Source organism: Camarhynchus parvulus, chromosome 1 (assembly GCF_901933205.1).
Source record: "Camarhynchus parvulus chromosome 1, STF_HiC, whole genome shotgun sequence".
In the NCBI taxonomy this organism is placed as follows: Eukaryota; Metazoa; Chordata; class Aves; order Passeriformes; family Thraupidae; genus Camarhynchus; species Camarhynchus parvulus.
The window spans coordinates 86,646,175-86,789,883 of NC_044571.1; the positions used below are offsets into that span (position 1 = coordinate 86,646,175).

Consider the following 143,709-nt stretch of genomic DNA (forward strand, 5'->3'; position numbering starts at 1 on the left):
GGTTCTCGACCACAGCTCCAGAATTTGAGCTTTTAAGTGGATTGCAGGACCAATGGATTGCAGGACTAATCCTTCTCAACAAAGATAGATAAATGAGTGCAAAAGCCAGGAACTTTCTCCTCAGTATTGCAATTTGCTAACTTTCACTCACTACTAAGACATTACACAGTGATAAACTTCTTTTAATTTCTGTTTTACTTCTAACACATTTAGGGTTGTGAAATGCCAAAAGGAAATCTGTAGTAACAGAGCATTTCTCACTCTGAAAAAAGGAAAACACACTCTTAGAGTAATACAAAGAATGGTTATCACTGATAGACACTGAGTAAGAAATATTCTTAGGCTACCATATGCATGTGTGTGCTTGGGACAAGGATAAAAACATGTGGGGCCTGTTAAGAGCAGAAAAAAGACCAGGGGGGAAAAAAAAAAAAAATATAAAAGACTATGAAGGCAGGAGGAGCAAACTTGAGGCAGCAGAACAGAAAACACTGCTGAACACCCACAAAAAAAATAAGAGAACTGAAATACATACAGGGCCTGGACGTAGCTTAGCAAGATGGGATATATGAAACTAAGAAGGAATTTAGAAAGTTCTCAGCTGTTCCACTTTTTAGGCATGAAATATTAAGGCAGAAAAGCACTTAAGGAAGCATCAGCATATGCATCAGCACACAAACAGGCACTGAACCACAAGAGATGAAATGGCCATTACTGTGCTGGGGCAGCCATTCCGCCTGCTCACAGAAGTGCCAGAGGAATGGTGTGACACACAGATTTGCAAAAAATCCAACCATAAACTGCAGCTACTGGAGCAAAGACATAGCTGCAGACAGGCTACCAGCCACATTTCTAGGTACATTCATGTGTAAATTACTAGAACAAGCACACAGAAAACAGGAATTAAAATTTACATGAAATTAATATTTTGAATACATGAAATGAAAGGAACAGGAAGAACGTCAATGATAAGAGGTGTTTACTGATAATATACCAACTCAGCATCTTGAGAAAAAAAAAAATTTTTTTGCTTCACTTCTGTAAATTTTGTACAAATTTCAAGTAGGCACATCATGAAAATGCCATCACTATGTGTCTAATTCTTTGCAGTGCTTCACTAACAACAAACCAAGAGAGCCATGTGCAAGATCTATAACCCATGGTAAGATCTGTCTTCAGAAACAAGAGATAGTAAGAATATGCCCATGTCTATAACAAGCACTGCCACTGTGGCTTCAAAACCCAAAGGCACATTACCTCTGCTAGGTTAACCAAGTTGCTTCTCTTTTTCTCTAGCAGTCACCAAAGTGACCATGAAGTACAGCATGATCAGTATGGTGACTTCACTTTTGAAACTCAGGAGACTTGTACCCTCAAGTGACTTAGGTGAACTCGTAACATGACTGATAAAACCAAACGCCTGATGCTAAAGTTTCTAAGGCATTTGGGAAGATTATTCATGTCAATATAAAGCATTTAGAACTCTTAAGAATGAAATTCCTGGAGGGAAGAAATGGTTAATAAAGTGAAGAATACCCAATAGGTTTTACTCTTCTGGCCTAGCTGCAGCTTTGATACCGTATCAACAGATTTCTCACGTTAACCAGCCCTTCAAAAAAGGATAGCTGGCGGAAAAGGTACAAAAAATAATCTCACACTCTCACGAATTACAATTCAACTTTTTTATTCAATTCTCCAAGTTAGTGGGACAGGGATCATCAGGACTGTTAACACCACATGTGGACATCACTCCATTGCACATCCTGCTGATCCATCCTTTCTTCCCTTCATTGTGAAGGAGGCATTATCAAAAGGCTAAGTGTCCCCATGAGAGGCAAGAGAAGACCTGCTGCTGCTGTAGAAAAACCTAAAGAAATAAATAATTGAAGAAGTTAGTCTTTGCTCCAAAATATGAACATCAGAAATGTAAGCAGACGTCATAAAAAAATCTCTGCATCCAGCACCCATCTGGCTTCCCTGATAGCTGGAACACAGACACACCAAGAACTGCGCCATGGGTACCAAACTCCTCTTCTAACCTTGGAAAAGGCCTTTTCAGGTCAAGGAGTGAGATGCAGTGTGGACTGTGTTCTGAAGATAAAATCTAGTTCCTGTTACCTTTCCAGTGGGTAGAGTTCAATCTCTGCACCTGGTGATCCAGCATCTTCCACACGCCTTAGATTCCTGTGGAAATATTTCATGTGGAGGAAAAATTGTGTAAAAGTTTAGCAAAGTCAAACTGCAGACTTCTCCTGCCTAGTTCTCCCACTGATAAAACTTCAGTACTTGCCATCCAGTAAACAACCATTTCCATTTGGGCATGGACAAGCATTCCTACATCACACTACAACTGCACTACCCCTCCCATACAATGTTGTAAAGGTCAGTGGGCAGGGTAATCATAACATTTGTGTTGTTTCTGTAACCTTGTGTTGGTTAGATGCATGGGAAAATATATACACACTGAAAAGCACACTGAGTTTCCTCCTAAAACTCACAAAATGCAAGTTTCAGGCTTAATGCACAATACCACTGAACAGAGAGAATCCAGAGAATAAAGACTACCAGGCAGTGCTCTGCACAGTAGCAGTGAGGAAGGGAAACTGCACACACCCTCTTGGACAAACCACACTTCTTGTAAATGAAATATTTACAGATTAAATATATACAGCTGCACAGTCAGTGTGACATTCCCATTCCTCATCAAGTTGTAACTGAAACATTCATCTGGACTCCTGGCCTCCCACTACATGGATATGACAGAACCAAAAGGATAACTGTGCATACAGCTACTGCTTAGGCTTCTTTCTCTGCTTCAGAGCACTTTCCCGTTCAGTACAAGTAACACCATGGACAGTTTTCACGTCTTCAGTTTCTCTCTCCCCAAAATGTAACTGTTTTACAACACAGATAAACTAAGCATCAAGGAAGCTCAGCAGTGTCACTGTTTCCAGGAAACCTGCATAGAAGAAATGCATGACTGGCCAAAGAGGTAGCAACAACTGGTTACTAGCTTATGTAACATGGATCTTCCCTCCCTCTCTAAAAACAAATGGTAATTTGTACAAGAGGGATTGTCCTAATAAATTCTGGAAATTAGCATGTATGCCTGGAAATATACAAATGTGATAAATTAATTAATTAATTATTTAATTTTATATATTACAACAGTGAATAAGGCTCACATTGGGCATGAGGAGGAATTTGTTCACAGAAGGGTTGTCAAGCATTGGAATGGGCTGCCCAGGGAGGCGATGGAGTCACCATCCCTGGAGGTGTTTAAAAAAGACTGGATGTGGCACTCAATGCCATGGTCTACCTGACAAGTTGGTGTTCGTTCAAAGGTTAGGACTTGATGGTCTCAGAGGTCTGTTCCAACCTAACTGATACTGTGATTCTGTGAAATTAGTTTCTTGCTATTAGAATGCTTTATTGAAAAAAATTCCAATGACCTTTTAATAAAATATTTCTTTTTCGTTCCTGTATTGAAAACCTCAATTATATTGTAATTTGTCTAACACAAAAATACTTTTTCTTAGCTGTTCTGCTTCCTATAGAAATTGATAACAGTATTATATAGTTAACTGTCCAAACACAGTTCCCTCCTTCCAAATAAGCAAAAAATATCTATTACCCTAAGACAGAATACTGAACATAGATGCATACAGCAACCTGCCTCCAAACAAAAAAGCAGACACAGAAATTCACATAAATCTTTTATAAGCCCTTCATGCACAGACTTGGCAGAGCTTAATACAGACATATTACTATGCAGACTGTATATTCTAGTAACACTTGTACTGTTTCTAAAGGGAACAAAGGAGGGATGCAGAAATACCTTGAAAATGCCTTGCATGGGTGCAATGTGAATTTTAACTTTTTTATTAGCCTAATCCATCACCTACTATTCAGTCAGCATGAGGAACCTATTTTCTCTTTTCACAAATATCACCCCTTGCCTGCCTGTGATAGTCTATGACAAGAATGGAAAATAATCTGTCTTCTTCAAATCTCTACCACATCAAAGCTGCAGAAAACAGGATGCTTTGGGGTATGTCACATCTAAAAGACAAAAAAACAAAACCAGAACTCTTTTGTACTGACAGACACATGGAGAACCACGGAGGATCTGAAAGTGTTCTAAATGCCTTCCTGTTTATAACAAAAAAAATAAAATTCTTTCCTGACCAGTGACTAAGTCACCTTGGTCTCTGCTCATCAAAAAAGCTGACATACATTTATGTGCCTCTCTCCCCTACTATACTGAGAAGCAGCAGTTACAGGCCCATGTCCAGGGCCAGAGGAACACCCTTCTTCCCAAATGTTACTGTCATGTAAACTCAGTGCAGTAACACCTTTAATCCACATGACCACCCATTCAAGTAGGCAGGTGCTACATTTAGTTTGTGCATCAATGGAACTTTCAGCTCTTCTCCCCAAGATCCAGTTCCCAAGGGCCAGTATGCCTAGCATATATTAGATATAGAAAGTCTGGTGAGATTCCTCCTTACAGCAACAGCTGGGAATGCTCAAGATCAGCAAAATCTATTTTCCTGCCTCATTTCTATCTCTGATGACAGACTGACATAGGCTTCAGATTCCTTTCCCTCTACTATCAGAAATTATTTCTCTTCATCACATCTCCAGCTCGACTGGATTTAAAACTCTTCCTCTATGAGCTTCATCTCATATACAGACTTTGCTCATTATTATATTTAACAAGAGTCCAATCAATTCTCTATCCAAAATATTTTCCATTTTGCACATGCAATCTCACTCTGTAAAAATTCAGTTCTGGGATTTCCAGCCTGTGGTCCACAGAATACCTTCAAAGGCTGTATGATAACTAAGAAGTTAATGAGAAAAGCACACTAGTTGTCCACGGTCCTAAATGTACCTGATGTGCACTGGAGACTATTTAGCTGCCTGGATATCACAATTCAGATCCAGCTTAGCTCCTGATTGTAAGTGTTGTTCCTGATTTTAGTGTGACTACTCCAGGTAACAAGAGAAAACAGAATTTGGAATTTATCGACCAATACTTAACTGTAAATGAAGAGAAACATGTACGAAAATACAAAAGCTACTGCTGTATTCTGCATATTAGTATATATTCTGACATAATTCCTTTTTCCCAATCCACTTGGACATGTTTCTCCATATTATCAGCTGATCCAGATACAAACTTCTCCTATGTCAGGCAGTTCATCAGTGCTTCCTGTGCTGCTCTCTCCTCTTATTTTCTTTTCAGAAGGAACAGTCATCCTACTAGAGTCAACATTTTAATCTCTAGTAGGAGAATTACTTAGCGTGAAGGTTTTGTAACAGTGGAATATCCTGATGACATCTGCAACAGTAAGTATTTATGATGTCTACATCAGTGGTCTCCAAAGAGAAGCCCACACTCCCCAGGAAGCTTTGCAAGACAATCTGTAAGGCTGCAGGGTGAAAATGTTTTTTTCACCATTAATGAATACAGTTAAGTAAATGTTTCAAAAATAGTCTTCATTTAATCTTTACCTCATCCTTTTTTAACTTCTTGGGTTTATGGAAGTTTTACAATGTATGCAATATACACATATGTACCTTGGGAAAACATCTGATTGGGGCACATGCTCAAAATGTTCTTCCTGATAGGAATGTGCAATCAAAGAAGTTTCAGAGCCATTTAGAACTGAAGAGATGGCTGAAACTACCAACTCTTAACCACAAACTCAGAAACATTATATAACTTGCATTTCACACTTTCAAAAAGAATGTTAACTGTTGGCAATCCGAACCTTTTTTTGCTACCTTGAGATTTAGGAAATCTCCAAAAATAACACTGTTCTTTATTATCATGGCATTTCTAAGGCATACATATATCTTAAGTAGCAAAAAAAAAGCAGTTGGACTCTCAGCCTATGAGGCTGATAATTGGCTGATGGTAAGAATGTTTTTTACCTTCATAAAATAAAATTCCATATTTTGCAGAATCTTCCTCATTTATTCCTTGGTTTTTAAGCTAGGTTACAATGAACATTTCACCAATGGCATAAATACGAAGTCTTCTGTGGAGCAGAGAATGACTGAGCTAGATGCATTCTTCTCAGCCTTACTTTCCAGTACTCTATATATGTGGCGATTTTGGTGAAATTTAATTTTTTAAGACAAGTACTATGCCTTATAAAGGCAGAGGGGAAACTGGAATGTTCAACCAAAGATGAGAATTAGGGCATCAGGTAACCAAACACCAACGTGGATAGATCAATGTGCCTCTTGTATTACAAGCAGTCTTTTGATGGTCAAAATTCTGTAAATCAGACTCACCATTCAAAGGGACAGTTCAGGGACTCTGCCTCTCTTCTCCATTCCCCTTACTCCAGTTAGTACTTTGCAATCCATTTCTCCCAGTACTGAAGGTTTCTCAGGTCACAGTCATGAGTGTCTTCTGCTGCTGCTGCTGCTGCTGCCACCTACCAGTTTTATTATTCTGTTGCAGCAGAAGGGCATATAGAAGAAGTTCTGGTTCAGCATGCACGTAATCATCATCTCTTGTCTAAGAAGTCATGGCCTATTCAAGTTCTACATTTCCCCATACACTAGGCAAAGCACTGGGCACAACCAAGATCAACACAGGGCTTGAAAGCCATTCCATAAAGAGGAAGGAGCATGATCTGTAAAATCACCTTTCAAGCGACATTAAATATTAAAACTTGAAATATTAGAAAATGCAGTAAATTTTGGTAAACTCTCCCCACCAAAGATGAATTGCAGACTCTGCAAAGAACTAGTACTGTATTTCTTTCAAGAAAATCTTCACATAATATGTATCTAAAATCAGGTTAGAGATGCAATACTGTGATCCAACATGAATTAATGAATAAATCTGAGGAAAAGAAATTTTTATTTTTAGACATTATTACAAACCCCAAAAAGACACCCAACCACATGCCTGAAAGTGTTACACCCGTGTCCTATAGCAGCTGATGCACAAAAATATACACAAATAAAGGAATAGGCCTGCCCCATGCTGAGACGCAAGAAGTGGGTGTGTCTGAAAGGAAAAAGCATTGGAAACATAAGTATAACAGGTTTGTAAAATTATCTTGCAAGTAAAATTAAAAGACACAAATTATACACTCAATTATACCAGTGAAATCGGATATCACTCCACTGACTTTCACAGAGTGATTCCAGGTTTATCTCAGTGTAATTGAGAGCAAAATTTGGCTCTAAAATTATTCCCTCCCACATTAACTTGAAGCTACAATTTATTACATTGCTGGCAAGTTTGCTTTCTTTCAGGAAAATACAAACTGAGACTACGAAAAATTGACTATTTCATGAAGGTATAGAGGAGTAATTAATGTACACAGAAAAATAATCTGAAACAAGTGCTAATTCTTTACAGATGTCCTGGGAAATATAATACTGCATCAGGAAACTTGGAAACCTGTTTGTAGGCTAATATTCTTCAACTTGGAAGGGTATTCCAATTGTCTGATATTTTACCTCTGAGTAAAATACAACATTCTGCCCCTTAAATTAAGTAAAAAAATATTAAGTACCCAGTACTTTTACATTGTTTGAGATTAAGGGAGAGAGTTACCAGAGAAGGATAAAATGTACAAGTGCTTTGATACAGCAGTAAGGGCAAGATAAAATGTGTCACCCCATCCTCCACAAACAGAAATCATCAGCTCAACAGTCTTTTTCTGCAGCACACATATTCGTCCATCTGTCCTCTTTACAGGATCCTGCTCTATTGAATTTTAATAGAATTAACATTCTTAGTACTAGTTCATTCATTCCTATCAACTACTTAACTTCTGCAGTTATATTTTATGTTCACTTAGCAAACGGAAAGCAACATATCTTTCAAAAATCTAAGCTAAAACGGCACACTTGAAGACAATCTAAAACTGATAAAGAAGAAGTGGAATTAATGTAATACAAAACTATCCCTCATACAGTTGCATAGGGAACTCACTTTTGTCTCACCTCAGTAAAGCACAATAAGTTTTCTTACAAGTCAACAAGTATAAGGAGGGGAAATAAGAAAGTAAAGCAGGGTTTTCTCTAAATCCAGTTAAAGAAATCATTCAACAAGTATCACCAAAATGAACTGATGGAAAGAAAGGAAGGCAGACAAGTTAGCAAGCTTATCAAGGTTAGAGTAAGAGCAGAAAAGTGTCAATTTACCTGACAACAGGTCGGTTTTGGATGTCACCAAACTGCTGCATTTACCATTTTACCCGCTTGCATTACTGGGGGGAAAAGTTTAGGAAGGAACATTCGCAAGGATTTTTCATAAGTTCTCACTCTTGCCATCGGAAAGGGGAGAAGGGGTTTTCTCTGGATTGTTTGACTTTTTTGGTTCCTGAAAAGTTTTGCAAAGAACAGTAACAAAGTGTGAACTGTTAGAACACATTTCTGTAAAAAAAGGGAGAATAAGTCACCCAAAATAGCACAACAGCAAATCCCACCCAAATCCACACAGTTAATTTGTGTCATTGTTTTAAACAAATAAACAAAACAAAAGCTTTCCAACTCAAATTAGAAACATGGGAGGCTTGGAGACTTCCAACAGCAGATCCACCATCAGAATGCTCCAAAAGTCACCCTCAAAGGTTAAGAAAGATTTAAAGAAATAAAACAAAGGGAAAGGCAGCAAACACCTAGTTATAAATACTGCAGTGTTCAGTTTAAAACAATTCCTAAAACAGTGAAAAAATTAAAAATTAAAAAAGACAGTAGCAACAGAAGTTACCTGTCCGAGCACCTACTATTCCATAGAGAGAACAGGAGTGGGTCGTGTGTCTCACACCAGCCATAAAGCCCATAAACCTTCTCAAAAAGAGTGAGCCATGAGAAAGATACTGTACGATCTGTTTTCAAAGTCTCTCTAAGCCCTTATGGTCCCTTGTGTATTTAACTGACAGATTTTTGCAATGAGGGAATTTAGCCAGCGTCACTGGTTTCATTTGTTGGATTTTGTAGTCCGATATAACATCTGAAGAAGTATCTCCTTTGCGTCTGACATACCCAGATGTTCCAGAGGTTATTTCCCGAGTAAATATCACACAGCAAAGATAGCACACGAAGTGGGAGAAAAGGCTTCAAGACTGACTGTCAGCTCAGAACAAAAAATGTAACAGTCAATGTAAACATCAAGCATTGACACTGTTTTACAGGTAAGGTGTTGTAACATTACAAGAAAAGATTTTATAAAACACATTAAAGCATTAAATACAAGGATTAAGATACAATCTATACATTGACAACAAGACATCAATTACAAACACAGTAAGCTGAACAGAACAAAATCTCCAGTGTTACAGAGAACAAAATTTCATCAGATGTAGTTTAAGAAACTTTTTCTTGCAAACAAATTTCTAAGTGGCTCTTTCAAACATTAAAATATACAAAAATAGTTGTATCACCATCAACTGTATTGGCACCACTGTAATTCACCACTATGTTGACCATTTTTTCAGCACACGCTTCCAAACCCACATATGGAGGTAGTGTTAGTGCAACTGTATGGAAGTTTAGCATGTGATTTTCAGCACACGGAACTGAAGAAAATAAAGTGTATAAAGCTGACATCTGTGGAGTTCGCCTTCAATGGGAAACACTGCCTGGTTTTACCATGGACTAGCTTTGCTCCTGTTTTTCCCTTTGAGTAAAAACAAGACACTGCCCCTTGCATCCCCAGGCCATTCTTTGCATTTCACTGTTTCAGGAGCAATGGGTTAAGCAGGGAGTAATACATGAGACAAGTGTGCCCATTTGTACAAATGAATCCTCAAGCAAGGTTTTCACTCAGCATCAATACCCGATATCCAAACACATGCACAGGATGTTTCAAATCCTGTCTCCCTCTGTGACCACTATGCATAGGAAGCACCAACAGAGGAGCAACTTAACAGAAGGGAGTCAAACTGCAAATCTCTCAACCCACTTGGTCTTTTTTTAAAAAATCTTATATTTACTTCACTAATTTTGTAACTGTGAGGTGTAAGCCAGACATTCTGAAAGGGTGCTAGAAATGTAAGGTTCCTGTGAGCTACAAGACACTATGGGGACTCAAAAAAACAATCCAGAATATTCAGTTAACTTTCATCTAAAAGATGTTTCCTGTGATAGAAACACGAAGGCCCTTGTATACCAACTAGCACCTGTTTACTCCCTGCTGTTATTCCACATGTGCTCAATGTATGTCACAGCTAGAAAGGGAAGGATTGCTCCTATCAGCCTGGCACCTACCAGTAAAATGGAAGAGACAAAAAAAGAAAAAATAACAACAACAAAAAAGAGCCACCCTCCACCCCAAATTCCCCTTGGAGAAACAAGCAAGGGAAGTAGAGCTCATGGAAGAGACAGTTTACTGCTCAGTGACTAGAGAATTAGGTTACTTTCATGTTCTGTCATTCTGTAACTCTTCACAGAAGTTGAAGACCTTTATATTCTTCAGGTATAACCTATGCACTTGAAGGCTCAGTAAGAAGGATTTGAAAATACCTTTACTGCTGAAGATCTTTCTTTTTTTGCTGGACCAGCTGGTCCACCCTCCTGCTTAACACCAACAGTCAACCTTTCACTTGATTTTAATAATAATATTTAATTCTACAAAAAAAAAAAGCCATTTTATTACATTCCTTTTAAAATAAAAAAACCAAACTGTACAAAGAAGCATGATCAAACCTCCATAAAGTAGGTTAATACTGTTCTGTTTATTGCCTCTTGAAGACTCTCTGCATAGTGTCCGTGAGTTGTGTTTAAGGTCCAAGTGAAGGTAAAACAGCAGAGCAGCAGAGAGGTGAGGAAGGGCCACAGAGGTGGGCAGTGCAGAACCTCAGAGGGTACATGGGACATGCTCCATTAAAGTATCCAGAAAACAGCAGCATTGCACACACACAACCCCCCTCCAAACAAACCTATTTTCACAAGATGATTTTTCAATTGTAAACGCTTTACTTTTTGTTTTTAAAAAAGAGGCTTATCTTTATATATATATTTATATATATATAGTTCCAGGGCTTTATGAACCCCGAGAATAAGAGGGGAATGAAAAGGGAGAAGGAGGAGGAAAAGGAGGAGGAAGACAGGGACTGAAAAATGGACTCAGTATCTGTTTTGGTTATCTGTTTTCCAAACCAGCTCAAGGCTAATGACAAAATGCACAGCCAGAAGGATTAAGGAAAATCAGGAAGTCTGGAAAAAAATTAGGAGCTAAACAGCCAACACCCTCAAAAAAATAAAGCAAAACAATTGTGCACACACAAACACACACGAGTGTGTGCACTCACACCACACACATGTAAGGGTCTAGGATCAATCCCTTAATTGTTTGTGGACCTAGGTTGTTTTTTTTTTTTTTTTTCTTTTTTAAACTCTGGCTGAGCTCTCTTTTTTTTTTTTTTTTCTTTTTTTTTTTTTTGCCTTTTTCAAATCTGCCACGTTTTCCAAAGCTAAGAACTGAATATTTCTCCCCAGTTATACTCTTTGGATTTATGCCAACATCAAGTTTTTATGTTCAGTGGGGAAAAAGTAAGCCTGGTAAGTATTGTATGAACTGCAGCTTTATTCTAAAGTTCCTCTGGATGACTAATCACTTTTAACCAGCTCTTCCCTCCTCCACACCTTACCACATTCCTCCCTCCAAAAAAAAGCAAACAAAAACAAACAAACAACCCCCCACCAATGTACAGGCTATAACTCAGTGTTTTCTTAACAAACAGTCTGTGGTGTTTTCACTTTGGCCACTGTTAAAGATGCAGGCATAGAGAAGGGAGTGTTGGACTAGCATGTATTAAAGAAAAAGGAACATTAACATTGCAGATCTCTCTCAGAAAGACTAAAACACTAACAAATACAAGTCGATGCACGTTTGCTTTAAACTAGTGTAATTCTTTTTCACATTTTTAGATTAAACATCATTTTGTATACCAAACATTACAGTGCTGTTTATCTCCTCCAACCATGCAAAAAATAGTTAAAAACGTGCCACTTCTGCCCACAAATAGAATATGACCAATTCCCCTATATACCTTCCAAAATCAGGATTTGAAATGAGAAAAACAGAAGTATCCTCCTTTAAAAGCTTTATAAAGGAATTTAGACACAAAGCTGCCACTTAATACCAAGATGGTACAATTTACAGATTTTTTCAGAAAGTTCACATTAAGTCAACTGACACTTCTCTCAGCCTCATCATTTGAAAGGCCGTATCCTGCAAGGTCAGAAAGTGATGACTTTAAAAGGATCCTGAACTTACAGCTCCCATCTGCAAGAGTAGGAACAGTAGGTGTCAAGCAATTTTTAAATACTTGGTATTTAACACCTTCAACTCACATAAAGAATTTGAGGCACTAAACAATTTACAGGATCAAGCCTTACAGAGGTAGAAGAGACTTAACTGGTGCAGCAATTCACAGAAGTTTCTAGAGAGCTGCCAGACAACTTTCTGAAAATCTTCAAGTGTGAATCACGCTTCAATGCTTGCCTGTGAAGACACATGAACTGCAATATATCTGGGGACCAAAGCAGCATCCAAATAAAATTGCTGCTTGGTTACAAACTGAGCATCTCCACTGTAAAACTGACTAAGAATGAAGACAATTTAATGTTCTGCAAATGAGTAGGGACAGCAATCACAGCACGTGTGCCTTTTACTTTTGCTCTCTCGACTGACACACCCACCCCCCTTTCCTCATTCCTCTGAGCATCTCTGATAAACAGCATTGCAAGTTGGTTTAAAAAAAAAAATTTACAAGAGAGAGTTCTGTTGGTCACCTATTTACACGTGGCATCACTCCACAAGGAGCTTGATCTCATTGGCTAGTAGCTGGTTCATGTTGAAGAGAGCCCCCGGGAGCTTGGTGAGCAACTCTCTCTCCGTGGTCTCAGGGTCGCTGTCGACAGAGCTGGAGCTAGCACTCATGTTGTCGACAGCGGCCCCAGCTGGAGGGCCCAGCTCTGGCTCGCTAGTCTCGCTGGCCGTGGACACCACGGAGAGCAAGGACATGCGCCGCGTCAAGCGGCCGGGGGCCAGCAGGGAAGCGGCATAGTCCGCTATGATACCAGCTACGTCTAAATTACAAGCCTTGTCAAAGGCAATGAAACCTACATTTGCATTGGCCTCGCAGACGTAGAATGAGCCGTCGTCCTTCATCAGCAGGTCAATGCCGCACACATCCATCCCCAGGATGTTTGACACTTGGACTGCCAACTGCTTGCCTTGTTCGCTCAGCGAGCACATCATTCCTACACCACCTGGAAAAAGCGAAAAGAACTTGCTGTCTGCACTCAGGTCACAAGGGACTGACACTCTTCTCAACTGAGCCGTGCTTTTCGATTGGGAAGCTTCAAAGTCAGCCTGCAAGCACGGTGCTGATGACTCAGAAAGTGACCTCCTTTCCACAGTGACTACTAATGAACTTGATGCCACACCAGGATTTCAAAAGATTCTGACCTGCCTTTGGCAGGTCAAGATTATGACTTGTTTAAAAACAGTTAAGCAATGACTTTTTAGTCAAGAAAAAATACACATTTTTATGATCCCAGGATATTAAAAAAATGAACTAACAAACCACCCTTGTTCCTTCTAAGGTAGAGGCTTTCCTTACATGTTTGTACATGATCAGAAGAAATATTTCAGCAAAATTAAACCTAGAGCTCTTGGTAAGACTACAAATCTAACTGTAGATATAATTTATAGAAATGGGGATTAAGACATTATCATCTGCTCACATACCTCTCTACCTGCTACCACAGGTTACTATCTCTAAAGCAAGAATTAGGAAACATTTATGTCTGAACCTCAGCTGTCAGGTTCACGGTCCATCACCTAAGTATTATCTGGCTCAAGCTTCATCTATCACAATAGTTAAATTGAAAAATAACCCAAATAATAAGAAACAAACAAACAAAAAAATTAGCTGAAAAATCTTTCAGGCTATACTTCCTCTGCATGAAGTAGTAACTAAAATCTCTTAGGCATTTTGACTAACCAAAACTGCACTATACATGAACACATTCTATCCCATCCCTGCTCAGGTTCGGTACAGTTTCAGCCAGGCACCCTCAAGAGTCCTTCCTCCTTTTACCCTCAGAAACTCTCAAGTCCAACACCCAAACCTATGCAGAATCTCAATTCTGAGCATGCTACAATCAATTCAGTAACCTCCTCTTTCTCCCAGATATGGTTTTTGTGGGAAGAAGTAGCAGGTAGGAATCTGACAGACTTAAGGCAGCATAGAAAATGAACAGTGCAATCCAATTGTTTATTGCCTTCAACAGCTTCCTCACTTAACATTTTCTTCTACTCTCTTGCCAAATGACTGACTCCTCCACCTCCCTTAAGTGTTGCTTTCTGTCTTCCTTCATTTTCTGTTCCTCTCAACAGGATGAAACAAATGATAACAGCATTAGCATCAAACTGCCATTACCACATCAGTTGCTCCATTTGTGTTCTAGAACTTTCCCCTGCTTATCATCCCACCTATCAAACACTCTGAGCAAAGATCATCTCTCCTTCTCTGTTTGCTCAACATGTCTCTTACTTAATCCTTACTCTCATGTTTCCCCTTTAAACCCCCAGCAGCAAGCACAATTAACACAAAATAACACCTGCAGCTTACTTCAGTCAGCTTTGTGATTTTTCAACTGGGTTGAAATATTCTGATCAAAACTATGAGCAATGCTTTTCCTACCAAGTGAGCAGTTACTCTGCATCCTCCCATCTGTCGAGCAGCGGAGCATGGTGCCCACCACACGGCCTCCCACTACGATGACGCGCACATCCTTGCCATGGGACTCCTTAACGTATTTTTGAAACAAGTACGGGGCATCATGACGGATCAAATGGCTTAGGTCTGCCAAATGGTGCTTGTCTCGTGCCAGGAACACAGCTTTACCTGTATGGAGGAAAGAACATCGGGGTGTTGAAAGCAGCTGCCCATCTGAGCTGCATCAATGATTCAGCACGTGGAAAGTAAAACCTCTGACCGGCACACTGCCCATTCTCAGAGGCCCCATCTGTAGCTTATATCCATTTACAAACTCTTCCGTGGACAACAGTGTTCACTGATTCAGTGCTTTTAAGAGTTCAAGTACTGACAGCTGAGGAGACATGAGTTTAAAAAAAAGAGAAAGAAAGAAGCAAGGAAAAAGATAAAAGCTTTAGATAAAGGAGATGGTCTTGCAGTTTCAACTTCTTTTGGTACAAGTCCTTAGTGAGATGAAATAAAAGAAGAAATACTTAAAGAGCAGCCAACATGTAATTAATAACAATTTTCTTCATCCAAGAGGACAGGACCCACAGCCTGCAGCTTTGACACACAAGAACCAACAACATGAAACTGTTGAACACTGGGCATCTAAGAACTCTGAAGTCTCTAGTGTGCCACTGCAGAACCACCCACTTCTCTGTTAGGAAGTTCCTGAGAGCTGCTCTTCCCAATACTTAAAAGGGCTCACAACTCCAGAGTGAGGTCTGCAGTGGAACAACTACATTCAGATGAAAATGTTCCACTCCACAGTATCCAAGATAATTTAGCAGAAGATTCCACAAGACATAAAATGAATGGATTATCCTACAACTGAAAAAAAACCCTCTTGACAAATCACTAGATTTTCTGCAAGCAAACATCTCTAGGACTTGGATTTTTTAACCTAAAATAAGTAATTTCATTCCCTTTTATTTTTAGACCACACCGAAGACTTCTTTGTTCTTTTCCAGTTGTATTCATACTGGTTAAAGTCATCCCTGAACCACTTTCTATCCAATTTCCAGTCTCACAACAATGCATCCCTTTCCATCTTTACCTACATTTCCCAACTTCTTTTCCCCTTTCTTAAGGGTTCTATGTCATATTAGATTTATGTTTTGCAATAAGGTGCCCACTTTACCTTGAAGCAGAACTGTCACTCAATTCTGTTATGGTGCTAACAGAGTACAAACATAAATTGATAAACTGCCCTCCTTAAGTAAGAGAACAGAAATGCAGCAGTAGCAGAACTAGGATAAATAATGTGTAAAGAATTCCACCAAGTGTTCCTATGCCCTACTACAGCAGCCTTTGTTTAGACAGGATTTAAGGTCTCCATAACACAGAATACTGCTTGAGGAATATGGAATTTCTCACTACAAAGACATGAGAATGTAAGCTTAAAATTCATAAAAAGTAAAAATCTCCATGTCCTTTCTCCCACTCCAAACTTTAACACTTCTACAGGCAATTAATAATCCTACTGTATTCCTGAAATGGAAAAGGAAGAATGATGCCTTGGACAGGAACCACTTAGTTCTTGCAAATTATCCAGCATCATGACATCTTGGTAAAACCAGGATTGGCCCATCTGCTGCAGCAGCAAGCTGCACAGAAAATTGGCCTAGAAGAGTGTGACTTTTATTCATCAACCAGTACCTATGACCACGTTTGCCTATTTATTTTACATATAATTTGCAAATGGCTGCTCTTCAATTAATTTGAAAAAGTTTCCCCAGATCTCTTAAGGGGAAAAGATATGTACTTTCCATAAATTTGCATTAAAATGCCTGGAATTTAAAGTGCTCTAAAGCAAAACTTGTAAACAGATTTACAGGAATCCTGGCTAAAAAAGGGAGAAGAAAATCAATAGCTGAAACTCTAAAATTATTTAGTAGATGTTCACTAAAGGCAGTGTTAAGTCAAATCCACTGTCTCAGATACTCCACAGCTGTCAAAATCACCTTGCTGCAACATCAAACTCTCCACCTTGGCTTTGGAGCTCCACCCACACTTTAAAACCACACTAACAGGTATTGCTGCTATCAGCAGCAGGTCTGATCTTCCTCAGCCCCAGCGTTTTGCTCTCTTCCATTATTTCAACACGAGCATTTGTGCAAGTAAGTGCTAAGTCATGTAAAAAATTAATTGGAGTAAAAATAACCTATCTAGATCCATTTGACATCAGTTCCTGAATCTATTTACTACATAGCTACAGAAGCACTCATGCCAGCAGAAGAGGAGCAGCAGAGTAAGAGCAAACTGACGGATAGAAAGAAAGAAATGGTGTCCTCTAGTTATGATTTTGTTTGAAGTAACTCCTGGCTTTTGCCTTAACTTCATTTTTAGTCTCTTTATAGACCTGGTATTTATTAAATTTGTTTTAAAATATATTAAAAACAGAGCAACTTCCTGTGCAAATAATATCTGAAATTGATTTAAACATGGTTTCCTTTAGTAACCACTATTTAACACTAAATTAAGTTGATGTTTGTTTTATATTCAACACTTAAAACAAAACAGTAAAAACAGAGCAATTTAATCTAAACCTGCAGTAATATCACTGACACTGTCAGAGATATTTTTCTGAAAAACAGAGATTCGGTTTTACAAACAATACATAAGATTTTAATTAAATCGGAATCCTAATTATAGACGAAGTTGAGTAGGAAAGAAGTCACTGAATGAACTGAGATTTCATTTTTAGGCCTATTTAAAAACATCCCTAAAATCCATGTAGGCTTCTTTCAACTTCACAAAGTCCAGACCTCCCATTATTCCAGTTCAAAGCTTTCCCCATAGAAGTCACCAATGCACCATAATTTTGAACGCTTTGCCCCCTGCCTTTGCAAGACTGGGTTCTACTAAAACTGTTTCCCAGTGCTGCAGCCTATTCAACATTCAGCATTCATGGGTGGTAGAATTTAGATGTATTGGAAAGAAGTCCAACACCTAACAGATCTTCTTAACTGTCATTCCTTGATGAGACAAAATCTTGGGAGTGCTGCTTAAAATACTCCTTGCCCTCACCCCTGACCTCACACCCACCTCGATGACCCCGCGTGTTCTTCACCACCATAGGGAACTCCAGCACTTCCGCCTCATCAATCATTTTGGAAAAATTCTCATGACCACCTGGCAAAAAGAAAACCAACAACATTATGTGCCACCAGTCTCCTGTGGCCAAATTTGGGATGTAATTGCCATACATTCCTCCCACCCTTACAGCTTAGATAATGCAGAGAAATCATCCGTTAGGAGGACCTTGGTCATGGAGCATGATCAGACTTTGAAGGCGTTTGTGACGTGTGGGATATTAAGACCTACTTCCTCTTAAACTGAAGACACAAATTGACAAAGGCCTCTTGATCACAATCCCAAAAGGCTCAATCTAATCTTCCAAATCCAAATGCCCCAATTCTACCATCTTGTTCCATTTTATCCCTTTTACTTTATCAACTTCCATCTTTTCAAATGTCTAACAGGAAAACAGAAGACACATAACACTAGTAACAGTTCCATCCAAACCACTAACCAGGAAAGCAACATGGAACAATGACAAGGCATAATCCACAGAGCACCAACAACCCAGACCTGGTCAGTCCACCTCCTCCCTTCCAAAGGCTTAAGTCTCCTCTATCTCATTCTCTCTATATCCTGAAGTAGTACTTCAACCTTTTAATCTCATTGCATCTCTAAGGACCTTAGAGTGTAACTCTTAATGGCCATTCACACAATTATGGTTGATACTTCAAGGTTACTTGAGTTCAATTCAAAGGAGGCTGACCACAGCACAAGAAATACAGAAGAGAAAAGTCAGCAGACAAAGGGGCGAGCCCCCTCTAACACATCGTGTAGTAAGTGCAGAAGTCAAGTCAAGACACAAAGCCACAAAGCCAGCAGCAGCCATCACGACCATGCCATGGAGTTTAATGCATGGCATGGAGTAACACATGTCATCCAGCACACCCTGCTTTACTTGGCCAAGTCAGCTCTCACTGATAACTTGATACTTGTGGTTTAAAAAAACAAAAAGAAAAGAAAGTCATGCTTCTGTCAAATTCCAGAGGCAGACACCAACAGAAGTGGGAGGGAGTAATGATCAAACTGGCATATTCTACAATTATTAAGCATCATTCATGCTCTCCCCTTCCCCCAAAAAATTAAAATCTCATTCCTTTCTCAACAAGTTAGAGCAGCCACATGTATAAAGAAAGGGTATGTTTCTTCTCAAACTGTTTTCATGGTGATTGATGGAAATAGTAATTCATAGTAATTGACAGAAAGCCATGGTTTTGTCAATTTTTTTTCTCATTTTGTCACGTTCCTGTTATAAAAACTTATTGATGCAATCACACAAACGGGAGGAAAGCACTGGTATTCCCAGAAGGAACAGAAGGTTGAGAGGTATCTACAGTTCTTTAACAGATTGTAATCAAAAGCAGAAATAGCATCAAGGTAGCTCAGACAAACGTGTTCCTCTAACCTAGCATTCTGTCAGGAACCAGAGATACCAGAGATTCCAGAGGCAGGCACAATAAACTATAATTAACTGTTTTGGTGGGAAACAAAGCCTAAACTATTGTTAAAAGGTAAACACAAGGGCTCATACTCCTTGCTACTCTTGTCCTTTCATAAAAACTAATGTATTTGCAGACACTTTTATTCCTATAGGAGTTTAATCTACTTTCAGGTTGTAAGTCTAGTTTTCTGTAGTACTTACAGCATTTAGTACCCCAAGCTCTTGTCTGCTGTATTAGGCAATTGGAAAAGAACAGAAAGTATTATAGCACTAACAGCCCACGTCAGTTGCTTGGAAGGCTGAGGTACAGTTCAAGTACTCTTTTCAAAGCATTAAAAGCTAATCAGCAAAGACAAAACCAGAATCTGGGTGTCATGACTTCAACTTCCTTTTTGGTTACTCAACACTTAGTTGTGGAACTCGCCTCATTGCTACTTAAACTTCTATGGATTTCCAAAACTTACATCTTTTGCACTGCAAGAGCACAAGTTGCCTAGGCAACTATGCTACCTCTTTGATCCAACAACCTTACCATATGAAAAAGTGTCTGGAAGAGGCACACCATGGCCAGCAAGTTCTTGAAATGTCCAGAACTTGTTGACACAGTTGAGGATGGCTTGAGGACGATTCATCAATCGACAGCCCATCTTCTCTAGGTGGCGAAGGACTGTGATGTCGCTGTCACTCTGGACCCAAGGTGTTGGCACACGCACAACCACCACTTGTGGGTAAGCAGTAATGAGCTCCCCTTTCACCCGGAGACCTAAAGAAGAAAGAGAGAAAACATCCCAGTCTTAAGTCATAAGGTCTCCAGGAGAAGGTAAACAGGCATAGAAATATTGCACTATCTGTGATCAGAGATACCAGACTTCAACAGTGAGTGTTAAAACAGCACAAGTCTCCCTAGCACGCATCTTGTCAGCTGTGCTGTTTCACCCATGTCACTCTTAACTCACTTAAAACTAGGACCAAGCAAAAACCAGACTTAATAGGGCACACAGTCTTGGGCTCCTTCCCAGGGCGATGGACATTTGGTTAAAGGTTGACGCTCCACCCCTTTCTATGGGTGTAAGCTGCACACTACTGTATCAACAGCTCAGGAGGTTCCTGCCTCCCACTGCTGGTTCTCGCCTACAGGATACAGTTCATACCTTTCCCAGTCCCAGCTGTATTGATCCCTCTGTTTGTGGCATCACGTTACACAACATATTGCCAAAGTAACAGAGACTAGATATGATCCTTAAAAAAACACAAAAAACCAGCAGTATTTTTCACAGGTCATTTCAACAATCTGAATAGTATTAAATTTAGTAGTCACAAATAATTTTGTCAGCTAACAGGGAAGCACCCTGTGACAAAGGCAGGAACTAGAAGGAAAGCCAGCTTTGCCACTAAGATCAATATATTACTTAATCATGACCTATAGTTTTACAGGCTAATTGTCTGAAAAAGAAACACTGAAAGACGAGCTGCGGGAATAGGCATATGACAGGATTGGACAGGAAGGCATCAAGTTCAATGGAGACAATCTGGCATCTGAGGACAGGAAAAGACAAAAAAGTTTGATATCTACTTTATTTGCCTTATGTTCAAAGCAAAAATTTATGACTTCAGCAAAAAAACTCAGCTCACACTGCTATCAGCACCTTAAGGGTTAAAAAAAAAAAAAAAGTGAGCTGAGAAATCACAGTGTATCTGCATTTTATGCCTACCAAAGGCCACCTGTAACTTGTGAGATCTAACCAAATTTTATTACCTGATTACTGCAGTCCAAAGATGCTACATTACAAATACAGACTTGTATCTACTCTGCATGAAGGCACTGATTGCCAAGCGACATATTTCATTTCAAGGTGCATTAGAATTAATTAGGGGAGAATTGGGAGGGAGGGGCGAGAGAAGAAGGGGGGGGTTTCCCCCTCTGTACTTCCCTTTTTTCTTTTCTTCTCCCAACTGGGATGAATTTTAGACTTTGCATTAAACATAATGAAGCAACCACCTAACTCCCAAAATGGAAGTTGAAATGCACTGCCTAGTCCTCAGGAGAACACAGAACCACACTCTGGAAAGGCCAAAACAGAGCCACATCCAATACAAATCCTTTTTTCCAATCCCCACAGCCATAATTGCACAGAGATGAGCAAACATAAGCAGACGGGTGCTCTGGCTGCTCACCTCATTAGCACCAAGCACTGCCGCATTGCAGCTGACATGACTCGCGTGTTTAAGCAAGCAGGCTCCAGACACACACACACCCCATTTTAGAGAGGCATCTCAAGCAAGATTAAAAACAAGACACTGCTTCAAACCTAAGCAGACTGTGAACAGCACAAAATGGACTACCATTTCCTTTAGCCAGAAAAGGAGTACAGATTCAGCAAGCAGAGGATTTTTTTACTTTTTAGTCAGATTCCACTTTACACATGTATCTTTCCATTTAGGTGCATGCCCAATTACACCCACTTTTTGCCAATGTAATTGCATGCACATCCTGATCCACATGCAAGCTGTGCAACAATCATTCTAAAAAGGGCTGCATTTTCTACATAGCCCCAAATTGCCACCGTTATCTGTGTTGTGAACCAAAACGACAGTTTTCCAATTCATAATCTCTCAGTCTATTTTGTTCTTTTGCTTTAAAGTCACGCCACATGCTGAAGTTTTGCACCATGGATTCTGAAAAAGAAAAACAGCAGTTTGAGGAGATGTGTTTGTCTCATCTGGAATTCTTCTGAGTACCTGTGTTAGACCTGACTATCAGACTGGTGTAAATTTAGCCAGGTCACCATCCCCCCTGAAGTGACTTTGGAAGTACAACGATGCTATCAACAGAACAGTCTGAGCTTTTGTTTCAGATTCAGTCATATTCTCTGGTCTGGATACTGTTCTCCCCAGAACAAAATTTCTCTCCCCCTACAGAAGGCAGTTTACAAACAGAAAGAAGAGCTACTAAATGAAATGTATAATTTGAATCACTACTACTGATATGCACCATAAAAATTAGCTGCAGTCTCCCAGCAACACAGTGCTGCAAACAGAAGCAGTTTTATTACAGTAAAAAGGAGGGGCAGATTCTGCCATTTTGGAACAAGCGTGCATTCAGCATTCCATCTGAGACCCATCAGTTAAGAATCAGGTTAATGGTCATTATTGCCAAGTGGGCTGATAAAGTAATATTTATTCACTGTAATGTGCTGAAAGCAGTAACACAGAAGATACTAATGTGTACGGGTAATTTTTTTCCAAAGAACTGATTCATGAATGTAAAGAAGAATAAGGAAAAAAAGACTACAGAGATGTTACATAGTGGTTAAGAGGTAATTTTTTTTTTTTAAATCATAGATTGTGCTAAGTTGAAAGGGACCCACAAGGCTCATCATGTCCAACCCCTATCAGTGTACAGAACAGCCCAAATAACCACACCACGTACCCAGCAGCATCATCCAAATACTTCTTGAACTCTGTCAGGCTTCCCTGGGGAGCCTGTTCCAATGCCCAAACACCCTCTGTGTGAAAAATTTTCTAATATTCAACCTAAACCTCCCCTGACTCAGCTTCAGGCCATTCCCTTGAGTCCTGTCACTGGTCAGCACAGAGAAGAGCTCAATGCCTGCCACTCTGCTTCCCCTCATGAGGAAGCTACAGACCACTCAAGGTCTTCCCTCAGCCTCCTGTTCCCCAGGCTGAACAAACCAAGTGACCTTTTCCACAGTGTGGCACACAAAACTGCACACAGCTGAGATGAACCCTCTTTTCTTTGCAGTTATAGGGTCATCCTGATCCCAGAACAGCAAAGCAGGTTACAATCACTGTTGCCTGTGGACAATGAACTGACCTCACAAACACACAGAAGGCAGACACTCAGATCATACAGAAATACCTTGACAAATAACAAGTTAATCCATTCGTTGACATTTTCAGTGGATACCCATGACATTGCAGACACAGCAAAGCGACAGCTATACAGTCCTTTGAAACACCAATAATGTAAGCCAGGAAAGGAAAATTCAAGCTTATCCAATACTGTGAACTTTCATATAACTCATCATATAACAACCACTTTACTAGAGCCTGAGGAACAATTTTTTAGTTTATCACAGAATATTTGGGTATTCTTTGGTTCTAAGACATAAAGACTCATGGGTTGGAATATCACACAGTAAAAACACATGTAAACCCTGCTCTTCAACGAGACCTATTCTTTCACTCAGTTCCAGCTATCTTTGTTCTTCCTCTGCAAGACAAAATTCTCCAAAATGGAACATGGTACACCTATAACATTAGACACCAAACATCACAGTATTCAGACAAAGTACAAAAGGAATTTTTGCAATGTGAACTGTAATCACCTGGGAATAAACCTTACCAATTACACCTCAAAGTCAGTGCCTCAAGTTTCTCTCAAAAAGAGCTCAAAGCAGCACATGATAGAACTGAGTGGGTAAATGCATGATTATTCATCAGTTGGCCTAGCCCCTCCTCCTGCTTTTCACTCCCGAAGAACAGCAGGCAAGCTTAAAATGCAAAGCAGCTGGTCTCTGCTAAAAAGGATTATTTTGACCCAAAAGGTAGAAGCCATCACATGAACCTGTGAAAACCACAGAAAACAGACAGAGCATTAAACTGTACTAAAGACAGAAGAAAGAGGCAGAGATGACTACTGATGTTACCTGTGAGATCAGAAAATGTGCATCTACATCCTTAGAAAGTTCCTGAGACACTAACCTCCAGCACAGCAGAGCTTATTCATATCGTAAGATACTCAGGATGACAGATGTCTCTCAGAAACCTGATTTAGTACAATTTTAGGGTGGACAAACATACTCTGGGGAAAAAAACCCCACAATGACGGCATTATGGATGGCTAAAAAGGATCGAGATTTCAAGCAACTGTGTGTGGCTTCTGAGCATTTTAATTCACATCCAAGCAGTATTTTAAATTGCTTACATTTTTGAAACTCATTATATTCTATTTGCAACCTACACAAATCCTTTCCAATCTCTACAAGACTCATTCATCAGCAGATTAGTAACTACTGCAAAGCAATAGCTCATGTCCAGTTTGCATGTTACAAACAAGTGTACTTTTCGTTGAAACAATGCAAATGCTTTCACAGAAAGAATGTAGTTTCAGAATGTAAGTCTAAAAACTCAAAGATTGCAAGGACATCAAAAATATTTTCAGATGCTTTATATATCTTGCTTTAGCAAACATCAGGCACTTTTAACAAAAGATTAAACCTTAGTAATATTAAATAAATTTATAAAAGATCAAGCTTTTCACTGTGCCTGGAAACAGCTGATACACTGCCTTGCTACCCATGGAAGCTCATGACCTAGTAAATCCATTTCTGGCCAAACAGATCAAAAGAGCAGGAATGAGGCGCAAAAGGTGCATCTTTCAAATTGACTTCCTGTGTCTATTTCACAGAATTTGTCTGAGAATTGTGTGGCTATGAGAATTTCCCAAACACGACAACACAGTTAATGTACACGTAATTCCATGTACAACATGGGTAACTATGCAAAAAAATCCTCACTCTGTGGCCTCAGCTGTGACTACCTCTGTCTTTAGCAAAACCCCCAACGAACACCAGCTCTCTGAAATACATAAGTAAAACAAAGCAGGAAAAGTGCTTCAGTATTCAGACAGATCCAGTATGTGGAATACTTTTTCTAACAGACATACCAGCATATAAGTGGTTGGTCATCATGTATGCAGCACCACAAAAAATAAAATCTGAATCAAATTTCACTAGCATAAAACATACACCAGCTCCCACCACATTTCCAACAGAAGCTAGCAGGGTCTGGGAACTTCCAGATATATTACCCAGATTTTTCCTCAGAGATCTGTAGACTACCCTGAAAGTCTCCAGCTCTCAGAACTTTGTTATACAAATTTATTCATCCACCCATCCATGGAGCTGCTAACGTTTCCCAAATGAACAGTCACTCAGCAAGCAGGCTATAATGAATTCAACTCAGTCAGCTGGGAGAAACAGGCAAGCCCTCTACCACACAAACCTTTCCTCGTATTTTGATGATATTACATCCTGCTACTTGCTCTTCACAATTCATCAGTTGTTCTCACAGACATCACTGAATTTTTCCACAAGCCTGGACTCACTCCTGCTCTCAAATCAGTGCATTCCTATTTCATTTGTCCTCCCAATATCTGTCACCCACAAGACACTGCATAATATTTGCATTAAATCATTATAAATTGTTTAATAATTACTTACAGTTTACTTGCAGGGAATTAAATGTGTTTCACCCTAATTGCCATGTTAAAGCAAGCTTAAAGCTCAGCAGGGAGATATCCCAAACCTAAATAGCAGATTACTGCAATAACAAGTTATACATTCCCTCACAACTAAATCTCTACAATTTTCAAAACTCAGCATACTTCAAATATACATTCTGCCAAGACTGTGTCAGAATTAAGGAATAATTAACAGAAGTAGAATTAATATTCATGAAATACTACTCTATATCTCAAAAGCTTGCTGCTATATTAATTTAACTTTATGTATCTATCTTATAACCCAACTATAAACAACATAAAATTTCCAGAAATTGGGTGATAAACTTTTTTTTTCCAACTTTTTTTTTCAAACCTTCTTTGAAAAACACAACTCCATTGAAATATGTAAGTATTTTGGAGCAATTGGCAATTCCTGGGGGTTTTGCCAAAGACAGAGGCAGTCACTGAAGTTAAATCCTCTTCTGAGAAGTGGCTGCTTGTGGCAGCTGTATGCTAGATAAAGTATCATACTTCAAATGCAATTTTATTTGAACCAGAACTTAACCTGTGAAAGGCAGCTAAGCACTGAAATTTTAGAGAACCACAAATTTATACACCAAACTGAACTTCCCCCTTTGAAGTTGCACAGGAATTTTTCCTATATCACTTATCACCTAACAGCCACAGTTTATTAGTCTGATCATTAAGTTGTCACAATTCCTCCAAAATGTCACTGGCATGTAAAAGCCTCTTTGGTATCTAGTATTACCAAGTTATTTTTTACTCTAGTGTCCACAGAAACAGATTTTTCCAACAGTTCTGTGCTGGGTGTTTTAAGTTCAAATTCTCTCCCTTCTTATCCTGCCCACTAGCTTTTTCAAACCAAATTAACAAGTGCTAACATTCAACCCTATGTATTTAATATGACCTCACCCTACTTCTCCACAAAAACTTAACTAGAAAGGCTCTCCCACCAAAATACACTTCCACAGCTCAGCAGTACCAAGGAAATCACACAGAGCAGAGACAAAACTGATCTCTCTAGAACAGTACTATGCCACTGTATTCTGAAAAAAATGTATTTTGGAAACCAGGAGCTGTAGATTTTGCAAGCCCTTATGATGAAACCTTTACCTAAACCCACTGCTCAGCACAGATCGCACTTCAAAAGCAGACATCTGTTTATAAGCCAGACATGATATTTTAGTTTCTACATGGTTTAGGTGAGCCTCTTGTATTTCATTAGGACTTTTGTACAATAGTTCCACAAGGTGATCTCAGAACACTCCTGGGTCAAATAAGCATGACTGACAGTGTTTTAGAAGTCTAAGGCATCTTCAACTGAAAGAACACCCACCTGTGGCAGGTATCTGTCCTGTATCATCTATCCAGAGCCTACCAACACCAAGAGCCTTAGAAACAGCAAGTTCTGGAATCCCTTCCCCAACTCAAATGCAGAAAGTCATAAACACTAAACAATTTCATCCTAATTCAATTTTACAGAACAAGAACAGAATCATAAAATCATTACGGCTGTAAAAAACCTGTAAGGTCAAGTCCCACTATTAACGCAGAATTACTAAATATATGTAAACTAACCTTACCATAAACTAACTCCACTCTTAACTCAGACTCAATCAGTCTTTCCCATGTTTTACATGTGCTGTTTCTGTTCATTCTGAATAGCAGGTGAAGAATAAAAAGTTAAAGATACACCTGAAAACAAAAAAGGCTGATTGAAAATGTCTTTCCAAAAGCAGAAAGAAATCCCAAGGGTTTCAAGCAACCCATAACAGGTTCTCCTCCCATCTGAGATTAATCAGATTTTTTTCTTGTAATATCAAAACCTACCAAATACCTTTAAAATGCCTACCATAATGCACCTCATCTCTCTATGCTACCAAACAACACCTTCTGACACCAGGAGATGCCGTTTATTTTCTTAAGCAAAGTGCTGAAGCAAAGTGGAGAAGCATCCAATGCAAGTTTCAATTTGTAATGAAGACACAGATCCTTCATATCTGTCTCCAATAACAGAAAAGACACCTAAAAGAATGTCTACACTGTCAGAAATTTTTAATAAATTCTATCCAACTCCCTCTCCTTCCCAATTTTTCCTAAATATATTTAGCTGAGCCTGAATTCTGGGGACTGGAAAGATCCCCTGAGATTATTGTTTTGACCTGTCACTGCAGTCTCAGGCCTTCCTCGTCAAAACTGCATTTGATTCATGAATTGGAAGCACTTATTTTGGAATACTTCTTAAAAGAAGGAATTTCACAGTGGTATTTTGGGTAAAATTGCATTAAAAGTGACTCTAAAGCTTGCAGAAATAATATCAATTCCTATCAATTAGGAGAGTCTGTTGTTTTAATGTGTAAGAGAAAAACTTGTACTTGAACATACAGTATACAACAGTTCAAGTGTCATTGTGAGTACAGTATTTTCCCCCACGAACACCTTCAGTCCCCTAAAAAAGTTGTTCTAAAAAAAGCTGTAACCCAAAATTTCTTAGTTTTGACAGACATTAACATACAACCATACACAAATCAAAGGTAGAGAATGAAAAACTCCATTTTTCCTACACCTCTGCAAGCAAACTCACTGAGCTTGTCTCCACTTTCTGACTTTAGAGGGTTAAAACTACACTGCAATAGCTGTACACAAGCTCCCTGCCCATACTGTAATGACAGCACAGATATAACACTGCAGTATTATTTTGCACCTGATCTGGATGCAAAAGCTTCCACCTAGTCACAAAAACATGTTAACTAATTAAGATACTTACTTAGTATGCTCCCTAATTAACACACTTTCTTCTTGAAAGAAAATGTTCCTCATTATTACACAGTCCTTCCAACCAGTCCAATCAAATACAAAAATCATGTAGTGGTAGTACCGTACTCACAGACACCACGCTAAAGCAAGTAGAAGGGACATCCTTCCCACTGGTCAGCTTGTTTTGACCTTTGAAGGCAACACAGTTAAGAGATCAGCCAATTTACCACTAATCTCTAGACTGTAAGGGTAATTCTGTGCTTACCAATCCCGACAAGCTGGTAAGGATCTTTATAAACATTTCGTCTACACTACAAGTTCTGAAGCTCTCTTGTCTGAAATAATCACCTGCCCAATTAACAAAGAAATAAAAACCACTAAGGGTCTACAGCTCTCGTCATAAACAAGTCAATGGCAGAGAAGAGAAACAAAAGCTTTACCACTTCAGGTATGATAAATCTCCTTAGTTCATTTAGCTTTTCCACAGATTACTCAAAGAATCACCTTTAAATATCTGCAGATTACACTTTTCTTCAAGTTCTTCCATTTTACAGCAACAATGGAATTTCATTACAGAATGCCACTCTTGATCTGTTCTTAGTTACTGAATTGCAATTTACATTCATTCCTAGACTCTGCCTCTAACAACTTAAAAAGATTAAAATCTCTGAAAGGAAAGGGTCTGACAGCATGCTATGAACCTCGGAAGACCTAAGCAAGAAAGGGGAAGAAATGAGCACCTCTTTAGAAATTCCCGTGCTGAAGAAAGCACTCACATAAGGTTGTGGTTCTAAGACAATTTTGACTTAAATCCTGTTGCTGCCAACAGTTTTACTCTCCAGCTCCATGCAATCCTACAGTGGCATGTAGTATCACCCACTCCCTATCACTCATACACAGACCCACTGGTGAGCTGGTAAGCTTCCCACACCAGCAGGAAACTCTTCTGTTCTTCTGTGGAATTCAATTTCTTGAAGGTGTTGCAAGCTGAACAAGCTCACCACAGGATCTGATGAATCCAGGTGTCAACTGCAACAGAGAAACCTGGATCACAGCAAGGACAGCAAGGATCTCAACAGTTTAAATTGTCAAGATAGTGCTGTTTTGAGACTAGAATTATCTATAGTGAGGTGGGTATTCTTTATGCATTTACAAATCAGTGGTCACTATGCCAGCCCAGCCTCCAGCTTTGTAAAACCAAACCAATCAGACTGTAAAACCAAACCAAACCATTTCTGTTTCTCCAACTCCTGTCCTATGCAGGTAATACATTCTCCAGTGGCTTCCACTCTCTTAGGTTAAGAAAAATTTGCAGCAAAACTGCTACAAAGGCCCAGTTGCCAGAGTTGTTCGAGCAGGACTAACAATTACAAGCAATAAGACATGCAGTTTACATGTACAGAATCCTTTCTGCCTTCAACCACTGAACTTATTCAACTCAAAGCATCCACAAAGGGCATGCACTTTCAGAATCCTGCCTCACCTTTAGTCCCAAGCATGTAAGGAGGAGTGCACAAAGAACCATTTCAGTCTTAGGCCAGAATGATCCTGGGAAGATTGACAGAAAAACAAAAGGAAGCAGGATATGAACATGCACATTTCAAAAATTTCCAGTCAATAGCAAGTTATTTCTACCTGCACTTACCATGACTTCAACCCATAATCTCTCCTCAATTGGCAGCTGGATAGTTCGCATGCCTGAGGTACTGTGGTGAACGGATAAAGGCTCCTTTAGAAGGACAGGCTCCGAATATGAGAAGGGTTTGTGCCTCACACAAAGGAGAGGATCACACACATGCAGCTCTGCTTTAGAGCGCACTGAGCTAGACAAGAGCCCAGCAACTGATACACCACACTAACACATTGTGACCATATATTTGGACCACCCACTTCATGAGGGTGGTCTAACTTTGTGACACACTGAGAGGCTGTGGCAGCTTCATCCTTGGATATATTCAAAACCTGACTTCAAACACCCCAAGCAACCTGATCTAACTTCAGAGCTGGCTCCAGCTTTCATGTCGGCCTGTCTACCTAGAAGGCTGGTCCAGATGCCTTTTAAAGGTCCCTTTCAAACTCAATTATCCCTGAGACTCTCTGGGGCCTTCTCCTGCAGTATGCCTGGGCTCTTAAGTTACTTATTGTTATGCCCAGCTGTAACAGTAGGATGCTTGCTCCACAATACCCTGTTTCATATCTCAAACTAGATATGTAGGTTCACTGGGCAAGATCCTGTCTTTCTTTTGCATTATCAAGATCGTCTGACAAGTTCTTTTAGTCATTAAAAATTAAAGATCAAGTTCTTCATGCTAGAAGTGGAAAGTGCTTTTATAGGTTTGACAGTTGTAGAGGAGAGACAGGACCCAAGGCCTGGTTCTCTGACCACAAGGAAATTTGGAAAGAGATCAAAGAAGAAATTTAATATATGGTAAAGGCAAATCCTGTCTGGAAAGCAAAGTAACAAAGTGGGGAAAGAAGTTGTAAGCTTTCATTGTTAAGCTCTAAAGAAACAACTGAAAATGGGCCTCACACATCATCTTTTTGTTTTCCTGGTGGATGTAGTCATCCAACAAGACAGGCCTTCACAGAAAGATGCAGGTGCAGAAAGCTGTCAGGGATACAAAGGGTAATCCCCTGTAGGTCCTGAGTCGAGTATGAGTCTAGCTTTGTGGAAAAAAAGCTACTTCGAACCTTAAAAGGATTTTTAAGATATACTTACCGAAACTTTGTCTCACTGGGAATAAGAAGCAACAGACTGCACGCCAGACAAAGGAGAGTTAAAGTTTAACTCTGAGTCTACAGGATATTCCTGAATGCTGTCTGAGTCAGTGGAACAAGAACACATAGTAACACTAGCAGGAGAACTCGGGATGGCCTCTTCTGTTATTAACAACAACCTTCATTGAAGAAAAAGGCATGACATAGGAAAGAAAGCTGCCCCACAACACAGAAAGACAAGATTTACATGGCTCTGCTTTCTAGAACAGTGTGGTTGGTGCAAGGAATCTGAAGCTCACAAAAAATAATTTCATGATCATAACAACCAGCTGCCTCTGCCACTGCAGGCTCAGCCAGGCTCACTAGTGCTCCCCTCCTACTTTATACTAAGAAAAATCTCAACTCAAAGCAGGGCATCCTGTCTGACCACAGAACTAAGAATGCACTTCACCCTGTGAGTCTGCTCCTCATCCAGGAACAGAAGGCCCAACACTTAATGTCCAAAAGTAATATATTACTTTTTTTATATATATGAAGATATCCTTAACCATATAAAAAAGCCTGCAAGGCACCTCATAAAATATGAACTATAAACATTGAAAGCTGCGCTGTCAAAAGAATGCAAACTGAATTCCAAGAATGGAATAAGCCAATTTCCAGAGTAGCTGAGTACAATAACAACGGGGACATGCCAATTTACATATTCATGAAACAAGTAAAAGGGAGAATAAGGTATAAGAGCAACTCCCCCAGGTATTTAGGTAAAATTCCTTGGTCTCACTGACAGAATACACATTATCTTCATGGTAAATTTATCCATGGACTACTATTCAAAGACAAGAGTATTAGGTCACCCAAGTAATTAGTTATCATTCCAGCACTCCTGGTTTCCCCTACATCTACATTTTTCAAAACCTAGATAGTAAATAGTGTTGATGCATCCAGCACAGTCCCTATGTGCACATACTTTATTTAGTAAGAATGTAGGTATTCAATATTACATTCAAAAGCTACATTAAGAGAAAACTATTGCAGCCACAAAGCCAAGCACACAAAGGTTAGAAAAAGCCACAACTAAGGATGTCTGTAGCACTGATCTACTACCCCACACACATACTGTCTTCAATTACACAAACAAACATTATTTTTCCCCACAACAGATACCTAATGTGCATAGAAGGTACAGCACTCATTTAACAAGCAGTGACTGAGGACTGTATTTTCTTTTACATTGTTTAGTGTGTAATCCATGGGTTGGTATACTGAAATCCTTGCATAAAACACACCACTGTTAATTTCTTCTTGAGTTTTATGTATTGTGCTTATCACAGTAATATCTAAGTCCTTCACAGTCATAATTAATTTTGATAACACCACAGGAAATCAGTGAATATTCTACTGATCTCCCATATAGGGGAGGGAAACCCAGAGATAAGTGTTGACAAAGGAATTCTAGATGCCACTTTTGAGACACCATGATTTCTCAGTTGCTCATGCTGCTCTGATTGACTTCATTTGTGGATCTAAGTATTCAGCTCTTTCACAAAACTGATCCTATCAACCAAAGTCTGGGCACTCAGAAAATGCAAAAACATGCAATTAAAGGCAATTTCTGAGCAGTTCAATTTAAATCACCAGACTAACATTTTTTCTTCCAGCAATGTTCTGCTTCAATTGTCACAAATTTTTGTAATCACAAAAAAGGCATCCTACAAATTGTCCTCTCCACCATACTGCAAGTTACATTTCCAGAGCAGAACATCATGTACTTTAAGGAGGCTGACAAAAAGGTAGCAAGCAATTAAGTAATTTAAAATGTAGTAGCTGAAAACAAATACACAACAAAGAAGACAAAATTCCAAACATGATTTTGTCAATTTCTAAGTTTAGGTCATTTGCTGCTGCTACTCATAACAGAATTTTATATTAATACTTGCAGATAATCAAAAGCAAACTTCATCCCTTGGCACCTAAGTAACACCTGACATGGTGGAATAGCATATGAGGGTGAGACCAGCTTGCTTTGCCCCAAATTCTCACTTCCCATCCATCCCCCCATAGAACTGATCCCCCCAGATATTCCAGTTAGTTTCCAAACCACGGATTTCTCCTACTGTCATGTAGTTTCTCTGACTGCAATTTTGAATACCACTGTAACCACTCACTTGCCTGCTTTGCCTTCAAACTTGTTTCCCATTTGAGTCTCCTTGTTCAGTTTGCAAGTTTCATCACAAAACCTGTGCTCCCATCAGTTCTAATCTCCAATTTCCTTCATGAGGGAAGCAACTCCTTATCTAGCAAGAGTTTCTCTGCAAACACTTCCTGTTACTGTTTCTTGTTCCGGCATGTTTGCCAAGTACACTGCCTTCACACCACATCTTTCTTCACAGGCACCTCAGTCCCCAGACCCAAAGCAATTTCAATCATCTTGTCCCAATTATATTTGGATGGACCATTCAGGTCTTTGTGTCAGAGAGAAGAGGTATAACCAATATAAAAGAACCCTACTTTAAATTGTGTGCTCACACCAAACTGTATCCATCTCACAGCAAGACCACAACACCAGAGGATCTTTCTTTTCCATAATACACAGATTTGTTTCAAATGTTTTAGCTGTGAAGTTTAAACAAGTCTCTAAGATGCTTAACAGATTGTTTTTTGAAATGGTAATAATTTGGGACAAATTTATGTCTACTTTCACTAGCAAAAGTCACTTCAGCCAAACTGAGTTCCTGTTCCAAGCTTGTACTTCCAAAAAGATCCTTACAGATTTGGAGTAAAACATTCTTTTTTCCTTGAAGTGCCCTCCTTCCACTGCATGACTTGACAAAAAATTCACAAGACAGTCTCAAAGAAACATTTAAGACTTAAGGGTCAGATGTATTATTAATAAGGAAGGACAAATTCTAAGCAATAAAAATCTGATGCAAAGGTTTAGCCCACTGTTGTGTTAAGGTGCGTGATGTGAGACCCATCTGCAATGTCAAAAAAATCCTCATTAAATGTTTTATCCAACATAAATATATCACTTAAAACAATCAGTACTAAAACTGAAAATTGCCTTGCCCAAACTAGCTGAAGTAGCAGTTTTGTACCTGTGTCACCTGTCTGGCCAACAGATGAAACCATGTTTTTATTTTGTTTCATACATAAGACAGAAAGCAAAGCAATATGCTCTTTTTACTGAAAAGCAAGGAAGAAGGCATTATAAATTAGGACTTGTCATCCATTTACCATCTTGAGTGTCTCAAATTATACTTTTAAACAAATCCTGATTTTACCAGGAAGTAAGCATAATGTCAGGACATCAGCAATTTCAGCAGTTAGGTCAACCATTCAGATGTCAAAGCAAGTAACTTTTATTGGGGGTGGGGAAACCAAAATAATCTATTCATTAATTCAAGACCTTCACAGTACTATCTGGAGCATAACAAGAACCTTGGAAGAAGCAGCTTGACTTTTCACACTAGAAGCACAAAGGGATTCTGGCACTTCTCATAGTAAGACAAATTAATGGTGAAGATACCCTTTTACCTCACCATTCAAGGATAGTTACTTGGATACGGAACCCAAATACTGACACAGTCATCAGACCACAGATCCCTCCTAGGCTGATCTCTCTCTGTATCATATCACTCTGTGTTATATAAAGTATACAGCTAGCAAAGATGAAAATATTCCATCTCTAAGGTCAGGGCACAAACCTGGGAAGAAATATACTTGTAGTTACTACTTCAACCAAAGACAGATGTTAAACAATTCTAACATTGATGCAAATGCCCCAAACTCCAGATTCTATGTACTCACAGCTCTTTTCTCCATGCGATGGATCAGCAGAAATGAGCAAACATGACGTGCCTGTGAAGCTCTAGGAAAATACGGGAAGTGACTGACCACAACTGTGGCTAAGCAAGTTGACCTTATCATGTGATGACTAGAGGGGTGGAGCACCCCTTCCATAAGGAAAGGCTGAGAGAATTGGGACTATTCAGCGTGGAAAAGACTTTCAGGTGACCTAACTGCAGCCTTTTAGTACCTGAAAGGAGACTACAAGAAAGATGGTGAGTATTTACAAGGGCACGTAGTGACAGGATAAGGGGGAATGGCTTTAAACTGAAAGAGGGTAGGTTTGCTTTAGATATTAGGAGGCAATTCTTGATTATTAGGTGATGAAGCACCGGCACAGGCTGCCTAAAGAATCTGTGGCTGCCTCATCCCTGGAAGTGTTTAAGGGCAAATTGGACGGGGCTTTGAGGAGCCTGGTCTAGCAGAAAGTGTCCCTGCCCATAGCAGGGAGGGTAAAATGAGATGATCTTTAAGGTCCCTTCCAACTCAAACCATTCTATGACAAAAGAGACCAAAAGGTGGCTTTTAAGATAAAGGTTTGTAACACTTAGGAGACTGTTTGATTCTCAGCTGAGTGAATCACTTGCATGTGTAAATGTTTGTCCAGGAGAGCAGCAAGAGCCTGAATGTCTCCCCGAGGTAACTAAACCAGCATGGGGGAGTGTAACCAGGGCTCAGCCCAACCTAGAGGATAAAAACAGAATGATTAGCCAAAAGAGTTTTGAAGAGAGCAATGGGCTTGAGTTGACTTAAACCCCTTTATGCCTTCCCGGGGACTGGGAATGCCCAGCGTTGTGACAGTGAGCATATCAAAAGGACCTGTAACGAGAATCACCTTTGCATTGTGCTCCAACAGCTCTGTCTATGCTCTATTTCTAAATTGCTTGTCAAACAATTCATAGCTGTATATTTTGAACAACTAAAGAGAACACTTACACAGCTTTTTACAAAAGACTTCTTCTTCTGTCCTTGAAAAAACTTCAATTAAAAGGAAATCATCCCCCTCAAAGTTCCCCAGCACTGTATCAACACAACAAGACAACTGACATGACACCTAGAGGATACTTTCAAATCAAGTTCTTAGAACTCAAGGGAAATATTTATTGATCTTCTGACTGCTGTTTTTCCCTACCAGATCTAATTATTCTTTAGACAGAAATTGCCAAGAAACAGGATTTGATAGCATGGATTTTGAGCATATTATTTCATGGGTGTTACAACTATTAGGGTGAACAAAATCTTTGACCATAATAACTTTGTCAGTGGAGTCCAACTCCCTTCTCACCTAAAAAATCAAGAGCACTGGCATACCTAGTCTTTTTTACTTCACATCTTAACAAAAAGGATCAAATCACTAGTGTGTCTCTTCCAATATCTGTTCTTCCATGCTTTACTCACAGATGTGTCAAGATGGGTAACAAACACAGTAAGAGTCCCCAGCTCAATACCTGCCCTATATTGAAGTACAGAGCAAGAAAACCTTTCTGTATAATAAGAAAGGTTTCCTACAAGTTAACACAATTAATTAGTGCAATTCAAGCAGGGTTCCTCTAACAACATAAGCAGAATATCTTTGCTGTCAGGTATTCTGCTCAAGTTGTCAGAGCTCTAACACATTCTGCTTCAACTTGCTTAATTTTTAACAAATAAAAAGGCATTTTATCACACTTTTAATCCTAAAATGCACTAGATTTTTAGAGAGATGGAAATCATATAAGCTCTACCATTCAAAGAATAATCATTATAAGGACACCACTACAGATTTTTATGAAATTGTACATGTTAATTATTTACAATACAAGGAAATAAAAAATAATTTATCATTTCAGTAGTGACATTCTTTTTGTTGCTGTTCTGCTCTTCATTCCACTCTTTCTATGCAGTAAAGGGCAGATACAAAAGGAAACTGTAATTCCTAAAACTGGTATTTCACCAAAATTCACATGTAAGAGTTTATAAAAATAAGAAAATAAAGTGACTTGTCCATGGACACTGGTACTTCTAGAAATCCCTATCAATCCAAACACAGGTCTGCACACTGGAAGACCATCTCAATACTGGTCAAGGTTCAGCGTTACCAGTCTGTCTCACATTCACAATCACTGAGAATCAACTACCCATCATTCACAAATGGACAACTACCAGACTTGAGAAAAGGTGGACAAAGTCAATTGCTTAAAGAACAAGTGATAATGGTACTTCTCTGATCACAAATCTGGGAAAGCAAGCATAGCCGTCAGTTCCATAAAATAAAGTTTTTCACATCAACACTTGGGCTATCTTCTAATCTCTCCCACTTCAACACACAGTTTGCCCTTCTGATTTAAGTGCCAAAGAACTGTTTGTGCAGCCACACTGTTTCCTGACTCGGAGGGCTGATGAAGTCTAAAAAAAACACCTGCCACCAAGAACACACTGGTTTAAAACTACATCAGTATGCAGACCCAATTCACAACACAACTGCTCAGACAAATGTGCCAGCAAAACTTTCTTAGGTGACACAGCACTGGAAGAGGGATTGTTGGAAAAGTGACACAGAAACCCCCAGCCAGCTAGATTGTCTTGTGAAATGTTAGGCTAATTTTCATTTCTCAACTAGGATGTATGGAAACACTTCTTTCATCTTGCTTTTGTCCCTTTTTACATTGTTTATCATCCAGATGGTCACTCCTGAGAATTCTTACAACAATTAAAAATCTGGCAATGCTTTCTGGCATTTTCAGATATGATGACATGCACGTATGTTCAAGATGATGTGCCCCACAAGTCTCATTTTCCTGGCTGGCTGTTCTAGAACACATGCAAATGAAAAACTTCAGACCTTAACACATCCCTTTGAAATTAACACAATAAAATACCTCCCTGCAGAAACATTCGTACCCCTCTACCTTGCCAAGGTGGCTTTGGACTGAGCCCATATCTACAACTGGTGACATACTGAAGAAACAGAACAATTTTGAGAAGATCAAATTCACTGTTAGCCTTTGTTATTTTAGCATCAGTTTAAGATGACAATCATTCACATAAGAATAGAAATCCCTGACAGGAAGGAAGAAAACTGCAAGAACACCCAGGATGGTTAGAGAGTATAAATCCTTTCTTTCTATATGCATTGTAATAAAGTTGTCTTTGGTGTCATAGTTCTGAAAAAAAACCAAACCAATTCTTCTTAACACACATGGCAACTGTTGAAAGGCACTGTTATTAAAATATGATAATAAAGCAAATGTTACTTTTTTTCTAGTAGAGATGTGTTTGTCTTGGGTATGTAATACTGGGGTGTCACATACTAGGTTACACCCACCTCTAAACACAGCTACCATTCCAAAATCTCCTCTATATAGTCCATAGCTGCCTAACAGTAATGCTTACAGTTTTAGCATCAATCAGACTGGAAGTGATCAGTTTCCACAGTGAAAGAACATCAAAAATGAAGTTTCAAGCGATTCTAAGCCCAGCACTTTCCACAGCACAAAATCCACTTCATGTCTAACCAACTTCCAGTCCTTTGCACACAATGCAATTCCTTCTCCTGCTCTCACTTGAGTCACAAACCAATTTCCCAACTCTGCAGAGGAAGTAATGGCTGCTCTGGCTGTAGTTAATAGCAGGAAACAGGCCAACTCTGCAGTGCTCAAAAAGGCACCTTGCCAAGGCTGCCTGCTTCTGTTCCATCACTCCCAAAGCCACTGCTGCATGCTGCAGGAAAAGCTCTTACATTAAGGTGCACTGCTGGACTAACAAGTGCCAGGGGACTACTGAAACAGCCAGAAGGAAGAGGACATGACTATGTTCCCTCTTGTATGATAGAAGACAGTGTTTAGGTGACTTACAAAAATATTAAGAGTTTTGATATTCTGATATGGAAACCATTTCATATACGTAAAAGCCCTCTCTTGCCATGGATCTAGCTGATTCAAAGTGTTTTTTGGTTTTTTCTTACCACTACATGAAAACACAAGAATTTGTTATCCACCCTTACCTTTTTTCCCCCAGCTTTCTACACTTTACAGAAATCATTCAACTATGCCAATTCCTCCATGTTTATTTCAAATTACGTCTAATCCAGTGTGTGGAAAAAAAAAAAATCAGAGATCACAACTACTCATTACTAGTTCAAACTAAGTAAGAAATGAAGGATAGATCATACGGAACAAAAGCACATCTTGCAAGATGAAAGACTTAAACAAGACACTGCCTTCTATTGCGAAGTTCAGGCTCACACTGGAAGCCCTGAATCAGCACACCAACCTTTATCAAATTAAAATAATCTATCTTCTAAGTATTTCCTCTGCAGAAAAAATGAAGGTAAGAGATCTGTTTCCAGATGCTACTCATCTGACTTAAGAAAAGTCAGCTGACTGTGCACAATGTATTACTGTTTTAGAATACACAACTACTAGGGCCTTTTTATGCCTCACCTAAGCTGACCATTTGGTTTCACATTCCCAAAGGAAAAGCCAAGTAAGTCTTAGGAAAAGTTAATACTTTGTTTTATACTTAAGTCACTCCAGCATCTTCAACAGTTCAAAGTTCATCAAAGCTACTTTCCTTAAAACTATTTTCCTTCACAGGACAGTATGAGAAAATATGGAGATTCCAAAAATTTACAATAAAGGTATTGGTAAATTGCTGACACAGTGAATTCCAATTTCTGCTGTTTGGTAGCTAAAAAATTTAATGAAAATATTACTCTATATTATTTTAATGAGGGAAATATCCAAATTTCCCTAACATTTTCTTCACAGAAGAATAGTTCTTTAGCCATGCTGTCCTACAGGTAAGGTGTGGAGTCTGTGGGGAAAGGTACTACTCAATCCTAGACACAGGGAAGAAGAAAGAATATTCAGAACGGGGAGACAACCCATGGGTATGTTTTGTCTCTTGTCCACAAAGTCCCCCTATAGGGTGGGATTTTCCTACCAGCTTCCCTCACCTCCACCTCATCTCACACTACACACCCCTGCTCACAAGCTGTAATTTGTTTAGCTGCAAACTCCTCAGGCCTGTTACATCACTGCATTAGCAAGCTTAGATATATAGTTTAAAAGTACACATTTTGACAGGACTCACTGCTAAGGCTTCAAATCAGTGTCTAAAAATGTCCTGCAGAGTTTTGTTGCATTACTTGTTATTTGTATTTGTATTTCAAATAAATATAGGAATTGCCAAACTAGATTAGAAAACTAGACATTTCAGTTTGTAATCCTTACATCTAGTAAATACCAAATGCCATGCACAAACAAAATAATCCTAAAGCTGACACAATCAGACATCCCAACCACAAGAAAATTCCTGTTTTGAAGTATTTCTGGAGCTATAGCTAAATCAACATAAATACAAGCCATTCCCTGAAAGAACAACCCCATTCTTCCCTGCCTGTGTACCAGAACTAGGAACTGTGTCACCACAAAAAGGGTTAGTGCAACAATCTAATCCAACAGAAAACTGTTAATTATTTGGTGTAGGTAATCTTCCATTGGATTGCCCAACTCAACTCACACAAATGCAAGATCCTGCAAAGTAGCAGACAGAGAAGAAGCCATTTTTTTTTAATTAGCTGAGGTACAACATGTAAGCAAGCCAAGAGAAACATGAAGTCCTCTACAAGGCAAGCAGCAACAGCAAGGCTGAAAAGGGACAAGAGGAACACAGCTGCTCCACTCGGCAGTGGATTGTCCTAGACTTGTTTAGTTTCAAGATTTTAGCTCTTAGGAAACTTAGGCTACAGCTACACAGCGCAAGTTTAGATCAAACCAGCCCAGCACCACCCTCCACTTTCTTCCACACATGCATTCTTGTCCATTCCTGTGCAACAATGTTGTGCATGTCTGATTCAGTAACCATCTCAGCACACTCAACTCACCAGAGAAGCAGAAAGAATTTATACAGCACTACTCTTCCACTTATTTTTTCTCAGCTTTTTCCTTGGAAATCTACAGAGTACTACTGCCACTGTGGAAAATATAAAGGAGTGTATGGCTTGGGTAAGGAGACACCTATTCAAGTAAGGCATAAACCACAGTTAATTTCAAAAAATACTTGTTGAACTTATTTCCAAAAGCGTTTAAGCATAAATCAGTTTAAGAATTTCCTTTTAGACTAAAAAGGAAAAACTTGAATTCTACATCTTTTAACTTGGATTTACAATCACTTCTGGACTCATGCTGTGTTGAGGTATCTAATGTGGATCTTGAGCTCCATACAGGTTCACCATGTGGCTGCTGATACAGGGATTGTATGGGGTGCTTGGGATTTTGGATCATCCTGAGTTTCAGCTGTAAAAGAAAAGGAACTAGCAGGGATTGCTGTGCCTACACTATTGGTTTGCTTTGGGAATCCAGCCACACTTCCCATCCAGCCCTGCAGTACAGCAGAGACCTGCCCCAAGGAGTGGCTGCTGCTGAATCCACTGAGTGAAACAAGCCCCCCTCCTCCCCCTTTCTCTTTGGCCATGGCAAATCTTTTCATTTCTGACAGACAGAAATTTTGTAAATCTCAGCATCACAAAAGCTTCTGACTTTGGCCTGGGCATCAGTGATAGCTGCATCAGTGTGCTCTACTGTTAAGGTATAAGCCATGTGGTTTGTGGAAGGGACAATTTTCACATGTATGTATCCCACGGTTCTGCTCAATTTTCCTCCATTTAGAAGTGCCTTTTCCACTCTACCCCTGTGAAGTAAATAATTTAATAATTTAGTAATTTAAGCTTTTTAATATCTTATGCTAAATTTTTGGTCTCTGAAGTCTCCAGCCATGTTCCTGACAGTCAGCAAGCCCACAAGAAGGATTACTGACTCTATCATCTAAAGAAATACCAAATTTTTGAGGTTTTAAATAGCACCCTGTAGTATCCAACTTGACTGTGTAAATTTAACACTCTTCTAACAATTTACTTAAGAAATTGTCTTGGTTTTAAAGGACAAAAAAGCTCCAATCAAAGTGTGAATATGTGGAAAAAAAACAACTATTACTTCCTCCAATATCATGTATTACTTTCAGAGTTTGAGCCTTGAATTGTCAATCTTTCAAGACAAATAATAAGAGAAAAGGAAGCAAAAGCACATGATTATCCACTGAAGATACATTCTCTTCATCAACTCCTCTATGTCATAGAAAATTTTATTCAACCTGGATCCCTCACACTACAGCAGATAACAAAAAGGGTACAGAATGCACTACCTCCCGGATTTTGTTACAGGACACCTTTTCCTATGCCAACTAAGGTTTTTAAAAAGGAAAATGAAACACAAAGCTTTTGCTTGTGTCCTCTAGCAGAAATCTTTATCAAAGCATGTGCAAAAGCTCTAGAAAAAACACAACTGGAAAATTAAGAGAGAAGATTTTTCATTGCTCTCCAAGAGAAAGAATTGTTTGATACAAGACAATTCCCACCCCTCAGAAAAAAAAGAAAAAAAAAAAACCAAAAAACCCCAAAAACACAATTAGACAGACCAGACTTCTTATTAAAAAAAATTCTATCTGCAATCTTTCAGCATTTTTATCTCACTCTTTTTCAAACGGTCAGTTACTTACATCATATTGAATGAACACTTTGTATGAGAATAATTTCCCTTTTCTTGTATTTTGTTCTAGTAATTTTCTTAATTTTTCTTGTTCTGGGACTACACATTCTTCAATATTAGTTTTCCAACTTGCATTACTTTTATCTTTTTCCTTGCAATAGACACAGTGCTAGGAGACATTAGACAGAAGAGAGTAGAAAAGTCCACAATTCACACTTGCCCTATTTAATTCCCCGAAAATAGACAGAAGACAGAAAAGAAGAAATCACTAAGAAATAAAACACAGTACTGAAATGCTGAAGGACTAATTATGCATCTCAGAGACTGCAGCTACAGTCCGGGATGGCTGTGTTCCCACCACACACTTTCCAAAGGAAAGCACACTCAGAGCTCAGACTTTCTGACAAGAAGTTTCCTTGATTTGAAGACATCCTACAGAATTTCTATCTGTGATAAAAATCATAAGACTCCTCAGATTAAAAGACAAAATAGGTAAACAGAAGTTAAGAAATACCAGAATAAAAAATACTGGATTTACCATGCATGTGTTTTATACTTGATTGATTTATGCCAAAATAGGGTATAAATTCTGACCAAAGTTCTTCCCCAGAGTCAGTTCTATGATTCCCTTCCCACATATGATTTCCCAAAGAGGAACAAGGTATACATGGCAGCCTCTTCTTCATGGCTGAGGGTGCTTCCATATTTTCTTCCCACACAGAATTACTCTAAAACAACTTTCAGAAATGTAATTCTTCCCTGGGTCTCCAGCAATACATTTTTTTGACTGATAAATGGGGAAGAGGAATGAAAGAGTTAAAGGTAAAAAAAAAAAATTGCAAACTCCTTGCTTTAGGAAATCCAAATTAAAAAATGTTGAAACAGAAATAAATTACAAATGTTACACAGCTTGACGTTGGTGGTATTAGTATCTTCCCATCACATAAGCTTACTATCTACAGTAAGAGATAGTAAGTAATAAGATAGTAATAATCCTTTTACTTAACATTTCTAATGCAACTTAACATTTTACTCTTCCTTTTTAATCACCATAGGAAAAAAAAAGCTAGAAAGGAAACAGAACAGAAATCTTACCATTTAGTTTTAAACACTATAAATTGTAGTAATAGATCAAATTATTTGATGCACATACTTTATCAGCACTGTTCTTTTTTGGAATTCACATAACTCCACATCTGTACAGCAGCATGCTTTAGTTATGTCACATTATAAACTCTAGTTCCATGACACTTTGTACTGTTCATTGAAAATTCCTTTTAGATTATTTCCAGTGTTTTCTATTTTGGAGCCAGAACACAAACAGAAGAAAAAAGTCCCTCTTCAACTCTTAAATGTGACCCACAAAGTTCAAGTACTGAAGCAAAAATTAAGTTCCATGATTTCGTATTAATTCGGGGGTCCTGTAACCCTTACCCTGGACTCAACAAAATGAAACAATCCTCCTCTCTTTTCTGCAGAGGAAAGGTAAAAATGGTTCTAATGCAAATTAGCAAACTGAACAATTATATCTGATTAACATAACACTTTCTAAAAAAAACTGTATTATGTACATCTACATGATTCAGATGATGAATGGCAGGTAGTCTGGCATACATGGAATTTGTTATTAAATAGTACCGATGCTCCATTTTACAATCTTTTTCCAAGTACTCTTTCGTCACACTCCCAGCCTTAGCTCATTCTCACCAAGATTTCCATCCTCAATGGTCAGCACCACTTCATCCATCACCAAGGCCCGGAAATCCAGCTCCTCTTCACAGCACTTGGCCTTCAGGGCTCTCAGGATCTCCTGCTGAGGGTAATCTTCTCTGATGCGGCGGTCTGTTAAGAACCACAGCCTGGGAGCAACTGAACTGCACATCTTGGACTTGTCTTGCAACCTTCAAGGCCTCCTCCCAATGGAACTGCTAGACAGAGGAGAAGATGAGACTCTGTTAGAGTACACAGGCTCTTATCTTCACGATCCCTGCTGTACTAAGTCCCACTTCCTCTGCACCAGTCAGTCCATTTCAACAGACTTCCAACCTCCAAAAAGCAAAATAATGTCTACACCTACTCTGCAAACAAAAGTAGCAACAACAGAAACAAATCCATTTACATTCCATGAATGCTAAATGCTAGAAATTAGGTCTTGGTCCTCATCCCAGCTTTCTCCTCAAGAAGTACACAAAATGTAACTGAAAACAATTTGAATGGCCACGTCTGAAGGCCAGAATTTCAGCTTCATTATTAGGAGAACTCCCTCTACTGAAATAACTCCGCCCTTCTCCTAGGCACTGCTAAAAACCCAGTGATAGACTTGATTTGTCTCTTTCCCCCACATATAGAACAGTAGAGTGTGACAAACTCTTTATGTTAAAAAAGCAGACCAGAAGAACAGAAATTCATTCCCACAGAATGTTCCAGGTAACTATTTAGGACTGTTTTGCTCTCACAAATATTTCACATCTGCTGTGAGATATACTTAGAAATATATGAAGTAGTATCCAGAACACATAATAATGGAAAAACCAACTGAACAAGGAGCACCAACAAAACATCAGAACATTAACAGATGTAAAATAAAGCAAAATCTAGGCCAGAGTTTCAGTGTTAGCCCTTTCTTGGTTCAAATCACTTTTTTTAAATCACCTTTATACATAAACAGCACTAATGAATTCAGGCCCAAGAACTGAAAACACAGTTCAAATTGAAGAATTTCAATAGGGTTAGAACAGATAATAGCAAGGTACTGCTCCTTTTGCTTTGGAGTGCTTGGACTATTTTTGACTGAATATATTTTTACTGAATTATTTTTAAAGCTGTAAACCAGTTACAGGTGCATAAATGGACCACTCCTTTATGTTCAAGAAAAACAAGCATGGTGTAGGGAACAGGAATTCTGGAGAAAACCAGAACGGTTTTCTGTACCACCTTTAAACTTTCCTATTAAAGTAAAGATGAAAAAATCGTAACTTTCACCAATGTAACTGCCATGAGCTCCTAGCAGAACTGAACTCTGAGACAGAAACAGGAATTTTGCCTGGTAGTCATAATGATTGCTGCTAGCAGACAAAGTAAATATAAAACCACCGTTAGTATATAATTGTTATCACTTGATATTACAAAGAATTTTAGTTTCTTCAGCAGGCCTTAGGACAAAGGATTGTTTACTTACAATCTTAAGAAACAGCTAGGTTTTTCTAGCATTAGAAAACTTTTTTTTTCCACCACAACAACCTTTTCTTAATAAGAAAATAAAATTTTAAGTGGACATTTTTATTCGTGGTACTGAGAACCATAGTAACAACCCACAAAGACTGTGACTTTTTTTTCATTGATTTGGTAAATGAGGTGCAACAATAAAGCCGAGAACTACAGTTCTTCATACTAATAGACTGGAAAAAGGCAGAAGCTATGGAAACACAATCACAGATCCAGACCAGCCCTTCAATGCAGTCAAGATGTTCAAGGTAAAGCAGGAAAAAGAGTGTTTGCTCCCTGCAGAAAAATGGGTGTGGGAGGTTACAAGGAGTATCTTTTGATCTCTTCAAGAACCTCTTTGTTCTTCAAAGCAGCTCGAAGTGAAAAGGACAAGATGAGGCTTGGGCTGGCAATGGCTGACATCTCCCAGACCCTGCCCCACTTGTGTCTCCCTCAACAATGCATGTCTGGACGCGGTAGTTTACAGGGAACTTCCTGGAACAACATCCTGTGCTGGGCGGCGGGACAGCCTGTGTTTCTGGGGCAGGAATGCCCCCGCCGCAGGCCCGGCCCGGGGCCCGGGCACTGCCCCACAGCGCTGCCATTTGCACAGGGCTGGCCGGGCGCAGCAGCGCCACCTGCCGCCCCTGCCGAGCAGCGCCGCTCTGCCCGCGGCCCGGACGGGCACATCCCACACAACCGCGGGAGAACGCCGAGGGCATGGAAAAACACCGCACACGCTTCCTCAGCGTTAAAGAGGAAAAACATAAATCAGATACCATCACATATTTCTGCCTGCTTGGGGTTTTAGTTTGGGCTTTTGTGGTTTGAGGCTTTTTCCCCCTCAGTACTGGTTCTAATGCTAATACAAGAATCAAATATTTTCTCCCCATTTTTGCTTCCTTTGCCAATCTGCTTCAAATTTTCGCAAATCTCTACTCTATGTGGCCCCACCTCCACCCCCTTAAATACGCCATCACATTTCCCTGACTGTCATTTCAGCACTTAATTCCTTAAAAATCAGCTAAGGGTCAAAAAAGAAAGAAAAAAGGTATATCCTTCTCTTTCCTCCATCTTCTACTTTTGAAAGAAATTACAACATTGTCAAGAAGGGCCGTCCATATATCAATGAGGATATTAAACCAGCAGGTGTATAAAAATGCCTTGGGTATGGCTATTCATCTCTCTCCTCATTTGCTCAAAATCTTAATGGTTTTATAAACGTATACACAAAAGCTCCCATCTTATCATAAGAAAGGCAGGTAACAATCTCAAGTCTGCAAGTAATGACTGAGAAGCTCACTTTAGAACAAGCTACAAGCCAGCAGCAGAGACAGAAACTAGCAGTCCTAAATCTTGGATCCTTCACCTCCAACTCAATACCGTATTTTTTTTCTACCCAAAAGAATTTCTTTTTCTAACATTCTGCTCCTAAAACCAGAATACATTCATCAGTTTCAGCCTCACCTTATAATCTCTTTTGATTGCGTAAGAAATCTCACACAACAAGACTTACATTTACTCTATTAACCCAAACATCTTAAAAATTCCTTCCACATTCTCAAGAAAATGGTTTGTAGGAGGAAAGCTGGCCTTGCAGTCAGATGCACAAAAGCATTATACTCTGAATTTGGATATTACTGCCAGAATTCTTCCCTGAAAACCAGCTCCACCCATTTCAATCTAAAAGACACAGCCTCAGACAATGCTGGGTGTGCAGAGAATACTTCCTAATCCATGAGAGCATCTATTGCAAAGTAACTATGGTATATATAAGGGGAAGAGCAGATGTTTAAATAACTTCAAGATGGCCACTTCAAGCGCACTTTTCACTCAAAGCTACAACAGTCAAAGTAAGTACAATCTTTCAATAACTACTTCACAGATTTATGAAATTCGAAGGCAAAAACAATCATAAACTTAACTGCATGTAACAGACTGGGAGAGGGAAAAAGGGTGGTATCAAAGTAAAAGGTCTGTGATAAAAATCAAACTGTGTGTCACTCCAGCCAAGCAGACGCTGCCACAACTGCTTCAGGAATACACTGCATGGAACAGATTCCTTGCAATTTATGGAGGGAATGAAAGCTCACCTCAACTTTCAGCTGTGGCACCCTTATCCTGCTTAAGCCAGGCCTTACTCCAGCAATCACACAGCAGCTTCCTTCCCTCCCCAGCACATGCAAACCTATTTCCTCCCACATTCCTTCAATCTGCAGTACACCTCTAGCAGCTGCTCTAACAAAAGCACTCACTGTGCTGCCTTTCTACTTTACATCATGTATGAATATGTTTTATTGAAATAACAGGGAATTCAGCCAATCAGATCAGCTGTCTAGAGAGATCTGGAAATCATCTCTGAAGACCACTCTTTTTGCCTTGAAGGAGGTGTTCTCTTCAGAGAAGATCAGAGACCTCCCTCTCCCTCCAGGAATGGGAGATTGGTCTCCGTGGCTCATTTACTCATTCTCCTGTCTTCAAAACCCAAAAGTAGGAGAAAAATAGACTAGTTTCTATTTCTTTTTCATCACTATGTATTTCCCTTAAGATGAAGCAAGAAACGTATTACCGATAAATGTGTAAGATAAAAGGTATCTAGTACGCAAAAAAAATTCAATATTCTTTTTGTTCACGATGCAACTACTCAATGCTTTTGTAAATTAAAAAGTCTAGGTTGTGTCTTCCCTATGGGAATAAGGAATGGAATCCCAGATGTTTATAGCATCAAGGATCAATGTGATCTAGCTATTCCACCTGCTCAAGCTGTGATCTGATGTTGCAGCACACTCCCACTGCCTACAGTGGGATCTCGGAAACACCTCAGTGGAACAGTTATTACCAGCAGCCCCTCCCAGAATCGCCCCTTTTTTAGAGCTTGGCTCAGACTCTCAGTTGCAGAACTGCGCAGATTATGCAAACTCCACAGATTTCAGTGTTCAAAAGAGAGGTAAAACCTAACCTTAGTTTTAACATACCTCTAGGCATGTTTAATCCTTACATCTGAGATACTGACAATAAAAATCTCAGGGAATTGAGAAGGAATGAGCAGAAGACTGACCATCACAACCACCATGGGAAAAGGAGAACTAGGAAAAACATTGCTCCAAGCACCCACCTCACTATGAGTAACATTAACAACACCATTAATGTTTATCCCTTAATACTCATTTTCAGAACAGTGCTATTCAAGCTGGAAAAGGTATTTTGACTTCCTTTTCATCATTAATTAGCTAAGGCTTGCAACTGAGTACACATTTCCAATAAACCAATCATCTCTACCATTACAGCAGTTTCTAGAATAGCTGGAAGGATGCATTTCAAGACAGTGAAGACCCAAGAATGGCTGGCAGATTGCTTGCAAGTTATGTCCTTCAGGAGACACCTCAAGGCAGATCTGAATTATAAAGTCAATCTCAGACAGCAGACGAGTTAAACAGCTAATGAACAGTTGTCCAGCACATGACCCAGCATGTAATCCATCATACACTGTCATGGAAATCTCTGTCTCATCTTAATGAGAAGAGAGCAGTATTTGAAACATCCCAGAAATAGGACTTTCTATGTCATAGGGAGAGTAGGTCTGCAAACAGTTCACAGCTGTTTTGAGCATAAAGCACAAGTGATTTTTTTCCACACAAAGATACCAGAATGATGATCATCATAAGAAAATGTTACAAAATATGTATGGATGATGAATATATCACATGGTGATAGAGAAAAGAACTGACATCTTTAGAAAAATAAATCCAAGATAAGTCAACTCGTTCCTGACAATGCTGCTTCATGGTGATGCTTAAGGCCAACATCAAGAAAAATTCCTCTTTTACGTACCAGAAACTAGTTTTCCTAAGACTGTCACATAACTGTTTGAGAATCTTTGGAAAGAACACATTTTTAAAAGCTGAAGAATCTGAAAAATTAAAATATTTATTTAAATGCATTTTATATAATATATTGAAAAGCTGCAGCACAATCTGTCCACTGCTGCTGCATTATCATCCACCCTCTACACATGCATCGGAGAATTGAAAGTCTCTGCAGGCAGGTGAACCCCAAGCACACTTCTATGAAAGCACATCACAGTATTCACCTCCTTTTCCCTTTGAGATTTGTAGACTGCAACAGCCAACAGACATGGGAATATATTAATTGTTCCCATTCATTCCCACCCCTGCAGACGGGCAACTGCACTCCCCATGATGGCTTTCATCTCCTTGTCTCCACCTTTGCACTGAGTGATGTTCAAGACGCTAGCAGCAATCCTCCCAGGCACAGCTGCCTCTGAAAGGCGGACATCCACACCCCCCATCTTTCCTCCTCTGTGCTCACGCTAGCAAGTAGAAGGCAAGATTCCTCATTCACACACCCCACTTCTCGATCATCACCGAATAATCCATTCTCTTTCCTCCCTGCAACATGAGCCCAATACTGGTCAGTATCAGCCATCCTTCTACTTTGGTCTTGGTATTTTTTCCAACAACAGGCTCTCAGCTTTTTCACGCCCCTCCACTGTCCCCGTGTGCGCACGCACGCCCGGGTGAAATAAAACACACCATTTCCTCCCACATCAGCTGCTTTTCCACCTGTGCCAGGTTCCCCCGCAGTGTGGTACAATAATACCCCCTCTCCTCCCCGATCCGTGTGTACACAGCCGGTTTTCCCTCCTCCCTTCCCCCACCCCACAGTCTCTGTGCATGCCTCTCCCAGCGCCTGGAGTGGGGGAAGGGAAACATGCACTGCGTGAATGAATGGGCTGAAGAGACTTACCAGAAATTTGGTGAGGAAGGAGTGGAAGACGAAAAAGACACTAAAGATGGGTGTTTCCTTCAGCGTGCCAAGTGCTGCTTCAGTTCTGGCTCCCTTAAGGAGGTCACGTGTCTTGCTAGGTACCCCTTTTCCTGGATCCTCTACTAACCAAAAAGGGTTGGCACGGAAGTGTTCTGGGTGCCTCCCTGCACTACACCCCAAAGGAGGGAAGGGTACTACTGAAGCTCCCAAAGCAAACAAGCAATGATAACGTTCTCCTGGTCCTGTCAAGCACTGTCTAGCGGATGCCTCTGGGACCAGGGTAGATTTCTGAGGGAGGGAAGGGGGAGTAAATGAATGTTTAAAATAATTCCCAAATTGTTCTCCCCTACGGAGCAGGGAAGGATGGGAAGGAGTAAAAAGAGTACTGGTGAAGAGCTGTAGCTTTCTATGTAAAAGAAACTCAATCCTTGTGTCTCTGATTCCTCAGAACTAAACCCCTAAATGACTGAAGTCACCAACACCTAAGGAGGAAAAAAAAAAAAGAAGAAACATCCCTATTAGACATAAACATACAAAGGCATGAAATAAACTAAATCCCAAAGGAAGAAAAGGTGCTATTCAAAACAGTAAGCAAAGTCAAAAGAAAATGATGACATGAACATTATTAGGGGAAATGTGCAACTTTAAGTACTCCACACAAATATACTATCACAGAAATCAATTTTAAGGGGGAAAAAGCCCACAATGCTAAGCAGTTTGTTCTTCTACTTAAAAATGTGCGTTTAATGGATAGATAAATCCGTACCTACAGGGGAACATACCTACAGGGAATTAAGTTTCTAAACCTACAAAAACTATTCCTATTTATTTGTGAGCCTTTAAACCTCTCCCCCAGAACATCCCTTAGGATTCAGATGAGACTGGAGAAAAGTACATTTCAGTTCAGAAGCGTGTATTCTTATGCATTAGAAGCATGTACTCCCATGCATTAAAACCCACGCTGCCACAGAAAATAAACAGCGGTTTATAAACGGTGACAAAAAAAAATGAAAAAACAAAAAAAAACCCAAACCAAAATAACATGTCTAGAGGATGCTTGCTTAAATGATGGAATCAATCCAAGATTAACAGAGTGGCACGCTTGGAACACGGAGCCCCTGGTAAGATCTCAGGCAGTAAAGACACTGAGGTGCCACCAGCTCTTTTTTAAACACCGGAAAACAAAAGGGGAGAGGAAACCTAGTTGGGAAGGTCTTGCTGCCAGACCCAACGCCAGCCACACACCCCCCTGGCTCCATCACGTGAAGATCAGCCCCCACAGCCACCGCCGATCCCCACGGACCCGTGCGGGGACGCGGCCGCCGAGCGAGCCCGCGGGGCGGCGGCCCCCACCCCGCGCTCGCAGCGCGACCGACCCGCCCGCGGAACGCAGGTCCCGGGCCGGGGGCGCGGCCCCCCGCCCCTCCCGCCCCTCTCCCCTCGCACCACCAGCGGCCGCCGCCGCCGTCCCCCTCCGCCACCCACCTGGGCGCCCCGGCGGGCGCGGCGGGGAGGCGCGGGCAGCTCGCCCCGCTCCGCGCGCGGGGGATGCAGCACAATCACCATGGGCGCAGCGCGGCGGGGCGGGACGGCTGTGAGGGGACGGTCTCAACCACCCCCCGCCCGCCCCCTCCCCGGGCACGGCGGACCCCACCCCCGCGGGCTCGCGCCCGCTCAGCCCGACATCTCACCCGCCCCGGGCACCGCCGAGCCTGAGGGGACCCGCGGGGCGCCCACCCCCACCCCCTCCGGCACCGGGCCTAGGAAGGAGGGCGCGGGGCGACGAAGGCTCCGGGGAGACGCGCCCCTTCCTCCCCGCCGGCGGCGCGGTCCTAGAGGGAAGCGAGCGACGCGACGCGACGCTCTGCTCGTCCCCCCCACCACCACCCCGCCTTCCCCCCTCCTCGGTGTCCCTCCTCCCCGCGGCTGAGGCGAGAAGGCCGCGGCTGTTCCCTGCACCGAGCCCCCCGCCCGCCGCCGCCTCCCGCGCTCGCTCCCGCCGCCTCACAGCGAAGCGGCGGCGGTGCCGTAACGGCCGGGCCGGGCTTGGCACGCGCGGGGCGGGCGCGGGGGAGCGCGAGGGCGGCGGCGCCGCGATGCCTCGGACCGGACCGGACCGAGCCGAATCGGCTCGGCACGAACCGGATCAGACCGAACCGGATCGGCCCGAACCGAACTGAACTCGTGAGCGGCGGCACCAGGCACCACGGCTCAGGTGGCTGAGGCCACTCCTGTCTAACGGCTGAGGCCTCCCACAGAATGGGTCGGGATGGAAGGGACCGCAGTGATCGTCTGGTCCAATCTGCCCGCTCCAGCCGACCATCCCAGAGCACATGGCACAGGATTGTGTTCAGACAGTTCTCAAATATCTCCAATGAGGGAGACTCCACAGCCTTTCTGAGCACTCTGTTCCAGTGCTTGGTACCTGCTCAGCAAAGAAGTTCTTCCTCATATTCAGGTGGAACTTCCAGAGCATGAGTTTCTGCTCATTGCCTCATGACCTAGTGGCTGGCACCATCAAACAGAGCTCCATCCGCTTGGAATCCCCCCTTTAGTTGCTTATAGACATTGTTAAGGTCCCCCCTCTTCTCGAGGCTGAACCGGCCCCATTCTCTCAGCCTTTCCTTGCAAGAGAGCTGCTCTAGTCCCCCCACCATCCTCCTTCCCTGCCAGGACCTGCTCCAGGAGCTTCATGTTTCTCCTTACTGAGAAACCCAGACTGGACGCTGCACTCCAGATGCAGCCTCACTAAGGCCAAGTAGAGGGGCAGGATCACATCCCACAGCCTGCTGACAAAGCTCTTCCTCGTACTCTTCCTCACACCCACTCCTGCCCTTCTCCCCCACCCCAGACTGGGCTTCAGTCCAGCTCCTACTGCCCTGGCAGACCCCAGCCCAGATCCTGCCATGCCCATCCAGTTGCTCCATCTGTCAGTGCAGCAAAACATACAACACCTGTTGTGCTTATCGCTGCTGCTGCTGGCATGTGGTGTGCAAAGCCAGAACCTTTGTACTTCCTGTGACAGGTAAAGGTGTGACAGAACCACAGAATCAATTTGGTTGGAAAAGACCTCTGAGATCACCGAGTCCAACCTATGACCAAACACCACCATGGCAGTAGATCATGGCATGGAGTGCCACATCCAGTCTTTCCTTAAACACCTCCAGGAGCAATGACTCCACCACCTCCCTGGGCAGATCTTTCCAATATCTAATCACACTTTCAGTGAAGAAATTCTTCCTAATATCCAGCATAAACTTCCCCTGGCACAGCTTAAGTCTATGTCCTCTCACCTTACGTCCTGTGACATGTCCCCCATGCCACCATCATACAGCATCATGTGCCTGACATACCCAGCGTGTAACCAGGGCTGCACCATCCCTTGCTGCTGTCACTTCTCTAAAATAACAACTGCTGGCAGCAAACAAATATGACACATCCCCTTTATCAACCGACACAGCTTGTTGATCAGTTTCTGTGGCACACCTACTCAGTTTCCTCGGTACCACACCCTTTTCATTCACTATATTGTATCAGCTGTATGTTTCACGTTTTCCTGTGTGAACTTCTCCTTCACCCAACTTTCAGAACCTCTAGACACGGTACCCACATTGCACACCAGGGGAACAACATGTGTGTTCCTCAATAACCCGTGTTGCATTCCCAGCTTTGCAAATATGGGATACAGCCACTGGTCATTCCCAAACACCCATCCTACCACAAATGTTCCCATTCAACCTGCTTTCATCTACCTCTTTAGCATGTGGCAGTGCTGTCCTACCCATCTTAATTCTCTCACCTGAAAGACAGTCTGTTCATTTTGTTCTACAAACATCTGGGTCCTACTCCCCAAACCTCACATGTGATTCAGGCGGCTCTTCTGAAAACTATTTGCTTAATGAGTATGAGGCAAGGCTACCTCACAGATGGTGTCAGGGGCCAAAATCCCAGACATCATCCAATGCTCTCCTGTCTGCTTGTGTTGCTTGCCAAGACTTCTGGCTTCTCACAGCTGCAAGCCAGAGACCCCTTCCAAATTCAGGCTCCCCTCCTTCTGACTCTGTACAACAGTATAAGGAAAAAGATACTATCACCCACTTCAAAGCCAATTTGAAAGCACAACTTGAGAGCAGGAGGCAATCATAGGCAAGTAGCAGCAGGGTAAACTAGCAATAGATAATAGATACAGATAAAGAACACCAAAATGCTATACAGCATTTTTGTTGTTTTGACAGTAGCAAAATACTACTTTCTTTGACAGAATTACTACACTCTGAAGCCTTCTAGAACAGAGTTCCCATGTGCGTGAAGTTCGCACTTTCAAAAGTTGTAATTTCAGGCTGTGAGGTGCACGGGGTTTGTTTACACAGAGAATTTGCTAACAAAGAGCTACTGTGGTATCACTGCTCTGCTGAAGATTGTGCAACAACTGCACATTGCCAGCATGCACACGTATTTCAGAGTAAGAATTACATGCTGGTTTTAAGACAGCATAAAGCAAAGAGGAAAGAAAAATGTCTGCATTAGGATTTATATAACTACTGTGACACAGTAATAGCAGAGTTTTTTTTCTTTTATATTTCAGTAAGCAGCCAAGTGGTAAGGCAGGTGCCTCTGCTGCTCAAACACGGTTAACAGTTTGTGGAAAGAGGAGAATTGCACAGCTGGGGAATTCAGGAATGTAGATTTTTGGCCATACAAATGCATGTTTAGTTATAAGACATCTGAGAGGAAGTCATTCTACAAGTACAGGAAAAACACTCCTCATGGTAACAGTAAGATATTTGATCTCAAACCATTTGGGATACTTCAGCTGGATCTTACAATTATCAGTAACAATTTATTCTGCCGACTACCACTTACCTTCCTAGTGCTCTCTTATGCACAAATGTAGCCCTGTATCCTTTTTATTACTGTTCCTTGAGATGCTGGAATTGTAGTAGTTGAGCTTTGTCACAGGCTGTATACCCTATATCTCTAGAACAATTTCCCATCATCTAGAAAACTAAGTGAGTTTGAAATGAGTCATGAGAGTCTTTTGCCCTTTCTTGGAGAGGTAGAGCAGAAGAAAGGGTCGATTTATTGCTTAGGATGTGCCAATCTAGGATGTGCCTACTGCTGCAGAATCTTTTGAGTTCTTTTTTTAATAAAGAGTTGTCACTGCAACTGAGTTACATGTAGATGTTATAGTTTCCAAGAATTAGGCAAGACCTTTTTTATTTTTTCTATTATTTTTAATTTTTTTCTTTTTTCTTTTTTTTTTTTTTTTTTTTTTTTTTTTCTTTCTTCTTTCTTTTTTTTTTTTTTTTTGCCAGTGAAGGCAAGGTATCTCCTGTTATCCATAAATCTAATCTCAGGACAAAATTCTTACTATTTTATTGTGCAAGAATGATATTGGACAGTGCCCCCAGTGTCAGTGGTCCAGAAAGAATACCAAGCCTCACCCTTTAGGGAAGAATTATAATTGTAGTATCAACAAGGAATGGATGCCTCTGAACACTAACAAATCCTGACACCTTTCTTTTGAGATTTTTCCCATGCACTCTGTAGTGCATAGTGTAAGGACTGGTCCAAAGCCTTAATGTATGCAAAATCTGATTTCACGGTTGATTCCATGAAACATCTTTTGTCACTGAGTTCACTACAACTGCAAACCAGCTGTTCAGTCCTGAAGCCAAAGCCTGCAGGATATTATCCCATTATTCACATTGTAAAGTTTCACATACTATCTCTGGTGGAGTGTGTGACCTTGTGATGCAACAATGATGGAAAGTCCAGCCTGCAAATGTTGCTAAGCCTAATTATTTATACTCATTTTCCCATGTGCTGACTGTGTGCTCCCCTGTGTCTTCAGTAGCTACTCATTTGGTCAGCTGAGTCTCAGAGCGATGTTTCTGCTTCCCGCTTGGATGGCTGAATGGTAAAAAAAAAATATTTATAAGGCAAGGTATAGGCCTATGTTCACACATGAATGCTTGGGCTCACATATGAACACAGATGGTCCAGTGAAGGGAAACAACTTCTGGCCTGTGTTTCAACAGGAAAATGGCCATATCATTCTTGTTTCATACCATGTAAAATGAGGACTATGCCAAGTGGTGCAAATTCATCTTTAATTTCATACAACCCCAGTTTCTCATTGGTTCTTCTGTTACACTAATTCCTGTTCTGAATTAACTACTGTAAGATAGCAGAAAATTGAGAAACTACTGCTAACACAAAGGACTCCCAGCTAAGGGTGTCTGCAGAAAGTTCCAGGTTTCACTGACTCAGTCCCACACCATGCCCTGCAGAATGTGACCCCCCAGGCTGCAGGTGGGTCTGTCGCCCGTGTGCCTGACTCCACGTGGTTCATCAAACCGAACCCACCCATGTCTCTGCATAAACACAGTCCATTGCCCTACACACAAGGGTTTCCCATGCCAGAGGCGGCCCTGCTCCCCACGTACCGCTCCATGCCCTGCTGCCCGTGGCACCGAGTGCCAGGCTGCTCCTCTGCCCCCGCGTTGGGGTGGGGACCAGCCCGGTGGGGACTGCCCGCCGCTGCTGCCGGCACGGACACACCGAGCGACAGCAGAGGGGTCGGCGTGAGGAGGCTGCGGCTCCAGCGCGGGAGGGTCCAGCCCCAGGCTCGCCTCCGCTGCCCACCCGCACCCGAGAGCCCATCCGCATCCTCCTCGCCCGGGCGCGGGCGCGGGCGCGGGCGGGCGGGGCGCTGCGGGCAGCGGTGGCGGCGCTGGTGGCGGCGGTGCCGAGGAGCCCAGCCCTGCCCGTGGCAGCCGGCTGCGGCCGGCGGCGGCGGCGAGGTCTCTGCCGCCGGGCTGGCTGCCAGCGCCGCCGTGCCGCCAGCGGCAGCGCGGGCCGGGCTCGGAGCGCCCCGGGACGGGGGAGCGGCGTGGGGGCAGAGGGGCCGGGGCAGCGCGGGTGATGCTGCCCGGGTAGCGCCGTTCGGGGACCTCTGAACCTCTGCCGGGATGGAGAGCGGTCATGGGCTGGGAGGGCGACCGGTGCCGAACGCACTGGCAGGGGGGGGGCGCGCGACTGCCCGTTTCCTGTGCCAGGCAATGGGAAGGGAACCAGCAGGCTACTGCGGGGAGAAATAATTATTTTGCTGTAAATACTGGGACAAAATAACAGTGGTGTTTGCATGTGGTGGAATTGAAGCAATGGGAACCCCCTTCTTCCCAGCATTTGAGACGAGCCTCAGGCTCAGGGTACAATCCTGAGAGAAGAAAAGGGCTTGCAGGGGCATTGAAAGACCTTTTCTGACAGACAGCAACCGTTTGGGGACATAAGGGAGGAGTGCATGCATCTCATTGAATAGGTAACTTTGGAGAAGGTCAGAGGCTCCTGTTTTCCTTATTCTGGGCACAGTTTGAGGACTGAGAGACACAAAGAAGCCCAGGCGGGCATAGTTGCACACAGAAACAAAGGGAAGGATGAATAGCAGCTGGTAAGTTTCAAAGACTGGTATATAACCAGCAGCTCCCAGTTCCACAAGACAGGAATGCATTTCTCCCAACTGATTTGCAGTTCTGCTGCAGGGAAACAGAACGGTACTGAGGAGCTGGACAGAAGGATGAATGGACACACTCATTTGAAAGGAAAACGTTTTGTCTGTATCTCTCTTCTTCCAGTCCCTGTCGTCTGCCTGGCCCCTTCTCCAGCTGTTTTTCCCAGTCTGCATTTTTCCTTTACCATCTTGAGAAAGTTCCTGCCTGCCTGCCTTTGTTTCCTGCTCCTTTACCTCTTTTTGACTCCTGTTTTGCCCTTTTCTGTCTCCTTCCCCATTGTCTTTTGATGAATGCTGTTGCAGTGATGACTTTGGATTTCAGTGCCTGTTGGGAAGGATCTGATGCAACCACAGGATGGCTATATCTCGCAGGCACTTTGCTGCATTAAGTCTGATAAACATCTGCCCTCCGAGCTAAAGAGCTTCAGGCAGCAGGTTAAATGTCCTCGAGTTTATCCCAGTCGTGTTAGTGTTTTCCTCTTGTGTCCGGCAGTTCTGTCACCGGAGCTGATGAGAGCTGGCAAACTGGGGGTTGTCTTCTCTCATTCGTGGGGAGCAGTTTCTTCATTTTTCTTCACCTAACTGATGCCCCCTCTCGCCGCTAGCAAGGGTGCTTACACACCCCGCTCCGCTCGCCTGCCTTGAGCCGGTGGAGCTGATTAGGGGGCGGACGCCTGCATCTCCAGTTCTGGTCTCCCCTCGCAGGGTCCGGCGCCATGATGGGAGCAGCGCTCAGGAGGCTCCCTGCGGTGCCAGGGGACCCTTCCCCTTCCCTTCTCCTGCGCCAGGTGCTGAGGCAGGAGGGGCACAGAGGTGCCTCGCAGGGAGGCCAAAACTAGGTCAGTGTAGCTGGAAACCGCAGCTGGTGCACTGCGATGGGGGCGGAGAGCCAGCTGTAGCCAGAGGGGGATGAGTGGATGGCGAGAGGAGGATGAGTGGATGGCGGGAGGGGGAAGGGTCTCTCCGCGAAGTTGTAGGGCGGGACAGCGTTCTCCGGGCTGCTCGCATGGCTGCCAGCACCCCCGCCCCGCTCCCCATCCTCGCCAGCCCCGCGCCCCCCGGGTCCCGCCGCCGGGCGCCCACCGAGCCCCTTCCCTTCCCAGCGCTGCGCCTGCGAGTGGGCACGGGAGAGGGAGAGCAAGGGAGGGATGAAGGTAATGCTGGAAACGGAGAGATGGAGGAAAAATCTGGGCAATGAATGAGGAACAGATGGAGAAATGTATATTAAAAAAAGAGAGAGAGAGAAAGAGAAGCGTGAAAGGCAACAAACAATGACAACTCATGTTTCAGCAGCACTTGCAATTGGTTCAGTGGGGAGGAGGTCATCTGCATTCCTCATAGTGCCCAGGCAAAAGGACGCATCCCCCTTGCCAAAATCCACAGGGCAATGAAGCCGCTGCAGCCAGACGCTGCAAGCACCATCACCAGTAGCTTCGGCCGCACAGATGTACCTCGCTACTGCCCAGAGGTCATCCTGTTACCTCCCTTCGGAGTGCAATGGAAGCCCATTTCAGTACAGTTTGCAGCATGCTTTGTTTGACCTTTTGAGTGTTTCTACATCAACACTGCCTCCTCTGTTATAGCACCAAAAAAATCCAGATTGCCAGAGTTGTGTCCTTTGTCGTTGCTGTACAACCAAAGCCTTATTTTCTCTAGCTCCGACTTTCTCTCCTCCTCCCTTTCCCTATGTCGTTTCCATTTTCCCCGCCCGTCTCCCCTGCTGCCCAGTGCCAGCCTTGCCCCCACTGCCTGGTGCCTCCATCATTCCTGGGTTCACCAATCTCATCGGAGCCGTGCTGCCTGCAGAAACGCACGGTCTCCCAGCCATGCCCTCCCCATTCTCGTTTTCCAATCCCCCCTTCGTCTCTCCTCATCAGCCCCGTTACATCCTTCCTAGCCTGACGCTGGCAGCGAGTCTCCTCCCTTCTTCCCTCCCTCTCCCCTTCCTTCCTCATTCCTCCCCCTCCTCTCCCTGCAGTGTTTCCCAGCCCTCGCTGCAGTGCAATCCATCACTCCCAGCAAGGTCCTCACACCAGGGGAGGGGGAAGCCTGGCTCCCTGTGAGGCAAGGGTGGGTGGGCAGGGAGTGCAACTATCTCCTCCTTTGCTAGGAAGTGAGAAAAGCTCGCAGAATACAGATCCTCCTGGAATGGAGACCTCCCATCTGCTTCCAGCTATTTTATTTATTCCTTTACTTATTTAGTCTCTTTGTTTTCAAAGAAAAATATGTTTCTGCCAACATTCCAGTGAGGGCGACTGAAAGGAAACCAAGGAGACAGAGAGAACACCAGAGTCAGAGAAGCTTGTTCAGATAGAAAAACCAGGAGACAGCACTCGTAGGGAGGGAAAAAGAAGAGAGAGAGAAAGAGAGAGAGAGAGAGAGAGACAGAAAGAAAGCAAGAAAGCAAGAAAGCAAGCAAGCAAGAAAGAAAGAGAGAGAGAGAGAGAAAGAAAGAAAGAAAGAAAGAAAGAAAGAAAGAAAGAAAGAAAGAAAGAAAGAAAGAAAGAAAGAAAGAAAGAAAGAAAGAAAGAAGGCATATACAGAGTCAGAAGAATAAATGCAGAAATAGGGGAGGAAGATTAGATGCAGGAGAAGGAAAACATAGCTAAAAACCCCAAGAATGAAATTGGAGAGAAACCTGAGATGGCAGACATGGCAAGAAAACTCAAGGGTAAATAGCCAAAGGTTTTCTCATAAGAAGATACGTATCAGGGCAGCTGCATCGATGGACAGAGGCAAGAAATTATTAGAATAGTATCAAAGTAGATTTTTCAGCTACCAGTGTTGCCCTTTTACAGGCGTGTTGTGAAGGTGCTGTTGATGTTGATATATAGAATGGTCTATATTTGTTGCTGTTTTCATCTCTTTAAAGCTGAGGTGAGCTAAAGCAGTGCAGGCCTTTTACATGTACACATTTCACATCAGGACAGATTTTCATTAACGTTGTTTGCCTTGACATCAGTCTGCCGTTGAATAGAATAGTGACTACGCCCGGGGAAGGTCACAGGAAAATTCAGGTGACCTGTTTGAAGCCAGCAGTACCTACAGGAAACACAGTGATTTATACCAATGTGGTTTCAGTAATGCCCGAAATCTTTGTTCAGATTCCTGTAATGTCAACTGTAGAATGAAACACAAATGAATATTTAAGTCAGACTTTACAGTCCCTGTGAAGGTATAGGAAATGGAGGGATGCAAACCTGAAAGTGGTGCTTCCTAATTTCCCCACAATGAAGCCCTCATCAATCTGTCTGCTAACATATAACATCATTTGCATTTCTTCTACTCAGTACAACTTGTTCTTCTTTCTTAAATCCTTTCAGAAGCAGGGTGAGTGCTGTCAATGCTGACACAGAGAACTTCAACATATTCAGTTTGAATATTTTGGATGTGGCCAGTTTTAAAAAAGACTTTGACAACAGATCTTTCATAAACATTACAGAATTTAAAGCAAATGGCTTTTAAAGTTGACAGCTTTGCCCCCTTCACCAATGATGTTTAAAAGCTTAGAGGGTATGCTGATTTTAAATATAATTAATATAGTTTTGCTGGCTTTGGACTGTTAGGGTAAACAAAACCACTAAAATCTCCTCCACCATGCAGGAATACTAAACAACAATAAAATGGTACAAGACAGATACTGTATTGTTTGGAAAGCTCAGCTGTGACTTGATCTGTGCCAGAGCAGCTCTGTGAACCTGACTGTGTCGGTGTAAGGCACAGCTCTACTTCCCAGCAGTGACTTCTTCAGCCAGCTCTGGTTACTGCTCCAGGGCATGATTGCTGTGCTGCAACAGGAGGATTAATCCTGCTGGCTTTGCTCCAGGGTTTGTGATGTCCAGAAGAGATGGGTGAAGGGAAGGGAGAATCCATCCTGTCCTTGCTGGTGTTCTACTTGTGTCTGCAGCCTCATCTGTGTATAAAATTGCACCAGTTGAATTAAATATGATGTTTCTATGTGCTCCAGAGTCTGTATGGACACACATAACTGAGCCTGCAGGAGGGATTTATATGTTTGTTAAGCTTAAAGTGTTATGCATCCCCTGAGAGAACAGTTTTGGAAAAAGTTCCCTGAGAAAAGCCATATTTGAGCTTAGCTCCTTGGAGAAAGGAGAGGGTGGAGGAACAGGTGAAACAGCCAGGAAGAATCGACCCTGAGACAGTGCAAAGGATCAGAAAGGAAGGATGTTTGTGATAGTAAGAACTACAGAAAGAGCAGAGAAGGAAACCCCAAAGCACCACCAGTGAAGAAAGAAGGCTCTGACAACTCATTATAACCACACTGGCCATGAGAAGCCTGAAGCACAGGGCCAAATCACCAACCAAAGAGCCAAGAGCTCACTGATTTCCTCTTCTTGTGCTCAGTTCTTCACAATGCTGAACGGATTTGAAGGACCTGAGCCAGTATTAATTATAATTTCATGGACTACCTTAGTGTATTTTGTGAGTGCAAGACTACCTGCCCTCTAAGCACTGCCTTGTTGATTTGGAAATAAAGGGGTGAAGAATTCCTTATTTTTCTTGATGGGACAACAGAAAACATGACTATGAGTAAAACAGAGACAAATTGTGTGTCTAGGCTCCTGTACTTGGCAGTGTTCACTCTTCTACAATGTGATGAAGATGTGAAGCTCCCAAAATTGGGAATAGATGGATCTGGCCTTTAACTCATGTCCCTTCCCACTGATGACCTCAGCAACACTATGGAGCAACTGCAGGATGGTGTCAGACCCCAGGTATTAAAGGAGCCCATCAGCAGTGGGGTCCCAGGAAAATTCCTTTCAGCCCCAATTCACATGACTACTAGAGCTGCATTATTGACATGATTGCATTCACAGATCTCACAGCAGTTCATTAATTTCTTATCACTCAGATGTAACTTAATGCCCTGTTACCATGAGGATACGGGAAGGCCATGGAAACCAAGAGGAGAGGTAAAAGTCTCCAAGACCTTTGCAAATAGCATGCCCCAGGATCACTTAAACTGTCTGTTCAGATGCAGTAGTCTACAGGGTGAAATGCACCAGGAGATTTTAATTTCCAGGAAGGCTGATTTTGTATCTCATCCAAAATATGCTACCATTACTACAGCATCCGAGATAGACATAATGGGATCAGTACAACTGGAAAGAAAGATAAGTTTTTGCTGAATCACTGTTGCTGCATCTGATCTTAGGTAAACACCTACAGGCACTGGGGTCAGCACTTGAGGGAATATATGTATGGAAGTGCTTCCTCTGTGAGTCACCCATGCCATTTACAGAGGCAAACAGTTCTTTTTTAGACAGTTCTCCCCACCATACTGTGGCACTGATACCTTTTAAACTTTTAGAAGAAAGAGTGCTTTACCTTGAGTCATCAGCTGTAGATGTCCCCCAAGATACCCTGTGATGGAGGACAGTAGCATGCAAAGCAGAAAACAGCAACATTAGTGAGAAGGGAACATGCAGAAGTATGTGAAGTATTCATTTCTCCCAGCTATGAAGGTCGTCCAGCAATCTTTGTCAATGTCATGAGTCAAGGTATGGAGGGGAGGAAATCAAGATTATTTTCTATCACACAAAACCAAGCTGAACAGTTGCTAATCCAGTAGGCAGAAAAAGAGGAGAGCTAAGAGGAGATGCTTCATACTGGATGAAGGCCTGCAGATGCAGCGCCACATCTCTTAGAGAATGGGCTTGGACTGCAAGAGAAAAAAGGGGCGTTCGCCTGCCGGTGTGCTGCGGCTCCCTCCGGTGTCCACCGCGAGCAAGAGCAGCAGGGCACCTCCAGCTGTTTCTCTGCGGCTCGTCTGGTATGTCAAATACTGAACAGCTTCCAGCCAGCAATTCCATCACCAGGAGCATCGCCCCCACCCACACCAAGCTCTCCAAATGGAGGGGTTCTGCTAGCACAAGGGATCTACCCCCACCAAGCAGCTGAGGGAGAATGTCTTCCAGTCTGAGAGAAAAATTTAAAGCTCAAAAGCAATCAGCAGAAACCTCATCCAGTACTGGCCGTGAATCCTGTGCTCTGTGGGAGATGGTGGCACATCAACACATTGGTAGATGAAAACATTTGGCATCAATGAAAATTTCCAAATAAATGTGTTGAAAACTCACCAGGCCTTCAGGATGTTTTAGTTAGCCTCTTAAGCAGTAACAGCTCAAATGACAACACAGAGGCACAGAGAAAAACAAAAGCTAAACCAAGGTGTGTGGAAAATTGTCCAAACATACTGCTATGTGGACTTCCAGAAAAAGCCAAGGGTCTGAGAGGATTCCTCAAACTGGTGTGTGGTTATAACTTCCATCATATCCTTCTGTTTAATGACCTCTTAAGCATTTCCAATGGACTCATTAGCTGGTCCCTGAAAGTTGGAATGGTGGTGTCTTGCTCCAATGAAAAAGAGGAATGGCGTTTGGGTTCAGAGGGCTGCCCTGGTGAGCAGGGAAATTCTTAGCTTTCCCCAGCCCCTCTGCACCTCTTCTGGTATGATCCACCACTTGTGCATCCTCCGGGAGTCTTGGGAGGACCACAAATAAGCAGGAACAGTCGTTTTCCTCTTGAGCACTGCCAAAAACAGTGTTCAGCCACTCTCAGGTAAGAAGTGGTGGCTTCAGTTATGTCGTGTGTGGGCAACATGGGTCTGGCATGGCAAGGAGGACTTAGTGCTCACTTCCATAGTAACTGTGTATAAGGCATTGTAGGATTTTATTTTCAGCTTGCAATTAGTTGAGAAAAATGGGGTTACCAAGCTACCAGGATGAGCCTTAGAGGACACAGCTTTCCCTTACAAGGTTTCTGTCTTTCATTGCTGTATGAGGTAGGGAACTGGGGACATTTACTAGTCTTCTCCTTGGCTCCAGGACTGAGATTGTGTCTTGAAGCTCACCCAGTGCCTCCTCAAACCCAGCAGAGTTGTTACAGAAGCAGTAAAGGGAAAAGAAGGCAGTGAAAGCAACAGAAGGAGGTTGGATCCAGGGGCTGTTGGAGGAAGAGTTAGGGGCGACTGGCTATTCCAGTAGGACTTGTGGGGCTTGCACCTCCATCAATCGTAAATGCACCGTGCTTGGAGTTACAGGGGAGCCAGGAGGATGGCAGTGAAGGTCAGGTCTCATTCATCGTCTTCCTTCTCTGTTTGTGTCTCTCTCATTTTCCTAATTTTTTTTTTAATTGCCTGCCTTTCTCGGGCCAGAACGGCAGCGGCGCTGCAGGACGGGCCCCGTGGCCGGTACCTGTTCCCGTTCCTTGTGCTCCTTGCCCGCCACGAGCCTGGTCCAGTGGGAAGCCCAGTCCCTCCATCCCGCCGGGAAGCGCCAGCGAGGCAGCGGGGTGATGTTACCGCTGTCGCTGCCCGCCGGTGCCCCCCTGCCAGCCCGCCTGCCCCCGGCCCGGCCCCGCCACCGGCCCCGCTCGGTGCCGCGGGGCGGAGAGGCGCGGGGAGGCGCGGGCAGCATCCGGGCGCGTCTGCGGGAGAACGGGATGCGGGCTCCGCAGTGTCCCTGTGCCACAGGCAGCCAGGGAAATGGGGAAGGGGACCGAAACTGGGGTGGGGACTGGCGGCAGCTGAGACGGGAAACGTAGCGGCCTGAGGAGAAGCCGGGCTGCGCAGAAGGGCAGGACGAAACGGGACACCAGTGTGCAACGCAGACCCAGGAATCCATCCCTGGTGCTGGGCCATCCTGGGGGAATGGGAGGAGCCCCTTCGGAGGACAATAAACTCTGGAATGAGGGTGTGGGCTGCTGCTCTTCGCTCCCCCCCTCATTCCACATGCATGATGATAACATATCCCTCCATCTCGCTGGCTTCTTGGGGTTTTTTTCCTTTTTTTTCTCTTTTCCCAGAAATTGTATTTTGAAGACAACCAAAAGGAGAACGTGTTCTGGGTGTGGCTGCATGTGATTTACCCAATAGCCAAAGTGGGGGGACGCCGAAGGGGAAAAACAGAGCGTCTGCTGCTGAAGGGAGTGGAAGCTGAGGGCTGCAGTAAGTGATGGGGACCCTGTCTTTTCTTTCAGTGCTCCTCGAAGTAACTGAAAAGTAGAAGACCAAGGAGGGAGAGAACGTGGGGGAAACTTTTCGTTGCATGCTGAGGGTGTGCGTGGAGCAGGGCTTAGCCATCCAAATGGGAAAAGAGATGGGGACTGGAGAAGGGAGGTGGAAAAGAGGAACAAAGCAGGTGGTGTTATAAGTTCAGTCCAGAATGTTTCAGAAATACCTGGGAAACTGGCCGCATGAGAAGGGAGACAGGAGGGAGGCTGGGAAGACCTAATGGTCTTGAGAAGAAAATGGGTACAAGCAGCAAAGTTTCTGAGGCGTAGGGAAGGGTATACCGGTTCCTCTCTTAGCTTTCCTCTGTTCTCTCCTCCACTCCGCAGGGATGAAGACCTCTGGAACCTGTATACTGTTTTGTGTCTTAACACTCTTCTTGTCCCCAGCTGGTGAGTCCTTATGCCCCAGGGAAGGATTTCTTCCCCATCTGGGCCCCGCTGAATTTCCTACAAAGAATAATGTGCAATGATCTAAGAACAAAGGCAAAGATATATAGAGGAGTGGAGAAGGGGGAAGGACTGAACAGAAAAGGCAAGGTGGATATAGAATTGTAAGGAGAAAATTAGGAACTGGAAACAGTTTCCCATCTGTGACACTCTCCAGAAAGTACTGGGAGTCACAAGAGACAAAGGTCCACAGCTTCTACTCTAGGTATGTTATAGTAAGCAAAACATCCAGATCAAACTGAGAGAGTTAGGTGTGCTTTGTGCTTACTGCTTTACCACCTGTGTATGCATGATCTGCAGGGCATTTCCCAGCACTCTGCAAAATTTGTTCTGTCACAGTTGTGACATGTTTGCTGTCATTAGCAGTTCCTGCTGGAATGACCTCATTCCAAGCCACTCAGCTGCTGGGAGGTTTTGTAGTATTTGTACAGCTGTTTTGAGAAACCTCACCTCTGTAGTTCAGACCATTTTCTGCTTTTGGTGGTGGTGGTTGTTGTTATTCTGTTTTGTGTCTCCATTACTGTGTTTGCTTGGAGATACTTTGGCAAAAATTCAGATCAGTTTTTTTTTTTTAAAAAAAGCACAACAACAACAAAGAATAAAACAAGAGGGTAGCATCAGACATTATGGTCAGGAGACTCAGGACAGATAGTGAAAGATTAATTTCAGTGAATGGGCAAAGCTTTGTCCAGGAAAGACTGTATGTATCACTTTCAAACTAGGTTATTCTCATACCCTCCTTGATCCTCTCCTCATGCTGAAACCTGATTCTGCTCCAAATAGCACTTTTTCCTTTAAAGGTGTACAATAAACAATGTCATGTTTATGACTGTGAAGCAGGGAGGTGAGGCATCCAAGAGATGAGCTTATAGGTGGGCTACAATTTGAAACAGGAAAAAAAAAAGGCTGTGGTTTTTATTGTACATGAAGGAAGCCTGAAAGGAACATTTCTTACTTTTGAGTATTTTGTTTTAGCACTTCTCTCTGAGTTTGTTTGTTTTAACTTGGAAAATAACAGGAATCACCAGCTGGTTTCTCATTGTTTCTTTTTATTTTGAGTAAGCTACAGATTTGGTGGGTTAAGGTTGTAGTTCTAGATCTCAAGGATGGATTTACTGCAGCTTGGATAAGAAAGTCCAGTTGTTTATAAGGCTTGTTAATTGGGTACCATAGTAATTATAAATTGAAGTGATTAAAGGTGGGATAAGAAAATCACCCTTTTTTTGTCCTCACCTCAAGATTTCACTTCACTTATGTCCTTTTATTTTAGAATTGGACTGGTTTTCTATTTACCCCTAGGGAAAAACAAGATTCGTAATAGCTGACTTTTCAAAGTTAGCAAAGGGGGAGGAGCCACCCTGTCTTTTCTACACATCTCTTCAAATCCAGCACTGCTGGCTTCTGCAATGGTTTCAGGATTTTCATCCTTCTTTTTGCATCAGTAACAAATGAGAAAGTGCTCAACACCATTTTCTTCCCCACTTGTTACAATTAAGAGATTAGCCAGAACAGGGGAAGTTTTGGGCTGTATTAGATCGTGTACTTAAGTTATTATGCATGTCTGGCCCTCCCTGGGTTAATCGCCAGCAGCTGGCAGCTGGGTGGGGAACAGAATATCAGGGTCCAGCAACTCCTGTAATGCTGTAGAGCAGGATTATGTAGGGGTCCCAAGAGACCTTCTGTGGCCTGCAAGTAACTGCCCTTGGAATGTGGAAGAACTATGACAAAAACTCCAGACCTGATAGTTTTACCCACACAGTGCTCCCATTAAGAGCAGAAAGCTGCAGGCTGAGATCACAGGACGTAGTGGGATGTACTGATTTTTGGGCTGGTCATGCACACATTCCTGCAGTGCCCCAGATCATTGGCTTTTTCCTGCCAACTCCTTCCTTCATCCCACCCCAGTTATGCAGACATTTCCCTCGTCTGTGGCTAGCAGGAAATATTTTCCTATTCCTGGCTGCTCTAAGGAAGCTGCTCTGTCACCCTTTATATTTAAACAAACAAACAGTCTAGCCCAGCTTCAGTTCCTTCCACGCAGCATGCACAGCCAAGCCTTCATCATTCCTCTTCTCCAGTTCACCCAGAGGCTGAGAGGGGAAAGATTATCTGCTCTGTGCTCCATACCCAGGCTGGATGATTTGCCTAAGGAGCTACAAAACCTGCCGTCTGCTTTTTACTGTACCAATGACTCAATCCGTGCCCCCAAGTGAATAATTTCCATGACTCAGTTTCCTCTTTTATAAAATAGAGATAGGGATTTTGCTCAGCCTCCAGAGCAGGGAGGCCACATCGATCTTTTTTTTTCAAAATGCATTGAAAGAGGTTTCAGAAGGGCAAAGTCCAGTAGCAGATCTGGAGGTATTTACTAACTTGTCCCTGTGCCTAACCATTGCCCATGGTGGAAGCAGCAGGGATAGGATCAGGACCTACTGTATCCAAGAGCCTTTAAACAGCAAATGCAGTTGGCAGTGGAGGCTGAGGTTGAGTAGAGAGCATTGCTCCCTTCAGCAGAGGGCAGTGGTGTCTCCTGGATAAAATAACATTAAAATTTCACAAAGCCTGCAGGCTATAAAAATCTGTCTTTCATCACGCCCCTCTCTTCTTCTCTTGCAGACTGGTTTCCATGGATGGTCAATGGGCAAGAACCAGAAACTGCAACTGGTAAGTATTACAGGCATGTTAATGTGCTGAAGATTGCTCATGTGACCCAGCTGTCCTGTGGAGTTACAGCCTGTTTATTAGAAAATACTGTTGTTTCTTTGCCTCTGACATTGTGAGCTTACCTTTCAGTGAAGATTAAACAAGCTCCCCAAGACAACCTGCTAGATGTTACACGCTCTTTACAAATAATTCTCTAGTGCAGGGGTCCTGAACACTCAGCTGAAGGGTACGAAGTTATGTTCACAGTCAAGGGTTGTAGGAGGTCCACAAAAGCTGGTACATCTTCAACCATGAGATGCCTGGGGAGCTCTACTGCTGCTCAGAAAAATCCTAAGGAGAATGGTGCACAAATGGCATGGTGCTTTAGTAGTGAGGCCATTGGGAAAGGATATTGACTAACCTTCTTACTGGCTGTGTTGTTGGGGGTGAATTGATTTATCCCTCTGGACCTTAATCCATTTTTTCCACGTGGTAAGATAAAATGAATGTACATTTACATCATGCTTCAGCACCCAAAAGGACCACAAGGGCTCACCTTTTCTTCAAACCTGAAGCCCCTGGCTAAGCCTGCAGCCATCTCCCAGCTATGATCCTATGATATGTAATATCTGCAGTTTCCCAGAAAACTATTCAGAAGCCAAGTCAAAACATGTCCTCCAAGCATCCTTTCCTTCATGCTTTACCTCTTGACCACTACCTCAGCTTTGCCATCAATTGCTCTTCAAAGAAACTCATCCACTGATGAATTTCTGCAGTCAAGGCTAGGTATTGGGGTTGCCTCCCTCCTTCTCTGCCATGGGTGTCTCTCCTTAGTGCTGCAAGACCCCTCAGCACCTTCATTTCAGAAGTCTTTCTTTCCCATCAAGATGCCAACAGCAGCCATATCTGAGAAGTCAAGATATGCCTCCAAAATACACTGAGGGTTGATACAACATGTGCACTAAGAAATCCAGTCCCAGGCCACAAGAAAGGGGAGTAGATACAGGAAGGCTGGGGATACTGTGTTTGATTATGTATTTGCTGGGTTGGATCCCACTGTCTCATGAGCCTGGCAGGAGAGGTAATTCAAGCTGGCTCTGGCTGGCTGTGTAAGGGACCATAAAGTAAAGAAGAGCTTTTTCAAGGACATTCTCTTTTCCAGGTGGAGTTACCCCTGACAGCTCTGGTAAGCTCCAATCTCTTGGCATCTTCATGCTTCTTTTTTCCTTTTCACCACTGCTGCCTACAGTCACAGAAATTACCCATTATGCCCAGAAACTCCTCATCCCACTTCTGATTTGTGGCAGCATTCTTCCAGCACTTACGGCTGTCTGGGAGTCCTTCTCGTGCTCCACCCAGGGAGATGGATTTAGGGTGACTTAGTGGTCTGTTCTCCAAGGAAATGCCAATCTCACTTTATGTACCAGGGCTCCCTGAAGACATTTCCACTGCAGGAAGCCCTGAAATTTAAAGCTCACACATCCTTGGATTCCAGAGAAGGTGGCAGGAACAAACAGACTAAATGATGGGGGTGAGAAATTGGACAGGTTCAAACCAGGACACAGGCTGTGTGTGTATGTCTGCTGACTGGTAGCAGATGTTCTTCAGTTCTCAGGAGACAGAGGTGCCAAAAATCCCCTGAAAGTAGTAGAGCAAACCCTGAGCATTGTTGGAGTGGGGAAGTGGAAATTCTGTTCTTTCAATACTGTCTGCCCCACCGTGCCTGCAGCTGTGTCACAGGGGGGCAGCAAAATGTCTGTGAAGGGAAGGGTAGATGGAGGACTTGGAAGATAAGCACTTAGAGCACACAGTGCGTGTCCTTAGGGAGTGGAGATGGCCCCAGGAGATGGACACAGAGCTGATGGGAGTGTAGGCAATTCCAACAATGGGCAATGGAGGAAAAGAGAGGCTCAAGAAGGAGCCTCCCCACTTTTTCCAACCCCACTCTGAGTTCAAATCTGTCACCACTGGCCTTGGGGATGGTTTCTCTGTCTGCTGGAACAGTCTCTCAAACACATCCCTCTGAGGTGGGTGAAGACCAGGCAGGGCAGGGAGAGAGAGAACACATGTGGTCGATGCTATGGGTCAGAGAGAGGCAGCTATGCATGGCTGTTTCTGGGGAGTGTGCTCTGAGTGTATGGGAACTCATCCGAGAGTGGTGTCTTGTTCTCTAGAGCATCAGCTCCACAGTTGGTCCTCTGCCCTGACTCTGCTCATCAGCTGGCTGCAGTATTTGTTGTGGGTCAAACTGCCATGAGACTGAGTCAAGAGGCCAGCTAGAAATGTAATTAGGATAACTGAAAACTGCAGATGAGTCAAAGGGCCAGCTAGGAATATAATTAAGATAGTAAAAGACTGCATATTTTGGTTAAGATCTTAAATAAGTTAAAGAGTTAAGCTAGAAATGTGGCTAGCAAGAATCATGTACCCTAGTTAAAGTGTGACAAAGATATCCAGAAGTAAAGCTAGGAGTGACAGGGGATAGACAGAGTACTGTAGAAGGGTAGAAACCATAAAAATAACTGGCCTCTAAGAATAATTGAACAAGAGAGGCTTGGACCATGACCAGCAGGTGGAAAAGTCCTGCCAACTGGACATAGGTGAGGAGTTCACCATGAGGAAGGTGGCTTTCTTCCTCCTATACACCCACTCCCTTATTTAAAAATCCCACCGACCAAATTAAGAGGATACAATTGCCCAGCCGTAATAGATATTAGCTAATTACAATATGAAATGGGCAGGTAATGATTGTGTATTAGGCATCCATAGAAACCACGTGAATATATAAAACCTTTCTTAGATAAATAGAGAACAGGAGTCTGCGACTCCTCCTTGCACATGCCTTTAGAAATAATTCCACATGTAGTAAATACCCTTCTTCTCAACTTTAAGTAGTTGAAGAGTCATTTGTCCGTGCTTCAAGACAATACTGGAAGAGGAAAGTGGAAGCACAATTTTGTATCTACAAGATATATGATCTTTGTGGTTGGGATGGGAGGTGAAGCAGCTGTGTTCAGCATATGAGGCCTGACAGTCTGTAGGAAGGTAGATAGGACTTAGTGTCCAGACCAAACTAGTGGTGACTAACCTACATCTAAAGGTTAAAAGAGTAAAAATGAAGCCTTTACAGCAAATTTGGGCTTCAAAATGCTTACCATTGAGGGATCAAGCAAAACTCTTCACAAAGGATGTGCCATTAGGACCCACCTTTGTTCTGCAGCATCCTATCAGCTCTAGCACACCCAGCATATTTGTAGGGAAAGCCTGCAGGTACTCTGATAAATCAGATAATAACAACACCACGGTCAGCATTGCCTATGAACCATATGTGAGATGGCTACTAGTCAGGACTGGTAAGATATCAGCAGAACACTGGCAGGAGGAAAGAGACTGTAAGCTCAAATTAAGATCTTCCAGTACATCTCTTTTTCCAGGTGCAGCTGCCACACCACCTGTGCCTCTTCCTCCTGGTGAGTTTATTCTCATTTTGCAGCCACATGTTGCCGACCCTCCTCCCTCTCCTCACACAGTCCCTTACACACCTGGAATCCTGCCTTCTCTGACTGCCCCTAAGCCCCACACTCAAAAGATTCATTCTCTTTAACACACATGTTTTGTCTATGCTTCTGGCTAACACTATGGCACCTGAGCAGAAGCAGAAGTCCTCTGTAATTGCTCATAAGAACCTGCCCCTGGCAGTCAGTTCTCTGAATTCCTTTCCAGTTTGTTACTGGGTAAATTATAAAATGTACTGGTTTGCTGTGGTACAGAGGGGTTACTTTATCAGAGGGAGTATCAAACCTGCCTCTTTTTGACCCCTTGTCATGGACATTCAAGAGCCAGTGGTGTTGGGATGCTGTTTCTTAAAGGTGTGTGTCACTGTTCCTTATGAAGGGCAGTCGCAAAGTTCTTCACCTCTTTACTCCATAAAGGGTAATTACAGCAGCTAAAGAAATTTACCTGGCCTTTTAAGTCAGAATGTCCATACACTGTAATTTTCAACAGTAGTGGTAATGCTTTATGGCAAAGATTAAGTAAATTTTTAGCATTGTTGACTGCATAGCTGGCACTAGACTCACATTGGATTTGTACTTTATGGTTTCATGTCAGTAACAATGAAATCTTTTACCACATTAGAAGTTACAATGGAAGGCTCTTGAAAGAGTTTTCCAGGTATTTGTTTTGATTAAACTGCTTTCTAGGAAGGAATCATGGTAACTAACTAACTTGGCTACCCTCTGTCTTCCAGTTCAGTCTGACAGTGAAGCAACAACGGCTTCATCAGGTGTGTTTTAAGTTTGCTGCCTGCATCCTCTCCCAGACCCACTTTCACCCACCCTGTTAGCTCTCCAGAGAGGTTCTGGCTGGGCACACAGCTCCGTCTCGTGGAAAATTGCTTTAAATTTTTCCTTGAGTTAGAAGTACCGGAGAATGATGGTAGTGGAAGCTGAAGCCTTCTCCTGGATGGCGTGCCTGGGAAGGGAGGAGCTGGCAGATCAGCAGACCAGATACAATGTTGTGTCAGTGTCAGTGGCCAAGACCTGGCATTTCAGAATGACATGCAAGAAAATCCATTGTAGTGGATAGTAGTAGAAGAATAGTAGTAGAAAATCCATTGTAGTTAGCTACAGGGTTGATTGTCTGGAAAACTAGGAACTAGGTTTGTGTCCTGAAATGTGATAATTGCACATCTATTAGAAACCCATGTCTTAAATATGCAACTAAAATTTACATTTTGTTTATATGTGTCTGTCCCCTTTACAACATGTGCCTTCTGTATTCTGGGTGTCCAGTGGGCTTGGTTTGCATTTCACTCAACTTTCCCTTCCTTTTGTCTTGTGAAGCAAGGGGATCAGAAATGGCTGCACTATTTCCCTCTTTAATCCAACCCCATCTCTCACATGAGAGCGACAATAGAGGCTGGGGTCCTTCCCTAGAAGCCTGGAGGACTGTACCTAGTGATGAGGTTATATCTGTGCCTGAATGAGTGCACCTGGCCATGATGCTGGGTTGCACCTCCGTGTTTGTGTGTGTGTTCTCAGACTGCCGTGAGGAAAAGTTCCCCTGCACACGCCTGTACTCTGTTCACAAGCCAGTAAAGCAGTGTATCAGCTACCTCTGTGTTACAAGGTAAGAAACCAGCAGCCCCTAAGAAAAGCACCTGAAACTGCCCAGAAATGGTATGCCCAGGTCAGCAATTGTTTCTTTTGAAGACTAGAGGTTTTCTCTGGGAACCTATTGGTGAGATGAATCCTATCCCCAGAGCATCCTTTTAGGGTAATTATTTAAAACAGCACAATGGCTACAGTCTGTGCAGCAGGAAGGAGCTGTAATGTGCCCTGTATTGGAATCCATATTTAATCCATATTTATAGGGCCATGAAAATGATGAGAGGTATGGAACACCTCTCCTACAGACAGGCTGAGAGAGCTGGGATTATTCAGCTTGGAGAAGAGAAGGCTCCAGGGAGAACCCATTGCAGCCTGCAGTACCTAAAGGGAGCCTATTAAACAGAGGAAGAGCAACATTTTCCATGGGCAAATAGTGATAAGACAAGGGAGAATGGTTTTAAACTGAAAGAAGAGAGATTTAGATTTGTTGTCAGGAAGAAATTCTTTACTCAGAGGGTGGTGAGGCACCACTGGCACAGATTGCCCAGGGAAGTTGTCAATGCCCCCCCCCATCTTTGGGAGTGTTCAAGGCAAGGTTGAATGTGGGCCCTTGAGCAACCTGATCCAGTGGTGACATTCCTGCCCAAGGAAGTGAGTTTGGAACTAGGTGATTTTCAATGTCCCTTCTAACTCAAGCCTTTCTATGATTCTAAGACTTCATGAAGTCTTTACAAAGATTCCTTTGCTATTGAGCAGCCTTATTCTTGGCTAAGAAATTAAAAAAAAAATAGGATTTGCCTGCTCACTAGTGAATATACATGTTTATTCCCTGTTCCCCTTTTTTGTTTCTTTGTGTCCCTGTGCCTTCCTTTGCTGATCCCGGTGATGCCGCAGTGTGCGTCGCATGTATGTAATAAACAAGGAGGTGTGCACTCGCATTATCTGCAAGGAGAACGAGGTCATGCAAGGTGAGTGGTATCACAGGCTAGCCAGAAGGGTAGCTGCAGCCATCTGATAGAGTCTCCAAGCTAACTAGTTGGCTTAGACCCTGATCCACTTGCGATAGCTTCCCTAGACTTTGAAAGAGTTCTGATGCAATGCAGTCTTGGACATAATACACATGCCATGATAAAAAAACTGGGAAGTAGATATTGTGGTACTAAAAAATATGATAGCTCTCTATTCCTCAATCTTGATCATGGTCTAGTAGTCCCGGACACACCCTTACTCAAAGTTGTACTCCTTTGAGGTTAAAGAGTAAATCTCAGTATTTCTGTTCATGAATACAAGCAGGATCCAGTCTACATTTTTTATGCAATCTTTGTTGCAGCAAAATACAAGTGGTTTTAACATGTAATGTATATGCATAAAGCCAGAAGGAAATTCATAAAAGCCTAAGGACTCGCTTTGCTTGCCTCATGTATATGGGGATTGAGCAGTTTCAACAGTCTCTGTAGATGCAGTGAAGGATGTGCCTCTAACTATTCTGCTGGAGAAGAATTTGAAGGAAGCTTTGATTATCTGCCAACCTGTGTGTGTGTGCTTGCCTTCAGATGAGATCTGTCGCCAGCTGGCTGGCCTTCCTCCTCGACGCCTCCGCCGGTCCGGGCAGCCCCTGCCTCTCCCTTGCAGACGGCTCCTGGAGCAGCAGCGCAGGCCTGATGCTCTGTGAGCTACCAACAGTAGGAGAGGAAAAGGAAGAGAGAGAAGTCATCATCCACTACCCACAGTCCAAATCAAGTGCTTCTTGATTGTGATTCCCCCATTATTTCCTGGCTTCTATGCCCTCTTCTACATTCTCTTCTTCAGGTGCTGCAGGGCACAGAGTACCCTCTCTGCCAATCTGCCATGGTAGCTGTTGTCATATTTATAATCTATTACTGAGGACAGGGGACTCTCCCCTCTTTTCTGTCACACTCTGCCTGGCAGGCTGTGAGATGCTCATTTCCCAGAGGTCCTTATAAATGTGCTGCACCTTCCCTTGCTTTGCCCCTGGAGAGAGCCAGAAACGGGGACAGGATGAAGTCCTCCTCAGTGGTAAAGACGCCCTAAGCTACATCTCATCTCACCTTCATGCCCTAGGACTCCTGCCCTAGATTTCTTGCCTGGCATCAGCATGAGCTCAGATGTGGCTGGTCAGCCTGAGCCTCTCAGATTCTCCCGAGCCACTGTTGTATGACAGCACATTCTCCTCCTTGTGTCTGCTGGCCTCAGGGAAGTGACAGAACTGGGAGATGACCTGTCTTGAATCCAAGGCACCCCTCCCTGGGTGGCAATAGATCATTTATAACTACCTCTGGGAAGTTTTTGTCTCAAGCCCATTGCCTCCCTCACACACATCTCCTACCCAAAGGAAAAAATCTGGATTTTGTATGGCATTATATTTTTCTCAAAAAGATTATGTTGGATCAGAGTGCTGCATCTCCTCTCCTCTCCTCTCCTCTCCTCTCCTCTCCTCTCCTCTCCTCTCCTCTCCTCTCCTCTCCTCTCCTCTCCTCTCCTCTCCTCTCCTCTCCTCTCCTCTCCGTTCTTGTCCCTCCCTTCCCACTGAAGCCATCTCTTGATGCCCATTCCAGGCAAGTTTCAGGGAGCAGTAACTACATCTGCCTCCACTCCTAAGCCCAAGAAAGCCCATGAAGAACCTGTGTGATCTGACATTACTGAGACCTTGCAATGAATTATCTTGTCTTGGTGTCTTGTCTTGGTCTGGCTACCTCCACACTCTCCAGTTGCTGTGCCTGCTTTCAATCTCCAGATGAGTTCCTACCTCCTGACCTGGAAGCTCCTGCACAAAGCAGGAAGGAGTTGCAAATTGGAATTGGGTGTGGGAGCAGAATCATTATCTGGGATTGCTGTTTATCTGGCACCTGGGATGTTCCTGCAGAATCTCTGACTGTGCTGACCTGCACAGGGCCAGGTGCTGATGGGGAAGGTAAACATATCTGCAGGTATAAGTGCTTATACAGGCCAGCCTGGGCAGAAGAATTCACTGTGGCAGCACTGGATGTCTGGTCTGCTCGAGGACTGTGTTTTCTAGGTATATGGAGAACATTTCCAGGTATATGGGCAGTTTTTGTGATGAGACCAGGTAGGGTAAGTGGGGAAGAGCAGTCTGAGTTGTATTAATCACTCCATGTGACTCTTAATGTCATGATTCTGTGGGGCACCAGAGGATCAGCAAGACCCACTCTCTAGGATCTCTGTGTTGTTCCCAAGCAACTGAAAGCCAGTTTGCTAGATTTGGCATTCAGTCCCCTCACATCATCTGCTGAACCCTTCAGTCTTGTGGGAGCACTGCCCTGTTGCACAGAGCCACAGTCACACAGTACTGGGGACAGTTTGCTGCACAGAGGCAGATGTCAGAAAAAGAGCAAGAACAATTAATGTAGGACCATCTTGCCAGGACCTGCATTTCTGCTGTATGCAGCAAGAAGCTGGTCACATCTTCTGTGTAGGGGAAGACACCCTGTGCAGACAGTTTCCATGTGAGGTCAAAATTAGCCCTAGATGGGCTAAATCTCTCTATATTTATCCAGGGTACAGGAGAAAGAATTCCAAGTCACAGTGACTAGAATTTTATCCTACATATAGGAACACTGCACTGCTATTCAGAGGGTGATGCTCCTCTCGAGTACTCCAGGCTCATGAGACTAAGAATGAAGGAGGGATTTCTTTGTACTGAGAGGGTGCACATTTCTGTACAGAGGAGGGTACTGAGAGCTCGATCTCAAAGACATTCAAGCCACTGGCTTCCATGCCACAGGGATACCTGTGAAAATTGCCTGTGTGGAGGAAGGTAAGATGGAGATGGATCTTGGAAATTGGACTGGGTCAAGTCTGTTCTCTGTATTTAGAGGTGAATATTCATCACTATAGATACATAACTGGGTAACATAGCTACTGTACAGCATATAGAAATTTAACTTTCATACAGGTTGGGAAGTGGTTAGAACCATTTCTGTTGCTTGCTTTCAGCAGGGACAGGAAGAGGTGCTCCTGTCCAGGAGAACACTGTTTTAATGCTAGAGTCTCTATAATCCATATTAAAAGAAAATTTATTTCCTGTTATTCTTGGCAACTCTCATGTGTTTGGGTTTATTTGTCTCTTGCTGTATCTCCTCCAGATTTGTGGGGATACTTGATTCCATATAAAATCTATCATTTGGAACATTTTACTCCCTGCTAGACTAGTCCTCTACTGTCACCCTCCTCTCACTCATGAATCACAGCTCATGGGAGTTCCTGGGAATGCTTTTTTTTCCTAGAGAAATATAACATTTTCTCCAGCATTTTTTTTACCATGGATAGCTGTGCCAGATTTTCCTGACAATTGTTAGCTGCTGAACACAGGGATAACTCCTCCCAGCCCGTGAAACCTGTGCTGAGGACACATCTTTTTACTATGCACATGCACATTCTCCACTTTCTGGTGGAGAATTAACATCTCCAAATAAAATGGCATAATGACTGAAATAAGAGAAAAGCCATAATAAATATCACATAAGCAGAGAAGAACCTGTTCACTACAACCATTTAACTCAATAATGGGAATATCTGAGAGACCACATTAAAAATTACACATCTAGGTCTAAAGGATTAGGAAAATTTCCTTTTCATTGATTTTCTGACTTTTTCATAGTTTCATCAGGCATTGACTGTACATTATATTTTGGTTGAAAAGATGAAGCACTAAGATGTGGGGGACTCTGAGCAGTGCAAGTGCAAGCAGTCAAGTCTGCATTTAGATGGTATTTCTAGAACAAAAGTGGCTGTGGGCCAAATTACCCATTAAGCTGCCTCTGAGAGTGCCCCATAGATCTTCAGGACTAAACCACACAACGTAGATTATTGCACAACACTCTAATCCCCTTCCTGGCTGAAGCTGTGGTGTCCTGATCTGGACTGCTGTAGTGGGTACAGCCCTAGCCCCAGTGGCTGGAGACACTGCTCCCTCCCACACAGGCCAGAGCCTGCTCTGTCTCATAAACTCAGCCTTTGCAGTGCTCCTGCACTGGCGCTTTCCCCTGGCTGTGTGAGCCAAGCACAACATATGCCATCAACTGTTTGTAATTCAGCTTATTCTTCCTTTTCCCTTGCACTAGAGTTGGCCCACACTTCATTGGCACTTGTCCCATACCCAGATTTATTTCCTCTGCCACTCCAACCCGAACTGCCACAATATCTGGACATCACTTTCTCTTGCAAGCCGGGGAAGTGGTTTTAAATACGCCTCCAGGTAGGTGTGCTGCTCGTGCAGTTGGGCTAGCCACAAAGAAAGCTGACAGAGCCCTGTTTTTAGAAGCATGATTCTGCACTTGTGGCTGATTTTCACAACCTCTCCTGACCTGGAGCAGGAGTTAGATGCCCAGTGGTCACTTCCCACACAATGGCTGTTCCTCCTCCTCTTGCTGTCACAGCTCCCTGGTACCGATCTGTGTAGCCAGTTTGAAGGCTGCTGGTTAAAGCCTGTGCTCCAGTGTCTGCTCCCCAGCGAAGCAGTGCCTCACAGCTGGGCATGTGGGGCTAACAAGCATGGGAGGGCTGTCGGGAGCATCTGACATGTCACCTAGAAGCTCCTGAAACTTGTTGCCTGAATCCTGTCCTCAAGAGCCCACAGTGTGCACAGAGAGCATTGACATCGGGCATCCCGGCTTGGAAGGATCCCTCAGGGATGTGCTGCTGGCTGCCGTGTGGGCTTGTCCTTCACAGAGGGGACTGGTCCTTGCCACCCACCCAAAAAGAGCTCCTCTACTCAGCAAAGAATAGCTGGGTTGAAACCAAAAGAGACTTTAGCTTTAATTTATTTTTTTTAATTGTTTGGGTAACTTTTTTCTGGAGATATTAAAGTACACGATCCTGTAGTATTGACCCCTGACACCACATGATGACATTGTTTGACAGTGCACATTTGTCCAGTTGTGAGCATCTCCTTGACTGGGGCACAGGAAATCTGAATTCCAGTTCTGAATCTCTTCACCCTCTGCTCTCTGATCTTTAGCACTTTGCTTTTTCTCTCTGTTCCTGCCATCCTTAGAACCTGAAATGCAGCAAGTTGGAATAAACTCTCACAAAATAGAGAGCTGGATTTTAGTCCATTAAAAAAGTTATTTAAAAATATGTGGGAAATACCACAAATGTATTAGACTGTCTACTTTTGTTATTAGTGTAAATTATTTTCTCAAATAAAAACATGTTCACTAATGTGAATTATATCAGTTAAAATACAAACAGCATGTGCTTGTTGCTAGTATGCTGAATTATATTTAAAAAGTGAATTGTGAAAAACATTCCATTCATTTAATTAATAAATTATCTATCAGAATGCAGTTTGGAGCATTTTGCTAAAGTTGTAATTTCCATACAAATACAGCTGGTCACAAATTAGCAAAAAGGTGTAATAGAGAAGCATATGTAATTCAATGTGTCTAACCAATAAGACATGTCAGATCTCACCTGCTTAAATATAAGAATAAATGTAGGTTAAGCTGTGTGTTTTTTAAAATAAATGTGGATATTGAGGTAGTATATGTTCCCAGTTAGGATCACAGATAAACTTATGTTGAAAGTAAACGTGCAGAGATAACTTCAAAGCTGCTCAGATTGCTCAGAGCCTTGTCCAAGTGAATTCTGAAAAATTCAGCAGGGGATGGAGAATCCACTTGTTCTAATATTGCACCACACTTAAGATGGAGAATAGTTTCCTGATGTCAGATGAGAAATTCCTTTATTGCATCTTTCGTCTGCTGCCTCTCTTCTTTTTGCTGTGCATCGCTGAGAAAACTGCCTCCCCTACAATATTGCTGCAGTCAACTGAAGAAAATAACAAGAAGAAACTTTTAATCAATACAAAGCACAAGTTTAACTGCAAAACAAGGCATTTTTTAAAACTATTGAAATAAATTCTCTTCCTTTGGGGAAATTGTGCTAAAAAATGCAAAACATTACAAAAATCAGTGGTTCAATTAGAGGATTTGCAGTCTGTGTCCCTGCAGCAGGCCACTTTTTCTATGCTCATGCAGCATCTACTTCTTGTGCACCACCTTCTCACCCTGAGGTCACTTTCAATTTCTCTGCCTTGGGTTTGGTAGCCTTGGGTTTCACTGTTTTGCCCTTAGCTGGATCTTTGCCTCTTTTGGTCTGTCAGTTTTCATATCCTGTAGCTATTTCTTGGCCATCTTGACTTTCCTTGGGACTTTCTTCACAGCCAGAGCTAATCAGGGCTCCTTGGCAGTGCTAGTCAAGGGCCAGGGGGGTCTTGGCCTTTGCTGCCTTCTTGGCACCTTCAAAAGCCTTTCTTTTCTGCCTGGTGCAGTGAGTGTTGTTGCTCCTGAGACTCTCTATGCTCTGGTGATTTTCTCATCAGCCCTGCTTGAGCCCAGCACTGTCATCACACACTGTCCCTTTTGGCTCCACTGTCCTTCAGCTGCTCTCTTTGTAGTTGCTCATTGGTTCAGCTTGGGAAAGATGTCTGAATTCTTTGTAGCCTCTGCAAACCTCTTTGCTATTTCTTTACCCTGAGAGTCCCCAGGGGCACTGCTTCATGGTAGATTTTTGCCTCTCCAATCCAAAATCTTTGCTGGCCTTGTTCCCTGTTTTCCAAACTACAGCAGGACCAAGCTAGCCACCCTTAAGTAAATTTGCCTGTGCCTTACCTGTACCTGCACAAAAATGATAGAAGAGAGGAGTGGATCTGGTGTCCCCATGTCAAGCACAGACCAGGCAAAAGGAAATTACCTAGTTGTGTATGTGAGTGCAAGATCAAGAGATGCTCACGAGGACTTCCAGCCAAGGAAACCTTGTACTACTGCAAGGTCCTCAGCACATGACTGACAGCCAAGGAGCATCCAACACGGGATTTCTTACTGAACTCCCAAGAATTCTGTCTCAGTCTCTCCAACAAAGTACTTCTCCAAAGACAACAGGGAAGTTAAAATCAGGATTTACCACCCAGGCCCCAGTGCAAGCTCTTTTTGCAGGGAGTAGCACAAGCTGCAGCACTGCAAAAACATGAGCTCATCACAGGCAACACAGGTTTGCAAAACCATAACCACAGCTAGAAGGTGAGCCTCATTGTGAAAAACAGCAGTACAAAACCGAGTTTCTCCCTGTGGCTAGCAGATGACTGCAGAGATATGGAGCCAGTGACTTCCACTGAGGAGCAGGAAAATCTGATTTGAAACTGTGTGGGGTGCCCAGGTGCCTACAGCTGAGCTGTAGGAGAGTGGAGTAACACTGGAGCAGCGCCTGCAGCTCCCTGGGTATGCAGAGGGTGCCCTCGAGGTCAGCACAGAGTCAGGAGCCACTTGAGATGGGCAGGGCATGCTGGAGGCTGAAGCTGCAGGCACTGCAATGGCAAGCAGCAGGGTGCCAGCAGCTCTGGTAGGTATTCTACCCCCCACATCTCGACATGGGGAGGGCAGTTCTGCTTTCATCAGAGAGTCTGTTTCTTTTAGCATAAATGAGGTAAGCTGCCAGCCAGGTCACAGCCTCAAGCCAGAGAACACATAGAGGACATTTAGCACAAGGATGTGGATTTTGGTCACATTTTTTATCTGCAGTCGTGGTGGGGAAGCCATTCACTAGGTCTCAAACTCCCCAACACAATCTAGCCCCTTTCCTGCCTTCCTGCTGGCGATCCCAGAAGGTGTCTGTCTCAGTAGCAAGGGCTGGAAGTGCTGTGGTCTAGAGACATGGTGGAGGGTACTAATACAGGCAGGGAGACAAAATAATTGTGGGGTCACAGGGCCAGAATTAAGGATTATTAGTTCCTGTAAGAAGGCCTGGGCAGGGCTGGCAGAGAGCTGCAGGGCAGGAATGAGAAGCACTCACAGGGCTGCGGTTAAAAAATGTATACTCAATTCTGTAGTTTCACCCTAATTTGCCTCATCCCCCAGCACCAAAACAAGCTCAACAGTGAAACAAAAATAAACTGCAGGTCAAGTCTCCAGGTAAAGATTTTGCAGTGCAAGCCTGGAAAGCTGAATTGCTAGTAAAACACACAATAACATATAACGTTAATGCACGCTCGGCAACCAGATACCCTCAATTCTGCATCAGTGGCATCATTGACAATCCTGCAGCATGCAGCAGTGCAAGTTTTGTAAACTCACCCTCCCACACATCCTGAACTCCTGCCTTTTTTACTTCCCCCTTCCCTCTCATAACCTGGAATCCTTGTTCTTGTCTAATTTAGATGCAGCCTCTGTGACACTCACCCCACAGCGCTTTGGCTTTGCATTTGCAAACCCCAGCACCACACCATCCCTCTCTGGTGAAGTCCACCCCAGGCAGACCACACACACATCCTCACAGCTTTTATAAATCTCTGTGGTGCTGCACATTCTGCAAAAATCACTGCTTTGTAAAGCAATGGCTGAAACCTTTTCCCCAGGCACGGCATCCACTGCTGCATCACAGGAAGAGGTGGCAGCTCTAGGGACAAGGCTCTCTTCCCCATGTCCTAACAGCAAGCTGCTCTATACCTAGTGTGGAGGGGGTTTTTTCCACCCAGGACTGGAAAAATGGGAGTGGTATGCCCGACAGTGTCTGAGCAAGTGCACTACCTTTGTGTTGGGTCTGTCATTCTAAGGAGGGTGAGGAATCTTTGTGGAGTGAACCCAGTGAAATGTGTGTGTAATAAATAAGCATTTTGACATACAGTCTCAGGTTTAATATATGCTGGTATTAAGTGAACGTGTTCCACGTGCTTATAATAAATAAGCATAGCAGCTTATTTATCTGCCAGTGCCTTAGTGCAAGGAGCTCCACCATTGCCCTGCTCAGCATCTCTGTGCAAGTCAGTGGCTGTGGTGCATCAGCACTTGTGGAGCAGAGAAAGTTTTTCTGTTTGAGGTTTTCTCTTGAGGCCAGGGTGAGCAGGTGTCTGCATTTCTTGTGTTCAGTGCAAAACCAACCAACTGGTGACAGAGGCGCTACTTTCAAAAGGCGATTTCTGAGCAAAGGGTGAATGGAAAAAATAAATATATATTTATAATGGCATGCACCAACACATGACTTCCTGTTGACTAAACAAGCAACCTCTTCTCTGCTTTGGGGCTAGATAATTTAAATTATTCACTGTATTTTTGCTGTCTAATTTCTTGGTAATTTGCTTTCTGAATCTTTTGTAAAAGTAATGGTGGCATTCCTCCTCTCACCCCACCTTCCACCTGACCACTGCTCTTCAGCCAGCACTTATTTCTTTGTTCTCACTCCAAGACAGAAAATAAAGCCCTGAGTGCAAGAAACCTGAAGGGATGCTAGAACATTCTTCCATGATCCCGAAAAGGTGGAGCAGTGCCTGTTGCTAGATAACACAGCAGCACAGGCACCCTCTCCAGCTTTCCCCAGCAGCCTTTTAACTGACCTGGGCTTTGATCAGAAACCGTGATGGAGGCATCTTCAGTATTTTCCTCTTCCATCTCCAAAGAGGTTTTCACTGAACAGAAAGGACAGAAAACTGAAGGGATCAGCATATCCCCTTGGGTATGAGCTCCCAGCCTATGCTTGACACATGTAACAGATTTGGAAATTTACAACCAGGGAGAAAGCTGGACAAGCAACGAGATCAGGGATCAGCAACCCTCCCACGGTTTTCTAAACTACTTTTTTTGGGTTTTTTGTTTGTTTTTTTTTTAACCAGAGCAGGAGTGACATCTGCTAATGAGCAAAATCTTGCTGCGGCAAGAGGGTGCAGCTCCTGTTTTAGGCAGAACTGCTTAGGAACTGAAGGTGCCTCTTGAAATGTCCCCTAGACTTGCTACAAGACTCTAAAGCACATCCGCACCAGCAGGTTTCTGCTCTGGGGATTACAGATAGAGGCAGAGGAATCTCTGCCGCTGACTTTGTGCACTTGGACCTCACATGTGAAGGAAGTTACCAGTCTAAATGAAGGGCATTAGAAAGCCTCCAGCAGTGCTTAGACTTGAGAGCCTTGCCATTAATTATAGTTCATCTGTTTGTTCATCCATTCTTTCTTTTTTATCTCTGTGGAGAGCAAAGAAACTCTCAACATTTAGGGGAAAGAGCATGTTTTAAACATGGAAAGACAAATTCCACTTACAGGCAGGACCAGAGAAAGGATCTAGTTATGCATTTTATGAGACTTGACATGTAAAACCTTTGAGAGAATAATTTTGCATCAATTAAATTTATGGGGAGAACCAAGCTGGCCATGGTGATATTCCTTTCAAAGTAGAAAATTTATATAAAATTTTGTGCAATCTTTTGGCTATGAAAATTGAGAACCAGCCCAAGAATAAAAGTGAATTTACTTGATTTATGGAATGAAACACAAATGGTTATGATCTCTAAGAAGCAGATTTCCCAGAGTGTTTTGCTTTTTGATTTTGCTTTTCTCTTTTTTTTAATGTCCTGTGTAACAAATGTGCCCTTTGAATTATTAAAAGAAAATCTAGTATTAAAGTGTGATTGTTGCTCTGACCTAGGAGGTTTGTCACAAGGTGCTACTAGAGCAAAGGCTTAAAGGGGACAGCTATTTCATTAGCCAGACTGTTCTCTTAGGCTCTGTTAATTAGGACAGGGATTCTCAAGGATTTCAGTCTTTTCTAGCTTTGGTCAAGCACTAGGAGCCAGATCCTCAAGGAGGATAATTGCCACAGCTCTTGAGACCAATGCAGCTGCCAAAATGGGTGTTCATTGAGTTTGTGTCCTACTCAGGCATTTCCCTGAGGAGTAGGACAGCCCATGCCTGGGCTTTGCAGGAGTGCTTCTCCTTTTCCTGGAGTATGCCATGCTCTGTGCTCTCAAAAACAAGTCCTCTCCAAGAGCTGGGCTACAGAGTCTGCTCTGTTCTGGCAACTCATCTCTCCTTTGCCTGTTTTTGCATATACTGGTTTCACAAAGCCTTAGCATTCTGAAAACCAGTAAAATTAATAAGGAAAGTAAATCAAGCAGAGAAAAAAAGAAGAGCTACCCTAGCATGAGGTAAACAAAAGCCCTGCTACTCAGCCATGCCTGCTTGGGGCAGAAGCAGAGCAGAACGTGCCTTGGCTGCCTCCTGGGCACTGGGGCCAGCCCCAGGCACTGCCCCAGCCTTGCTGCCCTTCAGCCCTGCACAGGGGGTGGCTGCCAGGGCAGCAGCAGAGCCTGGGTAGCCCCAAGCAGTGCTGGCAGAGCAAAGTGTGTGCATCCTGAGTGCCAGCCTGGCTGTGACAGCGCAGACTCAGTCAGGGGGTCCTGACTGTCACCCTGCCACCAGCAGAGCTCGGTGCTGGTGCCAGCACCGCCTGGAACAGCAGGATCAGGCCCAGAGTCACTCCCCACTGGTGCTTTGTGTGCAGCTTTGCAGTGCAGGTCTGCCACCACTCCTGGCATGTTGACAGGGCTCAGACACCCGTGACAATGTTCGGGTGCCAAGCTGAGGCTAGCCTCTCCCCACGGAGCCCTGGGAGCTGAGTCCCTCTCACTCTCATCTTCAGCTCAGTGCTGCTCCACGCAACTGCCAGACCTTCAGGGGGTCACAGAGGAGCAGGGAAAGTCTGCCCACAAGCTGCTGTTCCTGAGCTCCTTCCAGCAGGGTGGCTCCAGGTTGCTGCACAGAGCTGCAGCCTCTGTGCTGGAGCAGGGCAGGGTCACCGCCATCCCTGCACAGCTGCGTGATGCGAAGCCCGGAGGGATGGTGTGGTTTTGCCCACATTCACACTAGTGGTACACAAGCTCTCAGGCCCCCTCTAACCACTAGACAATGTTTCCTGCCTTGTTATGCTATTGATATTATTTCAGAATAATTTTGCAGGTGGGAGGGGGCCGGTAGGCAGTGGAAGGGGGGGTGGTGACCAATAGGTGCTGAGCATCTTTCAGAACTGATGCCCCTTTGCATCTCAACATCTTTCCCTTCAGCTCCTGCAGCTCCAGAGACCCTTCTAACTCCTCCCTCAACCACACCCCGATGAAAGCCAGCAGGGAATAGACAGGGGTGAATGGGGAGGGGACACACAGGCCAGTCCACATTTCTGTACATCAGGTCAGAGTACTGCAGAGACAGAGTCAGCGAGATAACCTCCCTGTGATCCCATCACCTGAGAGAGACCCTGGGAGTCATGGACAGGTAAAAGGAGTGTCTCTAGTTTCTTGCTCCTATGAGAAATGAGACTCTTTCTGTCAGAATTAACTTGCTTTCCCTCTGGTGTTGACCATCCCTTTCCCTTTCCCCATCTGACTCACTGATCTAACTCCCTGCCTGTCCTGCTCTTGCAACTTGAATCTCTGTGTCTCTGTTGTTCTTTCTCTTTGACTGTCTGCCACCTGTGCTCTTTTCCCTTTCTGTCATTTCTTTCTTGTGGCTATTCTCTCTTCCTTTCATTGTTTTTCTTTTCTAGAAACAAAGGATGATAACAGAAGGATGAACAGTCAGATGCTATCTGCCGCTTAAGCCCCTCAATCCTCTACTTGCACTGCAATTAGTCTGTGAGCTTATTATGGCTAATCAGTCTCCACAATGGTGTACTATGCACACACTCAGGGGGCTTCACTCTGATTTCATGAATCTTTATTTGAGGAGAAAATCTCTGTTCAAGCCACTTCTTCAGTGCCCAGGTGTAATCACAGCTCCTGTGTCCTTGCTCCTTTCCCTTGAGCTATGCTATTGCCACAGGAGTTGCATGTGTATCCAGCAGTTTACACCTAGCCAGACATCTGCTCAGTTGCTCCACACATCATCTGTTCATTCATTCTTCTGTTTGCACCAGCCATATTCTGAAATCCTCCCTGGGGAAAAAATCCTACCTGGGATGGTGAACTCCAGAGGAAAGGGAGAAAAAGAGCTGATGTTAGTGAACATATGAACATTTCTAGTTGAACAAGTGTCTTCTGTGATTCAAATTGTCTTCGATTTGTTCTGAAACTGAAAAATAATCTAAGTGATCCTAACTTTATTTTTCTGTGGTTTGGGGTCATTTCTTGTTCTTCACTCTTATTTGCATCCACATGCAACTCTGCAGGGTCAAAAACATTGAATAGAGAAACATTGAATGAGATGAGAAAAGGGACAATTAGAAGAAGAATCAGAAACATTTTGAAAGCAAATGGTTTTGCCCAAAACTTAAAAAAAAAACTAGAAAAGGGAAAGTCTGTTTTCCCTTATGTTTTTGATGTGATAAAAAGCATTTTTCCGTATGGTTTTTAATGAAACATCAACACAATTGTAATTGTTCTTCTCCTGGCTTATGTGTTTCTTCAGCAAGCAGTTGCCATGTGCACAAGGCTCTGCTCTGTTTTCTGCAGTTGTGGCACACCCCAGGTAAGTGCTTTGCCAGCCTCTGACCTACACACCTGTGCAATTTTCTGGGTTATCCTTTCTGGACAACCTGGGAATCTGTCACCACAGAACAGATCCCCACTCCAGCATCTCTGTTACAGGGCAGTCTTTTCCATACCCCTGCAATAACACATCTAAGACTTAGAAACCTGTGGTGAACAACTGGTTGATAATTTTGGGGAGAAAAAAAAATTGGGGAGACCAATATGCGTGTGAGTGTGTGTGTTAGGAATATACACAGGTGTTTGCACAAAGGCAGGGAAATAGGGTGAATCCAAGGTGGTAGGGAGTGAGTCAGCTCCAAGAGTGAGAAAGATGGTGAAGAACATACAGTGGGTATGGGAAACGGGCACACCCCATGGACATCCAGAGAAAGGGGTGACGGAATGCAGTGGGATCAGCTCGTGCTCTGCTCCTGACACAACCTGCAACACACCAGAGCAGGACTGCAACAGTTCTTATGGGACAGTTCTAATGTGATGTGCTTCTGCAGGAGCCTGTCAGCACAAAGCATGGCATAGCAGAGTGTGTGTGTGCTTCCTCTTTCTGTGTGAGCAGGACAGGCATTTGTGCACTGCAGGCTGAGGGAGACAGGGCAGGAAAGAGGCGTTTGCCTCTCTGTGGGACAATCAGGGCAGCAAGGCTGCCTGAGGGAGAATGTCTGTGATTCAGGTGAGGAGCAGTAGGGAGTGACACACAACCTCAAATCACATCACCAGGTAGCAAGAGGATGTGCATGACTGTATGAATGAGTACCTGTGATGCAGTGGCCATGTGTCAGGGTGCACAAGGGACAGAAGCTCCTGCAGGGGCAGAGAGGATGCCTATTAGCTGGTCATTTAAGTGCTCTGCAGTGCTCAAGTTTTATGGTGACACTAGCAAACAGATGAAGGGTGTATACAAGTGCCTAGACTCTCAGATTTAAATTCCTAACAAACCCAAATTCCCCCTTTCTACACTTCACTGGAGATCCTCCGGAAAACCCAGCTCAGTATCTCTTCAACTTACCCCAGCTTAAACTGAACGTCAGCCTAACAGTGGGAAAAGATGACAAAGGACATGATTATTTTTAACCTATTCACTTCTGTTTTGCATTGCTGCGGGGGAGGTGAGTATCTCACCTCAATGAACCCAGCTGCCTGTGTCCCTCCACTTGGCAGTGAGGCTGTCAGAGGTGGCTCATGACTGCCTTACAGCCTCCCTGTGCTCCTGCTGCCTCTCCCCAGCATGGTCCCTGGGCACAGGAGCAGGCTCATGCCAGTCTTGATGTCTGTCTGCTGTGGAAATGGTACTTGTGTCTGGGGAAGTGTCAGCATGGCTACCATTTACATATTCCATCAGCTGCTGGATGGCATCTTTCCCTGCTCCTGCATATTTTCAACTCTGCTCTTCTCTTAGGCACTGCTTCGAAGGCATTCAGTCCAGTCTTCTCTGGAGAGATTCTAGTTTGGTCCATCCCTTGCCCCAGTGGACTTTCTGGATTTCATATAGCAAAAATAACATCTCTTGATGGCTGAACTCCACACCTTCTCATCTTCACAGGTCTTCTCAGATGCCTTCATCCTCCTCCCTCCCTAGTGTCCATGTTCTGGATATTTTCAGATATTTTTACACTCTGCCCAGCCATAGTTGCTGTTTGACTAATCACTATTAATTGACACACCATTTCCACTCACAAAGTCACCTGCTTCATCCCCAGAGTCACGTCTGCATCCTTTCCCTAGAACATTTCATGCAAATTACCGACACTCTTCTCATACAGAGAGGCTTGGATGTGAAGGGGATATTTTTGGTGCTGAGGCCTCAACAGAGACATGGTAAACAACTGGCTGCATGAGTAAATGTAAATTCTCTCTTGTCTTCTCCTGCAGCATCCTCATGCAAAGGAGACTCTTCCTCTACAACTTCAGGAACCTGCGCAAGGCCAAGGGCCGGCGTGAGACCTACCTGTGCTATGTGGTGAAGCGCCGGGACAGCGCCACCTCCTGCTCCCTGGATTTTGGATACCTGCGCAACCAGGTGGGGGAGGGAACACCCTGCCAGCCTGTTCTGGAGCCTGCAGCTCCAGCTTGCCTCGGGCAGCAGGGAGCAGAGGCCTGTGACAGCAGCGCAGGCACACCTGGGCCCTGTGCAGGTGCAGGCACACCTGGGCACTGTGCAGGTACAGGCACACCTGGGCACTGTGCAGGTACAGGCACACCTGGGGCTGTGCAGGTACAGGCACACCTGGGCACTGTGCAGGTACAGGCACACCTGGGGATGTGCAGGTACAGACACACCTGGGCCCTGTGCTGGTGCAGACATACCTGGGGCTGTGCAGGCACAGGCACACCTGGGCACTGTGCAGGTGCAGGCACACCTGGGGCTGTGCAGGTGCAGGCACACCTGGGAGCTGTGCAGGTGCAGGCACACCTGGGGCTGTGCTGGTGCAGGCACACCTGGGCACTGTGCAGGTGCAGGCACACCTGGGGGTGTGCAGGTGCAGGCACACCTGGGCACTGTGCAGGTGCAGGCATACCTGGGCACTGTGCAGGTGCAGGCACACCTGGGCACTGTGCAGGTACAGGCACACCTGGGGCTGTGCAGTTACAGACACACCTGGGGCTGTGTAGGTGCAGGCACACCTGGGGCTGTGTAGGTGCAGGCACACCTGGGCACTGTACAGGTGCAGGCACACCTGGGCACTGTGCAGGTGCAGGCACACCTGGGAGCTGTGCTGGTTCACACCGTTTGAGGGATGCAGCCTCCGGGTAAAGCTGTACTTTGTGCTACCCCCGCGTGTGTTACCAGCGAGATGCCCACACCCCCTGCTGCTTTTCCAGTCTCCCTACCTTCCTGCTTAGCTCCCGCCCATCCCGATCGTACGTCCCTCCACATCAGTGCCCACCAGCGCTTCCCTAGCCCTTAAGTACTGCCGTGCCTTGTCCCCGTGTGTGCTGACCCAAGAGCACTCCCTGCACCTTGCTTCTCCTCCCTCACACCCCATGCAGGCCAGCCCTCCCTCCCTGCCCCTGTCACTCCCTGCTGACTCCTGGTCCCCGTCTCTCCCGGTTTCCCGAAGATGGGCTGCCACGTGGAGGTGCTCTTCCTGCGCTACATCGCAGCCTGGGACCTGGACCCGGGGCGCTGCTACCGCATCACCTGGTTCACCTCCTGGAGCCCCTGCTACGACTGCGCCCAGCACATCGCCAGCTTCCTGCGCTCCTACCCCAACCTGAGCCTCCGCATCTTCATGGCCCGCCTCTACTTCTGCGAGGAGCGCAAGGCAGAGCCCGAGGGGCTGAGGCGCCTGCACAAGGCCGGGGCACAGATCGCCATCATGACCTTCAAAGGTGAGTTGTGCAGGCAAGAAAGAGATGATGGAGAGCCAAGGGGTGTTGGGGAGAAGGTAGGGCAAGGAGCCAGAGGAGATGATGCAGAGTGTGGTGATTTAGTGATCAGTGTCCTGTTAAGCACCCTGTAACTCCCCTGCACCTTGCACAGATTACTTCTACTGCTGGAACACATTTGTGGAGAACAGGGAACAGGCATTCAAAGGCTGGGAAGGGCTGCATGAAAACTCTGTCCATCTTGCCAGGAAACTTCGACGAATCCTCCTGGTAAGGGCCAATTCTCCTTCTTCTTTTTCCAGTGCCTCTCCCCCCAGCTTATTCCTCTCTTCCTCACTATAATTACTCTCTGCACTTGCTGCTCATCCCTGCCATCTGCCATTTCATTCACTCATGTGTCTTCATCCTCCACATCCCTTATACCTCTTCCTCCAACTTTCTTCATCTCTCCTCTCCCTGTTCACTTCCCCCTCTTCCCCCTCTCATCCCATCTCTTGCCATTCCTTCCTCATATTCATGGGTTCTTGCTCACTTGACAACTGACCTACCATTTCTATTTTGTCCTGCAGCCACTGTATGAAGTAGATGATTTACAAGATGCTTTTAAAATTCTGGGACTTTGAAGTGAAAGTCATCAGCAATCAGAAGACTTCACAAACACTCGCTCTTTGATGTCCAACTCTCTCCCTTACAACAGATCTTTCTCCTCTTCCCTCCTGACGTCTCTCTTCCTTCCAGACCTGTGTCTAGAGATAAGACTACCTTTACTTTTTATTTCCAAGGAGAATCAGGCTGATCTTGTGAAGACACCTTCCCCAGGCTCACACCTTATCCATTGCTAACTGGGAATAGCCAGGACTGCAGTGACATTGCCAGAGAGTGATTTGCCTCCCCTCACTCCCTGCAGAGCTAATCCAGGTGATCCATTAAATGGAGCCCTGGGTTTAGCCTTGCCCAAATGGGAGCAGACAGCCTTCAAAGCTGTTTGTGTGGCTGTGTTCTCACTGGTGCTGCACTGACCTGCACATTTCATGAAGGCTTCAGGGAGCACATTTTTTGGCTCTTAGAGCTGCACTATACTCAGCTGCTCTGTGTTCTCCCCTGTGAAATGGTTTAGTTGTCCTCCTGGATGCTGGTAGGAAGTGAAAACCATCACGGCTGAGGTGGTACAGCTTATGTATTAACAGCAAAGTTGACCAGCTACTGGAAAGCTCAGCTGAGAGTGTTGAAGTGAGTCCTTGACAGCCAAGGTAGCTCAGCTTGAAGACTTCACATGGAGCTAGCAGGTCTCTCTAAGAGGATTGTGTGCAGAGCACCACAGCTCTGACTGTGTGGAGTGCTCTTCATCCTCTGAGCATTTCCCCCTAGACCAGACATGCAATGTGCTCCCTCCCCAGCCAGCTGCCTCTACTGGAGGCACCTTTACAGTCCCATAGTCTTTTGTTTTTCCCAGTTTTTTATTGCCCATAATATGGTCAGCAATGTGACTCTACTGAGAGCTGGCCAGAAAAAAATCCTGGCATACGCAAAGCTCTTTGGCCTGCAAAGAGATATCTTCTGTGGGGGCCAAAACCTAACCATCCTCCTGCCTGGCAATCACTCTGTTTCCACTAGGGGACCCCATTAGCTCCTGATCTGGTGGACACAGTCTTTACAAGCTGAAGATATAGATTCACAGTACATGCCTGCTCACCACCACCTTCCCACCCTCTGAATTACAGCAGGATTGTCCCCCTCAATCCAACCTCTTGGGGCTTGCACGAGGCTAAGTGTGCCCCACACTCTGGTGTGCTCTGTCATTTCCTTCATGGTGGCTGCAAGTTCTCTGCTCCATCCTGTTCCTCTTTCTGGGTAGGGCTGGAGGCTCCTCAGAACACCTCCCCTGGTGCTGGGACAGCAGAGCCCTGCCCCTACAGGGCCTGCTCCTGCTAGCAGAGGTCACAACCAGCTGCCTCGCAAGCTTCCTACAACTTCAGGCTCCCAAGGCACTCTCAGCTTGGGAAATTTTGACCAGCAATAGCAATGACAGTCCTTTGCAAAGCATTAATTTGCAAGCATGGTGTTGTATATTTGTTTCATATGGTGCATATTATTTATATAAATAAAGGTCTTACAAACAAGCATCTGGTTTTGTCTTTTTTTTGGTGTCATGTGGGTGAAGGAAGTATATTGGACACTGAGGATTGATATGTCACCTTTTCTTTCTGATTTCTGGAGGTACAACCTAGAAATATTAAACTGTCTTCGTACTTTTACTTGTAGCTTTAAAGTTATTGACAATGTCACCCAGCAGATCAAGGCAGATAAATTGTTCGGGTACTTTGGACATGCTACCAAAAACCTCTGAAGTTATCTGAGATGCTTCTTTCATTGATGGCCAGCCTATTGTGCCCATTCATGACTCATAATTGACCACACTGGACACAAAAGGGCTGGCAATATGCTTCACAAAACAAGAAGAGAAGCAAAGATGTATAAAGAATCTTCATCTTTCAACTTTTGACATGTAGCTGTACAACATCATTGTCCTTCTCAGTGAAATTGTTAGAAAAAACTACCATTTTCTTAAAAAGGGGTTGAGATACAAGTTTTCCTTAAATTTTGACTAACGCTGAGTTGAAGATACTTGTTGAAACATGACGACAGCTGACATTGTACAGGAGGAGAAAAAAATGTAATGAGTAAATGCAAAGAATCATGAACTAGATTAGAAATACATCCTATATTTAGATTCTTCTGAACATAAATCTGATTAAATTCAGAGTGGACTCTAGAGTTAATCCATGTGATTCAGCTATAGGAATTTAGCTCTTTTGCACACAAGATTGTTTTAACTGCACTTTTTCTGTTCACAAATACCAATTCATATTGTTTGTTACAAGCTATTCTTTAATTTGGCTTTCTAAATTAATTCAGCCTCAAACGCTTTAGGTGTCTCTGCCAAGAATAACTCCCTGGAGGGTGACTGTTATGCAGTAACATTACTTTATTAACCCAAGATATTTTTCTTGCTTTGGAGACTGTTTATATAGTGAACATTTCACTACTGATTGTATATTTTTGAGAACCACTTGTCTTTACAGCCTTATGGAGATTGTGGGTGTGCTGTTCTAGATGTCACTCTTCTTTATATGCACCTGGGCAAAAGCTAAGCTCTCAAGGGGACTGTGGCAAATATACCTGCAGTCCCAGCTGCCTGAGCTGTGGGAAATGGGGACTTGTGATTTCTGGGAGAGCATTTCTTCCCCACACTGTGGGGAACAGCCAGACCAGGGGCCTTGGTGCTGGCTGAAAGCCCCAGTCTCATTTGATCAACACTGCATGGTTTGCAGCAATGAACTCTGAACACAAGCACATCCAGGTAGCTGTGGAGTCCTCGATAAGAGAGGAAACAGGAAAAATGGGATGGCAGCTGGTGTGGACAGCTGGGCATGGCTGCCATCTCCTGGTGCACGGGGTATCTGCCACCCTGCTGAGGGTGTTGCCTTGAAGGGGTGCTGACCCATGCTGCAAACAGCTCCCAAAGCCTGTCTCTGAACAGCCCCAGAACATGTCCACAGAAGAACAGGACACTGACATCATTCCCACAGCTGCACAGAGCATTCCTCCAGGTCAGTACACGGTGTCCTTGGACTTTGCAGTAATGAGAAACAGATTACCACTGAACAATGCAAAGGCACACTCCAGACCCTTGCAAACACAAGCATGGCTTCTCCCTCCTTTTCTCTTCCTCTGCTGCGTGCTGGTACTTGGAAATCAGGATAGAAAGGGGTTTCAGGGTCATGGAATCTCCCTTGCTACTTGTCCCTTCAGGGGGGTTTCAGTCGACATGTATTTGTGTCCAGCATTGTCTTTGAGTACATTTTTCTACTCTCCCTGGTCCTGACCCTTTAGCGTTTCTAGGAGCAGAAATGTCATTATTTCTTCACATATGTATTAAATATTCACAGTGATGGAAGTCAGATTTGGTTCACAGAAGAAAGATGAAGGGATTTGGCAGAGAAGAGACCCTTGTTCAGACAATGTGAGCAATGAGGAGCAGAGCCCCTGCTGGGCAAGGAGAAAGTGGGTTGCTGCAAGAGCCGAGGTCATAGCAGTGGGGAGGCACCAAAGGGTGGCAAGGATTCTGGAGGCTGCCTTTGGCTTTTAAACCTCTCATACACTTTGTCTTAGGCAGGTTTCCCCTCAGGCTTCCAAACCCACATCAGATATGGCTAAAACTCTGTTGCTGTTGCTGCTGTTGCACCCAAGTTCCAGTGCAGGGAGGGTGTTGATGTGTCCCCACTATAATCTTGCCATTAATTCACACTTAAGAACTATCCCAATCTACAGCACTGTTTTTACCAGTCCAGAGGGCCAGAAGAAGATGAGAGCAGACCAGCTGCCTTCTGTGGTTGCCTGTAAAGGCTCCCAGTGTGGTAGACCCACCTCTAGGCTTCACATGCCAGTAGGAGCACAGCAGAGATACAGCAGATTGCAAATTCACTCTGGCAGATAAAACTAGTGTGAAAAACTTCACTAGGCTGACTTGGAACTGGCAAGCTTCCAAACAGAGCAGAGAAAGTTTGTCCTCCTGCCTTCAGTGGAAGGGGCTGAGCCCTGGGCATGAGTGTTTATGGACCCTGCTGTACTAAGCTGCATGTTGATCAAGGGATTTGATTGCTCCTTAAGGAAACAAGGATTAAATACTATAATGTCCAGAAAGAGAGCATGTGACATCCAATATGAGGCCCTAGACAGGGGGAAGAAAAGTTTAGCTGTGCTATACATTGTTTGGAGTTGTTTTACTTGTCTAACGTAAGAGACACTCCCCAGCCAGCTGTGCTCAGCCTTAGATACACTCCCACACTGTGGGGACTGGAGCTGCTTCCTCAGCCTGCAGCTTTTCTGGCTGTCTCAGTAGTCTGCTAAACATCTGGAGATTTTTGCATGGCCAGAGGATGCTACAAGCATAAATAAACTGGAAGAGATAGGCACAGCTCCCACCAGCCCCTGCCTTGTTCTTCAAGTTATCATTTGTGCATGCGGGGGATCCCAGCACCAGCACATTCCCCACTGGGATCACACAGTGGGCCTCCTGCTTGAAGAGGCTGGGAATCATGACACATGGAGCTCCCCAGATGATCTACATTTTTTGCTGTTCAAATTCAAAACTGCTGCAAGACCCAACACACCTGTAGCTTCTTTTTGCCTTCTTCCAATAGAGAGAGCTCAGAGCTTTCAATATCTCCTACTTCACCATTCCAGTCTGTGTTTCCAGCTGGAAAAGCAGAGACTTTTTACTTTTTTCCCCAGTTTGCAATGAACACCTATGTCTCCAGAGTGTGGAATTACAAGGGAAGGATATCTACCAAGGAGGTAACAAGAAAAGCAAAGTTTCCACAATGTTGACGTCTTCCCTTTTATTACAGTGGTTTTACAGTCATAAATAAAGTGTACACTCATAAATAAAACCTTAAAATGAAGCATTACTACAGTATTGCATAAATACTTTAATAGTATGAAATATATTTTGAAACATACACACGTAGCCATAAAAGTGATCTTCACAAGAAATTCTGAAAGCAAGAATTCATTGCTGAGTACTTCTTTGGAACAGATCAGAGCATGAAAAATATTACATGCTGGCCTCTCAAGAGGACACTTGCAGAATGTGATTGCAGAATCTGCAGACATGGAAGGCCTGATTGTGGGGCATGGTCTCCATCCCCACTGGACTCTCGAAAAGGTCTGTAAAGACCAGAGTGTCCTGGATGCCTGGCTGCATCATCCGAGCTTCCTGATGGCTTCTCATGCACTCCTCCTGTTCTGTTCAATACTTAGCAATGCCCAGACAGTGAAAAGAGTCTTCTCTGGTGGCAGCAAGAAAGTTAGCAAGGCTGCAGAAGAAGAGACTGCCAGGGACTGGCTTTTCTGGTCTTGTACTAATGCATAAGCTGAGCTTGAAAGAATGGTAGTGATGCTCGTTAGCATTCAGTTTGCCAGAAATGGAGGAAGCTCCTATGGAGGAAGAAAACAAAAGTTAAAAATTTGATATCAAAATCTTAAGCTGTCTCTTCAGCATGATAGAGAATTTGAAAATAAAGCATCTGCTCCAGGATATCACTCTGATCCTCCTTCAGTGTGTTAAATAATCTGCCTCAAGATACATTTCTCCAGACAACAGGGTAGCACCTCATAATTTACTGTGCCATGTACGCCACTTCTAGAAATACAGACTATTTACAAACAGAAATATTTAAAAGGTTGCAACTGGCATAGTTGAATGCAGGGGAAGTGAAGTTGGATCCTGTGGAAAGGCAGATTTTTGGGGGTGTTAGAAAGGCCCTCCCCAGGGGTTTTTAGTCGCACACCATGTTCGCAGCATGGCTAACTCCAAGGCTGGATCTGGCAGCCCAGAGGGAAGTTCTCAGTGTCTCTAGGGATGGAGGTGACAGCCTCTCCAGGTTCCAGTACAGCACCATTGTCAGGGGAGACTTTTTCCTTCCATCCTGCTGGAATTTCCCTCACTGCAGCTTGCATGTGTCACCTTGTTTTCTCTCTGTGCGTCACTGAGGAGAGTTTGGCTATGTCCTTACTGCCTTTATGTAGTGGAAAACTGCAGTTTTGCACTAAGCTCCCACTTAGCCACCTTCTCTATAGGTCAAGGAAAGCCTGTGCACTCAGCCTCTCCTCATAGGGCAAGTGCCCCCATCCCCTGCCCTTTGCAGTGGGACTCCACCAAATCCCCTCTGGTTCCTCAGTGTTTTTCTTCTGCCAGGGAGGCCAGGGCTTGATGCAACCGTGTGTATTTCTCTGGAGTACATGCCTGGAACTCACTCACCTCATTGCACCCCTGCATAATTAGTAAAACGGGGCAGGATGTTCAAAGGGGCTGAGCACAGAGACATTCCCAATCCTTCTGTGGAGGGTTGGTGGTTAGAACTATTGATGATGGGCCCTGTGCATGTTTATTTGAGGGGTGGTTTGTGTTTAGCTGAGACAGCAGGGCAGTTGAGCAAGTGCCTGACTTCCAGCAGCCTTCCCAGCCGGCAGGACTCTGCAGAAATCATCGAGGTTGCCTGGCTGGGACAGGCAATTTGTTAGCTGGCTCTTTAAAACCAAGGCCTGAAGGGCAGATTCCCCTTGTACCGCTGTAGGGGACCGTGCTGAGTCAGCAGCAGTTTGTCAGCACTGAGGAGCACTGAGCAGCCAGCTCTGCTCAGCTCCCGGCAGGCATCGCACCGTGCGCTGGATCGTGCGTTAGCTGCTAAATTATTGAATCATCTCAGGCATTAGGAGACTCAGAAAGGCTGAACGCCAAGGGGAAAACATCTCCTAAACCATTACATTGCATAAAGCACTTCGTTAGATCAGCTGATTGACTGGATATTGCTACTGACTGTGTATCCTGTCACCTGAATGTCTTACACAGGCAAGAAATGGAAAGGTCAGGTCTTGACGTACTGAAAGTCCTGTGTAATGTTTGAGGTGGATGGAACTGAAATGAAGTGAATGTGTACCTTTTCCTCAGCCAGAAATAAAACAAGGCGATCAGAGCATCCTACAAACAGGTTAGGTTTGTGTCTGTGACTCTAAGTCCCTGCCAGCAGTTTTGTGCATCCCTTCCTCTGCCTCCTGATATCCATTCTGCACAGAGAGACCAGTTCAAGCAAGAACTGGCTTGCCCCATAAAGGGTGGCTGAGCCCCACAGTTTACTCCAGTCCTGGTCTTCTCTCCTGTTCACTAGACCACTTCCTCTTTCTCAGTAGGATATCAGGCTGTACAAATAACTTCTGCAGTTGTATGGATTGCAAGAAAAATGGAAAGCAAATCTCGGTCATATTATACTCTAATATGTAAATTCTGATCCTGAAGGTAAATCCACCCATCTGGGCTTTTGAACTTGCTCAGAACTTAACTGAACTCCATGGCCCTGTCCGGAGGCAAAAAGAGAATACTTGAATCATGATTACAGAGCTGAAGGAGCTCCTGGGGTCAAATAGCTCCGGTAAACTGCAAGCTAATGAACTGGTAGCTGATTCATGCAAAGGGTTGAAATTATGTACCCTTTCCTTAGTTAAAATCTGAGAGCAGTGCTAAATCTCTTCTCTTCTCTGCTCCTGGCCAAAAAGGCACAATGTAGCAGCATAGTCCTTTGGCAATCCCTTGCCTGCTTGGCTCTCTGTTTATACAGCTTGAAGCATATGCTTATTTTTCCTACTATCATTTCTGCTAACACCATTGCTGGGATCATCCAAATCTCCTTTTCCTTGGATTTTTTGCATTTATTTTTGCTCTTGGTGTTTTTTTCAGGTGTCTACTTACCAAAAAGATATGTAAGAGTTCTATGCTACTCAGAATGAAGTATAAAGTGACATTCTGGGGCCAATAATCATCTTCTCCAGGTTGGTGTGCAACAAAATTTCTCCAGCAGTACCTGTAATCTAAGAAGAGAGATACCCAGTCACTCCTGATGAAGGGATGCCCAGTTCTTTCTTCATTAACATGTCGGTGAGTCATTTGTTTCTCAGTAAGAATACAGTAAAGGACAAAGATATTCATACAAGGTGTGCACAAATAACTACACAAATAAGTTAGTGGAAAGGGGAACCAAAACTCTGCAGAGTAGCAATATGTCTAAAAATGAATTGCCAGAGAGAGAAATTGATCATTGTGGTGGCTCGGGTAACCCTTATCACAAATAGCATGCTCTGGCATAAAGCCAAGAGAGAAGGAATCAGCAAGTGGCAGGAGTGAAAAGGGAAGTGGGACAGGCAGTCAGAGCTAGTCAGGCTCTCCTTTTGGCAGCCTTGTGCTTGAGAACACAGCTTTGGTAAGACAAGATGCTTCAATCATGAATCTGTCTGACTTATCCAAATGATCAGGGAAAAGCTGGAGTGAACACTCTAACATTTAGCAGCTTCATACTGATCTTAGTGTTGATAGGATGGCCAGAGCTTCTGACAATGCTCTGTGCTATAATCCCAGAGCCAGCGCCCCCAATATAAGTAATGTCCTTTAAGATTACATTTGATCCGGTGGGTTTCATAGCTCCACACCCCAGTGGTAAATATCCACACAGGTGTGTGAGGTTCATCTCTTCAAATATACATTCCTTTTTGTGAGCTGCTTGTCTGGACTGTTTTTACAGCCAAACATTACCAGGCAAGCAAGATACACACAGAAAAAGGCAAGACACATCTTCTGTGATGCATCATCTGAAAGCATCCTTTAGACAAGTTTCCTACTCTCCTCCAGCTACCAAGGGAAATCAATTACTTGATGCAGCTGGCAACTGATCTGCATGTGTATTCTAGGAGGGACAGGGTTTTACACTGCATATAAAGGAGGTGTGCATAGCTAGAGAAACCTTCAGCCCTTCCGATTTGGCAAGAGGAAATGACCATGCTGGTCCTGCTGCTGTACTGGGGAAGACTGGGGAAGAAATAAGGCAGAAGAGAGTGACATGTTTGCACTCACTAATCCTCCCTGTAATATGTAATGTAAAATAATTCATGCTTAGGGGGAAAATGTATAAAAAACAAAATTGTAAAATAAATTAAACATCCAATGAGCCTCTAACCACAGACAACCCAGAAACAGATTACCACACCGAAGTTGCAGAACTCCTGGTGGCAGCAGGAAAGAATGCCTCATAAACAAGTAAAAAGACCTGGCTGGTGAGGAGATGGGACTCACCCGGAACCACAAGGGAGCACCCAAGGACAATCAGTACTTTATAAATATCATAAATCAAGATAACCTAAATCGTCAAAAACATACATCTGAATACCCAACTTCTCCTGACATGATCAGCACCCGCCACCACCCAAGAAACAGCAATTGTCCAACCCTGCACAGTGAAAAGAAACTTCACGCATATCTGGGGTGACAAACGAGGCAGCTCTGCCTCAGGCATTAAAAACTCTGTAAAACAGCCCTGCTGGAGACAGCATTCGTGAACAGAGGGAATCCGATGTGATGGAAGTCGGATTTGGGTTCGCCCAGTGCCGATCTTGGGCTCGACGCTGTCTCTTTGGCTGTGGCTGTCGAGGACCGTGTTTTCGGTCGCAAAAATAAAATTCTTTGCAGTTATTAATTTGGCTTTCTTGTTGATCATTCATAACACTCCCCAAAGCCAGCCATCAATCACCTCTGTTACAAACTAAGAGCGCACATAATCCCAGAACTTTCAATCCACACTTAGAGTAGCTGGGTTACCTTCAAGGTTCATGATACGTATAGCGACTCCATTCATCATCAGGTCACAGAGACCTTGTCGGTTCCGTGAATCTCGGGGCCTGAACAGCTTGGCTGCATATATATCCAAGGTCACGTTAGGGCGTGACCTCAGGAACTCCAGAATCCTTCTGCAGCAGTTTCCACAGGGACTAGTTGAAAGGAACCAGGTGATGGAGCAAGGAATTTGTGGCCTGATATTGAAACGATTTTCCAGGAAGTTGATTTCAGCATGTTGTTCACCATTGTTCGAGCACCAGTTCCTCCGGACAGCACGTCTTCTCCGCCTGATTTCATACAGCAGGTACACCTGTCCATTTTGTCTAGGTGGAAAATTTCTTTGGAAGACTCTTGGCTCCATCTTCCACCTGAAGAAGAGTACCAGCAGTACTGTGATCCCAGCACTTCAATAACGTTTGGTCCCATTGTACATTGCCTACTCTCAATATCAGCCAGGACTCCCACTCCCAGCTTTTCCCATCAGAAATGAGCAGCTTGAGGAATGTTGCAATTTAGCCATCTAGAGCTGGAATTTGATGAAAGCTTCAGAAAACCCCCAGCACCACCTCGAGAACTGTTGGGTGGGTAAGCAAACTCATCGCCACTCAGAGATCAGCACCAGTCAAAGCAGTAAGGCAACTGGAAAAGAAAGATTGAGGAAAGGGATAGTAAGAATAAAACAAGGCAAAAGGATGTCTCTGGAAATTGCCAAGTAGCTCAGGCAGAAGTGAGTGACAGAGCTACATCTCTTACCCTTTGTTGTTCTCTCTGGATGAGGGACCTGTGTAGAAAAGATTTGTGAGTAACTGAGGAGAGCAGGTCAGAAAACAAAATTTCCTCTACCCTTTCTGTCCAGATCCCTTTCAGTTCTATGCACACCCTCTCAAATCTCTTTTCTCTAAAAGGGGTCCATAAGTAATCACAACACAGCAGGATAGGCACTCTGGGATGCAGGAGGTGTGGACTCCTACCTGGAAGTTGAACTTGATGGTTGTTTAAACTGTCTTGTACACGAAGCCTTGCTCAGTTTAGCACATTATGGTTGATTGTGTGAATACTCAAGTTTAAATTCCCTGATTTCAGCAGTACTGCATCTGTTTTTCCCTGACTAATCAAAGAGCAGAATCAAATGTCTTATCCCTTTAAATTTTCCAAACCGCTTCTATGAGAACAGGCAAAGCTTGAGCCATTTTCTCATTGGTACTCATAATCTTGGCAATCCAGACAAAAACATTTCCACAACCAACTTCCCATCTTTACTTAATCTGTAACTTTCAAAAAAACTAAAATTAAATCAGTGCCAAGGAAAAAAATACCAGTACAGAAAGGAGGGTAACAAATACATACCGGGTGGCAACACAGCCCTGCCTGATTATACACATTTTATCTTCCATAGTGGCAAGCAACTTTGGCCCCATGACTTTTTCATCCCTTCCCAGTTGAGGGTCTAGAGGAAAATAGTTGCAGGTGATCAAGGCTACTTATTTGTTTTGTAAAAATCCACCAACAGGAAAATTAAGAATCTAGGAACCATCATTTTATTTTATAAAATATTTTTTAAAATAAAAATTATTAATTTTATTTTTCATGTTTGTTTTTATGAATGATACATAATATAATAAAGATCTCTTTTAAGATATACTTAGAATTAAGATACTAAAGGCATTTTTCTGCATCTTAGCTCTTGAAGATGAGAAATTCTGAATTATACAGAGTAAAATTACATTTTAACATGAAAAATTAGTTTTCCACATCAACAGAGACATGATCAACTACTCGCACAGCCTTATTGCCCTGATTCTTTAAGAAGAATATTCTAGTTATTTATCACAATGAAAATAAAATAGATGAATACATAAGCTAACTAAATTGCTCCATTCTTAAATGCCTTTGAGATCTCTTTTCACAGTAAAAGTTCTTTTGGATTTTGAATTCTTCCTGCCATTCCAAGGTTAACAAAATTATGTTAATAGTTTGAAGCTGGACCCAAGACTCAAGATACAGTAATGTATTCAAAGACATAAAGCACAAATCCACATCTGTCTCCTACGTATCCTCGTGCCAACAACACACATTTGTATCTACACTCCAGTCTTTAGATACAACTACAGTAAATATCTTGATTATTGAGAAATAGGACTGCCTTTCACATAAATGTACTTACCTCTGGCACTGACAGCAGCCCTGGGTATTTCTGGATTTGTGTATTGCTTCCTGGAAGACTGGTGTGCCTTTATAAGTCTTACATTAGTTTTAGTTTCTATTCCTGAATCAGAATACTGATCTTTGGGTCTTATTAATGCTGCTGATTAGCTGAGCATTTCCTTATGGTGACTTTCTTCACACTTGTACTATCCAGCTGGCTGAAGCTGAAAGCAAGCCTCTGGCAGCAAAGAACTGCAAATGGGGATGATCCCACTCAGAAACTGATCTGGCCTTGAGTACAAGGTTACCTTCCGGGTACCTAACAGGTGAGCCACTTTTTGAAGTGCAGACAGAAATTACATTTCTTTTTAAACTCTGGCTCCAGAACAGAATCGCAGGTCTTCTCTAGTCACCCCAATGTGACAACGAGAGAACAACATCTACACAAATGGCATCGGGCCACACAGCTGTGGCATGGCACATCACTTTTCTGACACCCAGATGCCACGAGGAAGTTGAGCAGAGCCCAGTGGAAAGAGTAAACAGAAGACATCATGTGCAGAACCTGCGAGCCTGTGGATCTGCAGCAGGTGATGGTGGTCACTGCCATTTCCCTTGGTGGGACTTCTCCCATGGAGTTCCAAGGACTGCTCACACCCCCTTGAGCCTGAGTCCTCACAGAATCAAGCAGACATCCCATGTGTGTGACCACTGAGCTGCGGTCAGTGACTGGGCAGCCACTCTCAGGCTGACTCTAAGCAAGCTTCTCACCATCCAGGAGAGTTTGAAAGTGGACACCTTGTTGTGAGGGAACATCCGGATATTTTTGAAATATCACAACTCGGAAGATCTCTGTACTCATGTGGACACTGAGAGCAAGACCTGAGCCACCTGTGGAGTATCTGCAGAAGCTATTGGTCATGATATCACTTCACTGATGCAAATAGAAGAGGCATTTTCCAGTGCCCCGAGAAATCTGCTCAGCATTATGAGCTGGGCATCACCTTACTGTGATCAGTTCTGTAACTCTCACAAGATGCAGCAAAAGAATATTTCCCATTTAACCTGAAAAATTCTGAAACTATGCTGGTTTCTAGTGAGAAGCTTTCCTCTGACACACCCAAAACTGGCTTGCAGAGGAAAGGGATTACAAAAGAATTCTTCACATGCCTTAGGCAGCATCAGTCTCTGTCACTCACAGTTTTTCTGGTTTTGTGACAAAATTATTTTTGGCCTGATGGACAATGTAGAGATTGCCATCCTTGGTGCCAAGCCAGATGTGGGATTTTAAAGTTAAGGGAGTGATTTATTTCTATTCTCTGCAGCAAGCTCTCAGTATTCTGTTGTTAAAAAGTGTTCCGTTTTCCACCAGGGCAGAAAAAAACCCTGGAAGTGTACACGAATGGTGAAGTTCAGAGGGAGTGGGGATTCAGGCACTGGCAGGACTCTCTGTCAAGGAGAAGAGTGGTTGTGGCAGGTCATCAGGCAGTGCCAACACAGAGTCTGCCCTCGGGGCCGCTTCTGCTGCAAGGTCACTCCTCACTTGTCAGCACAGAACTGTTCCCTGGTGGTTGCATTATTTCCTACCACAGAAGAGTGAAGGGGAGCAACTCAAACACTCAAGAGATTGTTGAAACAGAACTGTGATTGGCTAATATGGTTTTGAGTTTCATGAGCGTGATTCTCATTGAGAGAGGAATGCTTTGGTGCTGTAGAACTCCCTTCACTGCCCTGTCCTTAAAGTACATATCTACAAATAAGCAGGGTTGAATTAGGCTTAGAGATGATTAGTCTGATTAGTCTGCAAGGACTGCTTGATTAGCAGCAGTGTGACAAGAAAACCAGCAATGTGCCACAGAAAGTGGAGAAGAAAAAATGTCCGAGCAAGGAATCAGCAATGCAACACTTTCAGGTGTTTCCAGGAAGCTGAATGTGCTGTATGAGATGATGGAAAGCCAAAATGAAAAAAAAAATTTGGAAATATTGCTCTGTTAGCCTAATGTGAGAAGACTAATCCCTTCTCAATTTAGTAGTTGCTTTAGCCCAAATAAAATCAGGAAGACAAGGCTGCCACACAAGTGAATTTTCATACTTCTAGGAGAACTTACACATTCTGTTTGTGGGGACTAGGCTTCAGTGAGTCAAGAGGAGGATGAAGACCTTCAAAAGGATCATACAACTAGGTGGGACACCTGTTCTTTGATTTTTATGAGCAACCAGCAGCAACCCAGTATCCCTTTAAATTGCTAAAGGGTTATCTATATAGGTGAAGTCTCGTATTACTCAACTGTGGTAAAAAATTTTATTCTACTTCTCATGCAGTCAATTATGTCCCCTTACAGAAACTGCTTAAGGTAATGTAAGAGATGAATGCAGAGGTGGTTTGTGATGTTGAGCTGTTGGTAAGATCTGAATATATCTCAACCTCACCAGGAATAGGATTTTTTAAAATAACCACCACTCTCATTTGTATGCCCCGTGAACCTGAATGCATTTTGGAGGAACATACACAGCAAAGGGTACATAGAATGGTGGATAGACACTTACTCATGCCTCCTTCAAACACCAGCTTCCTCAGACCTTCATGAGAATATTCCCTTTGGTGGTAGTAGAGACATGCTGTATACATATGATGAGATTCAACAGGGAAAATAATCTGAAAGAATCACAGTTTCTTCAGAGCATTCTATAAAGGGCCTCCAGGATGCACACTGGGTGACAGAGAGGTGGACAGAGCATCAGGGAGCTAGGTCCCTTCAGATGTCTCCCAGGAAAGAGATTGCAGCAAAATTGCAGCAGAGATTGCAGAAATAGAAACATATGGAAGAAATTTAGGATGATGGACAGGTTAGAGGAGAAAGAGGAGCACAGAAGGAAAGTTAAATCAGACATCAAAGAAGACAAAAAGGGACAAGGCTTGAATCAGCTGAAATCCTAATTTGCAAATCTCTGAGGATTTTACAGGTACCAAGCTTTTTATTCTCTAGCTGGATGATCTATTGGAAAGAGGTGAGACTCACCAAGTGGAAGTCTGGAAGCAAAGAGAAAGGTTAAATTTAAATGTGACAAAATCCTGGGGCTTCTGCCACAGAGGCTTAAGTATCAGCCTCCACTAACAGGCTGCCTCCTGGACTTGATTTGAAATGGTAAATCCTGTGTTAGTTCAAGTGTTTCTGCTGCTGACACATTTGACAGTAAAAGGAAAATCCACTGTGTGTTTACTTGGATTTAATGGAGTTTTCTCAGTAGGTATCTATATTTTTTTATGGAAAGAAAAACCACACAGAGCCTTTTGAGATTCATTCTGTGACCTCCACATTTAAAGAAGGCTAAAATGTGTTTCTGTATGAACCTATGAGCTCACACTCATGAAGATGCTTACAGATATTTACAGATATGTGTATGCACAATAATGGAATAATGCATATAAAAACAAGCTTGTAGATACACAAACACACCTCCTTGGCAGCATATTGCTTTGCAACTCTGATAAGCACACCCATCCATGAATCTTTTATCTCTCCCAGTACCTTTGCTTTCATTTTTTCTGCAGTCTGCACAGAATCTCCACACTTTGCTGAGACTCTTGCTCAGCCTCCATGTGTGGAAACCAAAACATAAGAGATTAAGATAACTGGTGGCACCCTGCCACTGCTGGGTGAGCCTTATGAGGCTGACTCTGAACAGTGAAGTGGAATGGCAGCCAGCCACAAGGATGTGCAGGCAGAGCTCTGATGCGGGCAAAATTAAAAATAATTGGCTGGTGGGAAGGGCTTATCTGCATGCTTACTTGGGTAACAAAACATCCTGATATCCTTGTAATATTACGAATTCTTTCACAACTGGTGAGGTTGTAGAAATTTCCCAGCTCATTAAAGATACTTCATGAGGAGTCAGTGTGAAAAGAAAAAGCTGCAAGTAAATATATCTTGTTTTACTTATCTATTTTGGAAAGTTTTTCTACTCTAAGCAGTCCTTCTACAGTCTTCTCACACTACTTCAAGTCACAGAAATTCTATATATTTATCATTCTGATTTTGCTTCCTTTCTGTGTCTTTGTTTCAATGCACACACTCTGTCAAAGCACGAAGCAGAACAACAAGTACCCCAAACCCTGTGGGGATTAGTGCCCATGCCCTGCTTGTGAGCCTCAGTCAGTCATCACACAACCACCAGAGTTTTAAATATGAGGGGGGATCACATAACCAGGTGGATTTCACTTGAGAGAAAGCAATGATTTTCTACAGGTTGTACCAAGGAGAGTGTTCAGAGCAGCTCTAGGAACTTGCAGCTCTGAGATTTTCTTTTCCAAGCACTCAGGGATAGCTCAATGCCAACAATATATGGTTAAACTCTCTCCAAAATTCACCTGGAAAACGTAGCTGTCACGGGAGGCAAAACCTCCATCAAAAGCAGAAAATAACTACCAGCACCAGGCATTACAACCATTGGGCACCATCAAGGATGGAGTTAATTGTCTTCATTCCAGTCCATATCAGTTCCTGGGCAGTGTGTCAGTGGAAGCCACAAGTGAGGGCGGTCAAGATAACCCTTTTTTTTTTTTTTAAGTCCTCAGGGCCCCAAGAGGCACAAACCATAATAATTGCTTTGTTTTTTTTTATTGTGAAAACAATTTGGGGTTCTTTGCTCGTGACCTTGGAATGTCACAAGCTTGCTTTGAACAAAAGCTGGTTGTGATGTGAAGGGGCTGAGCGTGGCAAGACAAAGCCAACAGGACAGTGTAAACAAAGACTAAGGAAAATGAGCCTTGGCACAGCGAGAGCATCAACAACCACCCCCAAAGCTGCTGGGAAGATCATAGTCTGATACCCTTTGTTTGGCAGCCTGTGCCAGCAACTAGTTATATTGGAGACTGAAAGGGAAACACTTGATCCACTTTATACATTTTGTTCAGCAGTTTCACATCGTCTGTGTTTCTCTTTCCCAGCCCCTCATAGCAACTTGCGTGATCAGTTTTCCTTGCCTCTTTAAAAACATCTTAAAAGCACAAGGAGTTTCCAGTGGACACATCTAGTGGCCTAGTTCCAGATAAAAATAAATTAAATAAAAATAAAAATAATTACTTACTTCTTTTAGCTATCTGAGTGGAGATGCTGAAATGCCATGACCATGGGTACTGTAATTATCATTCCACGGTCACACCTCTTGGTGGATAGAGGATTTGCTTCTGTTGAACAGAGCATCTGTGGATTTTTGGAGCTGCATTTTAAAATCAAGTGCTCCTCTTGGTTACATGTCAGAGCTCCCAGTGAAACAGTGGGAAATCCTCTAGGTTAGCACAGTCTTTCTAATGCAGACTTGTGTTTCAGTGATTAATGAGACATTACTACAGCAAGAGCTGACACTTATTGTGATTAGTTATCAGTTTAAAACAGTGACAAGTGCTTATTTACATGGCTAACTATTAAGATTTTGGAATGTTCTGCTCCAGTAAACTGTGGATGCAGATAGCAGGACAGGGTGAAACTAGGTCCATATATGGACACTAAAGGCGAGATGCAGGGTTCCCAAATGCAGTCATTGTGGGTATTCAGGTAGTGGGACAGATATTGACAAACCACAGCTGGTGGCTAGGATTGCCTGCTCTCTGTGAAAAACAGCCCCTCTGTCACTGCTAGATAGTGTCTGCACAGTGCTTTCTGCCTTGATGGGGCATTTTCTGTGGTTTTAAGTTCACTTCTGTTCCTCTTGTACCATGAGGTAGGAAACAAGGCTATGTGAGAGGACAGCAGGCCTCCAGAAATGCTCCTTTTGGCATCCTGCCCATCTCTTGCCAGATGACAGGCCCTGGGACCCCAACGCAAAGCCCACAGCTGAGGGGATGATAACTCAGAGACAACTTTGAACTGGTTCAAGAGTGGCTGCCCCAGATGGATGAGCACAAATCTCATCTCAAATGGGGCCTGACAGGATTCATCCCAAGGCACAGAAGGAGCTGACCAATATCATTGCAGGACCTTGCATTGTTTTTCAATAGTCTTGGGAGTCTGGAAAGGTTCCAGGGCAAGTGGAAGATGACAGTGCTGTTCCAATGTTTCAAGAATGGTAAGAAGGAAGACCCTGGTAATTACAGCCTGTCAGTCTCACTTCAGTGCCTGGTAAAGTTATGGAGAAGGTTATTCTGATAGACAATTACAGGTCCTGAGAGGGATGTCTGGACCACCTCCTCTGAGGCAGCCAACATTTGGAATTGCCTTGGGCTAAATTAAGGCAAAACAACACCAAGAAATCAATTAGAAAGTTTTATTTTTGGCTGCAGCAATTAAAACAGTATGATCGATTCAACAGTCTGTAGCAGCAACAATTCAAACCTTTCTGAACAGCCTGCAGATTCAACCTTTCTGAACAACATGTGACAACAGCCATCTCTGGGCAGCCTGTGGCAGCAGTGACTTGAACTTTTAAGCAGAGGGAGAAAGGAAGAAGGAAAGATAGGAAAAATACAGGTAGTCCAAAACAGACCTGGCTTTGTCCAGATACTAAATACAGAAAGGTGAATACATGTTTCACCAAAAAAATGGTATCTTATTGCTAACAGCACTTTGTCAGTGAGGCTCAAGGCCCCTGGTTCAGGCCTCAGCACTTCACCTCCAGGATAAAATGTCCAGCACACAGATAAGTCCATAGGGCTCTGGGTAAGCAGCTGGCTGATGGCTCAAAAAGTTACAGCCAGAGTTTATATCAGGCTGGAGACCTGCCACCACTGGGGCTCCCTGCGGCTCATTTTTACAGCCAGTGATCTTCAATGTTCTTATAAATCATCTGAATGGGGGAATCAAATGTAGGAACCAAAATTAAGTAATCTTGCCGATGACACTAAACTAGGAGGATCCATGGATTCCCTTGAGGGTAAAGAGGCCCTGCAGAGAGATCTGGATACTGAAGAGCTGAGCAGTCACCAATTGTATGAAATATTACAAGAGCAAGTGCTGCATTCTTCACTTGGGACCAGGTAATCCTGAAATTTATGCAATCCTGAAAGCAATGATTAGTGATAGGACTGGTGTAGATGGAATGAAGCTGCATTAGTGGATGTTCAGCCTAGACATTAGGAAAAGATTGTTCACTGATATCAGACATGAAGCTCACTCCTCTTAAATTTTTAAGAGTTTTAGTAGATGATAATAGGGGATAATCACAAAGTAAAACTTACAGCATATGCTGGGTGCATGGCCACAGCCAGGCACACCCACCTCTTCTGTCTGCAGACTTTTATACTGTTACAGTTGTATTACTTCCTCAGAAGATTTTGCAGATTTATTTTGGGCTGATTGACTACAATCTTGCTTCAGATTTTTGCAGCGTTTGCACAATTCAATAGCTGCAGACGTCAGCAGTCTAGGGTGGTCTTCTGATGCCATTTTAAGCTTGGTACTCTTCCTTTATGGTCTTCTGCTCTTCACTTATGCTATCTTGGATATACATTTTGCAATAACAATCATATCTTAAAAGACACCTTTTGCAAGCCCACTTCCATCTTTTAAAAGCCTTTTATGTTAAAAGCCTTATTTCCCCTTTTACGTTGCCCACAAGCAGTTACAAATTTTACCACACTTAAAAGCAATTTGAGACTTACACTAATTATCTAAAAACAATTACAATTTTATAATTAAACCAAACAAATTATAGTGAAAACCAACTACTACATAACTGTTTATAACATGGATGATGATTTTAGTCATGTTCTTTAGTTTTAGGTAGTCATGGGAGGAGAAGGACCTGATGATTTTTTGTCTCCCTTTCAACTTGAGATATTCTGTGATTCTTTGATTCTACGAACGAAGATCCTGAAATGGAAATAGAAGTATGATATTTACATCCTCCAACTGCACTTTGAACATGCTATGATTTGAAATGGACATGGCAGAAGCAAGCTATTAGTTGTAGTAGCCCAAGATGTCACTTTTCCACACACACCATATAAAATGGATTTCCCAAACAACCAATGACCCACATAGCCATAGATTTCTTTCACTCTCGTTCACTAAAAATAGCATTTGTCAGAAAATTCTAATGCATTGAAATCAAAATGCTGAAGCACTTATATTAGTTTTGCTAGATTTTTTAAAAAATACAGTCCTTCCCAGCCAAGGACATGGACCTGTTCATCCAAGCAAAGTGTCTTGTCTCCAGGGCCACAAACTTTCAGCACTCTTGTTGAACACACCTTTCTCTCTCCTGCCTTTCAGGAGGTCTGCCACAAAACAGAAGCAAAGGCTGAATTTTCCCAGGGTGCAGGCATTCTGATTTGAACAGTTTTTGTCACCTCACAGAAACCATACCCTTCCAACCAGTCACAGAAGTTACTGAATGGAATCTGGAAGGAACTTCAGTGAAGTATGCAGGGGCCCAGTAACTGGGGGGGTGTCAGACCACTGCAGACATTGAGAGAAAGGGCTGAGCAGCACATTTTGGCAAACTGAAACCCATGCTCAGATCCAGGTTAAAAAGGAATCTGGTGGAGGGTTTCTGAGGTGAGACTGGAGTTCCAGGTAAAAATCAAGGAATTTCGCACCCTGGAACCCAAAGGAGAAAAACTGCATAGCTTTTCCTTCATAATATTGTTGCCTTTTTCAACCGAAAAATGAAATCTGAGATAATTTTAGTATAGGAGTGTTGTAGGAGGTAATATAAAAAAGTGGATTTTTATTTGGAGGCCTCCGGGGGCAGTTATGGAGAATGTCCACAAAACCCTTGCCACACGAGGTGAATATAGTTTTGACTGGTTTTAGGAAATCAGCATAACTGATAAAAAGCCCCAGTTAGGAGGACAAGTGGTAATGCAACTCCCCCGCCAGGTCAAGCTCCTTCTCTAGAGCCCTCCCCTGGTACTAGCTGTATTTGTTTATGAAAATGTGTCTCAAAGACTTTGTTCTCAACCTTGGTTCCCAGGAAGAAGCAAGATAGGATACAGACCTTGTACCCCCGGGGCTTGGAGCTCTGGAATTTGTTTTGTCTGCCTGCCTAGGGAAAGGACACAGAAAAGTACTGAGAAAACTAGCTAGAATATAATAATAGGCTACAGAGCTCCAAATCTATGTGCGAAGAATACAGAGAACATATAAAAGAAAAAAAGGCAAAACCCAAAGTGGCATCAATATGATGGAAAAATAGCCATAGTGCTTCTCTCCCAGTGGGACAGGATAGTTCCCATGATTTTAGTACATTCCTTTTCTCAAAAGCCAAAAGCCTCAAGAGTCTAGTTGGACTCTTTACAGTCCAACTAGAGCTACATGTGAACAAGGGCTTCATTCCTGCTCTTTACACCTCAGTTGCCCCAGAGTACAGATCATTTCATGTGATCCCCTCTATCTCTCAGAGTGTACTAACCTGAAGGATATCGTCCAGCTTTACACGATTCCTCTGTATCTCTGATTGAAACTTCTTGGGCGAGAAATCACAGTCAACACCTCGCTGTATAAAGGTCTTCCGACAGTAATTATAGTCTGGAGAAATAGAAGCAGATAATTACCCTGAGTTTATTCAGATATCAGAGAAGTTCAGGGAGCAAGACTTCTTAAGCTCTTCCTTGTGTCTATATCACAGACACAGCTTGGCCATGGATAGGTCAGCTGATGGATGCTGTCCACTCCATATTTGGAACCAATACCATTCACTCTGAGCATTTTTTTTTTCTCCCTTAACCACAAAGGAGCTCTTCAGCCAGCCTTATCCCAGCAACTGCATTTAGGACAAGGGAGAAGGACCATATCCCCCATTCCCTCAAGAGTGACATAAGGATGGTATCTCTATAAACAAAAGAGAATTTTCATACAGATCTGGTTGCTAAGGGTCCTGACCCTCTTCTGCTGCACTACTTAAACCCCTTTTTTTGGGATGTGACTCTCATTCACTGCATGGTGATGGTTGCGCCCCCAAAGAAGCTGAGTTGACACGGGGCACCATAGAAGCAAGCCCATACCCGATTCACCCATGCACAAAGCTCACCAGCTCACCCCTCCCCAGTCCCACAAAGCATGGGAAACCTTGCCTTCAGCTTCCATGGCTTTAATGGTCACTTCCTGCAAGCTGTTAAGTTTCCTGAGGGCCTCGCAGTTTTCTTGATCGTTTATGCGGTAGAGCCGTGCCACGTGTATGTAGATGTTCACATTGGGCTGCTCCTCCAGGAAATCCCGAATTACATCACAGCACTCCGAGCAGGGGCTATAGGACAGGTACCAATACATGTCACAGATATTGTAGCTTCTTGGCTCAAAGATTTCCTCCAGGAAGTACTGTTCTGCATGGCAATTGTTGTAATCGTCATTTCTGACCCAGTGCCGCCAAGACCTCATACCTCCATGCCACCACAGCTCGCACATTAGGTATGTCTCCATTGGAAACTCCCGGGGATCAAAGTGTTTTCTTAATGCCCTCTTAGAGATATACATGCTGAAACAGAAGAGAAAATTCAAGGAATCATTGGTTACAGCTTTGTTTTCAGTAGTGCTCCATTAAAAAGGGGCAGGGTGTGTAGGAGTGACAGGGGGGTCAGCACGGTCGGGACGGACGGAGACGAGAGATCTCTGAAGCCAGGTCGTGGAACTTACAGTTTATTGCAGTGGGCGTGAGTGCAGGGCCCTGCTGGGAGCTGCCAGCCACAGCTCAGAGCAGGCCCGAGAGAAGAGGGGGGTAGAGAGGATAAGAGCGTAAGAGCGTGAAAGCATAAGAGAGTAAAAGGGGTAAGAGCTAAGAGGCAAGAGTAGGATTATGGAAAGTAAGTAAGTAAGTAAGTAAGAGCTAACACCATGGAAAAGTAAGTAAGTAAGTAAGTAAGTGAAGTTCCCGTTACAATACAATAAATCCTCTTCTGTGTTGAATATTCTGATTCTTACTAACCAATCTAGTACAATATAAAAATCCTATAGCATTTACATACAGCCTATAAGAATCACTACATTACCATACTGTGCTACATTTTAAACCCTAAAAACTACTCTTTGGATGCCTTCTGCCAAGCTGGCAAGGTCTGCTCGGACCCTTGGACCTGTCAGCAAGCAGAGAGTATTATTTCATCAAAAGGAGATTACCTTCAGTCTGGCCACACCACTGTTTTCCAGTTGTTCAGTAACTAAGAGATCTCAAAGCTTGCTTTCATTTCAATCTTGCTTATAGTTTCTATATTCTCAAAATCTTTTGCCAGGCAATCATATTTATAAGGCTTTCCTGCTTCATCCTCCCCAACAAGGGTGGAGGAAATCAGAGGAGAACTGAGTAGGGCAATGCAAGGAAAACGGAGAGGCAGGCACCAGGCAGGGTAAAGGAACCAAAGGAACCCGACCCTGAACTGTTAATCCTCCCCTCCTCCACAGCTGCATGCAGAACTTTCACTGCCTTCCCCCTCCCGATGCCTGTCCTCTTCCCCATCAGTGGGAGTATTTCTAAAAGCTCTCTATATCTTTTGTGTGTCAGGCATTTTTACAAGGTTCCTATGTAGCTCTTTTCAATGAAGGGAGCTGTTGTGAATTTTGTAAGAGCTAATACAAAAAAAATAAAAGAAAGAAAATAAATACACTGATACACTATGAAGCTGAATATTTTTCCTTATTGGACTCTCTTGCTGTTTGTACCTTCATAAGGATTAGCACAGTCAGCACCATCCTGCGTGAGAGAAGAGGAAAGAAATGGTCTATGCAAAAAGATGCAACTCCCAGGATGGATATTTTCTGAGTTCAGAAAGGACTTCTAAATACTGTTAGTTAAGGACCTATACCAAGACTGCCAGTAGTCTTGAATTATCTTTTATACCCAGTAATTATCCATAATGCATAAACAATGGAGCCTCCAGAGGCACTATGTAGCCTTTGTACAATTACCTAATATAGAGATTTATATGAGAATGCACCTCAGGTATATGTTTTTCCACATTAGAATAATTCAGAGTAAATCTAGTAGACAACTGATCAGATTCCAAAGAGAGAAGCAATAAGCCTGTAAATTGATTTATAGATTAGTACTCATTAGTAACAAAAACCCACAAACAAACCAAAACCCAAACCAAACCAACAAACAAAAAGCACAACAAAAAAAGTTGCAAAACCCCCCAGTCTGAGCCACAGACAAACGAAATCTTGCAGAAAAAGTAACTGTCACATATTCTCTGTCTGCAGGACTTACCACCTATGCAAAAAAAGCATCTCATTTATCTGAGTCAGTCAGAAGGCTTTGTCTTCTTACCCTGTCTCCTTCCTCATCCCAGCCTCCTGCACATTAAAATACATATGCACACAAACCAATTTATAATCCACGGGGTGTCTCTCTCTTTATCTTCTCCATGTAAACTCCATTCATATCCACCAAAGAAACCATACATGCAGATTTATTTATCAGACTTTCCACTGAATTTATGTAAATGTAACAACAAATGTAAATACAACCAAATGTTTAATTATGGTACAGGAATAGCTATTTTATTATATGTAATTCCTTTAGTAGGTTGTTAAAAAAACACTAGGAGAGACAAAATGGAAGACTCAAATTTTATGCTTTCTCATTTAAGGTATTAAAAGAGATGCACTTTTCCTATTTATATTATGTTATTTGGAAGTTAATGTCTATTAGCTTAAATTTCTGTAAAACTCAAATTTTTAGGGAACATATACATAATATAATTATATCATATGTTCACAATAAATATATAAAATATGTGGCTGGTTGGAGTTCACCAAAGAAATTCATTAAACTCCCAGTATTCAAGCCAAGTTCAGTTAATCTAATTTTTACAGAAGATACTTTTAAGGTTTTGGAAAGCAATGTCACAACAGATTACAGAGATTTAATTCATTCAAAGGTACCCGTAGATGTTCCCATCTGATTATAACACACAAGTTAAAACTTCCAAGTCTTACTTAAACAGGTCTTAAGCACCCTCCTGCCTGTGTTTTGACAATAAAATACTGCACACTCTGGACAAGCTATTGCAACGGGTGTCCTGTGCTCAGGGACATAAAGCTATTTGTTTAGAACAATCTTGAAATACACTAATCTTCAAGATGCAGACACCTTAGGGATGTGTTCAGCCGAGTGAAATTTATGGTGTAATCAGCTTAGTAAAATATGACCAAAAGTCTGCATTCTTATTAATATTTGCTACAGCTATTCCTTGCTATTTTTAAATAGTAGATTAATGAAAATTTAAACAACACTACCAGAAGGACAAATAAGAAATTTTAAAAGCATGATAAAACACTCACATACTATAGAATATATACAGAAAGGCAGTGTTCATTTTTCTCCCCAAGTCAGATAAGAGAATACTTAAAGTAAATTGTGAGTTTACAGACACAAAATTACTGCCCAAATTCATGCAATCACCTCGACTCTTTTTTATAGTGTTTGCAGTTATCACCAAGTGTTCAGCATTGTCATGCATGGTACACGTATACACATAGAGCCTAACTCAAAAAAAAAAAATCAGTCACATAACAGCTATTGATACAAATATGAGACGAAATTTATAGTTAGCAAATAATTAAAGATATAAAGAAGAAAACGTAATTTTTCTTTCTAAATCAGGTCCATCAATCTCACAGAGGTGAACTTGTAATCCTTTCAGAATTTAAGAGCTGCAGAGAAATGTACTGTAAAGTATGACTAATAAAATGAAAAATGGACTGTACCCCAAAATGTTTAGAGGAATTAGGGCAGAAAATGACAGAGGGATGACAGCCAACATAACTATGTCCTAGGCTTTATTTTCTTTTTTATTAATATGCAGCTGCTATGTAAACGTACATTAAACCTTGAAGATGTATTGACTGATTACAAAATACATTTTAAAACGTGGTAATTCTGTATTTCCTATTGTATGGTCCCACCATCCATAACTTGAACAGGAATGCAGTGAGATTATTTTAAAATTCACAAAACAGCTCCTAATACGAATATCTTACAAAAACTGTGTAATAAACCGCATCATCATAGATATTTAATAATTTTCCTTCCTTCCTCTAACACTTTTTATTAGAAATTATTTAAAAATCTGCTCATTGCAAGATAATAACAGTAATAATGACAATGTCTAAAAATACATGAGCATAAATTTGTCAAAACTTCTCTAATCCACATTTTTTGTCCCTTGTTAATGCATTGCACAACCGAGGCACTTCTTTACTAAGTGCATTCTGTGAAATACAAAGCTGTGTTTCATGTCAGGTACATACAGGCAATGTGTGAATTTGTGATTGTGAGATGTGTGGAGACCGACCACGGGATAGCTAAAAAGACGCATTCTAATAATAACTGAGGAAAGTAAAGCATGGAAGAACGCCTTTGAACCTATCCTTTGTTCGCAATCAACCTTAGTTGATTTAGGAGCATTTGAATTAAAGCGTTAAGGATGTTGCTCTTTGCTTGTAGCTAAGTCTTAAAGAGTTTTCCAATAATAACCTTTTGAAGTATAATTTTAGAATATTGCTTGTATCCTTAAAACTATAGCTTTGGAATATATATAAAGGAAACATGCTTATCTCACGCCTTAAGAAAACAGTGAAAAGCAGCTTGAGAAAGGAAGATGAACATCAACTCAAGGATTAATAGTTTCGACCAAGGGAAGCTGGACATCACTGTTATGAGATTTATAGTCTCTGCAATCGAAAGGTGGACCCGCATCTGGGGAGCTGGACTTCACCAGATGGGATTCGTCTTTCTTCTTTCAGAAACTGGACCACCACCATCTGGGGATACTCCTTTTTGGGATACATCCTGAGAAAAACTAAATCACAATAGTGTATAGAATTGTGATTCTATACATATATTGTGTAAAAATTTGGAATAGAAACTGCTGATGAGTAAAAATTGGAATAGAAACTGCTGAGAAAGCTTATGAGTACCTCTATAAACACCTGTAAGCCTCAACTATTGGTGTGCAGTTGGAGGGAAAACCTCCCCCACGGTACCCAGCGCTGTATTGCTCATACTTTACCATATTAATTAATAAACTGGTTACTGCTTGAATATTGGCCTAGTCAATCTTCTTACTTCTAACAATTCTTTACACTTCTTTACTTCTTTTCTTACTTGCATTAAAACTTCCCCCTCCCTGGAACAGAAAATGGTCTGAGACGCTTCATTTTGGGCGGTAACAGCTGTCTCAAGACCTCGGAGCTGCCGAGCAAGGACGATGCGTTTTCACCGTGTCTGGCAGCCCGGCGTCGGGGCCAGCCTGCTCCCGCCCCAGCCCTGCCCCAACACCCCCATCTTCCCGGGGCTTTTCGCAGCGCCTGCTGCTCCTCAACGCTTTGTGCCTCCCGGGACAGCTTCCAAACCACCAGGAGCTTCCCCAGCAGGCTGGGAGCCCAGTGCAGCCCCTGGTACACCGCAGTGACACTGGGGACAAAGGTCCCGCTCAGGGACCAGCACTGCCCTCGCCCTTTCCCAGTGCCACCATCACCGCCCGTCCCCGATCCCGCACGGACACAAAGCTCTCCCTCCCTCCCCGGGCTGCACAGCCAGGGACGCCCTCGGGTCGCAGCAGCAGCAACAACACAGAGCTGAAGCTGGGCTACTTTTTTTTTTTTTTTTTTAATTTCTTTTACCCTCTCATCTTTCTCCGGTACATGGCTTCTCCTTTCGCGGTGGGCTCTGGCGGGGCTGTCCTCCCTGCTGTCCCTGCAGACTGGGCTCGACGCGCGCCCAAGCACTGGGCACACCCCCGGCTCCGCTGGCACAGGTGAGGGCTGAAATGGGAGACGGGAGAACTTCGCCGGACCTCAGTCGGGGCCTGGGAATGACGCGTCCAAACGCGCCTGCCCCCAGCAGGGCTCCCGCCTCCTTTCCTCACGCCTATGCTGGGCTGCGGGGGGCCTGAGGAGCTTCCTGTTAAAAAACGTAATAATTGAACCATCTCTTTGAAGCCCGATTCTAAGTTTCAAATGGATGATAAAGCTTCGTTGGCAGGAAAACGTGATTTATTCTTCTGTGTAGGACACCTCTGGCAGGGTCGCAGCTGTTCTGTGTGGCACACAGACCTTCCCTGGAATATCTGAAGCTCAGCTCAGTGGAAAGCATGGTGCTTCTGCCTCGTGTGCTGCCAGACCTTTCCGTGCTGTCACAACTTTGTGCTCACCAATACCACTCGTGAGAGACTTCGCTCACAAAGTGTCAGCAAAGCTTCATCACTCTCCCTAACAAACCAACAGGGTTCCCCCTCTTGTCTTGAACAATGCTGCCTGAACACGGCGTGCCCAGCATTTGAAGGGGTCTTAGATTTATTTGTTGTCTACACTCCTATTTCTATTATATTTTATTAAAACAGCTGTTGGTTAACTCATGTCTTGTCAGGCTTTGCTTACTGATGAGAGGAATAGCGGATTTGTCTTTACAAAGAAGCTGTGAGTCTGCTGGTAGATAAAACTAGCACTGGGAGATAAGAGAAACAGTGGGAAGGATTCTGCTGATTGATGAATGGAAAAAGATATTTGCTTTTACAAGTAAACTTCAAGTTGGCTGATAAATGAAATTAGACATTGAAACATGAAAGAAACAATGGGGAAGAAAAACACCTAAATTCCATATCAATTAAAAATTAAAAGGGAATGTGATATATATTAGGGAATAATTCGTGCTTGTGTAAAATATACATGAAATAAGTTGTGCTTGTACAAAAAAATTCTTAAAGATTTAAAACCACGAGGGGAAAGAGATTGCCTCACACATTGTGAAATCACAGACCAGGCAGCAAAGAGGAAAAAACCTAATTAGCAAACGAAAAGACGTGGCTCCGTGGAGATGGGCCCTTTCCTGGGACAGTCCAGAGACACCCAAGCATGAATACTCGATAAGTATCTATGATCAGGATAGTCAGAGTAATCAAGGTTGTGCATCCCAATGCCAGGTTCCCCTGTAACTCGACAATCATCATTCATCACTTCCCAGAAACGGTTTAGCCCAGCCCAGCACAGAGAAAAGGAAACTACATGAATATGTGAAGCGAGGAGAAGAACGGGAGAAACTCTGCCCCAGGCAGAAAAAACCGTATAAAACCCGCCCGGCAGAGACAGCATTTGTGAACAGAGGGGATCCGAAGCAGTTCAGGTCGGATCTGTGTTCACCCAGCGCCGATCCCAATGCCGGGCTCGATGCTGTCCCTTTGAGTGTGGCTATCAGAGACGAAATCTCGGTCATGAAATAAAAACCTTTTTTATTGATTATTGATTTGGCTTTATCATTTATTAGTTATAACAGGAGGGTTATACCTTAGAGGGAAATCTTCGGTACCTCAGCCAATGGGGAAAGAGAGAAGGGAAATGTGCCCAGGAAATTAGGATAAAAAGGTAAGCTATGTCCTCCAAAAATTTGAGATACCCCAGGGGAAGGCCCCATGGCCTCTCCCTCTATTCAAATAAAGCAAAAGGACTCCTCTGTCTCCTTTTTGGACATAAACCTCTGATGTTTGTGGATTAATTTTCCTAACACTGAGAACCAGTATGTACCCTGCACCATCTCTCTTGCACATAAGTGATCCTGGCCAGGCCACTAAGATGCACACATCTTGGAACTGGGCTTTGATTTCATCCTTGTGGGTCCCCTCCAATATTCAGAGTATTCTATGATGCTGATGAGTATATGGATAAGAGTGCAAAGGGGCAAAATCCATTCATTTTGAGATTTGTAAAAAAAACCCCTCCCACTGCCTTTCTTTATGGTCTTTTTGAGTGTAGTTATAGGAATTTTCTGTGGAAATATTTAGGAAAGATAGTAGCTCCCAAGTCCCACACAGGGACTTGGTGGTTAGGTGCTGTTCACCTAACCACTATGCTGGAAGAGCACAGTGCAGCTCAGCAACAGTGCCAGCCCCCTTTCAATAACATTTCCAAGGCAAACCTCACAATCCTGGAAGACACCAAGGAGTGGCTGCAGTTACCAGCCACTCAGCAGTGTTCTGCTCGTGTCTTAACTGCACTGTGGGTGCAGGGAGCTCAGCTGGCTCCGTGCTGAGCCTGCCTGGGGCACAGCGCTGTCTGATCAGGTCTGGAAACATTGCAAATCCTTTCATGGGACACCAAGCCTAATCTAAGAAGGACTAGAAATGCCTAGAGAGGGCTGCAGAGGCTGTGCAGGTGTTGCCCAGATGAGGAGCCCGGGGAGCAGGTGGCAGCAGGACCCAGGTGACTCCTCAGGGACCAAGGAAAAGGCAGCTCTGCGCCAAGGCAAGTGATGGCACACTCTGCATGCCACCAGCACCCCAGAAGAGCAGGCTACCTCAGACTCAGCACTGCCGGGATGCACAGAGCCAGCCCTGGACTACAACAGCTACAGAGCTATTTGTCCCTCCAGGAACTGGCCTTGGGGCTTTTTCCCATTACATTTTGGGATTTCCCTTTACCTGGGATATCCCAAAATGGCACGAGTTGACAATATGAGGATTACAGTTTCCATTTCTCCTTTATGGAATACCTGAAGAAAATTGCTGAGCGTTGTCTCTTCGGAGGGACAAGGAGCTCCAGTGATTGATTACAGGACTGATGCTGAAGCTGCTGCCAGATGTTGACAGCAGCTTGTCTAACCCTCTTGGATTGAGTACTGGCTGCCTCAGAAGGCGCCTGTCTCCAGTTGGGAAGGACAAAGGGAGCACTGTGGGCTGTTGGCTAAGCAATGTATGCCACCCTAACCCAATGGGAAATCTTGTGTGGCTTGGAAGAGGAAGTAAAGACATGCACAGTAAAGCCATTGTCTTCATTTTGACATGTCTGTTTGTAAATGTATTGTAAGTATCTGTGGCAACCTTCTGAAAGCTGGAAAGGATCACAAATATCACCAGATAAGGTCTGCTAGGAATGCACTTCTATCATAACAAGCAGAACACAAATGGAAGTTCATGGTGGAAATTAATGAATTTCAAGGTTGTGATAAACTCACCTAACTTGGAATGAAAAACTTGTATTAGTAAGGAATGGGCTTCTTTGCAGCTTGCAAATTGAGGTGTCTTACACATTTAAGATAAGTCTGAATGGGCTCGGCAGAGATTTGAAGGGAAATCTTCCTGCAGGATAATGTGCAAAATGAGTTTGTTTACATGACCCATTCCAGTGACCCTGCTCTGACAGCAATAGACATGAAGTCCATGACATGGGATGAAGTCAAGACATGGAATAAGTACTTTCCTAAACTGCAAAAGCTCTGTTGCCTACAATGTGCCTGTCAACAGCTCTCTCCAAAGATCTGCACAGTGTTTGATGGGCTGACACTAAGCCATGTCTGTATCTCTTCTCCAGAAACCATTTCCCATTCATCACCTCTAGCTCCACAAACCACGTCTTTTATCTGTGACCCCTGCAAGTTCTTAGTGGACAGACACACATTCACATTGTTATGAATATTTTGATCAAATAATCAATTAAGTAATATTGAAGGGTTAGCTATGATCATAATTAGAAAATTGCAAAGTATAAGTTATAGAAATATCACTAGTCCATGTTTTGAATATGTACCCTTTCAAACCTTACCAAGAAGTTACTGGACCCTTATGTTTCAATCAAGAAGCTATGGAGACCATCATACTCATCAGTTATGTTCCCTGTTGGGGAATGAAAAAGTTAATTTTAATTGGTATAGGAGCAACTTATTTGGTATTAATCATGTGTAGAGAAAAACTTAGTTTGGAATGTGTAAGCATTGTGGGTGCAATAGGGAGGAAAGAGAACAGCCTTTTCTTTTACAAACACTACTATTTAACTTAAGAAAACAGTGGGAGACACACCATTGTGTATGTGCCTGAATCAACAATGCCCTTGCTGGAAAGAGATTTTTGGGAAAATTAGATGCTTAAATAACTTTCACGATGAAGAAATATAAATTAAAAATACCAGAATCAAAAGCTGTTGAGGCAAAGATTTTTATGTTACAGTAATAAAAAAAGAGCTGGAAGAAATCCCAGAGGAGAATTAACCCCACTGGTACAGACAACTGAGATGCCTGGATGATCAAAAGTGGCTAAACTAGTAAGGATTACTTTCAAACCTGAAGTCAAACTGGTAAAGCAAAAATTATATCCTCTTAAGTGGGAGGCAAGTAAAAAGTTGGAGAAGCTTGTTGAAAAAATTTTAGAATATGGGTTATTGAAAGAGTGTGAATTAGAATATAATATAGTGATATTACCAGTTATAGATTAGTGCAAGGTTTAAGGGCTATTATTAATAGGTACCTGATATTTATCTAGAAGTAGCTGATCCATACACACTCTTGACAACACTGACAAGGGGAATATAAATGGTTTATGATGCTTGATCTTAAGGAGGCTTTTTCTGCAATATCTCCTGACACAGACAGTTAGAAATTGTTTGCTTTTGAGTGGGGGAGTCCAAACACCAGGTGGAAGGTGCAGCTGACGTGGATTGTGCTCACAATAAAAAAGATCAAAAAAGAAAAAAGAAATTGGAAAGCTGGAAAAAGAAAATCTGGGCAGAACTTTACTACTACAATGTGTGAATGATATTTTACCAGCAATCAAGACTTTTACAAGCAATCAGTGCCTCAGTGCTACTGTAAGTCTATTAAATTTCTTGGGACTATTTGGATACAGGGTGTCAAAGAAAACAAATAGACAAAGAAGCAGTAATATATTTTAGTTTTGAGATCTCACAGGAGAAAAGAAGCTTGGAAAGCAGCTGAAAAGAAGCCACTTGCCAGAGCCAAGGAATACAAACCTTCTTAGGTACAGCCAGGTGCTGTCAGTTATGGACAGCCACTTATGGGGTACTGGCAAAACTCTTGCACAGTTCTCCACCAAAAATACTTGGTATAAACTCCTGGAGTCAGAGGGTCATTGAAGCCCTAAAAGAACCTTAATGCCAACCCCTGCATTGGGACTCTCACACTTAAACCATACCATTTGAGTTATTCGTGCAGGAAAGGATGCACCTGGCACTAGGGGTACTGGGGCAGCCTTTGGGTCATGAAAGTATCCTGTCCAAACAATTGGACAGTGGAAGTAAAGGTGGATACCTGAGAGAGGTGGTAGCTGCAGAGAAGCACAAAAGCTGCCATGTACCTCACATGGGCACAGCTGGTTTGGAGCAGAAAGGAGGACGTTGGATATTGTCAGCAGGATGCTGCAACACCAGGTTGCTCTTTTGGAGCAGGACAATGTTGAGATTAAGTTAACCACTGCTTTAAAACCAGCCATGTTTCTTCCACCTTCAGAAGAAACCCAGAGACCTTTTCTCATGACTGCCTTGTGAAAGGAATGAGAGGGAGGTGTTTTTACAAACAAACTGCGTGCCTGCTTGTAGATAAAGCCAGATACTGATAGGTGAAAGAAGCAAAGGGAGAAACAATAAATTCCAGAGGAATTCCACTAATTGACACAGACCAGACCGTTACTCAGTCAAGGTCGCGCTAAATTCCTGGACTGAGAAAAAAAGAACAGAGATACAAAGAAGGGAGGGAGGGGTGCACAATAGAAGGGGGCCTGTATTAGGCAATTCGGGAAGTCTGCACCTCTCAAGTACCTCAGCCAAAGCAGAAAGAGAGAGGGAAATGAGTCTGGGAAATTAGGATAAAAAGGAGGCTGCACCCTCTAGCAGTTTGAGACACCCCATGGGAAATGTTCCCTGATCTCTATCATCATTTGAATAAAGTTACAGGACTCCTCAGTCTCCTTTTCGGACATAAATCTCTGGCATCTTGATTTAATTTTCCCAACACTGGTAACCACTGAACAAGTGTGTTTTGGCAGGCCTGATCTCAAGAGGCATCTCATCCCGGACCCAGAACTGGACCTGCACTCCAGCAGGAGCAGCATGGTACAAAACAGAAAACAGGCAGCTGGTTATGCAGTAGGAACCTTGACTCAGGTAACAGAAGGCCAGGCTTTACCTTTTAAAACAGCACCACAAAAAGCAGAATTAGTGACCTTACACTGAGTGCTAAAATCACTGAAGGTAAAAGGATAAACATATGGACTGATTTAAAATATGGGTTTGGAATAATACACCATGAAACCACATGGGAAAAAAGGGAACTGTTACCAGCATAGGGGGCTCCTAGTAAATACAAGAAAGAAATTCGTTAACTACTACAAAGTGTGCAAAAGCTGAAAGAAGTGGCTGTGATGCCTTTGTAAAGCTCTTCAGTGTTGAGACTCTCCATTTAATACAGGGAATCAATTCACTGACAAAACAGCTAAAGGAGTTGCTGAAAAATATATCCTTGCACTAATACCTAGCAAAAAGTTGGGTATCTGGGAACAAAAACCAAGTTATAGCAATCAGGACAGCCAATTAGCCCTATCTTAAGAAGCTACAGAAAATCCCAGCAAGTGACTGGTAAAGTCGTGTGGGCAGGTAATTGTACCTCCACAATTAATGTATAAGATAGCTAAGATAACAGAACTAAAACATCAGGAAACACATTAGGAAAGAGAGAATATGGAAACTACTTTATAAAGGAATATAAGAAGCACAAAGATGACAGAAATTAATAGACCAGTTGTTGAAAAATATGTGATTTGTTTTGTAAAATAATCCCAAGGAAGGAGGCAGGCCACCTCCAGGGCTATTAAAACACAGGAATCTACATGCAGATTATTGGCAAATTCATTTTGCAGAATTGCCCAGGCAAAATGGAGACTGGTATATTTTGGTATTGGTAGATGCTTTTTTGGAATGGCGAGAAACTTTCCCATGTCACACTAACAAGACAAGTCTCAAAGGTTTTGCTGAAATTAATATTTAATAGCACTGAAACTAACTCTCTAAAGTTTTAAAAGATACATCACTATCAACAGATCAGTAGGACTAGAGCTGCCTGTACATCCTTTCTGACCAGGAGATACGGTGTGCATCAGAATCTGGAATTTTGGGCCAATCCCAAAGGCCCAAAATTCCAGATTCTGAATTCTGAAAAGGGGAAGTGGAAGGGACCAGATCAAGTTCTCCTGGTAACCTACACTGCACTCAAGATGGAAGGAATTGAACATTGGCTTCATTGCACACAGGTAAAACCAGAAATCACACATTAAATTCACCAGAGACAAGACTGACTAACACTGTGGGGTTTATATTAAAAAATCTTACTCTTTTAGGTATGGAATATGATTTTCTAGAGGGATATTCATTGGATTTAGGTGAAGATGATAAATAATTGCATATTTATAATAATAATAGAAACTACGTTTTTAACTTTTGGGAAGGAGAACGTAGCTTTAAAGTTAGTGCAAAATTTTGGCAGATTATAAAATGTAACTTCTATAATATATTGCCAACACAAATCTCTGCAGAAAATCCAGTTCTGTAGGGCTTTAGTCATCAATTTGACAAAAATTTGGAAACTAAGGTTAGTGGAAGCCTGGGGCAAGGTAAAAACTGAAGAGCAAGAAGTATCAATAAGAGATGGAGAGCCACTGAAACTGAAGTGCCATTTTACTCAGATTCCAAACTTCAATCCTGGTAAATTGAAAGGGAGCTGGGAAAAAGAGATAGAAAATAATTGTTTTAAAGTTAAATGCACAGGTAAATGGCACAGTGGCACACCTTATCATCCTGAAGGATGGCAGTCAGTATCGTCATTTGTTGAGTGAAGGTGATTTTTGTTGCCAGCCCATTGAAAATAAGGAACAAATGACACAGTGTTACAAAGTCCAAAACAAGATCTGGTTTGTAGGGAATACCAAACTTCAAAGCAGGGTTGTTGTTGAGAATTGGAAAGAGACCAAGGAATTTGAGTTGCCAACTCAGTCATTCGGAAAGAAGTGCACCCACCCAGATCAAGAAAAAAGGTCAAATGAGAATTAAAAGTCAAACAGAAATAAAGCAATTAATTCTCTTCCTCAGAAAAACTCCAGAGGAGAATTTGATGTTAGGATTAATCAAGGAGTTTGCCAATTTGCAGAACATATCACGGCTTATTGCTTGTTCACCAACACCAAGAGCAGGAGGTGACTCCATTCCATGGGAATTTTAACCATGCACTTGACTAAAAATGAAACCACACATTGTGAACAGTAACCTGTAATTGGATAGAAGAAGCAGGTAGAGAAAATTAGGAAACAATGGAAGGCTCCAGGGAATAGAGCTGATTGTGAGAAATTTCCAAATTATATTTTCACCAAAATAGGTAGATTCCAGACAGTAGGATAGTGTTCTTATCATGAACAAATAAAGAAAAATATAAGCCAAATGTTTATGGAATGGGCATGTGGCCAAACTAATCAGACAAAAGAAAAGGAGGCATACTGTGACTCCATTTGCTCTATGACAATATTTTCTCAATTTCAGTATATGGCAAAGGCCCCTTAGTGTTCTTCTTGGGAGGGCTTAGTTTTTGCAAATTGGCCATTTGTGCAAGAAAGGAGAACCTGATATCAAGTAAAGGAAAAGCCAGTGTCGTGGTGGAAATGTGAGAGGATATATAATTGTAGTCTTTCTGATAAGGTAATACAGGCTACTCCTTCTTTAACTGCTGCTTTAAAGTATGGATGTTCTGAGGCCTCAGAAACAACCTCCAATTGACTGATAGGGGGGGAATCTGTTTCTTTTTAGTTGCATTAGAGCTACAGTTAGGAGCCTTGGACATTTTGTATGGGCAATGAGTGATGGGATTTGGACAACTCCTCTACCTTTAGATGGTAAAGAAAAGCAAATTACATTAGGTATGCCAGCTTTATGTCCAATTGGGAAGAAAGCTCCTTTTAGGGGAACAGTAGAAAACCTGCAGTTGGAACGTGTGAGAAGGTCAAAAATGGATGAGGGATGGAATAAACCTTCATCTGGAGTCAAAGTTAGTTGGGCCTTAGAGTGTTTATTGACTCCTTTAGTAATACACAGGAATAAAGAATGGATATCAACTCATAGGACACACAGAAAGGCTGGCAAATGTGACCAGGAAAGGATTTATGGATTTAAACATGCAGTTATAGGCAACCTCCAGGATAACTTTATAAAATAGAATGGCTTTAGATACGCTCCTGTTCAAAGAACATGGGTTTGTGGATGCTTAAAAGACAGAATTGATCATTGCTGCATGCACATTCCAAATGTGACACAAGATGTAGAGCATGAGCTGGACTTAGTAGAAAATATAGAATAAAATATGTATGAGTTTCAATAAAATATGTAAGAAAATAGGATAGATAAAATTTTTTGTGGATTGGGATGGAATCTGAGTTCATTGGTAAAATCACTGATTAACACAATTTTGTTAATAGTCTTCCTAGCAATTATGTTGATCTACTATTGTTTAAAGAAGCAAATTGACAAGACTTCAGGGAATTGGATGGTTATCCTAGCAGTAGCTACACAACCAGATGCAAAGGAATCACTTCCAAGTCTCCCACCAGCATGTAGTGAATAACATTCAGGTGAAAACATTGAAATAATTTTCAAAATTTTAAAAGGGGAGAAATGTTATTAGTATTTTGATCAAATAATTTATTAAATAATATCAAAGGGTGAATTATGAATATAATTAGAAAACTGCAAAGTATAAGGTATAGAAGTATCAGGAGTCTTGTGTTTGGAATATGTCACCTTACAAACCTCACCAAGAAGTTACTGGACCTTTATGTTTCAGTCAAGAAGCTATGGAGACCATCATGCTCACCAGTTGTGTGCTTGGAAACCCACTCCACTTCCCACCTTGATTTTAGTATTAAGGATTCCAATCAGTAGACCTCAGGAGAGATGACCACTGATTGTTTTAGGCTAAGTATATTGATGAAGTTATTAACAACTGGAACCAACCAATGCAAAGGTTATATTTAGGAACCTGCATAGTATGCAAAAGAACTTATGCACCAATGATTCATCAGAAAAAAACATATAAAATGGATGGGTTTGGTTGGTGAAGTGGAACATGTTTCAGAGGAGCTGTTCCCCATGTTCCTGGTGCCTGAATAAAGCAGTGTCTGCTTATTCACATCGAACTGGTGTTGGATATGTTTCTTTCATCCCGTGACAATATATTATGTGACAATATATGACAATATATTATGACAATATATTATGTATTGGTGACAATATAACACGCAACAGCTAAAATTTCTTAAATTGATTCCCACTCACATGCTCTCCATCATGCAAACAACATTAGTGTTTACACAAGGGTGTAAAATTAACACAGCCTGAAATGCAAGAACACAGCATGTCCCAGGCCAGGTTGTCTTTCAGACTTCATCATCTCCTGTGAACTGCAACAGCAGCATGACATGCTGACCTGGATTTCCCACATCTTAGGGAAAGGGCTGCTTTCACTGTGTTGTGACAGCTTCACATCACATTGTCAAGCCACAGGTTAAGATTCACCAAGTGAGCTGGCAACAAAGAGCTGCACGCTGAGGGCTTTCAGTTTCCAAACACCTGGGCCTGGAACTGCCTCCTCCTGCTGCTGCAGTGTCCTAGGACTGGATGAAAATGACATGCTGGACTGCTGAGATAGCATTTAACCCTCCCCCCACGGAATGGTGGCTGCCCTCAGAAAGAGCCAGTCCCTTCCTGGGAAGCTGCCCAGACATCTGCTCTGTGCAACAGGAGTGGATCATTGCAATGTGCAGCACGAGCCATGCTCAGGACCACCTGGAGCCATGCTCAGGACCACCTGACAGGCAAGGCATGGCACAAAAATGTGCTAGCACAAAACCTCAGCTGGGAGGAGTCAGCAGAGCCCTGTCAGAACATGACCAGAACCAGAACAAATCCACAGCACCTACCAGGGAACAACAGCACTGCAAGGGTCTGGCATTAAGGAGGTCTGGCTCAGGAGTCTGCTGGGCAAATAATAAGCATTATTAGTTACAGGGATCTGATGGGGCTATAAATAAAGCAGATCAGGTAATTAGATTTGTAGACAGCCAACAAAGAAAAGATGAAAACTGATGAGTGATCAATGCGCCCTCAGTCATTTTGCCTCTTAGGCATTCTGGTCATATTTGTTATTTCAGTGAAGACTTGAATATGACAATGAAAAACACAATGCGAGATCATCAGCATGTAGGTAACTCAACCAGAAGTACAAAACATCTTGTTCTGACAGTTCAGTCATGGGACATATGAGTCATAATGTTTTAGTTCAATTTATAACATTCAATATGCTGCTCTTTATTACTTGATGAAATAGAAATCAGAACATAGCTGCATTTTTGTAATTTATTTTCCTCTTTTGAAAATTTGCAGAGTATCAGGAAGTATTTCCTGTGCACATATTAGATGTTGGTCTCCCAACAACTGGGCCCTTCTGACCCTGTATCTATTATGAATCCTGTTAAGGAGGCTTTATCACCCCACAGAGTCGGATAGGACGGGGGGATCTCTACAAGCCAGGAGCTTTATGGAAGATAATTGTCACCAAAATCAGTGTATCAAAAAACTACAGCAGTCCCCAGCACATCTCTCTGTGGCCTTTTGGATGTTGTTGACCTTTGCTGTCAGATTCTGAAGGTTTTTCCTACATCTCAGCCCCTCTAGCTTCAGACCTGCGTCACAGTGCTCATCTGACATTAAATATTTGCTCAGACCCGTGAGACAAAGAACAAGAAGGACAGTTCAGAGCTCAAAAAACAAAGGGCAAATAAATACCTCAGAAAAAAATTACTGATCCTGTTTTTAAGCTTGTTTTATGTTTTTATGAAGAATATACTTCCCTAATGATTTTCAAAGGGTTTTGATGATGGGGAAAGACAGTGAAATAGCTTCTGTTTTGAAAGCTGGTGTTTGAAAAAAAGAAAGATGGGGAAAGTCAACCTGAGCAGTTCAATAGTGTAAAGTATTTCCCCTCACTCTTTAAGGGAGGTCTCCCTTTTCTGCATCATCCCTCTGCTATCCAGACACTTCTCACTGCCAAGAGACTGCCCTAAATGGTGATACTTCCCCTTGGTTACTCCAGCTCATGAAGGAAGCTCTTCCCATACAGAGGGAACATAAGTCAGACAAGCAAAGAAAGCCGGGCAACACGCCTCCATGCAGCTCTGCTTGTCCATTTGTAGGGCCCCTCCATTCCTAGAGGAATTTCTGGGAGCAGTAATAGAAGTTAATCCACCTCTCAGCACTACCCAGCTTCCCTGCTGCCTCTGCAGCTGCCTACACATCCTCAGCACGGCAGTGGGAGGAATGAGCCAGCAGAGCTGGGGAGACCTGGGCAGGTTTGGCCCCTGCTGTTGCCTTGGCACAGCCCACAGCAGGCACAGGCAGTGGGGTGCCTGCCTCGGAGGCTGAGGCCACCACTGCTCCTGTCCCCAGCCTGAAAATGCCCTGTCTCCTTGCAGCCCACAGACAGCCCTTTGCTGCTGTCTGCAGCACCAACAGCTCTGGGGAAACCCCTGCCTGCCTGTGGTTAGACCCTAGGGAGGGCACGCTTCTTTTCAGACACAAATGCATGAGCACAAATGCAGAGGCAATATATTTAGGCAGTGGAATTGTCTCTCATCTCTGTCCCCAAGTCGCCCTGTGCCATCTCCTTTCTTGAATGTGTGCATCTCCAAAAGGAAAATCCAGGCTGCAGCAGTGGGTAGGAGTGAGTGAAAGGACACACAGGGATGAAGAGTTTCTCCAAGGGCATAAAGACTGTGCAGGGGATGGTAGGGCAAAGGGTTTGGGTAAAAGTACAAGACAAGGAAAAAAATCACAAGTGAAGTCTTCTGTAAGACGAGGAATGGGGAAACTACATTTTCTTCTCTCTGGCCCCAGTTCATCCTGGTCTTTAGCCTTGGAAAGATACATGAGCCAGGACAGTTTTATCTTGACTTCAAGTAACAGTCTGTCTGCACAGGGATTCTGTAGCAATACCTAAAGAAGAAGGAACAGGGTGAGCTGTGAAATGGGCTCAAGTCCAAATCCCAAAACAACAGTCCAAGTTGTTGGGCTTGCATCATAGCTTTGCAGATGTTTTGAAGCAGGATAGGTCCACTAATCATTGCACAAATTATTCATAGGACTGCAGCAGGACTATCCCTGGCAATTTGTTGTTGCTGCTCTGCTGCCAGTTGCCACCCTTGCAACTCTGTTATCAGGAGGGACAGGGTAAATGGTCTCCTCCATAGGTTTTTATAACATTTAATTCTATTCCAATCAGTTCTGCAGAAGATAGTAAAATAGTTTGGAGAGCAAGTCTGGAAAATAACAAATGGGTTTCGGCAAAAAACAACCGGGCATGCAAGCAAACCAAAATGTGACATGAAACAAGGTATCACACACCTGGGAAGTTCCATTTTCCCAGAAATACCTTCCCTGACTGACTTCAGCCAAGCTTGAATACAGTTGGCCATAAATCAGCAGTTCTGTTTCCTGAAAAGCCTCACTCTAATGAGATGCTTTTATTCTGATTCACAGCGCAAACAGGGTCCCTCCTTCCCTCCTACTCTCACTGGCTTCTACCCCACGTCCTATGTTGTCCTATAAAACAGCTGATAGCCTGTGGCATGCAGCAGGGGTGCCACAGAGCCGGGTTTAAAAGGAGATATGAACCCCAGTCTCACCCAGGACAGCTAATCTCCTCCTCTCCATAGAAACCTTTTGGTTCTGTTCAAGCAATTTTTCCCTATGAAAACCAAACCACCCTGGCCAGCTCAGCTGTCATTCCCACACTCAGTGCTGTGTCCCCAGGATAGAAACCAACTCAAAGAATCAGATTGTCTCTGTCTGAGGAGAACAGAAGCCGGGACTAAGCACACCTGGGTGGAATTTACCTTTTAACAGCTGCATCAGAAGGCTCAGGCTTATCAAAAACATACAGTACAAGTACAAGTACAGCTCACATCTTTTCTTCTGCTGTCCCCACACTGCCACTGGGGCAGGAGAGTCCCCCAAGGGAAGTCTCAGAGTTTTAAATAAGAAATGAGTACTGTCATAGCTGAAGGGACTGCTGAGCAGGTCAGTGTGCACAACACACTGAAAATAGTTTGGATATCAAACATTATAGGGTGGGAAAGTCCTCCTGCCCCCCTGGCTATGAAATCATAAATCTCACTGTGCTACAGCCACAGAAACTTTCTGGGATCCTGTCATCCTTACTGTTAGGCAGCAAAGGACTACCTGTGAGACTTTCCAAGACACAACATATTTTGACACACAAAAAAAAAAAAAAAAAAAAGAAAAGAAAAAGAGGATGAGCACACAGGAGAGCAGAGAAACAACTGAAAGGTGGAGATTAAAAAATATTGTTACTTTGGCTCCTCTGTGCACACAAAGAAGCCTGATGCAATCCAACTGTGATCTAGGAAGCAGAGCTGGAAAGCAGATGAAGCTGCCAGGCTGATAGCATTGCCTGGTTTCATTGGGCAGATTGTCACCATGCCAGAGAGGCTGTCACAGCAGCATGGTTGGTGGAAAGCTCTCAGCACTGATGTCCTTAATGGTGCCAGCAACATGCATGCTGAGAGCATCTAACCATCCCCACAATATACATGGACAACAGTGAAGGAGGAGCATAAAACCATGAGAATTGTCTTTCTCCATGAAAAAATAAATGGTGCCTGCATCCTTACAATTGATGGCAACTACAGTTGCAGCTGCAAGCAACTGGTGCTTCAAAATCAGCTCTCTCAGAGATTATATTTGTCTTCAAACGAAGCTTGCTTTGGTTACTGGCCACAGACTGCTGCACATCACACAGAATCAAGGAAATGTAACAAGGAGATACAGTCAGGAAGGAAAAAAATACAGGGAGATGAGAATTTAAAGTGACAGGCCATCTGGAGAAGAAAATGAACAGGAAAAAATGCAGGGGAGAAATGAAAGCAAATAAGAAAGAGAACAAAAAAAAGTAGAAAATCCTGAGGGGAGATCAGTGATGGGCCAGAGATAGCCACACTTCCATCCTGCCTGTGCAAGGGGAAGAAAATGCTGGATAATCTACAACACTACAAAGTTTATTCAGTCCATGCACAGGAGGGACAGACCAAAAGATCTTGACTGCTGGTGGAAGAAAAAGAAATCCTTCTCCTACTGTGACTGAAGCCCTTAATCTTTGCCAGACGGGATTCTGGCATATGCTGCAGTCCTGCTGGGAAATGTTAGCAGCACCATCCTAAAGGAGGGGAAGTTCAGCCTCCTTTCATTTGGCCTCCTTGATTCTCAAACTAATGAGCCCTCCAGGACCTCAGGCCACATACCCCTCAGGGTTTACACCCTACAGATTAAACATTTTCTGAAACTATTCTGGCTGAAGTGCTTATTTGCACAGGAAACCTCTCCCAGTTGGGGCTTTTATTGTATGGGTCAAGTGGAAACTCTAGGCATGAGTCACTTGCCTGCAAGCACAGGGAGCAATAAGATGCACCCATTGGGAATATGAACAGCCTGCGGCAAAGCCAGGAGCTGGTAATGGTGTCGTACCGAAAGAAACACAAAAGGAGTGAGTCTCAGCTGCCAGCAGAACAGAACAGCCAAGACAACACGGGTACAAGCTTCCTAGAGTCACATTCAGTCTTTCCTTTGCGAAAAGACGGCTGGAGTCTGGCTTGTCATGCTCGGAAGGATGCTAGTCCCTCCCTCTGTGCAAACGGGCGAAGATGTGCATTTTGCAGCAATTAAGCAGGGCCAGCTTGCAGCCAGTTACTCGATGCCAGTTCATTTACAGAGGCTGCGCCTGGGGTTGCCTGCCAGCAACAGGAAATCGTGTCCCAAGCACAGGGGCGAGCTGCGAGCCTAAAGAAGGGAAGGCAAGGGCAAGGGCAGAAAGGCACAAGAAACGTCGTGCTGGGCCAGAAGCTGTGTTTTCAAGCTCTTATTTTGGGTGCAAAACTGTGTAAACACAAATGCCTGGATTTAGGTCGTGTTGTGGCTGATATCACTGCACAACACGGTGGGGCTTGCCACGCTCCCTGCATGTTGTGACACGTCCTCGACAATGATGAGGATGGCGCCGAAGCCGCTCGGGACCCGCGGGGACTCGGGCGGGCACCGCTCGTGCTCCGCGGGCCCGCGGCGCCGGAGGGGCGGGAGCTGGGATGCGGGAGGCGGGATGCGAGATGGGGGATGCGGGAGCCGGGATGCGGCAAAGATCGGCAGCCGACATGCAGGATGCGGGATGCAGGATGCGGGAGCCGGGATGCAGGATGAGGGAGCTGGGATGCGGGAGCCAGGATGCAGAATGCGGGAGCCTCCCTCTGCTGCGGGCGCGGCTGTCTGCTGCCGCTCGGTGGCCGCCGCACGGTGAAGCACAGCAGGGCCGCGGTGGGGGGATGATCCCCGGCCCTGCTGTTCAGCCTTCCCGCCGCCTGTCCCAGAAAGCGCCCGTGCCGTGCCGTGCCGTGCCGTGCCGTGCCGTGCCGTGCCGTGCCGGAGGAGGCTCAGGTTTCCCAGAAGCGACCTGTCTGTGAAAGGCTGACCTCCTCCAGGGGTCCCTCTCCACCTGTTGCTGTGTCACTCACGCCAGGGTCACTGCCACCGAACTTGCATGGGGTCCCCGCCCGGGGTTGGGATGCAGACAGGGTTACCCCTTTTTTTTTCTTGTCGGGTGTGGGATGGAGCTGATTGCATAAGGCAGAACCACCCGAGGAGCTGAATACTCGGGTCACCGCGCTTGCTTGGACTGATGTGAAGTGACTCATTCTCTGCCTGAAATGGCGTTCCCTCTGCCTGAAATGGCTTGGAGGGATCGGAGGGTAACGCCAGGATGGCCCCTGTCTCTGGGCAGCAGCACACGGCAGGAGCACACAATGGAAGCTCCACAGCTCCCTGCGGCTGTGGTTTGGGATACGAACCAGCCAGCTGCCACACTGCCCTCCTGGCAGGGCATATCTGTCCCAGCAAGGCTCTGCGGGAGATGCTGTCATAGCAAGGGTCTGTGACAAACCCAGCCAGTGCAAACTCCTCTGTGCAGCGCCCAGGGCTGGGGCACAGACAGCAGCAGTGCCACAAGCCTGTATGCTCCTTCCCTAAATACAAACGGCAGCCTGGGCAGGAAGTGATGCCATGGCAAATCCTCACGGTACTAGAACAGGGATGTTCACTTCTGCTCAGCCTGAGAATGCAAGCAGCCAAAGATTTGTGAACTGTCCGATGCTTGCTCCAGGACTGGCAGGAGTGCTGGGCCACCACACAGCCTTGTGGGGTGGAGGAGACAACAAACAAAGCAATTGCAATTACACACTGCTATGTGCCCTGCTGAGGGTGGGGAGGTAGGCAGGGACCTGTTTCTGGGAAGTAATTAATTGCGGCTGTACTTTCCTTTTGTCAGTTATACTGAAGAGTTTGTGTGTTATTTTCGGTCCTTCCCCATACCTGATAATTTGACCATCTAGCTCACACCAGACCAGGTCAAGGGCACATCATTTTGCCACAGAACTACCCAATGTCAGCCCATGGCATTTTCTTGCAGTTTTGACACCACTCTTTCAGATCACTGCCAGAGTGTTTAACCAGCATCTCAGCTGGTATATTTTAGCTTCAAACTGTGCAAACTCCATCATTATCCATAACCAAACCACAGAGTTAAGAGCGGGCTTGGAGATGTACCCTAGAATATCAGTTCCTGATAAGGTAAGGTCTTTCTCTAACATGGAAAGTTGCCTCGTGAACATGGGTTTGTGATGGACCCAGCACAGTGGAACAGCAGACATCCCTCAGTTATCTTGGACATTTACTGTATTCTAAGTACTCTACACCCCAAAATAGTGGATCAGACCAGCTGAACAACTGGATAGTTCTGCTGACAACTCAGATAGAGCTAAACTCTCCTCTCCTCCAACATCAGCTGGCAAAAAGCATATGCAGCCTCCTACGTCAGTAGACTTCAGAGAGCACAAGGGCAGGACTGGGGAGTGTTTCGCCCATCCCTGTGGACTTGCTTTTTCTTGTATCTGAGCTGTGTTTTCTAACTGAGGCTGGCCCCTACTTGCCACACTGCCCAGCTCAACATCTTGATGTACCCAGTGGCCTCAGGCCAGTATGTAGAACTCTCTGAAGTTGACAGCTGACATCTACTGGCCTCAGCAGTTCCACTGTACTGATAGCAGGGAGCTCCCTAACCCTGTGAAAATCTAGTCTGAGCAGGAAGCAGAGGTGTCTCAGGGGTCATAATAAGCCCATGCTACAGCATGCCCTGGTCTCACAGCTTCACTTCCAAGTAAAAGGTGCACCTTTCCAACACACTCCTCAAATACAGACAGCTGCAACAAGCATGTTATGAACAAGCCCCAAACCCAGGCCTGCTGAGCCTAAGTCAACTCTTTCACAACAAGTGCAGCTGTCTCCCTGAGGAGAGGATGAGAAGGAGACAGAGAACCACATGTGGCAGATCTGAGTCAGGCCACTGAATACTCCACCGGAAAATGCTCAGACACCATAATGAAGAAGGCAATCTAGGAACCTGGACCTAATAAAATGGTTTTCTGTTCTCTTTTTCTCTTACCTCCCCTCTACTTATTGTGGCTCAGCTTTTTCTCACTGTATCTAGCTTTATTTCTTTGTCCTGGAATGCATGTATTGCCATATGTAAATAAAGGGCCAGAGTGTGCCCTCAGGTGCACTGTTGCAAGAACAGAACAAATCTCAAACTTCAGTGCTACCCAAGCCCATGTGTGTCTTTGATTGTCATGGGACAAGAATCCCTCCCTGTGTTCCTGGTTACACAGAGGGAACAGAAATCAACACCTGTCCCACTGGCCTAACTCCCTCCTTTTGGGCCTTGACTTCAGGAAAGACTGAAACAAGATGTTCATGTGTTTCACCGTAAGGGAAGTTCTAAGGCTACAAAGAGAATGTTACATAGAACAGCCTGATTTTGAGAATTTGCTTCTCCTCCTGTTCCCTGGTGCCATAGCAGATTGGTGCTAAGCAGGCGGCCAGCAGCCCTTGGCACTTTCATGCACCTCGAGGACAGCTCCAGGTGCTCCAAACAGCTCTCTCAAGACACAAGAAGGTCAGTACATGAAGAGGATAATGTTGAATCCTGTGGCCAGTGTACATGTATTCTCTGGGGATCAAGTCACAGGAAAAGTGTGCCAGCACATTGGTTCACAGAGCAGGTGGTTACTGATAGAAACTGAAATCTTTGGTGGTTTGTGTCAGTGTGCTGTCTGTGAACTGCAGTGGCTGAGGAGAGATGAATTACACCTGATTTGACCATTTCTGCTGGAGAATTGGTGAAGTTTGATGGATGCAGTGAGAGAAGAGAGACATCTAAGGCACCTTGAGGTCAGAGGGCCCTGCTGGATCACAACTGACACCTGCATCTCTGCACCAAAGCCATTAAATACTCTGCAAGATTACTTTGCATCTGCAAGCACTTTTGACACTATTATTAGGCTGTTTATAATTACAGCAAAACAATATAGTCGTGAGTGGGGTTAAGAGAAGGTGTTCTCAGGCTTTTCTTAACCCCAGAGTTTGCATGAAAGACACAACTGGGGTTAAACAAGGAATTTTTAGCAAAATGTTTTTCTCAACACAGAGTCATAGCTCCATCATGACTAAGCTCTAAGCATTTTTATTTTGTCACAGTAGTCTGGGGGTCTGGAGCTCTTTCACTGTATGATTCTGTGGCTTCTGACCTTTCAGCTGGGGAGAGATGCAGTCCATACTATGGTCTCTTTGGTATTTTGTTGCTGCCCCCACAAGATGTGCTTTGACAGCCTAATTTGAGCTCCATGGAATTCTAAAAAGATGAAGTACAGGTAATTTTAACCTTTACACGAATAATGATGGCAGTGCTATGTTCCCCTGCCCACTTTCCAGCCTTCACTGGATTTAATTCCTAGACAAATGACACCCAGCTAAGAAAGCTCCAGCCTCTCACTGTTGGTCTCTTCTTTGTCTCTTTCTCTTTCCATCTCAGCCAAGTCGGTCATCTAAATATTGTCAGACAAAGGCAGGTAAATCTTTTTCTTCCGTCAGGCGGTGCAGACAACATCCACTTGCAGATCCCATTCCACAGCCCTGGGCTTACCGGCTCTGCCATTCAGATGTAGAGCGGGTGCCAGCCAGGGAGCCTCAGGCTCTAACACTTGCTAATCGCTCAGAATGCATGTGCAAGAGCCGGTCTTGGAGAAGAGCAGAGGGTGTATAGGCGGGGGCAAGGGCCAGGCAATGGGGGATCCCTGTCTCAAGCCCTGACAGATTTGAAAACTGAGCACCATTTTTCCTAATACTAGCATTCGCTGTAATTAGAGACTCGCATCACAGGTGATCTGCTTCTTTGGGGACTCTCTGGGACTTAAAAAAACACAGCACAGATTTGGCACAATGAGCTGCCTGAAAAGTGCGCTGACTTGGAAGAATTTGATTGTGGGATGTGTTAGAAGCACTTCCAGACTGTGTGCCCACTTATGACCTGCACGAGTGTGATTACAGCCGCCCACTTGGCACATAATCCTCATTAGCTCTGTCCTGATATTAATTTACCACGGGGACATACATGGGATCATCCTCAGGTGAGAGATGTGGGAGAAAGCAGGTGCTATAATACGTGGTGAACTTGAGAGAGCACGAGATTCAGCCACCACCTCAGCGTCCCTCTCGAACTGAAGGCTCTGGCAGCACCGCATTTTGTAGGAAGCTATCCCTATGAGAATGAGGAAGACAAAGAAGTTTCAGAGGAGGGGGGAAAAACCCTTCTGTGTAATTTCAAAGCTCGTGAGTGGTGTGTGTTTGGAGAACGAAAGACCAAGTGCTGGATGTAGAGCAGCTTTTCGAGGAGAGCGGGGGAGGTGGCTCATGCCAAGCACAGGGCCTTGGTACAGTGCAAAACACGGGATTTGTCATTCCCCCCTTAGTGTGGAAAGCATTTGAAGACAGCTGTCTGTGCTGTTTGCTTTTACTAACAGAGCCTATGGGAACAACTACACCAGGAAGGGCAGGGAGGGGGTAGGATTCCAGCAGAGAGGATGCTTGGAAGGTTTTTGCCTGATATGCACATCTCCAATCCATGTTCCTCAGGATTTCACATAACCCTGGCTCCAAGCTGCTTGCAAGACTGCTCCATATTCCAGCTGATGGGCACTGGTAGGGGATGCTTCTTGCGATGAGTGCTCACAGCCACAGCACTCTGGCTGTGCATCAAGTGCATGGCAGGCATGGATGAAGGATTGGTAAAGAAAGAACAGACCTATCAAACTCTAGAAATTCATGCTCTCACTAGCCTGCTTCCCACCTGCTCTATGACACGCAGCTTTCTTGCCTTTTCAGGGAAGAAAATCCATGGCACTTGGCCTTGTGCCATGGATGCCCCGTGCCAGCCTGCCCCTGCACTGCTAACAAAGGGCCACATCACCCAGCAATTCTCAGGGTACTGAGAGACTGGGCTGCCAGGGGCAGGGAGGAGATTTGTCCTTTTCTCTACCTGCTCCCCTAAAGAGTCGAGAGAAAGGAAAACTGCATTTTAATATGAATGAGGGGCCTAATTTTTGTTATTCTTTCTTGATTCCCTTCCATCTACAGTCTGTCATCTTGGGTCCAGACTGCAGGCTATGACCATGCTACAGGGGACAGGCTGTCCAGAGCCAAGGGCTGGGCAAGTACTGAGGTCTGCAGGGCTGGAGTGTTTTCATACGCCTCACCTGGAGAGTGTTCGCTTTAAAATAAATAAAATAAAATAAAATAAAATAAAATAAAATAAAAATAAAATAAAATAAAATAAAATAAATACAATAAATAAAATAAAAATAAATAAAATAAAAAAGAAAATAAAAAAGAAAAAAATAAAGTAAAATAAAAATAAATAAAATAAAATAAAAATAAATTAAATAAGATAATAAATTAAATAAAATAAATTAAAATAATTTTTTTAAAATAAAAATTCAAATTTTAAAAAATTTTAAAATAAAATAAAAATAAAAATAAAATAATAAAAATAAAATAAAATAAATAAAATGAAACAGTAAAAAATAAAATAAAATAATAAAAAATAAAATTAAATTAAATTAAAATAGAGAAAAATAGAATAAAAAAATTAAAAAAATAAAAAAAAATAAAATAAAAATAAATAAAAAGTAAAAATAATAAAAAATTAAAAATGAAATAGTAAAATAATAAAATTCCACAGAAATAAAATTATAAATTTAAAGGCGCCTGCTTAGGACGAAAGCTCAGACAAGCTCAACAGAACACAAGGCAAGGATTTCCAGTTGCCGTCCCCAAGCACACACATCGCTGTCAGGGGACGGTGGTTCCCAGGAAAACCTCCGAGGGGCAGTGGGGCTCTGGCCGTGGCTCCCTGTTCAGCAATAGCGAGCCAGCACCCTGCTGCCCCGCTGAGCACCCCCAGCATGGGCAGAATGGCACAGCGACACGCAGTGGCACTTCACAGCCTCTACCAAAACACAGGCGACCCGCATTACAGCCAGCTGCAGGAGGCGGGAGAGCAGCTAATCTATGTAAAATTCGAGACAATCTCTACCCCTACAGCATTATCCTGTTGATCAAAATGAGTTTAGCGATGCTCTGAGGTAGGAAAAGCCCAGCATTTCTGACCCAGTGGTGTGAGCTCCAGAGCTGGATTTACAGCATTAGCCAGCTGGTGCTTCCCCAGCCTCCATCTATGTAAACTGGTGGTTTTGTATCACTTCAGAGCAAGCTTGAGCTCCAGCTCTCTGCACGTAGGGACCCTACTGAGAATAATGGAGATCCTTGTAGGGGGAACTCCCTGGATGAAACACCTTCCAGCCACAGTCCCATCTCACTGTGCTTAGACAAAGAGGCCACGACTGCTTTTGGACCTGAGCTTCTGTCTCTGCAGCTGAAGCACTACAGAAAGGGTTTGTTAGAACATGCTACAGCGCAGTGAGTGGCTGCATTCAGTCCCACACACTTGATAGGAAAGATGTGTGCTGATGTCCTTACAAACAATCGCATGGGTGAGGGTATGGGTGTCAAGAATAAGACAATTTATTACTCACCTAAATAAGTTCCTCAGTACATAATGAGTGCATAATGAGCTGAGAACTGAAAAATAAGGGGGTAGAATGAAGGGAGAAGGGGACACAATCCAGGGTCAAAACCCAAATTGTTCCTGCTATTTGGCCCTGTTGGGAAAAACAGGATTAGACTAGATCTGACCTGTGTTGCAGTTTCAGCTGAAAACAGTTCCAAAAGAAACACAAGTGAATACTTGCATCTGCTCTGAGTCATTCCCAACACTATTTAAAAGCATATAATCTCTAGAGATTTTAAAATTTTAAAATTTTTTTTAAATTTCCCAGTATTTTTAAAAGCACATCAACTCTAGAGATTCATGGGCAGGATATCCAGTCTGAAGGCTGATGGTGCCACAGGCAGATGTTCCAAACCTGATCATCCCATGAGCTTCCCAAATGTCCACATCATGTTTCCCATAGCATCCTCTGTGTCTGTATGACTTCTGGATTTACCTTTGCAATATGTTTTCACATGTATCAATTATTTGGGGGAAAATAACTGAATTTCTTTTCCTTAATAAATTCTGACTTTAGATGGTATGGTTTTATACACTTACACAAGTCTTATTTCTCTCACAATTACACTTAAAATATATTTTTGGTAAGCTGATTAGAAATATTGTTGGGGTGAGGGAGCAATTTATCCTCTCTGGAAGGGGATATGTGGAAAAGTGATTTGGTGGTTAAAGCATAAAACAAAGGGAATGGAGGACAAATGGGATGTGAAAACGAAAATCAGCTGCATGGTCACTACAAAGCAGGTCTGACCCTGGGACAGAAGCTGATATCTACAAAAAAA

General features: G+C 43.3%; 5 protein-coding genes across 9 annotated transcripts; 2 read left to right on the forward strand and 3 right to left on the reverse strand.

The window, feature by feature from the left end:
- Positions 1-1,664: 1,664 nt before the first annotated feature.
- RIMKLB (ribosomal modification protein rimK like family member B) lies at positions 1,665-52,257 on the reverse strand. 4 transcript variants are annotated; one of them, XM_030958532.1, is made up of 10 exons: positions 51,871-52,017; positions 50,365-50,867; positions 44,101-44,321; positions 19,811-20,041; positions 17,805-17,891; positions 14,700-14,903; positions 8,185-13,260; positions 6,310-7,036; positions 2,119-2,184; positions 1,665-1,867 (listed from the first exon to the last, which is right to left on the reverse strand). In XM_030958532.1, exons 3-7 carry the CDS (start codon positions 44,273-44,275, stop codon positions 12,797-12,799), a joined length of 1,161 nt encoding a protein of 386 aa, XP_030814392.1. In that variant the 5' UTR covers positions 44,276-44,321; positions 50,365-50,867; positions 51,871-52,017; the 3' UTR covers positions 1,665-1,867; positions 2,119-2,184; positions 6,310-7,036; positions 8,185-12,796. The 4 variants fall into 4 exon arrangements, with proteins under 4 accessions (XP_030814392.1, XP_030814307.1, XP_030814476.1 ...); XM_030958447.1 differs by lacking the exon at positions 51,871-52,017 and adding an exon at positions 52,077-52,257 and having other exon boundaries at positions 6,310-13,260; XM_030958616.1 differs by having other exon boundaries at positions 6,310-13,260; positions 44,101-44,318.
- Positions 52,258-65,442: 13,185 nt separating this feature from the next.
- MFAP5 (microfibril associated protein 5) lies at positions 65,443-76,593 on the forward strand. Of its 2 annotated transcripts, XM_030951038.1 has the most exons (10): positions 65,443-65,613; positions 65,726-65,867; positions 66,260-66,322; positions 68,996-69,043; positions 70,185-70,208; positions 72,457-72,492; positions 73,272-73,307; positions 74,065-74,152; positions 75,028-75,101; positions 75,687-76,593. In XM_030951038.1, the coding sequence occupies exons 1-10, from the start codon at positions 65,608-65,610 to the stop codon at positions 75,803-75,805; spliced, it is 636 nt and encodes a 211-aa protein (XP_030806898.1). In that variant the 5' UTR covers positions 65,443-65,607; the 3' UTR covers positions 75,806-76,593. The 2 variants fall into 2 exon arrangements, with proteins under 2 accessions (XP_030806898.1, XP_030806907.1); XM_030951047.1 differs by lacking the exon at positions 70,185-70,208.
- Positions 76,594-90,244: 13,651 nt separating this feature from the next.
- On the forward strand, positions 90,245-92,425 carry AICDA (activation induced cytidine deaminase). Its single transcript, XM_030947397.1, has 4 exons — positions 90,245-90,430; positions 91,473-91,743; positions 91,895-92,010; positions 92,310-92,425. The coding sequence occupies exons 1-4, from the start codon at positions 90,245-90,247 to the stop codon at positions 92,361-92,363; spliced, it is 627 nt and encodes a 208-aa protein (XP_030803257.1). The 3' UTR covers positions 92,364-92,425.
- A 7,548-nt stretch (positions 92,426-99,973) lies between these two features.
- LOC115903149 (C->U-editing enzyme APOBEC-1-like) lies at positions 99,974-104,969 on the reverse strand. The gene is made up of 5 exons (XM_030947410.1): positions 104,879-104,969; positions 104,127-104,228; positions 102,716-102,743; positions 101,945-102,330; positions 99,974-100,167 (listed from the first exon to the last, which is right to left on the reverse strand). The coding sequence occupies exons 1-5, from the start codon at positions 104,967-104,969 to the stop codon at positions 99,974-99,976; spliced, it is 801 nt and encodes a 266-aa protein (XP_030803270.1).
- A 7,958-nt stretch (positions 104,970-112,927) lies between these two features.
- Positions 112,928-119,816, reverse strand: LOC115903158 (C->U-editing enzyme APOBEC-1-like). The gene is made up of 4 exons (XM_030947422.1): positions 119,665-119,816; positions 114,120-114,520; positions 113,459-113,574; positions 112,928-113,092 (listed from the first exon to the last, which is right to left on the reverse strand). Exons 1-4 carry the CDS (start codon positions 119,685-119,687, stop codon positions 112,928-112,930), a joined length of 705 nt encoding a protein of 234 aa, XP_030803282.1. The 5' UTR covers positions 119,688-119,816.
- Between the last annotated feature and the right edge of the window lie 23,893 nt (positions 119,817-143,709).

Coding starts and splice junctions, on each gene's coding strand:
- AICDA (XM_030947397.1), top strand. CDS start 90,245: ATGAGTAAATGTAAATTCTCTCTTGTCTTCTCCTGCAGCATCCTCATG. Junction 90,431..91,472: donor TTGGATACCTGCGCAACCAG/GTGGGGGAGGGA, acceptor GGTTTCCCGAAG/ATGGGCTGCCACGTGGAGGT. Junction 91,744..91,894: donor CGCCATCATGACCTTCAAAG/GTGAGTTGTGCA, acceptor CACCTTGCACAG/ATTACTTCTACTGCTGGAAC.
- LOC115903158 (XM_030947422.1), bottom strand. CDS start 119,687: ATGTACCGGAGAAAGATGAGAGG. Junction 114,521..119,664: donor TACCGGAGAAAGATGAGAGG/GTAAAAGAAATT, acceptor CTTCTGTTTCAG/CATGTATATCTCTAAGAGGG. Junction 113,093..113,458: donor AGCTGGACGATATCCTTCAG/GTTAGTACACTC, acceptor TCCTTTCCCTAG/GCAGGCAGACAAAACAAATT.
- LOC115903149 (XM_030947410.1), bottom strand. CDS start 104,969: ATGAGTACAGAGATCTTCCGAGTTGTGATATTTCAAAAATATCCGGAT. Junction 104,229..104,878: donor CTTTCAAACTCTCCTGGATG/GTGAGAAGCTTG, acceptor ATTCTGATTCAG/GAATAGAAACTAAAACTAAT. Junction 102,331..102,715: donor TCCAGAGAGAACAACAAAGG/GTAAGAGATGTA, acceptor ACTCTTCTTCAG/GTGGAAGATGGAGCCAAGAG.
- MFAP5 (XM_030951038.1), top strand. Junction 70,209..72,456: donor AGTTACCCCTGACAGCTCTG/GTAAGCTCCAAT, acceptor CTCTTTTTCCAG/GTGCAGCTGCCACACCACCT. Junction 74,153..75,027: donor AGCTACCTCTGTGTTACAAG/GTAAGAAACCAG, acceptor GTGATGCCGCAG/TGTGCGTCGCATGTATGTAA.
- RIMKLB (XM_030958447.1), bottom strand. CDS start 44,275: ATGTGCAGTTCAGTTGCTCCCAGGCTGTGGTTCTTAACAGACCGCCGC. Junction 17,892..19,810: donor TCCAGACACTTTTTCATATG/GTAAGGTTGTTG, acceptor TCTTTTTGCCAG/GTGGTCATGAGAATTTTTCC. Junction 13,261..14,699: donor GCAGAGTAACTGCTCACTTG/GTAGGAAAAGCA, acceptor CGCTTTTTCCAG/GTGGTGTAGGAATGATGTGC.